General features: G+C 36.6%; 1 protein-coding gene across 1 annotated transcript; it reads left to right on the forward strand.

Annotated features, from left to right (window-relative positions):
• The first annotated feature begins 15,932 nt into the window (after positions 1-15,932).
• On the forward strand, positions 15,933-88,037 carry LOC121303775 (leucine-rich repeat and fibronectin type III domain-containing protein 1-like). Its single transcript, XM_041234552.1, has 4 exons — positions 15,933-17,310; positions 45,460-45,519; positions 77,770-79,162; positions 86,688-88,037. The coding sequence occupies exons 3-4, from the start codon at positions 77,790-77,792 to the stop codon at positions 87,601-87,603; spliced, it is 2,289 nt and encodes a 762-aa protein (XP_041090486.1). The 5' UTR covers positions 15,933-17,310; positions 45,460-45,519; positions 77,770-77,789; the 3' UTR covers positions 87,604-88,037.
• The last annotated feature ends 56,142 nt before the right edge of the window (positions 88,038-144,179 follow it).

The following is a 144,179-nucleotide window of genomic DNA, read 5'->3' on the forward strand; positions in this document are numbered from 1 at the left end:
TTGAATAGACAGCCTTGCATTACAGAAGCTATTAGCTAGGATGCTGCAATATGTTTCCTGACATGCTGCGTTTTAATCTTAAAGGTAGAAGTCTGATTACTCAATCAATGCTAATTTTAAGCTCTGGTAAGCAACATTCTAATTAGTTGCATCACAGCTCTGAATAACATGTCAATCTGCTGGCAAGTTTTTCAAGCAAGGTTATGCAAATGTACACTTGGTTTGAAACGATGTATACAACTTAGCACCTCAGATATCTTTTACTGTGATTTCAGGTTACAGCATAGCTCTACTGTATAATATATATATATCCCATATATATATATATATATATATATATATATATATATATATATATATATATATATATATATATATATATATATATAATATATATAAGGCTTGTTTGTTGTAAATATGCCCTTCTTGATTTGAAGGTAAAGTATATATTATTTTAGGCTGGTATGAAAAAGAACATATAGTTAGTTGTCTTTGCTTGAAAGTATCGTCAAAATGCTGAACTGTTTAGCAAACCAATGCATGCACAAACAATGGATAATAGCACAGTGTCTAAAAGGATACAAATGTTGCAAGCAATGAAGAGTTTATTGGATTATAGCTAAATGCCTCTTATCAGATTGCCAGCAACTCATGACACGTGTTTTGATTGGTGCTAAATCAAGGCAGTTATTAAGTTCATGCCATATGGATGGACGAACGGACACAATCGTGCATAAAGGTCCCCATTTTTGGCTATATCTCAGTCCCTTTACCTGTAAATATCAAACACACACTACTACAGTGTTATAAATACCAGATTGAGGGCTGAAAAACACATTTATGACAACAGGAAGAGCACAAAGGCACAGAGCACAGCAAGACAGGTCAACAAGGGGTGGTTTGGATAACAGGCTTTGGATAATCAAGGTTAAACTGTATAGTGAAAACTGTTAAAGCCTAGAACAAAGGGAGTTCTGGTTGCACAAATGTATGTGACCTTTTCTTGATTTGACTCCTTGTAAAATTCAATCATTGCTTTTCAGAAGGGGGTAAAAGGTAGATTGTCTAAAAAAAAATAAAAAAATAAGGTACCCTTTACTCTTCACAGGAATGGAAGACTACCACTTGGTGATATTTATACGGAATGACAAATGACTGGTCAGGTCTAGCCAATGGCAGAAAATCTTGTTACTGCCCTTTCAAATAGCAGTTTATTAAATTCCGGCCTCAAGGAATGAACAATAGACTGCGCTAGTCAGAAAAGTAACAAGCAAGGATGAGGAGAAGTGAGATTGTGTGCTGCTGTTTTAAATGTTGTGCCCATGAAAGAGGAAAGAAATTGGCACTGTCTCTAGTCAGGGAGCTATGAAACTGAGAGAGCGCACCTCAATCCTGACCTGAGCATTCAGTCCTTTGGCCTCTCTCAAGCACATAATGGCAGTTGCACTGAAGGTTTTTTAATGCGTTGAGATCACCTAAAAGTAATTTCACTTGTCGCTTGAGTCAGATTTGAACTTGCATTTCCAGAGGTGAAAAGCATCAGATGATTTGAAGGCCAGTTTGCTATCTCAATCATGATTGCATATTTTATTTCTATGACAGGTGCTCAGAAGTAGAGGCAGTCCAAATCTGTGGGTTGCAAGCAGCTCCTGTCAGAAGTGAGATGTGGGAAGAGGATCATCATAATGATAAATGCATTGTTCAAGTTCACACATAAATTCTCCTCAATAGACTGTGAACGTGGGCTTGTGTTGGCCAAAGAAGATGCCCAGAGTATCTATTTGTTGTTCAAATAATTTGCACACAATTCTGACATTGTCGGTCATGCGTAGTCTTGAACTAGCCACTACCATCAAGGCACTAGTGATCTGCATTGGTGCTTAGAGAAAGTACTGTAACTTTGCCATGCTGCAGAGATGTTGCATCACCTAAAGCAAGAGTCCCTAATCACTACAACATTCAACACTGCTTTTTTCAACTCGAACAATGCAAATGTAACTGCCCATTGTGGGCTGTTAAAACCCTTTAAATTTTTTCCGTCAATATGCCATGCGCTGCAACAACTTATTTGATGCTCCACACACCTCCTCTGCAGCAATGAAGAACGAGCACTTATTGGAAAGAGATTAAGGTGACAAATCTCAGACCACTTCTTTCTTTGCAAGAAAAAGTGCCCTTTTCAGCAAGATACGATTTTTGTTTTTTCATCATGTAAACGTCCCTTTAGCATCTAATCGATGTGGGCTTGTCAAATGCTCCCCCAGGCATGATTGTATTTTAATTTAGTGTTCTGACTCATGCAAATCTTGAGCTGTGCGGCCCGGCTTGGATACAGTGATAGCCCTAGGGCTGGCTAGCGTGTCGCTTCAAGAAGCAGACATATCAGCCCACGCTTTGTGATCCCACTGCTTTCGGATGTTTCTTTTTAACCATTTAAGTGCCTCATTGTATAAATGAAGAGAAACTACCAAGTGCCTTGTACTGTGTAAATGAATGAAAATGGGATTTCAGTTGCACAGCAAATATAACCATTCCTGGGTTTGCCAGTAGTTTAACTGGGCACTGAGCTAGTTGAGGGCTTGGTGGCCCAGAGGTTAAATAAAAGGACTTGATACGAGGAGGTACAAAAAGATGTACACATTAAGCACACTGTAACTATGCATAATAACATTGTAAATATGTGTAAATTCACACGTATTTACAAAGCAACTACTATAAATACATAGTAATTAGACATAATGTAAAGTGGTACTGACCCTTCAAGAGTCATTGTGCGGGAGAGGGGTGGGGAAGCATGTCCATGTTGGACAGGATTTCGTGCACAATGTGTCACCTATTTTATGGGCTGTATCTTAGTATCTCTCTCTTTACTACCTGCCTTGAGTCTTCTAAGACATCCTTAAATAAGTGTTCCCTGGAGATGGTCTCTCTTTTCATGTCTGACAAAGCACTGTTGTTTAATTTGCCTGTGCTGGTAGCCAATTAATCAAAGACAAAGAGGAGTTTAATCCACCCACACAGGCAAACCCTAATAATAATTGTACTGGGCTCCAGATCCTCCAAGCAAAGGTCTTAGTTGTGCCTATTATTTATTAGTATGCTTGGCCCAGCACATCAATGTTCAAGACTGATGATAGTTTCAGGGTTAATAGGGGGAATGTTGAGGCTAGCGCTGTGGCAATTAGTTGGATGTGCTACCCCTTTACTCAACTGGTATTCATTAAAATGGAACACAATTGCTCTTCCGCAAAGATGTTAAATGGGATTTTATGGCTGATTGCTTATGTGTGTGTACCATTGGAGTCACCTCACACCACCCCCTCCCCCCCCCCCCCATAATTTGATTGGAAGCATACAGAGGCTGGGATACTTAACCCATTGGTTGCTTGGTTGAACTGGCAGCCATGCAGGTATGACTTGTAGTTCAATCTAAAGTGTGCAGCTCCCTAAAGGTAGCATGACACTATTCAGTGAAGCAATACAGAATTAATGTAACGCTCCGTCTGAAATCCCCACTGAAGACCAGCAACTTCACATGGCCAGGATGCAAACTGTGCACCCCCTGACTAGGTGACTCACCCTGTACACCAGACGGAAGTGCTTTTCACCAGGTGAGACACTCTGAGACCCCATAGGGTCATTATTATGATTTGATATCCTGCTATTCGCATAATGTTAAACTAATTGGCCAGCAGCTGGCTCTGTACCAAATGTATCTTGTTTAAAAGACTGTTGTCAGATGGCAGAGTCATCTAGAGCCTCAACGCGTTTGCCAGACCAACGTACCCTAACATGTAATATTTTGTCTGGTCACTGAAGAGAACATCTAAGGGTGAACTGAGAAACTGCATTTTTAGAAAACAGATTGACTGCTTCTTTTTTGTATTAGCGGCATGTGAATAGGTCAAACTTTTCTGCCAGCAAGATATGATGCTGTATCTGAGATGTGTTTCTGGTTTGAAAATGGAAATTGAGAAGGTGTCTGCTCTGATGTACGATACCAGCATTATTGTTAATTGCAAATACTCACGTATTTCTTTCTTTTGTTCTTTTCTGTTTTTTCTTTTTTTGTTTGTTTGTTTCTCCACTTTTTTTTAAAAAAGTCTGTATTAAGGATGCTTCGTTTAGTTGTCCTAGCCTCAACCCCATCAATATTAACAGCTGTAACTGGAGAAAAATAATTCCCTTATTAAATATTGTTTCATTCCTGTAAATGATTGCCTGCTTAATATGAAATGAGGCTGAAAAGCCTAGCAGCGCTACTGCTGGGAAGAAAGAGAGTGATGATAAATAATGTACAGGGAAGTGTGGAAGATTAAAGGGCATGCTGGGAAATTGAGTTTTTCTAGGGCATTTTCGTCAGGTGAAAAAATTGAATGTTGAATCTTTTTTTTTTTTTCTGACTTCATATTCTGCCTGCCACCATTCTTATCACATGGTATCAGTATTAATAGAATACATTAAGCCTTATTTACATTTATGTAATACGGTCTGAATTCACAGACAGATGGAGTGTTTAATCAACCAGGTACTGAAAAATACTCTCATTATTAGAAAAAAAGATTTGGTAGATAACTATGGAAATTATACTGCCTTTGTGAATATTTAGCACTGTAAAGAATACTTAGAACAAAAAAAAGATATTTTAATACTTGTGAGACTTGTCAGACTAGAAGATTAAGAAATGTCAAGTCTATCGGAGATCAAGGAAAATAATTATCTTTCTCCAAGTCTTTAAAAAATAAATTTAAGTGACTGTCAGTTCTCGAATATGTCTTAATGTCTCAAAATTAATGTTTTCTTTTATTTGTTCAATGATTAAGATCACTTTTGTTTTTAGTCAGTACACACACACACACACACACACACACACACACACACACACACACACACACATATATATATATATATATATATATATATATATATATATAATATATATATATATATATATAATATATATATATCTGCCTTTTAATCTCATTGAAGCTGTGCTCACAAACTACAGATTAGTATTATCATTATTTAGGTGTGCATGGAATAATGTATAGTCCAGTGACTCTAAAATTAATTACCAATATGTATGCAACAAGTGTTGAGAGCTCTAGCGTTAGATAATTAATTATCCAATTTGGAATGCATTCCATTTAACAGCGGCATGAGCGGGCTGTTTAAATTAGACATAGTCTTCCTTTTCCATACATTGTTCTTTTCATAAAAAAAGAAATGCTGTTTTTATTGCAATCATTCGGGGAATAATACAGTTCTCCATGAAATTGCAAGTTGTAATTGAAAATACCATTGTTAATCAAGTGGCAAAGCATTGCAAATGAAAATCTTTTAGTTATGACTATCACTCCTGTAGTAAAAATGCTGACTTTTTTTTTTTGTTTGTTTCTTCCAGATCATTTCTTATTCAGTTTATGGTCTTCTGATATCCTATGATACCATTATTAAAATCTGTAAACCCCTTGTGTTGCAATAGCCAGCAGAACTTCCCTAATGCCCTCTCTCCCTCCCCCCATGGGGCTTGATGCTCGTTGCTATTTAGCATCTGTTATACTTTCCTCTGGTGGGAGTCTGTTTTGTGAGACTGATGGATTCAAAGAAGTTGCCTGAGGTTTTGGAAGACCATTGGGAACTAAGCACTCCGATTATCACTAGCAATCTGTGTCACTGCTCTTTTGCATTGGCTCATAATGCTGTGACCTGATTTATCTACTGAAAAACAAGTGGAATCAGTAGAAAAATAGTGCTCTGCTTATATATAGTGTTTCCGCTACCTCCATAAAATACCATCGTATATACTAGTGTGCAAATTTCATAACAGAAGCAATGGGGTGTTTCAATACAGTTGAAAAGGTTACAGTTAAAAAATAATTAAAGTTATAAACTAAAATACAATATAGAGATACATCAAGTGTAACAAGAACAGAACTTACAATGTGGCAGGAAAAACTCATTTTTAGCCCTTTATTTTACTCATTTCACAGATTTTTTATTTATTTTTTTATTGCGTAAAACTAGGTTCCCTGCTTATAACAAACAAACAAAATACACACTAATATAAATAGAAGACTGTAATTAAATCTAGCTCACTCTGTCCCTCAAAACCCTTGACGTAATTCTAGCCTTATGTACTGTTGGGTGCATATTCTCTTAAATTAAATGGACACTTTGAGTAATGAGATTTTTACACCTAAAAAAAAAAAAAAAACAGCTTAGACTACAGCCACAAAATTAAATGGCTCTGTTATTTAAATTTTGAGAATAAGTACAGTAATTATTTGTTGTGCTTGTTTTGTTGTCATTCTATTAAAAAAAAAGATTGAATTGAATAGAGAAGTGTAATAGGAGTGTTTGGGAGAAGCACCTTTCAAGGAACAACACAACAGTTCAACGGCTTGATACACATTTAGTGTTAAGGAACAGTACCTTTTGAATATTGAAAGGAAGCTGCCTAAGGATAGTACCTTGGCATTGCTGTACAAGAACTGGGAGTCAGGTTTTGAATGAATTTCAGAGGGAAATTCGTTTTTTGCCTCGGATCAGAAGCTGCACCAGAGAGGTTACCCTTTGTAGACCGGAAGATTTTTTATTTATTTTTTACTTTGTGAAATGCGCTGCATTGTCAAGACTGTAAATCAAAGTAATGTTCATTACTTCAGTCTTTAATTTTTTGAAAGAGGTAAAAGACGCAGGCAGGAAGCTCTCAGTCTAGGTTGGGTTTTATTCAGAGGAGGAACATAAGTGAAAAGACATCAGCAAATAAGTAAACAATTGCTACTTGTGCTGGCATTAAATCAGCATGATATATTGTTGTGTTTTGTAACTGTTTGTTTATTTTGACCAATTTGCTTGGGTTTTTTTGTATCAGTGTTTTGTTTATTTATAATTAAATACGCACGTCAGCGCTTCAACCCGCAGTACTGATGTGTTTCTTCCTGGTCTGTCATCACCCACAAACCATCTTGTTCACAGATGGGTATTCTACTAAATGCCAAAACAGCCTTGGCAGATATATCATTGCAGAGACACATTATGTAATGGTAAAATAAAGGACAAATATACCATTCCATATCACATTCTGCATTGATAAAAGACAACATTTAATTAAAACCTTTAACCTATTTTTGAAGTAGTTATTATTCATTACATATACACTTTGAACATGTATGGCATATCTGACTTAAGTATTTATTATTTACAGTATGAGGATGGATGGGGTTTGTGTGTCCTCAAAAGTGAAATAAACACAACATTAAATTCATTTTCATAGAGTATTCTTTTTTTATCCCCTTCGAGCATCATTTTCTCTATGGAGTTTAAGAAGTCGCCCTGCATAACTTTAGGAAAAAAAAAAAGAAAAAAAACATACATGCATTAGAAAATAGATACATAGCTAGAAGACATAGCATGGTACAAATGTGCACACAGTGACAGAAGAGGGTAGAGAAGTGTATGGAAAGGAATGTAGGTTTTGAACCAATATCTATCAGCTGATTTCCTTTGATCAAGCTCTGCATCTGCTTAGCAACCCTGCAGAAATCAGAACAATGCGACTCCACTGGTCATTCCAAAATGAAATCCAGTAAAAAAAATAAATACCAAAAGCACACAATATAAAACGATTCAATGCTGCGTCTCTCAACACTGTAAATCAAGATATTTGGTATGCAAGTTATCGGTTGGTGGTAAAACATTTTTAAGGAAAGCACATCTCAGCTTGAAGATATAACATGTGTTTCTTTCAAAATGACATTGTGGAACTAAATTGGGACTGGAAGGGCAGAACAGGCAAGATTGAATGAATTATACAAGTGAGTGAAGCAACTTTAAAACCTTAATCCTGATGGTCTGTTAATTTTTTGGTTCTGAAAAATTAGGTTCATTTTTAAACAAAGCACAGCTCTTCATGAATTATTACAGCTTTTTTAAACTAGCTTTTTGTTTCATTTAACTGTGAGTATAATTCAAACATGGTTGCTTCTAGCAATGATGTGCTAATTGTAATGAGAAATACCATTGGGTATTCTACAAATCAACCTTGACGGGTTAACAGTTTGTTTTGGCATTTGCAATGCTATACAGCAAAATGGGTGTGGTTTGCCTTTCCCAGGTTATATGAGCCTTCATAAAAAGAAATGTGTTCACTGGCTTTTTAAAAAAAACAAAAAACATCAAGACCTTCCTGAATTTATTGTCCACTGCCGTTGCATCTTAAAATCTTTTTACTAAGGTCTGGAGTCGTTAGAATTGAATCTTAAAGTCTACATTGTACTGGAGAGATCAGTATTTCTGTTTTCAGTATGTACAGTGGTTCCCTATGCACTGGATGACCTCTGTACACAAGATGTACTGTACTTAATCTGTCACTGCAATAGGTTGATTTCTTAAGTCTTACAATGTACTCTTCTTGATCCTTCTAACAGAATACGAGTGGGGACCCTTCCCTCTGTATGCTTGTCTCTGTGTGAGGTGAGCTGAGCTGATATGCTCCTTATGTGATCGCGTCACTTCATCTCGCAGTCACTGCAAGGGCTGTTTCCTACCCCAAGGCTTTCCAGCTGCCGACACGTTGACAGGTCTGTTGTTGTAACCTTTGCTCTTGCTATAAATTAAACCAGCAGTTTGCTCCGGCTGTATGGCCCACTAATCCTGCTCATCATTACTTCCCTGTATGCTGGGTGTCATGGCCTGTGATACATTGCTCTGAAACGCAGCCAGCCTGATGTGGCTTGCTTTCCTGTTTGCTTCTGCTGAATTTGCAATGCAACTTAAATACTTGTACACCCTTTACATAATATTGGATCCTCAGCTAATGCATTATTGCACTACTAATTAATTGTAGTTATAACTAACTAAATTGTTGCATCCTATTTCAGTGTATTATATTAGTATTATAGCACTTACTGTAAACTATACTGTATTTAAATATGAATCTTGCATTGTAACCCTGTACTGCCCTGTAATACCTGTAAATCGCCTTGGATAAAGGCCTCTGCCAAATGTATACATTTAAATAAATAAATTACGTTTACAAAGACATTGGGGAGAAAAACAACTTCTAGTTAAGCTATTTAACTTTATAAAGTGTCATTTAACATTTTTAAATGCAGCCCTATTGAGTTTTAAACAATTATGGATGATATGTAAGAGCCAGGACTGAACAGCCTTCCACATCCCTTTCAAATCATGTGACAATGTAACTGTGGCAGGGTAGATGCATTCCCTGCACTGACAAGTTGACCTCCCACAAGCAGAGGGAACAGGAGGAACCTGTCTATCCTGCAGGCTCTGGCAACCACAGGGTTAACATTCCGTAGCAGTCATCTTGATAGGAGGCTGGTGGAGAGAGATATGCATCTGGCTTTTATCCCAGGTAATGGTCTCTCTCTCTCCCCCCCCCCCCCCCCCCCCCCTCTCTCTCTCTCTCAAACCTGTGCACCTTCAATTGAACTTTCCATGTGTCTGTACTGCGCTCTCTAACAGTGACCTTTCAACTCTAATGGACTCACCTACTTAAACTCTCATGTCTCACTACATTTAAATTCAATATTGAAGTGTTTTCCCCATTGCAGATGACTTTAGATTGCTGGTGTAGATATATATTTTTTGCTGGCCAGTGCTGTTCACAAAACATGGAAGGTTTAAATATTTAATACTCCCTAGACTCTAACTATATAACATAAGTATATAACCAGCAGCTCTGATTTCTTTGGTCTGCTTCGCAAGCTCTGAGCTAAGCCTCGTAACACAACCATCTTTATAAAAAATAAAATATTACAGGTCCCTACAAAGCACCAGACGAAATGGGATACTTTAAGCCTTAAAAAGTGAACAATTTGCTATGCACTATTATGTGTATGTATGACATCAATTATCACATTAGCAATCACATCACTGATAACATAACTAATCACGTGACAAATGCTCCCCAAAGACTGGCCATAGTTTTTGAGAGAGAGAGAGAGAGAGAGAGAGAGAGAGAGAGAGAGAGAGAGAGAGAGAGAGAGAGAGAGAGAGAGAGAGAGAAAGAAAGAAATAGAGGGGCTTCAGTGAGTTAAAGGAAATTAATTCCATCTAGGGTTTCTGTGACATCAGGTCAAGTAATTTATAAACGGAAACGGAAACCCTAACTGTTATTTTTTATAATACATGGATATTAGTATCTGTAATAAAAAAGACAATAAATGGGTGTTAAGGTTCAAATTGCAAGTGAATTTAAGAAGAGTAATAATAATAATAATAATAATAATAATAACATAAATTAATCAATATTAAAGAATCAATATTAATATAATATTAATATTTTTGATAATTCAGGAATGGTTAATTAAACTGAATAGATAATGAACTGCAAAAAATAAATAAGGAACGTGTTTTAATAGAGTATGCTTTTCTTTTTTATCAAAGTTGAAACGTTACTTTAATTAAATAATTCTTCTTTTTCACACACAAAATAATTGTAGTAGTCACATACACAACAGTATATTTTATATATAATTCTTAGAATTGGGGTATATAATAATAATAAATTGTATATCGGTCTTGTGACCTCAGAAATATATAAACGAATAATAATAATAATTATTTTTGATACTCATGGAATCACTTAACTAACAAAAACAACAACACTGATACTTGACTGAAAACGACTTTTAATTAAATGGTTTGTTTTCAAAACCATTCCATGAAGCAAAACAATTTAACCAGCAACGGTATACTTGCTTAACTTATTAAACGCATTTCATACAAGCGTTGCTGTGACTTTCTAAAAGCAGCATGAGCTGTTTAAAACGCTTGGCTAATTAGTCAGTTAACCAGTTAGACTTGTTAAAAAACACTACCTATTTTATGAGGAGGCTATAGTATGCATTTAATAATTAAGCATTTAGAGTAATAATTGATTGGTGTGGGGTATTTGCCCTGAGCAATTGTATTGACATTTTAAGTACATAAGCAAGGTTTAATTTCCCCAGCTCATGTTAGGTTGTAAAGATCTGGGCATGCTATGCTCTCAACATACCCCAGTCTTATTCCCAAAGTGATGGGTTAGCTTCGAAGTTCAAATTTTTCATGTAAATATATTAGATATCCTGATAATTTTTGCTCAGATTTGTGTAGTCTCAGCCAACACAATACACTGTGGTATTAAATGTTTCAGAGTAGAACTTTAGGCTCATTCCAAACTCTGTGGAGAGTTCCTGCCTTTGTGGTTAATGAGAATTAAACCATGTTGATGGTAAAAATGGGGCGAGGGGAAGTGTCATGTAAAACCAATGAGCACACAGGTGTCTGCAGGTGGTAAAAGAAGGCCTATTTTTATATTTTTTTTTTCCTCATCGTTTTAAAGCATGTTTTAAGGACACAAAAATGGACAGAATTAATTTGTCTAAAATGAGTAACCATAGTTGGTCCACTTGATCACAAATGACCCTATAATTATTTTTCCTTCCAGTAACGCAAAATTGACTACATGTACACTTCTGTGAAACTGGGAAGCCCCTCATATGAACCCTGCAGTATTTACAAGCTGCATCTTCCAGGTTTAAGAGTCCGCATCTCAGACTGTTCAAACGACTGACAAGGAGGTAATCATTGAACGATTTCAGTACATCCAATCAGTGTTCAATGGCTCTACCGTATACCTGCTGATGTTGTTCTTTGGCGGTTCGTTTACCTGTGTTTGGAGTTCAGCGAGCTGATTGGGTGGCCTGTTCAGTCTAGAATTGTGAAGCTGTTCTATGGGCTATGGGCATTTTTACTATGGCCAATGCTGAATGGTGGCCATACACATGACTGAGCGTCTTATGACTGGGATAGATATTTTCTGTGTCTATATGAGAATAAAATGCATGCATGTATATATACTTACATATGTGCATGCATTCATACGTTCATCCCTACATGCATACATTTGATTGTGGTAGTTTCTATGAATACTGTATTTAATGATGACTGTCCAATGTGTGTAAATTCAGTTACCCCTGTGCTGAACATGGCAGCCCCTATTGCTTTGACCTGAACTGCCTCCGCACCTGACTTCAAGCATGGCAGCTTTTAGTTTAATCCCAATAGGTCAGGCTTGATTGAAAACAATGCTCAGGATACTGTGAAATGCCAGAATATTAATATAATGCACAGTCCTGCTATTCTGTGTTCTATATTGCTTCCAGCTCACTCATTAAAACAGATGGCTCTGTGTTTCACAGGCGTAATCTAATCGCTGGTAATATTTTCAAAGTTCAGTGCATGACAATTTGGTGATTTTTGTCTTTTGCGCAAAGCAAATTACCATTGAGTTTATCCCCAGAATAAACCAATCAATCACTATTATGCGATTGTGCAGCCTAGATGTTATCAGCTCCGTGCTGCAGAAGGCAATATAATCTTCTCATTGTATTTTTTTATTTATATATTTATCTGTGGTTTGCAGGTGAGACGTTGAAGCATATTTCATAAGGGTGATAAATGATATATAACGTGACAATGCAAGTGAAATGCATTGTATAGGTAAAAGATGTAAGAAAAATACAATTTGGTATATGAGAAACCACTCCTATTTTTTATTTTTATTTTTTTAGGATTTTTTAACAACAGTTACAAAAAAGTTAATTATGTTGTATGCATTTACTGCTAAGTGTCTACAATGGGATTCCCTTGAAAACGATTTAAAATGAGTCTTGTTCATTTCCATGATCAGCAGATCAAAGTCAAATCAAATGCAACTGGGTTCTTTTGTAAGAAAACTCTTTTGATGTTTGTAAAGGAGTGTGTGAAACATCAATTGCTATGTTTCCATTTATTGATTCCAAGTGCTCAAAAGTTACACATCTACAGCTTAAACATTTATCATTAGACACAACAAATGTGGCACCTAGCTATAAAGAGAAATCAGATAATGATCCCAGTGTTTTGGGAGAAAGCTCAGGTATGGAGATGGTCTGTCGTCACACTCTCAAGTGTCTGTCTTGTATAATTTACCTAACTGGGTGTGTGTGAAACTGAACTTTGTGAACTCTGCTTACACTTTCCTAACAACAGCTAAACACTGTCAATCTCGTAGTTGTTTCAACCACAGAAAAACTTCTGCACAAGGTCAAATATACCCCAGTTTAATCGATTCCTTGTTCCTGTGTCTGGAGGTGGTTCAGTTGGAAAACTTCCTCCTACAACTCAACGTTCTCAGGTGTGCTCACGACGTTAGTTTAACCTTCTTTCAGAACTTGATGTAACAGTCCAATGTGATCTCTGACCTTAAAAAAATTAAAAAAATTAAATTGGCTAACATCAACGTTAGTTTTGTATATATATATATATATATATATATATATATATATATAATATATGTATAGATATATATATATAGATATATATGATATTATCCCCAAATGTTGGAGGCTGGTGAATTAATTTATAAATATCACATACTGGTATACAAAATGTGATACATAATGGTTTGGTTGCAGATTGGATTGTAGATTGCAGACTGCAGATAGAACTGTCTGCAGCCCCAGTTTCATATTATCAAGATTAGATTGAGTCTTATAGACCCGTATAAATAGATCTGTCTGCACCTGGCTAAGAATACTTATGTCTTTTAATACACGAGGTAAGCATATGCGTGTTTGTGCATAATTACATTTGAGCTTTTTATGATGAAACTTCCACTTCAGGGAACACCATGTTGTCAAATTAGAAAACAAGTGTTTAAAAAAAAAATAAGATCAAGTAAAAAGGTTAAAAAGATGCCCACACAGTAACTCTCTCTCTGGCAAATAAAGAGAGAATCAGCACTATTATTAATACAGCATTAGGCCCACGCATTGCAGATTCCCTGATCAATAACCTTGGGAGGATTTCCAATGGAAACCCGCAAGAGACAATTTTCATTTTCTTGCTGTACAGCCTTGGGAACAATATATGACTTCACAGTGTCTAACAACGCTTGTCACATGTCAAAATACTGTCATATAGCAATAGAGTCCAATGCTACTGAGCAAAACTCAAATAAAACATAAAAGGGTCTTAAGCTTCTATTTAAAAATATTGACAGAATGTACCACCCCAACTGTCTGTGGATACAATTCCAATATGACCCTCAAGTAGGAAACTCGAATGAGAGAAAAAGTCCCAAGGCCACACCTTGCTAAACATACCAAGAAAGCATCATCTGTCCAGTCACCTCTGTATCAAATTACTGGTCTTGCTAATCATGCTTCAGAATTGCAGTTTTAAAGTTAACAGGAAAAGATATGGACCCTATTAAAAGGCATGCACACTCCATATGTGTCTGTTGCAGATGTATATCTGTTTTGTTTTATTTTATGTTAATGTTTTAATTGTTAAAGCTCAGCTGGGTGTTCGTTATCATAACACTGACAGAAGTAGTTTTTAACATGAATCAGCAACCAACTTTTCTACTGTACTTGTCTGACGGTATTAGAGGCAGTAATGGTTGAGATATGGACAGGCTTTGCCAAGCTTTCCAAATTAGATGCTAAAGTCCCACAACTGTTAAGAAAAACGAAAACATTTTAAACTTAGAGACGCTAGATATGTCTATTATTAGTAATTGTATATTGTCTATTATGAAGTCATTGTATTTTGAATCTTGCTCTTAATTGTACTGTAATTATTGATATGTTTTATACAACTAAATCGCCCTGGATAAGGGTGTCTGCTAAGTAATAATAATAATAATAATAATAATAATAATAATAATAATAATAATAATAATAATAATAATAATGTCAACAAATACAAATGGCTTGAATTGCACCTGTCCAACTTTCTGATAAAATGTCTACTTTCTGCTCTCAAAAAGCGATGTCCAACGGAGACGCAAAAACAGCAATGTTTTCAAAACCTTTTGACGTGGGCAGCTCCCTTCACACTGCATGTGGGCCGTACTGATGTTCTGCCCCTTGCAGTGACGGATCGGTAAAATCTAATATGTCTATTATTAAAATCCCTCAATTGCTCTCAAGTATATACGTACCAACGTGGCTTTGTATATCAGGCATCTCATATTTGGAAACCATTGCCTTCGAACATATAAACGGCCTTTTACCAACGCCTTTTTAAAAACTGGAATTATTATTATTATTTTTTTATTTTATTTTTTAAGTTTTTCATGTATTTATTTTATATTACTGTTTTTATGATTTTTTTTGTCTTTTTTTTTTTTTTTTTTTGCCAGGTCCCTTTGTAAATGATATGTATATCTGAATTGTTCTATCCTGGTTAAATCAATGGATTTCGCACATTATATGTTAATAACGGAAAATTGGTACGTTACAAAACACGTTACCACCAATATCTATGCATTATGGTATCGTTGAAAGTAACTAAATGTTTGCAATCTATCGTAATGCCTTAATTATACCATAGGCTATCGCATTAAAGAAAATCAGGACACCTCTTCTGATTAGTTATTCAGTAACACCTCTTGTGTGTGGATTTGGAAGCCTGCAGATGATTGAGATATCCTTAGCGATTGGATTGGGGGGCAAAGCAGTACTAACACTGCGCTGCAATAACACATCTCTCTGACAGGGTTGCTGAAGCCTGCCTCCGCCAAACACGCACTAGCTCAGTGCTATGGCAGTACAGATGTCCCGCTTGAGTCATTTTTTCACTGTTATATCCACCTAAGCTCTTTTTGCCGAATGCTTCAGTTCAACGCAGCTGCCGCCCGAGTGGTGTGTGTGAGTGCATTTGTCTGGTACTACCAAATATTACCGGCGCTGTGCCTGTGTCTTGGAAGCATCCCGTATTCGGATCTGGGACAAAAGCCATTTTTAAACAACCAATCTAGACGCTTTGGTTACCTGGAAAGGATACAATACTGTACTGCCGATGCTGGGATAATTTAAAGTCTGCGAAAAAAAAAAAAAAAAAAAAAAAAAAAAAAAGGTGCGTGTTTAAGCAAAGTTTTTGGAATGTGACTACAATATCACTCCCATACAAACCTCGGATACGAGCATAAATACACAATGCTGGAGAATTCGTCTACTTTTCCTGGCTGAACCGAAATATAATCTTCCCATGTCGCTAAAATTGATATCTACAACCTCAATAAGCTAGAATTTAGTCAGAAATAAAACACCTACAGCCACTTACAGTGTATGATTTGAATTGACTACGGTGCCTGGTGTATAACTAGACACACTGCAGTTTTCGATTGTTCAACGAGTGCCTGCAATGCTGATGTAGCTTGGACCTTCAAGGATTCGAAAAATACAAGCTTATTTTTGTGATTTTTTTTTTTTTTTTCAAGGGGCTGCAGGAGAGTCGCTCCAACTGTGTGCAATCTATTGGGCATTGCTGGTGTTCGTTTCATAAAAGCATTTTCTTCTTACGAAAGGAACCAGTTTTTTTTTTGTTGTTGTTGTTTGTTTGTTTGTTTGTTGTTTTAAATTTTTTTCCCATCAGACAAAATAACATGCTGTGGTTATCCGGATGAACATGCAACGCGTTTGAGAGTTGTGGACATTATTTTGAAGAATGCACTTAATATATATTTTGACATGTTAATAGATTATGCGTCGTATGAGTTCCTGCAGATTCCTTCCAAATCAATGGGAATTCAATAGGATTTAATTAATTAGCATGGGACTTTGATCGCCTTTCGTGGTTTTTATTCACCTGCGCTTTCAAAAAAAAAAAAAATGTTGATGTACACTTCATTTGTCTGTCTACCGGAGTTATTTTATTTTTTTAAGAAATCGATGCTATTTTCACCAGCTGCACGATTGAATTAAACACCTTTATCCGTACTTTATACTAATCCAAAACCAGCTTTCCAAGGTGTTAATTGCCACCAAGACAAGAAAAGAGGTCAACCGCTGGTTGTGTCATTTCAGTTCTTGCCGTTTAGAAGATTAGGATTCTATTGATACAGTTCAATGGAAAGAGAAACACGTTATCTTTTAATAAGGAGCCCTTGCTGTAGTATAGTGGACATCTCCGTGGAAACGATTTCCTGTCTTTCTTTCAACCTTCTTGGGATTGTATTTATTTTTTCTATGGCTGTTTTATTCTGGTAGAGAAGACATCACATTTTTACAGCCTGTTTTTTTTTTTTTTTATCGTTGTTGGCTTCTTTCTCTTTTCTGATAAAGAATTCATGGTGTGTCACTGTTTGGCGGTGGACTGGAAGCTGTGGCGGAGGTTGAACGATCACGCATTTTGGGAGAGCTCACCTATAAACTAGTCAAATCAGAAAAGGCGATATACTACGCGTGGGAGAGTAAAGATAATCCTGCCTCAACGAGCGATTTAGATTGATGTTCCTGTTCAAAGGTATAGTGATCCATCTTCTACTTAGACACAATGTTGATTTCCAGCATGTTTATTTAAGCGCTGCATTTCCTCATAGCTCTGTATGTAGAAGGACGTCGAGCAACATTTAACAAGCATTCCAGAAGACAAAACTTTATAATAGGTTATATCGCATTCTGTTTTTCAGTGTGTGCATGTACAGTACAGTGGCGCTTTTTCAATGACTGTACACGATATAAGGACATGTTTAAGAAATCTCATGTTTTATACACATTTGTTTACGTGAGACCTTTTTAGAATGTTTTGTGATTCGACAGTGCACTCAAAGAATTAAAAAAAAAAAAAAAAAAAAAACACTATTGTGTTTTATTTATTTATTTTATATACGATTATGTTTTTCTTAGTAGCGTTTTCTTATTTATGTATTTTTTTTTTCTATTTTAACCTATGCAGTACCGAGTACTGCTGTAGGTGAATAATGCAGTCACTCGAGACAGACGTTGCAAGTTTGCCGGTGTGAGGAATGTTTGCTTTGCAGCAAACGTGTGGCTTATGTTGTTTAAAAAACACTGGTTTAAGGTTTTCTATCCTTGCGAGATTTGTTTAAGAAATGTGCTGAGCAGGGCAGAGCACAACGGCAGGGGATTTCAGAATTAGGTTGTTTGAAAGTGCAGTCTCTGTAAAGTTGGTAGAAAAATGTGTATTTCACTTTTAAATTCCATTTGCTGGTTTATTACAACGGCCTTTAGTAGGGAAATTAGCATAAACTAATAATAATAATAATATAATAATAATAATAATATATAATATATAATAATAATAATAATAATAAAACATTTTAAAAATTGCAAACATTTTAAAAAATAACTTGACACCATATATTAGAAAAAAAAAAAAAAAAAAAAAGACGTTTACTTTATAACCGTTATCCAAGAAAATGTGAACCTGCAGTATACCCATGCCGGTTGTGGATTTCTTTTTAATCACCAAGCATATACGCCCTACTTTTCTGTATTGGCTTGCTAGATGACATTGATAATTGTATTATATACGAAATACTGTATGCACGTATGTTTGTATGTGAATGCATGTAACCGGAGTTGCCTCCTTTTTATTCCTCTACTGAATAGTCTTGGTTATTATAATTGGTGCAAGAATGCATATTCTGCAAAAGGGAATGAGGCTTGACTGTTATTAATAGGAGCAGTCGAAATACAACACTGATCGTGTTCCCAGCCCATTAGCGTTGTCAGTGTCATTCTCTTTAACCAGATCTCCAATGTTCTAGTCTAAGATGCTCCCAAACAAGGTAACACACCCTTGTTACCACAAGGATTTTCAATAATGCAGCATGGTTCTGAAGTCTTGAGTATAAGCTTAGAAGGAACTGGCCCAATTTCCCTTATTGCTTACAGATGTATGCACTCTAGTTACAGGTCAACCCAATGCATTTTATTAAGCACCTTAGCAAAGGCATAGCAAGGGGGTAAAATATAAATTAATCATTATATTAAACCCTAACCGTTAGGTGGGCTATAAAGGTTTGCCCTTTGTTACAAATGACTCCATATACGTTTAGTACTAAATATATACTAACAGTGTGTATTATCCTTTGCATAGTATTACCTGTATGTGAATAGATGCCCTACAGTTATTTGATGAGGTCAATTATCTCTCAAATATCCCACTATACCGAGTAAATGAACTAATTTATTGGGTTATTGGTAGAATAGTGGTAATTAATAGTGGACGTGCTGTAATTAACATGAAAGATGTAATCTACATAATGCACATCAGGTAAACATGACATCATGCATTCTCTTGTGATGTAAGTTTATCATTAAACCAAATCCTATACAAAGCCGTGAATACGTGGATGCACCATGAGAAGTATGTGGCCTCGGTCCATCTAGTTGCATTTCCACTGAGGTAACTGCTGTATTGATGCCACCCACGCTCAGCTGTGGCACTGGGAGATTTTGCCAATGATGGAGAATTAAGAGAATGATTGTCATGGCCACTGGGGGCCAGTGATAACCCATAGTTGTTGAGCTTTTAAAGGAGATGTACAGTTGTCTAATGCTATGCCTGTTGGATACTGACCGATTCATATGTTTTGTATTGGGCCCTGTTGCTTGACAATTGTTATTGCACCAAAGACATGCCTCTCTGGATCCAGTCGCAATACATTTGACAACATGGCAAACTATAGCTTTGCACTTGATTGTCACAACCACTGTAATAGCCATCTGTTTCAATGCATTACTGTAGATCAGGTTTTGTCGGCATGCAACTAGATGGGTGTTTATGAATCTAACAAAAGTCGACAGTGTGAAAAAAATCCATTGCAATATATCTGATATCTTGTTATATATGACTATATTGCTACAAATTGTAAATACAAATGCAAGCAATTTTCCATTGACTGCTTTGATTCATGAAGTAAACGTTACTGCATGTCATGTTACACGAAATGGCAACTATTCACAATAGGTGGCAATTAGGATTAACAGCTGGGTGATCATTAGCTACAAATCCATTCAGAATTCAACCACTGTGAGCTTGGTTAGCAGACCTTTTAAGACTAAATGTCAGAAATTGAGAATCCCAGGTTAAGTGGTGATGTTTCCATGGTTCCAAGAAGATAGTGGCTTGATAATGTCTGTAAAAATTGACTTGATGTGATATGCAATGAGGGACATTAGTGCTACTAAACTACTTAGGTATAGCCTCCTGAGCATCTGAAACTAGCAATATAAAGACTTGTTAGTGTGAGAGAAGATTATGATTCACAGGGGATTCAGAGATATTGACAGCATAGTTGCATGCCAGACAGCGGGCAGGTTTCTGTTCCCTTATGGTACAGATATCCACAGAACTGACAGATTGTAAGTGTGAACGCTGTACAGAGCTGCAAGTATTATTTGAAATTAGCTATACACAGAGGTGGTGAAGATAATTATACGCAGTACCTTCCTATAATTATTTGGGAACCACATGCTTATTAATACCCACAACAGAGTGCTATCCCAGCGAAGCTGTCAAACTGTGAAACAGCAAAACATCTCCCCAATTTTCTGGTGTGTACTTGATAAAGAAACCCTTTCAGAGCCTTCCACGTCCAGTGCAAATCAGGTAAACCCAAGAGAAACGCACATTTCCAACAATTGAAACTACCTCGGCAACTGTCTGTCTGCTTTCAGCCTTCATGCCAAACTGTTTAACCTCTATAAATCGACCACCCGAAAAATCTCCCATCCACAGACACAGGTGCTTTATAATACACTCTGATTCTGTCTGAAGGTAAGCCACTTCTCAAAGAAAAAAAAAAAGGTACACAGAAATGTTAGCAAACACAAACACCCTCGGAACAAACTAGTAAACATAAAAATGGCAAAATAGTTAAAAATAACCCAACCCCAAAAAACAAGTTGCCACGGAAGCCTGATTGCAAAAAAAACCCCCAAAAAACACAATTGGCAGTCTGTACAGTCTCACATAATGCAAATTAAATTTTCTTCAGATTATCAAAGTCATTGCTATTTTGAATACAATTATTTTCAGTTCACGCTCTATCTAATAACTAAGTAGAGGATGCCCCCCCACGACAAGCAACACAGAACTCTGGCAGGAAACAAATTGCTCACAAGGGATTATAAAAAAATTACTGCACGGGGTGGTGTGTGATAAAAGAAAACAATGCCCACCTTATGGGAGAGTGTTTGGATGCACCCTTCCCACTCCACCTTAATCTGTAACATCACTAAATCGTGGGATGCAGAAATAAAAATAGGCGAATCAAATAAACTAAACTGATTGTAATTAACAATGATAAGGTCATCGACAAGTCTCGCCAGGTCATATCACCCCTATTATGCTGTAACCTCTTGGCCATTTGTAATTATCCGTCCAGAATCTAAATTGAGCACTTTTGGTTTAGATTAATGACCGCGTGTGTTAGATACAGTACTTCTTAGAGGATCTGTTGTATAGAAACAAAAACAGACACACAAATGTACAAACCATTGTGACACAACACAACAGTGTCAATACAGTGCAACTACATTGGTGTGCGCCATTGTTAGAATAGGAGCATAGTGGTATAAATTGAGAACTCTTGTCTACTGTCCCTGAATACAGTTCATAATCACCTCTGAAGATTTTTGCAAAAGTGAGCTTTTACAAGTGTATTGGGAAACATAAATCTCATCCATATTCCAGAACTAAACAGTGGGGGCATTTGGTGCCAATTCTCCCCAAAATGAATCTGTTGCTCACTGAATATCTTTGTCTTCCTGAGTCATTAATTGCCCCGTGCTTGAAATAAATCCATGCAAAAGATCTTAATGAACAGTCAGTCCTGGTGATAGAGGTTGTCTGTTTGGTCCTGACAGCATTGGTGATCTTTTGTGTAATTAACTTCTATGGTGGGGCAGGTGAATGGAATCATTTATTTTTAAGAATGCAGATGTTTCCACAGGGCCCTGGGTTTGTCATGCACTGGGGCCCTACAGACCATAGATAAGCTATCCTCATGAGACACGTTACGCAATTGATAAGACAATAGCTGGGCTGGGGCCAGACCTCAGCAGAATAGACTGATTAAATTGAGCTCCAGCAGGGCAGAATGGGTTTGCAATTAGATTATAAATATTTATTATTTGAAGTTGCTGGATTCTGTTGCAGGATGCTGTATAATGTTTTGCAAATTACCATCAGTACCTTGAAGACATTTTCACTAATTAGCATACACTTAAGCCTTTGGAAGGGCTTAACCTCAGTATTCTGAAACCTGGTTAAAAATAATAAGGCTTCTGTTTCCCTTGTTCCTCAGAGTTAATGTATCAGGTAATTTATTTTCAGTTTTCATACTAAAATACAATTTATTAGGCATGTTTATTGGCCATAGTCTATATGCTTCCATTTCAACATTCTATTTTGACTCTCAATAGATGTTCATTGCTGTATGTCCCAAGCTAATTGGAGACACTTTCGTGAAGGGTTTCAGAAGCCCAGAAAACTCCAACAAGTTTGAAATTGTTATTTCTGTCAAATATCACTGAATTTATATATATATATATATATATATATATATATATATATATATATATATATATATATATATATATATATATATATATATATATATATACACTTCTCTTTGATACATGTGTAACATTTATAGGCTATAAGTGGGTAAGAGATGGAAGTTAAAATAATTAGAAACCATAAATAACATTTATTGATAACAACTGAAAATAAAACAAAGTACAATCTTTATAAGTCAGCCAATAATAATTGCTAAACATGTTATTTATGTACAATCTGGTAGGAACTTTTGAACTACTGAAATGGAATCGACACAAGTGTTTGTGAGAGAGTGTTTCCTGGAGGGAATATTTTAGCAGTACAGTAGCACAGTTCCGACCTTGGCAAGATGGCTTGTTGTCTGTTCCTCACACTTATGCAATGACAAACAGTCAGTGAGTTAATGTTGAACATCAGTATTGCTGGATCCTGATTAAAGTCAGCTTTAAGACGATATCTGAAATGGTCTTGGTTTGTTTCGAACCCACACAAAGTCTTAAAGTCTTACACACTGATGAGAAAAAAATATTTCTATATTAGTAATATATTGTACCAGATATTTAAATCAAAAGAAACTCATCCACCCAGCAGGTTTAAGTATATTAAATTATATATTTTTAGATTACACTGTGTCATCATAGCCTCTTATTACAAAACTATTGGTCCTGTGTCTTTTTGATAGGGTTTTTAACTGCAGATACAGGATAACTATGCTTTATTAGGGTTAAAAGCAGCACTGCAATAATTTCCATTGAGCATTTTATTTGCTCGGTACAAGAGTTTAATTAATCCATGGTTCCCTTGCTGTGAAACCGGTATGTGGCTTTTAACAAGGGAAAGGTGTCATAATTCTTGTTGCCAGGATGATGGTTCTAATAAAAGCATTTTTATAGAAACAGGATTCATTCGTGAACAGTCTTGTCATTTTAACCGTATGTTTCAAAAATCATTTTGTACGTTTTAATTGCACTGTCAGATTAACAAGCACACTGTCCTCGGATCAAATAATTTGTTGAAAGTTTTAACAGCTAACATCAATCTTCTGTACGTAGACTACTGAGTGTGCGTAATGTGGCAAATACGTATTTTCCTTTTAAAAATGATATCTGGTTCTAAAATAAGGTTCTGTTTGCATATCAAGGTATTACTTTCTGGTAGTCTGGAGATTGAAATTGTGTCTGCCCCTTTATAAAGCCTTTTTTTCCTGCCAACCAGCAGCTTCCAATAACGTTTTGCAGAAATTGACATGCTTTGAATGTGAAGACACTCCTGAGATGAAAAAGAAAGAAAGAAAGAATTGAATGTGGGTAAGCAGAGTTAGTAAATAAAGTCAGTAAGTAAACGTTAATAGACGATGCCAAACAACCCTAAAACCACAATTAAACAATCCGATTTTATGCTTTTCAACAACAATCCTGTTGGACTGATTTATTAATTAATATAGCAATTCTTCCTGCGTTGTTTGTACAGCCCATGAGACTCGTTGTGCATGAATTGTACTGTAAAGAATATGACGACGATAACATGAAACCATTATAAACTGTTGCAAAAGTAACCACCAGGTGCCACCAGTCAGCAGCCCTGACACCTGCGCACCCCCAATGTCAACCTTCACATTCTGGCAAAATCTATCAATCGAGAAGACCTAGGCAGAGCAGAGCAATTCTGGCAGCCATTGCATTTCATAATTGATAACAACCCTGAAGTAACTATTTTCTAAAACACCATTGTTTGCTCTGTTTGCGATTGTTTGCGCTGGCCAGGTTTAATCAAACCTGAGGATACCAGACGATTGGGTTCCATTATTCACGCAGCTATTCATTTAGGCAATGCTTTCTCTATCAATATTTCTGGTTCCTTCTATCAGTGCATTTTTAGAAAGGACAGATGTGGTGGGCCTAGTAATGTTTGGCCTAGTCAGATTGAAGGCGCTGAGGTGGGCTTTGAACATTAGTAACAGAAGTTGTGTTTGAATGGAACACGGCTTTCCTACGTTCACCTGAAGAAGAGACCTTTTGAGGTCTTGAAAGCTTCTGAATAATTATTATTTATTTAGTCCAATAAAAGGTATCACGTCTCTTTCTCTTTGTCTAACGGAACACAAGAAATGCATCACAACAGATTTTTTTTTTTTTTTTTGTTTAATAGTTGTTTTTTGTTTTAATAGTTTTGTGTTTTTAAAATAAGTGACTACTTTTTGTGTAGGATGTCATTCTGCACAGCTTGAGCTGCCAGAACTTCTCAGCTTTTCGGCTAAATTGCACAAGATGACATTGCTTATAACTGTAAGAGACACCCTACTTTATCCCTTTCCTTTTTAAAATCAATTTCCAATTCCCAATTCCCATTTCCATTCCCTTTTAATCAATTCCAACACATGATTGATCAAAATTGCAATTAGCAGTGTTCTGTTCAAATGAGCTTCTCAGTGGCTATAACACAATAAAATGGAAGTCACTGTTAGTCAAATAAATTGGCTTCAAATTAAAAGCAGTTGAGCAATGATTGCGTCTTCTAAAATATAAATTCCAATCAAAGTAATTTTAAATTTGAATTGATTTATAAAAGGAATTGGAAATTAATAACTGGAATTGACTCCAATCCTGCACCGTACACATGCATATTAACTTATATCATGTGACAGGCTGCCTGTTCATCTTGTTATAGTCAGGGCTTTGTGAACCATCTCAGAAGCCTGTGTTTTACTGTATGAAAATAAAGCTGAAAGTCAAATGTGTTTGTGTCTTGAAACCTGTCTAGACCACAGTACATTTAATAAATGCGTTAGAACAGCAATTCCCAAACTTTTCATTCCCACGTACCCCCTTCCAGATCTATCAACTGTCTGTGTGCCCCTAGCATTAGGGTTCATATTATGTTATTTGTAATATATGCTTTCATAATACACATATAATACACATAAACACTATAATACATACAATATAAATTACTATAATATGATTAGAACTTCTGATTTTCGAAAAAAACGATCAAACAAACCCTGATACAAAAAAAAAAAAATAATAATTATCGGAATAAACACTGAAAAAAAACTGGAAATGGTTACTCAATTCACGTTGACTTCACCCCTTTCCCATTTAAAAAAAAAAAAAAAAACACCTACAAAAAAAAGCCAAATACCTTTCCCAGTGCAGTTGGACAATGTCCCTCCTTCCTGACTTTTATCTATCATTGATTCGTTCTGAATCCTTTAAACCCGCCCCAACTGCTGAGTGGCAGCAAATTCCTACATTCCTATTGGAGACTCTGCTTGCGAGATTTAAAACGAGATTACAATCAGGAATGGAGGCTTGTTGGCAGGGTTTAGAGCTGTATTACAGTTAAGATATGGAGGATTTAAAACAGAATTGCACATTCTGGCGAAATGTAAAAAATGAAAAAATAGCTAAAAACAAGCACCAAAAAAATGAAAAACAGAAGTCCTAAATATAATACACATAATTCGCTCTGCACAGTGATTGGTGGTGAGGGCTCTGTACATCATTGCCTCTGTGTATCTTTGTTCTCACTGGTACCTCTTGGAGGTTTGCAATGAACATGCGCACCAGGGCGATGAACCCAAGTGTCCCGCGGCTGCACAATTGTCTTGCACCGCACAGCCTCTCTTTTTGTTTCTGAAACTAAATAGCATCACGTGCCATTTGATGCCAGAAATGAAAAGGAATTCCCAATGCGTATGGTAAGTCTTCTGAAAATGCAAAAAAAAAAAAACAGTTCACCATTACACAATTTGTCCCACGTACCCTCTGGGCAAGTCTCGTATATCCCTGGCAGTACGCGTACTGCAGTTTGGGAACCTCTAGGCTAGAAGCATTAAACAGAAGTGTGGTGTTACACAAGTCAAGACTGTACAAATTCCCAATATCATAAAGGTTAGGACAGTGGTTGGGAAAGTCTGTGGCAGCTCCCAGCTAAACAGAAGTACAGTGAATATAAATATTTAACCACAGACAGCCTTTCTTTTGACAACAGAGTGAATGTAGCTCATCAATATTTGACATCTTGCTATTATTAAATTTTTCGTCTTGTAGATACCACGGTAATGGTTAGGAACTGAGCACCACACTGAAACTAAGAAATTATATATTCACAAGACTGAAATGTTTCTTGCTTATATAGGTTCCATGGAAAGAAAAAAATTAATATGGACCATTTATGGAAATAGTTTTTTTTTTTTTCTTCTTTCAAACATCCTGTCAGCCTTATATCTGTGATAGCAGTTAAAAGCATTTGAAACTCAGTAGTGAAACACTGCGTGTCTTTTTTTTTTTTATCGGATTTGTTCACAAAACTTATATGAGGCTATCATGCATTTGTGTCTTTCATATGTCCTTATATAAAGACTAGAAGAGTTTTGTGTCTGTCCTCAAATGAAGTGATCACCCATGTACAGTCAGAAAGGAATTACATGTGAATAGTCACCAGGAGTGTCGTTGTGAATAAGGCTGGTCGCTGCTTGCCTTATAACTTCTTAATGGCAGACAGGTTTTCCGAACCATTACCCATGAAAGATATATGCACTCTCTGATGAAGCTTTCTCCTGTGGGTTGGAGAATAAGCCCATTAAAGATGCAATGTGTACTCTCAATGACCTGCCATTGACTGAAGGTGCCTTTGATTTCAAATGAGGTGCCAGGAAAGGAGACTGTTAATTAGCTTCTGTAAAAAAAAAATAGTTTTACACACACACACACACACACACATACAGCTAAATATTTTGCCCCACCCTATAGAATTAGCAAAGTTTAAAGTCGAATGAAACCTGCTGAATAATGTTACATTAACATGCTAAATTACGTACCGCTTTGTAGTTTTCCATATACTTTTTTTCCCAGATTTTTTGGGGGGTTTGCCCGCCGTGTTACCCCCCAATATCATTGCTGGTAATGGGGTGGCTTTGTTTGGTTTTGTTTAAAATAAACACAGAAATTTTTGGGTCTATTTGGATGTCAATAATGCCACCATTTGCTGTGGATCAATGGTTCAGAACTATGCATATTGCAAGGCTGTTACAGTAAGTGCAGTGGATATGTAGAGTAATCTTCAGCATGCATCTCCAGGGATCCATTGGGATTTGAAAGCTCTGTTTAGTACTTCTTATCGATTGTCTATCATAAGGTCATCCAATCACAGCTTGCAGGTGCACACAACAGCAAGCCATCTATCAGAGCTTATGTCCATATGGAAAACACATGCAAACATAATTTTGCACCAGTCTGTGTCTAACCTTAATCCTACACCTATAACCTGCTTTAGATGTTTTGGATTGCATTTGGCTAAAGTGAGCTGAAGCTCTTGATTTTATACAAGTAATTTTTACCGTTCCGGCACTGTGCGATTTATGAGAACCTCTGTATTTAAGTGCATGGAAGAATGGTTCTATAGAGGCTGCTAGGAGAGTGCAGTATATGTAGTGTAGCTTAGTTAGGGGTGCAGAACCTCTAAGAATGATATTAAACATCACCGCATGGTAAGAGAAGAGTAAAGACCGCAGGAAATGTCATTCAAAGCTACTTGCGCAATTATTAACATTATAGCAAATGTAGAGTTTATTTATTATTATTATTATTATTATTATTATTATTATTATTATTATTATTATTATTATTATTATTATTATTAAGTGACAGTCCAGTGTCTGGACATATTTCTGTGTAGATTCAATTTTCCGTTTAAGTAGAAAACGTTGAACTAATAAAATGTTACAAATGTGTGTTAACCATTAAGAAAGGATGATGTACTGCCGGTGTGTAGTGTAAACAGAGCCACTGAAATAGTGGCTCACTGCCACAAACTCCATTTTTGTCCGACTGCGTCTGTCATTTCCTCTGCATTCCAAGGCAGACAGTCTATTGGCCTGAGCTGTGTTTCAGGGAAGCAACTTTCCAATCAATTACAATGCAGATCTCTATTTTCTCCCACCGTCTTCCTTTTGTATTTTTATCCCCTCTGGTACCATGTAGACATTTTTGGCTCCTGCTGTTAATTATTTAAGGTATCACAGTGCTAGTAACAAATAGTAGATGAAAATATATAGTTAAAACAAATAATACAGTATTGATTTTGCTCGATTTGCCTTAGGTCTCTGGATGAACCGAATTACTGAATGAACTTCAATGCAAAAGCATGCAACGTGTGGCTCTATACTATCAATCAATCTTTATTGTATAGAGCGCCATTCATAGTGGAACACCATGACAAAGTGCTTTACAAGATGCATTAACAACAAGAATCCATAATACTTCAAACACAACAAATTAACAAGCAGCTGTCATAGTACAATGGTATCAAAACAATATCAACAAACAAATACCTACTGCTAACCCATAACTGTACTTTTTATTGACAATTATATGACGCTTGTTTATCATATGTTCAACCACTTTTGCTCAAGCATCGGAATACAAAAAGCTTGCCCATTAGAGCAAACATAAGCATTATTTACAACTGTAAATAAATATAGCTTGCCTATTTGTTGGGGGATCGTTACAATGGCATGGAGCAGTTCCTAATGCAGTGTGAGGACAACAAACTAGGTTAATGCATCATATATGACCTTTTTTTTTTCCAGCTCTATTGAGTGTCAGCTACATCACGGCCTCAGCATTACCATGTTTTTAATAAGCTTGCTCGCCCTCCATGTTAAATGTACATTATTATGCTAATCAGCTGCAAAATGTTACAGTCGCTGAGCATGAAAATCAATAAATCACCTGAACCATGAGAAAACTCTGCGCTCAGTAATAGTGAGCAGTTACCATTCCTGCCTCTGAGGTTCTGAGCACATATGCTTGTAACGCCCTACTTTTGAAGCAAGTGCAAAGGTAAAGGCAAGTGTTTAAAGGCTAAGTAGCTTCAGCAAATGTAATTTTGTTTATTTGTTTCACCTTTTTTTTTTGGAGCGTTCTGTCGCTTCAATATTAGATGTGAATCCATCTGGCTTTATTTCTGCCTCCTGAATGTTAATTGCCAGTGTAAAGTAATACCCTGGGGAATGGATATTTGTACTCGCCAGCAGACATTTGTTCCCTCCTTATGTTTTTTATTTATTCTATTTTTTTTCAATAAATTCTGTGTGTATAATGCTGGTAAATGGCAGCGATGTTTGCAGACTATTTTCATGTGTTTTTGTAGGCGAGACAAGACCTGTCCGAGGGGACTGGATGGTACACGGTTAGGGTTATGGAAAGTGGTCTTAAAATTCAGGTTTTAGTTGAAAGTGCATGGATATAAACTTGTATGCAAAGAAAGATTACGGTACAACTATATTCGGATGGGGAACCGATATTCCCGAACAAGTATTCGTGGGGAACAAACATTCTCTGACACTGGCTCATTTTATTTTCTTCCTAATTCCAGAAAAAATAATGAATATGCATAGGTGCCCTATTACCACTTAGTATAGAACCATTGTATTGTCAATGTAGTGTCAATGAAGACCGTTTGGGTATAAGTAACACAAGGTGTTACCTTTCTACTATTGGCAGTTTATTCAATTGTCGCTTCACCCAAGTTGTGCTATGGTTGCCCCTGGCAACCATTGTCATCGTGAGAAACTTTCTTTTTGTCTGAATTGCTACTGCAGATAGTTTCCAATTTTATAATAAATAAAAAAAAGAGGTATTTACTTCAGGACCATGATTTTGCTGCGGTTGATTACAGTTTTAAACCCAACATTGTATCACGCACAGGTTTCATTTAGCTCTCCTATTAGATCATTGATTTTTAATTGAGTTTATTGAGCTACTGCCTTCTAAATGCCATTGCTGTACATGGAGCGTGGCGTGTATATTTCTCTGTGTTTTTGTACTTCATCTATGGTGTGTAAAATAGTCTGTACTGCACTCTCTGAGATGGTCCACATCTATAAATGCTTTTCAAATAATTGTTATACACTGCTTTTAAAACAAAGGAAAGCTCTGTATAGAAGTGACATTTACAGATAAATCACTAAATGTCTGCTATTTACTTACTGGAGTATACTATGCAAAAGTGTATGTACTGATAGAACATATATGTTGTGATAGATACAGTAAGGCAGACATGCATAAGAGTAAAATGTCATGTTACAGAGTTTGCAATCCTTCAGGGTGGTTCTGGGTTTTGTTACTTGAATACCAGCTATTTTTTTTTTCTAATTATGCCTTTATCTGGCTATGGGCTTGCTTTTAGGCTGTCTTTAATTAAGAAACTGAAACCACACAATTGTAATAGTTAGCTACAACGTTTCGGCTTCTGCCATCTTCAGATAGCATGGTAGAAATAGTTAAGTAGACTGGTGTTGATGAAAGCTGCACACTGACGTACAGATGAATGTTCTAAGAACTCTGTGACACAGACAGTTCTGAGGTACAGTTCCAATCCGTTGTCTTCAAGGTTCGGTCCATGTGGGGAATGCTTAAGTCTGTGAAACCAGAATGTTTCCTTTTTTATCTATTTGTTGAAAGAACCTTCCTATCAGCAAGGCTGTGGTTTTCAGTGCTTTGAGAAGGTTGATCCAGCTTTTTACTAATTATGGAAGACTTATGGTTTCTGAAACAGGTCATTAGTGGTTTTACCCATATATTGTTTTTTGCAGTCATACACACACACACACACACACACACACACACATACATGCATTTCAGGACGCAGGCTGGGCATTTGCCTTCATTACCAAGTTTACAAAACAAAACAGTTTCACAGTGTTACACTCACCTAACTCCCTCCACACAAAGGATTCCTCTTCCTTTTGTAGGGCTGCCTATTCTCCAATTAGCACTGGTTATTTAATTGGAGAATTGGCACACCTGTGATTTGTTGACCGGTTTAACTCCACCCCTGCCAGCACATATTTACACCGGCAGCACTTCTTCCCTGCCACCTTGCAGACCTGTCAGTTTGAATCAGTGCTACCCTGGCTGCCCATAATGGATCTCTTGGTTGTTACAGTAGCTATATATAGCGACAAGGCGGGGCTACTGCAAGTTATTAAGTTGGTAGGTCAAAAGCTGTTAAAATCAGCACAGCCTCAAGCCAAGACTTGAATATGCAGGCCACAGATGCAAATGCCTGACTTCAACCAGAGCTTTTAACATTCATCCCACATCCTAGGTGTACCATAGCTATTGACCACATAATGTGATAGATCCTTTGGCTTAAACCTTTACAAAGTCAAAAGGTATTAAAACTGTAAGAGTGCCTGAATTAATCCTGCTTTCTTCCCTTAGAAATTTCACTGCAGAGCAATTTACACATCACTCCTATAAATCTTTTTTCTTCTTCTTTAGCGAAGTACTTATTTGATATGGCAAAGGCATCGTTATAGAAGCTTAGTGACTGCTTAAGAAGAAACTAACGTACAGTACAGTAACGCCTCTAACTGTGGACAGTTAGGAATGGTTCCTATATTAAATGTGATGCTCAACCAAAATGCATAATAAAGTATTTAACTGTCATTTTACTGGCATTAATCCATGACGAGAGGTCTCCACATAAATATATTGTTCAAAATAATGGTTGTTACATTGTGCAAAGTTGACAGAAACACAAAGCCACTTATTCAGGCACAGTGGCTTGAAACCTGGGACAGGAAGACCCAGTTTTAGGTAACTTTGCTGCATCTCCTCTGGTGTACCATACAATGGCCTGAAACCTAGTCTCCTGAAACCATGTTCCAAGCCACAAAGAAGCTTTGTGTTCCCTCAGCTTAAGTGTTGTCTCTTCTAATGTATGGCCATGTGGGGTCACATTTTGACATTGTTGGGTGGTTGTAATCTCTAATCTCATAGCAAATCAAGTTAAATGGAGGTGGGTTTAAAGCACAGATGTGAAAGGGAACTGGCTGCATCAGAAAACATTGCTCAAAAGTAATGCTGTGAGCTCTATTAATTCATATAAAAAAAAAAAAAAAACAGAAACAATTTTGAAAAGGTAGAATCAACTTTGTTTTTGTTACTTCCCAAATAATCTTTCTATCAAAAGGTTTTGAACGATTTGTTAATATGTCATGTATAGGGTGTTATAAAATAGAAGCAGTTCTGTCTACTCAAACTGTGGATGATTTCTGTTACAATAAAGCTGAGGGAACATGAAGCCAACGTTGCCTCAAACTAGGTTGCCTGGATCCAGGTTTCAAACCACCGTTCCTGAAAAAGTGACTCTAGAGATGCTACACACAATGTATTATAAATCGCAAAAAAGGAAGATTTCATACAATTTTCTTAAACATAAAGAAGTGGTGGTGTTGTTTGTTAAATTTAGCATTGCGTCGTATGGTCCATACCCAGAATGACATCTGTATGCAGGATAAAATGTACTGGAATTTAGAAAGATCCTTAATATTTATAACAAGGCAGATGGTGGTAAAAGAGCAGCTGCAATAGTGTGGTTCAGCTCTCATTAGTACTGCTTACTGTGCAAGTCACAAACTCTAGTAACAAACACATACTTTATAAATCTTTAAGGTTATATCGTAGTTGGGTTCAACATATTGCAGTGCAGTTTCTAACACACAAGCCCAATACCTGTAATCATCTGTTATAACAAGTGTTTTTTTTTGTTTTTTGTTTTTTTTCAATGCCATTTCTCCCTGCTGCTAATGGTTAGCATACCTGTTATTTCACAGTTTCTCCTCCAAGCACATTCGCAATGCAAGTGCATTATATTGTTGCCTGCCTCCCCACATGGGTGCCTTTTAATAGCTTAATGTCAGCTTGTTATCAAACCGAACTTGACCTCATAAACATTTTGTGAGCCGATTTCTTTGTGCCGGCTTGTAAACAACTTAGCGGTGCGATCTGGCAAAGATAATGACCTGATAAAGGACTTGTTTAGGAACACACAGTCCCTACATCTGCCAGCACTGTTAGTAATTAACAGTTTAGAAGGTTTTGGGCTAATTTAGAGAATATGTTCGTGTGTGTGTGTACACTAAAGTCAAATGATTGTTTTTGCTTGGAGAATTGCCTTTGGGTTCTTGATAAAAATTCCGATTCATGGAAAAGTTTGTTAGAAACCACAAATTGTATCACAGTGTTATGTACATTGACTGTTGTTTGTTCAGCTGAGGGAACACTGGCTTGGAACCTGGTTCCAGGAGACCAGGAGACCTAGTTTGAGGCAACTTTGCGGTATCAAACCCCAAGTCTCCCATGGTGTGCCATGTAGTGGCCTGGAACCTAGTCTCCTGAAACCAAGTTCCAAGCCACAAAGTGACTTCCTTCCTCTTAGGATGGCAGTCCTCCTCTACGCTGGTGTGCAAAACTGTCAGGTGACGCCTTTGTGGTGCCTGATTATAACCAGTGTCTTTGTCCCTCAATTAGCAGTAAAAAAATCCAAAATAAACAGAAATTAAAAAACAAACAAACAAACAAACAAAAACTCAAAGAAGCCTTAGAATGGCATTGAAGGCACATTATAAAGTTTCTAGGTTGTTGTTGAACTCTGGGAGCTGATGTGATTTCTTGACACGCTCGTTCTCTTTACTTCATCTAGATCAGAAGAAGCTGGAATGACTTTTCTGAGTGCAGGGCTTGGGGGAGGGGGGGGGGGGGGGGGGGGTGAGTTCTTTTCATCTGTAATGTACTGTAATGTAACTGTGTAGTTTTATGCACCTCAGCTGCTTTTGCCAGATACCTCGTCTTTCTTGCAAAGGCTGAAAGCTAACAAGCTTGTGCTATCGCATTGCAAATCGATTGGAGGTGTATATATTTTTTTTCTCCCATGCCTTTTTTAGTTTTTGTGTGTTTTAACATAACTCTTTCAAACATATAGGGATACAAGTAGATTAAAACGATTAAATAAATCGTTGTGGATGGTGAATATCCTTCTAGTGTTTTTCCACTGTGAAAATTTGAGAAGGTCCTTTTTACACATGGCCGATAAGCTCAAGTGAACATCTGCAGGGCTTGTCCTCCAGTAGCTACTTCCCAACCGTCTGCTCTGGATGTGCAGGGCAGTTTGCTTGCTCATGGGATTGGAGAACTCCTACTGACCTTCAGTTCTCCTTAGCTGTTGTGGAGAATTGCTGTGGTCAAAGAACATAAAGAAATCCGGTAGCACTTTGCATTGTGTCTGTAGTTACGGTGTATTTAGATAGTAGTTACTTAATAAATACTGTATTATGCATAGTTGCAGAGTACTTCATGTATACATCTTTTTGCCAGATACACATAAGTACACAATTGTATCAGAAAAGGGTTAGGGTTAGAATTAGGGTAAGAGTTAGGGTTAGGCTTATCATGCAAACAAAAAAATGTACACATTGTAAGGTACCAGGGAGGGGGTTAAAATCCTTCCCTGCTAAAAACCTTGTGAGAATGCACATTTGGGTGTTATGGGGTTTAATTGTGTAATTGTTTTATTGTTTAGTAATCCCCTGCACCTGGTGGTAATTGTAAATTAGAGCCAGGTGCAGGGTATTTAAGAGAGGCAGCCAGTCTGTTCCAGGCTGCAGCTGAGGAAAGAGCCCGACTATGTGTGAGTGAGAGCAGTCGTACCAGGAAGGTTGTGTGGAACGTAAGTTTGAGTTGTGTGACAGGTAAACGGCTTAGCCGTCCTGTGGTCAGTGAGGGACCAGTATCTGTTTAGTTAGTGCTCCAAAGGGAGTTAGATGTTTGTTTCTGTTTTGTTTGTTTTGTTTGTATTCATTTGTGTTTATTAAAAATAGCGAATAAGCGTTTAAAAATCAATTTCCCTGTCCTGGGTCTGGTCTTAAAGGGGCAACGAACTGTGAGAGTGAGAGAATCGTTTTACAACATGTACATTGTAACTATGCATATAGATATTGTAATTATGTGTAAGTGCACATGCATTTACTACGTAACTACTATCTAGATACACAGTAATCTGAGACACTATGTAAAGTGCTACCAGAAACTCCTGAAATTGTGGAGAAAGTAATTGGGCACACAAATATATAAATAATGAGGTAGCTGAAAAAGTAAGTAAAATAACAAAGCCTAAGGTCCATGACTAACACAGCTTTATCCAACCATGGTGATATGTCTTCTTGTGTACAGTATCATGCCTCTCATTGACTTTGCAGCGTTTACAAATAGCACCAGCGCTAGGTCTTCCCTCTGGGAATTGTGCTTGTCTAGTCCGTGAAGATAGAATGCAAGCAAAACTGGGCCAGAAACTGGGCCAATGTGCACAGCCAGTGAGATATCAGCAGTGTGCAGCTGGGAAGAGTTCGCTGATTAATGACTTGCTTTTTTGCTTGCCTGTCATCACGTGAGGTGAAAGGACAAAGGAGACTCACAACTGCAGCTGCTACACAGCGGGAAACTTAACTTTTTAAGCAAGAACTATATATCTTCAGAAAAAAGATGGGACAATGGCAAGTTCATTAGTCATCCCCTGCATTTTTTAAATCTTCTTAAAATCAAATGAAACCTGCTGAATAATGTTGCATTAACATATTGAATTACATAGCCCTTTGTAGTTTTACATATTCTAATGTAACTGCATTGCCATTTAAGATAAGTACTGGATGGAAGATTGTGTGTGGGTTGAAGTCTGATTCAGGATGCTGGGGTTGGCATCAGAATCAGGGGTACCACATCATGCATTGCAGAGCATGCAGTGCTATAATATCTAGAGGCTTAATGAGGTAGGCTAACAGGGCTATAAGGGAAAAGCCACTGCAGTTTAATCCATCATACAGTGCTGCCTGATATGCTGCTGTAATGACTGGATTCAAAAGCAGGTTTCTCCTTCCCCACGTGACAGCTGGCAGAGTGTTACCTCTTTAATTGTGAACTGCAGTTGTGAAGCTTACTGTATTCAGTGTTTGTTGTTTTACAGCAGAAAGTTCTCTAACTACTACAGGGAGCTCCACCTTACATAGATTTAAGAAAGTCCATTTGATGCAGAATAAATGAGAAAAAGAAGGGTTTTCTATCTTTTAGGCTACCAGTCACACACATGCACTCAAAACACTGAGTTTTTCAATTGCAGTACTTTGTAAAGAAGCCATATAGTATTCAATCCATGCTGTCAAGTCGGCTTTCAAAGTATTTGACTCCACAGTTTTCTTTCCTGTAGCAAATCAAGAGTTTGATTGATGATTCAATTGATGTAATATGAATGTATTAGTAGGTTAAAGTATCCTATACTATACAATACAATCCAATACAAATTTATTTTTAAATAGCACCCGTCACACAATGGCATCCCAGAGCGCTGTAAAAAGTTAACAAAACAACAAAATATAAAAGTGCTTTGAAGAAAACCCCATATGTTTTCAATTTAGACTTAAGAAGATTTCTATGTTTCAACTGTGCAGTGTTTGTGGTTAACTTTTCTTTGTCAAACTTAACCATGTGTAAACCATGCTTGCTGATGCTACTCTGCTGTGTGTGTGGGTGTCTCGCACTTCTTTTGCAGCCTGTAGCATCTCAAGCCAGACGTCATTTAACCCATGACTTTGCAACCTGCAGAACACACAGGCCAGTAAGCAGTTCTTTAGATGCTTGTGAGAGGGCGCTTTGGGATTCCTGTTTTTTTAAAAGTCTTCTCTGTGTGCTTCTGTTGCTTATCTTCCTTGCTACTGTTCCTGGGAGAATGGAAGGTGCCTCAAAGGCCAGGATCTCTCCTGGAAACATATTAGCAGATCCAATGCTGAAAGAAAAGAAAGGCTTTTGAAAGAATCATTAGCAAGTGTAAAGTGAAATTCAGTCGGTGTCAAGTGCAGGATCAGGTCAGTGAATGTTGAAAGGTCATCTTAATAAAGTTCTCATTTAACCAATCTCACATGGGCTCAAAACATCAAAGCTGCTGCTGCAGTTGTAGAAAAATAAGAAAGAAATTATGCTAATTACTCTTCCAGCTTATCATCAATTGCTTTGCATTATGCATATTATTATTATTATTATTATTATTAGTAGTAGTAGTAGTTTTGTAATTCAAAGCCTGATCAGTATTGATTGCAGACCTTTTCACTAACATGAAAGGATTATAAGGTGTAGGTCGGCTTGGTTGGAAATCCGAATTGGTATTATTGGGGCCAATGTTTAGACACTAATTTTTTTTTTCCCTTTTCACTTCTTCCCACAAAAAAACATTCCCTTTATGTTCCCTTATCAATGACAAAAACAGAAATATTTGTATTTTTGTAATATATGCAGTGCCATGAGGTATACCGTGTATAAAATTAAGTCATTTGACTTTGATCATTTTATTCTGTAGTCTTTAATACATAATTTATTTTACTGCCCGTCTGATCGCCATTCTTCATACTCCAGGGCAGACTTTATTATCATAACCTTCAACAAATATTTACACATTTGCCCTACCAACCTTGCAAATTAGAATAAAGCAGAAAAACCAAATATGACTCATTGCTTAGGCAGACATCTCTTGGGAACACTAATGATTATACAGCTGCGACTGCTTTCTAATACAGAACTTGAACTTGTATTGAGCTTCACAATGCTTTCCCATGAATAAGCACAGCAAACTTCTATCAGGGTATAACTAAGACATGTTTGGTCCCAGTGTGTAATTAATAGGTTTGAAAAAAGAAAAAAAAATCCATTAACACATTGCTATTGGGCACAGAGCCAGCACTTGAACTAAGACAAAGTCAACTTGAATCTCTGACGGTTGTATTCAGAGCTCTGCAGATTTTGGCCTAATCACAAATGTTGTGTTTTATTTACAGAAATCAGATGAGCTTAACCCAAGTTATTAATATAAATCCTTCTGCTCATTTAAATAACGAGATACCTTGAACTAGTCAGGGAACAAAGTTAGATAGCTATACAGCATTGTCAGCAGATCTTGTAATGAGGCTACGGGCATCTCGTTCTTTTTCTGGCTGTTGTTGTAACAAAATATATCAAGCTTATTTATCAAGTGCCTTTGGAGAAAGTCCTTTTTTTTTTTGCTGATCAGCATTTAGTCACAGCACTCCCTATGGTATGGAATTTTTTTCGTGACAGACTCAGACTCGGACTCAAGTCCCAGTCGTTAAAGACTCTGACTCGACTCTGACTTGAACATTTGGGCTCTGTGACTGAAATATTAACAACGACACCTTTTTAAAACATATTCTATTACACAAGTAAAATTACAGTTACTAGTAAACTGTGCACAATAAAAACCCACCCAACAAAACATTATCCAATCACTGGTTAGCCCTGTTGTCTTTGCAGCCAATCACAGCAAGAATAAGTGTAAACACACCCCCACACAAATCCAACTGCAACCATCGCCAAGTTTTTTTTCCCCTTTTGCATGAAGTTTTGTAAGGACTAGTCAGCATGGTAAACAAGTAATTATTTGGCTTTTAACAAGCCTTTCGCTTTGCTACTTTAAACCGTGTTCTAAGTTTTTTAAGCACTGTAGAAATACATTTCTAATACTGCATTCTCGAAAATTAAGTAATTTGATTTTGCTAAGCTCCCTGAATCTCTGCAATATAATGTATTTGTTTGCATTGAAAGCAATAGAACATTTGTCACCGGAATACTTGCGTTTAATGAAAACAAAATTGAATGAAACTATATAACTTGTAATTATACTGTTAGAGCTTGCTAATTCACATCTGAAAGTCGCTGTGATTTACATAATCTGTGCTTTGCTTCAAATCTCCACTTGTTCCCAGCACACATCACCACTGTTTGCAAGCAACATCAATGAATTCACCTGTCAAATTCAGTGTAAAACTAGGGACTAGAGTCTCAAATTGAAAATTGCCTACCATCAAACAGTCAGCTATATCAGACTGATATGACAGAAGGGCTGACTGATAGCAAAAGAAGAAATACTTAATACCACTTCATTTACCAAAATGAAAATAATGTATTGTGGATGCTTGAAAAACACATTAACAATACACAGTGCAGCATCAACCTAAAAATCTGTCTGTGTAAACTTCATGTTTTTATGTCATTATGAACCGACACAAAGGGGAAATACATAAATACAGTATGTTTTTATGTAAACGGGAAAAGATAAAAAAATACTTTATCTGAAATCAAGTGCAGTGAAGCACAATCTCGTAAATGCATCATTGTATTACAAATTTAATAAAAGTGCAAATGCAACGAAAGTGAAACATGAAGTTTCTTTTTTGCAAAACAAAATAATATTAAATGTATTACTATGTGTACAGTTCTGGCAATGTCTAAATCAGAATGTCAGATTTTACCCAAATTGAAATCAATGTAGATGGTATAGTCAGAGGATAAAGTAACTTTAATTTCTTACGGTGCACTGTTTTTTTCAGGTACGCATTAAAAAGTGGTACTCAGTGCACTGTGCTTGCTTGTGCATTCCTAAATAATGAGTTACATGAGTTAAGTTTTGGTACGCATACCACATTCTGATGATGTACCGCTTTCTAACACTACAATCAATGTGAAAAACAACATCCACAAACTTGAACTTAAAGCTTATATATAAACTTCAGGTACATTCAAACAGTATTCCAATTCCAGAAGAAAAGAAGATAGTGACAAGCGAATAGAATAATCCAGCTAGAAAAAATAAATCGAAAATCTTTTTTTAATTTTTTTTTTTGTATTTTTTTTATTTATTTTTTTTTGTGCATTTTTTCCCGAGGGTTATCAAACAACATCTGTTAGGTAATCTGTCCCCCACTACTACCACTAGTTTAATGAAAATTGATTTGAGTTTGTTTCAAGGACTCGAGACTCGTAGTCAAGGACTGGGACTCAATTTATATATATATGTAAGATTTGTGTAAAAAGAAAAATATATAATTTTTATAGTTGTTTAGTCTTGCCATGTATAAGTATTTTGTTCCTTTCCCACCTCCCTCCCTCCATCCCCTCCCCTCCCCACAATTGTCTCAGCTGCAGAGAGCGATAATTAATGCTTGAGTGCTGATCTTTTTTATTCTTAAGAGTCTCGCTGCATATCCCCAGTGCTTTTTAGATTGCAAAATTAACTTTAAATCTCTCCAAATTCTCTGTGAATTAATTATGTATTAAACAACTGGCAGGTGAAAGACTCCTGAATGCAAAACCTTCAGCAATCACACATCCTAATGAATGGCTAATCCTGCATGCAAAAACAAAGCATTTAGACTTTCTTGTTGACTATGTGGTGAACAAGCGAATGTTGCGTGCCTTGTTCTATGACACATCTTGCTGTGTTTGATATTTCTGTTTTGCTAACCACAGTCATCTTTAAACCCCCTTTTTTATCGATTTAGTTTACTCAGAATTAAAATGGTCCCTGAGTTGTCCATCCAGTAAAGGCATGGCCATTGTGAGTTCAGGGGAGATCAGGGTCTCAGCCTGGCTGTGAGTTGACAATCTTTGCTAGGGATTCCGCAGGGAGCATTTCATTGACTCTCCCACAGGTTAGGGAGACAACATTGATAGGGGCAGGTTTTTCTAACCATGCTCCATGCTGTAGGGCTGACCATTCTTCCTCCAGGGACCGATAGCTTTCAACATCCTCTGTAAAGCTCCTTGGTATAAATTGGCTTAGTAGTGGGATCAGTGGACATTCACTGACCATCAGTTCCCCTGAGCTGTTAGGGGCAGGTGCTGTGGAGGGGATACATAATTGGACATTCTAAAACAGAGAAAAGCAGGGCAAGTGCATTGATATAAAACTAAAAGAAAGGCATTAGATACCTTTTACATGGAAGACATTTGGACATTTCTTTTTCTAGTTTCTGTTTAGTCCTGCAGATATTAAAAGATAATCTTCTACATCGAATTATCTCGTAAATAACCCAGACACACATGTGGGATGATCTCATAGAAGTAGGAATGACGTTCTACTCCTGTTTCAGGGCTATTTAATTACTTTAGAGCCAGCTGGGATTAGTTCCAGGTAATGAATACTTGATAATGATTCTTATCATGTCCACGATAGAGTACAACAGCAAGAACATGGCTAATGGTGGTGTACTGTGAACAGTCTGGTTAGCTGATATAACAGTGGTTACCAGCAACTCTCAACTGGTGAAGTCATGAAATGAGAATTTCACAAGCAGAGCTAATATACCTTATGACTACAGATCAGGTCTGTTATATACAGTAGACTTTACATTGAAATATTCGCAGATTAAGAATGTTATTAATGTGTTGCCTTATTATTCATGTTTGTTTACACACACACACACGCATATATATATATATATATATATATATATATATATATATATATATATATATATATATATATATATATATATGCACACATGCACACATTGCAAGACCAAAAACTATTGCAATATTGCAAGTACCTTTTTTGCCTGCATTAAAAGCACAACACTGGCCAGTTATAGTACAGATGGTCTTGCTTTGGTTATGACATCCAGATACTGTACTCAAGTTTTGTTTTCTTTAATTTTCCTCTAAATAGCATCTGATCAATAATTGATTCACTGTCTGCATCTACGTAAACCGGTAGAGTGCTGGGGTGGTGCAGCACTAATTGCCAGCATCTCCACCCTTGCCACAATCAACTAGAATCTACTCGACTCAGGACCCTAACAATTATATTCACATTTACTTGCTTTGGAAAAAAAAGCAGGATCAGACAGCCAGACTGGGATAAATGTGCACTCCAGACTGCTATGGAGAATTGATCCTCATAATTAATGTATTTGCTGTTTCTGCAATAACTATGATGTGCATACACGCCTTTTCTATGATGTGCATACACGCCTTTTCTATGATGTGCATACACGCCTTTTCTATGATGTGCATACACGCCTTTTCTATGTAGGTTGGCAGCCGACTACAAATATTAAAAATCATTGCAGGAAACGAAATCATTGCAGGAAACGATTTAAAAAAAAAAAAAAAAAAAAACACAAGTGCTCTGCTTTTCTCTTCCGTACTGCATCATTGTTGCTGTATTACCTGTTTGACGATGTGGGCAATAATCCTTATGCTAGCAGTGCACGAGAGCCGCTATTTTCAAAATAGCTTTGAAACAGAGTTCAGAGTTTTATAAGTGTAACAAGTTGTTAGGATGTTAACAATGAAAATAAACAATTGCGGGTATGTTATTTAAACAGCTGTAATAACACGTGGGGACATGTAACGCTGTGCTTTTCGGAACCCCTCTACTTACTCTCTAGCAACTTAGACCCTGATGGTGCTGTCTGTAAGGACAGATTGATAAATGTGAAGGTATTTAAATTGGGTTTGAGCACTGTAGTATATAATAATAATGTATCTTATCTATATAGCACCTTACATAGTGGACCACCATCACAAAGCACTTTACAGAGGTAGGCTATGATCATTATATGCAGAGTGACTTACAATAGGACATTGATTTAACATCTCATCTGCAGGATGGAGGACAATGAGGTTAAGTGACTTGCTCAGGGTCACACAGTGACTCAATGGCAGGGATGGGATTTGAACCTGTGAACTGCTTACAAGCCCTAGACTTTAACCACTGGAACTGGGGGCAGGGGGGGATTGACCCTGGACTGGGACTGGACCCTGCCCTGGGACTGGGACTGGGGGTTGGGTTGGGGGGGGGGGGGGTCAAGTTAAATAAGTCATATTCAGTACACATGTGTATTGTGTATTTACATAGTAGTTACTTAACAACTGCATGTTAAGTACACATGCAGTTGCTAAGTAACTACTATGTAAATACACAGTAATTAGAGACCCAATAATATAGGTGGATCAGTTATGTCAATGACCCCATGTCATTGTAATGGACCTTCTACTTCCCCTTCGTTACAAAACCGTTACATTGTAGTTCCACCTCCTCCATGCCATTGATCATTGTAAGGAGATTAATTCCCTTTCTGGCAGGTTCTCAAAGATGATCTCGACAGGAACTGTGTCAGTTAAACAGGGCTAAGTGCAGAGAACGGTGAAAGCAGGTTTATAATTATGACAGACACTGAAGTGGAAATAAATAAAGAAATGTATACCTGATTCACCATGCTGTGTTCACACTGTGGGTGGATTTGACAGCACTTTATTTTAAGCAGCAGAATAAAAGCAAAGTCAGCATTGCTAGAGTTCCATATATATATATGAGTGCACTGCCTGGCGTCATTATTAGGTAAGAGGCATGATGGTGGGTGTGCATCGAATAGATGAGACAGTAGCAAGGGCAGTCATGCTGGTTAGATTGCTCCAGGAGTCATCAGATGTACTATATATTTTTTATTATTTTAATGTATGTAAATTAAAGGTTATCATCTTATCTTTTTACTATTTCTCAATTGTATTTTTTTGGTAACTCTTTACATTGCATGTCTATAACCCTAACCTTTTTTCTGATAGATTGTGTACTTACATATATCCTGCTAAAAGATTTACACATTGATACACGCATGGTATACATTGTAACTATGCATAGTAACACTGTAATTATGTGTAAGTACACATGCATTTACTAAGTAACTACTATATAAATACACATTAATTAGAGACGCTCAATGACCTTTTCTTTATATTTATCAGTAAAGCATATACAAATTAAAGATTGGTAGATCAGCAATGGCAAAGCAAAAGAGAATATAGATCTTTTTGCTTTTTGCATTAGTCATCGAGATATTTTTGAACGATGATACTGTAGACACCAGCACAATTTCATTTTCACAATCGTTAAGTATTTCCCTCCCTGGTGTACTTGCATATGTTTAAAGACAGAAATGTTGATTTCTTTACTTTAATACTTTGTTCGCTATACACTTAGTTACCAGAGACACACACATTATATATATATATATATATATATATATTATATATATGATATATATATATATATATTGGTGCAAGATGAGTGATATGAGCATCTTCATTAGGATTGGCGACGATATAGATTGTAATTGAAGTCGCTCATTCAAAAAGGCATAATTATTCTCTTGTTTTATAGCAAAGACTGTTAATCACATTGCACAATTAGCAAACGCATTTATATTTTAATTAACAGTATCATTCAGCTCAAAATAAATTAATTGCGCCTGAAAGTTAATTTAGCACAAAGAGAGCATGGCCAGTCATCTGTTGCTTTTGCTAATAATAAAATGAATTGTGAAGACCTAGTCATTACTGCTATAGAGTTATCCAGGATCTGCACTGTGTGCGTACTTGGATTCAAGAACAATAATTATATTATAAAGCATGTGCTCAAAAAACACAGCCAAGCAAAAGATCAATTTATACCTGACAAAGCACTACCTGCTGTTTTACAGGGTGTGGTGTAGCAGAGTCTAGGTTAAGGCTGGTAAGTGGAAAGAATAGGAAGCCAGATGGAAAACTGCAACTCAGCACTTTTATTCGTTCACAAAACAGGAACAAAACATTTAAAACCCCTTCATAATAAACAGCACCCAAGCTTTGGCTGTCTCAATATATAAACTGGGAGCGTAACCTGTTGCTCCCAGTCTTCTCTCTCTCTCTTGCTCTCCACACGCTTTCATGGAACTATCTCACACTAAACAAACATGTATTTGTCCTTTAAAAAAACATGTGGCCAGGGTTTAATTGACCATACATAAATTAATCACCACCTGGCCACATTCCACACTTTTTTTTAAAAATGTAATTAACATGTGACTGTGAAAAGGGATGTCAGTCTTGGCTCCAGGCGTTCCCTCGCTCCTGAGCCAAGATAACTGCTAACCACAAAACACACATCTGCCTTGTAAGGAGAGCAGCACCAAAGTAAGCCATTAGCTGGTTTTAAAGGTCATTGCCCTACTTTTAAAACTCCACTCGTTTCCTTTCAACTATTGTGTCTTCATTATCATTTTAAGAATATAATGGTATTTTGTTTTAATTGTATTTATACTGGAAAATGGCTGTTCATAATATGGGATTTTAACTAGTTGAACAAGGGAACTGTTCCTCAGTTCACATTTTAAAATAGTGTGCATTATTGTCTTGAAAGTTACCATTGCCATCAGAGCAGCACTGTATGGCATTCCTTGGAAATTAATGGGTTTGTGGTATACCAGGAGAACATACCCAGCTCCAGGGAGATGCAGGCAGAGTGACTGTATCGTCCATAATGAAATAATAAAATACATTTGAGTTCTTAGGTGACGACTGACGGTGCATCCTAATAAATTAAAAACCTTTTTTGTTTTGTTTTTTTTCCTTTTAGCCAGTGACAGACCTCGCAGTAAGAGACACAAGAAGACTGGCCAGGACTCCAGGCAAAGGGGTAAGCCATCCACTTCATAATTTCAAATGGTATAAAATCAACCTTTTTGGGCCACTATCAACAGATTTGATCATGTTACTCTATATGGTCAAGTGTAAAAATAAAACGAAGTTTGGTTATACCACAATAAAAAATAATAAAAAAAAAAAAAAAAAAATTACCACAATAAAAAAAAGAGAGAAAAATCAATTTATCCTAAATTTAGTTAAAATACTTCTTTAATGGCTTGCAGAATGTCACCCGTAATAAAAGATTGCCATGGTAAATATGTCTTCCCCATCTTATACTATCAGTTCCCTGCGCTCTGCAATGACTAACCGTGATTTGTTTTCCAATGCTTTAACATAGTTTTGCCATGATTTTACCATATTTTACTAAAGTAAAATTTATACCAGTAACTGGGTATATCATTCTTTCTCCACCAGTAACAAGAAGTAGGATATGTTAATTAACCATCTATGAATTGTGCTTCACAAAAGGCGACCGTGTTTTATATTGCTGAGATGCTCTCCCATGCTGTGGATGCTTCCCAAAGAAACTGCATGCTAGCTGCCTCAGCTGCATAGGGAGCTCAATTTACCACTGAGCAGTGTAGCTTAGATTACACGGTTTAACAAACTTAGTTATATAGTCAGCATGAATTGCTGCTGGTTTGCACAAACACTTGCGCGTTTGAACCATACTGATGGAAGTAAGAATAATACTGGCTAGGTGCTTCCTTACAAATGTGACGGGGAGGGGGAGAGGGATCCTGGAAATATGCAAAATAGGATTATTTCTTCTTGTCTAATGGGTTGAGCAACCACACCTCAGTCCACTTGAGCCTAATTGCATAGCTAAAACAATCAAATCAGAATTTGAACAGTATGCTAAGTAAGCAGTAAGGCACAACAGGGTGTGGGATATACTCATATTAGAGTATATCCCACACTCTGAAGTGCCTTATTGCGCTTATAAAATGGATCAACCAACATTACAAAAAAAGAGCTTAAAAACATGTTTTAATTAACAAAAAAGTCATTTTTATTAAATATCCTTCCACCTCTGCCTGACCTTAGAAAAAATAGTCCCTTAAAATATAAAAACAAAAATGCATTAATTTAAAAATAATTAAAAAACATTTTTTTTTAAATAAATTTTGAACTGATTATAAACAAGAAGCACTAATTATAAATGTTAAATTGAACATTGTCATTGAAAAGTGCAGTTTTGAAGATTTACTAGCCATTTTTTCCTTTTGAACAGTAGGCAGGGCTGCAGCAAGCGATTTTGAGTTTGATCATTGGTGTCGTTGTCTAAGGAAGTGCAGGACAGAGTGTGGCTCCACTATTTGCGATCAGTTGAAGATGGTGACCGGTGACAGACATTATTTACCGTGTTTCAAGCCGTGCTTCACTAAGAAGGTGAAACGCTGTGGACCTAATGCTGTGGTTTGGGTATCGGAGACTCATTCCGGCTAGTTTGCTTAGTTTTGGCATCAGAATCTAGGGAAGTTTGTTCTTGACATCTAGGATGTAAATAAAAACTTTTGTCACCGGCTTCAGGGATTTTACTGATGTATTTTTTCAAACCTATTACGGGGCAGAGAGGATTGCCATGGATGGAGTAAATGAAACCTGTGAGTTTTGCTATGTCCGGAAGCTGCGCTTCAGTCAGTTCAAGCTGTGTAGTATTAGAAGGCTTCTTACTTTTCTTTTTCACCACTTGCATCAGTGTTCGATTCAGACAAAGTTTGGTTTCCCAAATGATCAAAACTGACATACATCTCGTCAGTCATCTTTATTGCGAATTTAAATATCTATTTTTTTTTTTCAAAATTCTAATGGCGTATGGATATCTACAAGTGATTCGCCACTTTTTGAAAAGAAGTGCCAACCCATGGTGATATGATTTAATATACACACCCCCATGTGACCTGTTTTGACCAATCAGGATATTTTAAAAACCCATTTTATAAACTCGAGTTACTTTGTTGGTATCTAGCCTATACCCTGATACTCTAGTTTTTAAATGAGACCTAAAAAGGCTTTGATTACCTGAGCCTGACAGAGACACAGCAAGGGAATACGATGGATCCATAGACACAGAAAAGCAATCCAACAGTTACAAATTACTATTACGTTGGGTGTATTTCAACTCATAAAGAATAGAGAAAGCAGATATTTTTTTCTTCATTACAGTTATAACCTTTCCCATCCCAGGGGCTGCTTGCCAATCAATAGAAACCTTCACAGCTTGTTTCATTGCAGAGTAAATGACTGCTTTATGTTTCTGATATTAATCCAATACGGTTATCTTTTTTTTTTTTTTTTTTTTTTTTGCAGGATTCGATATGGCAGAGATTTTTCAAGGCTTTCTAAGCAATGCTTTAACTGTATGTATCATGATGAAAAACCTTTTGGTTCCTTGCTTATAGAATACTGGGCCTTGTGCAGTTGTATTTTCAATAAAGAAAAAGGCTGGCATTGATAACGTTGCTAGCTCTAATAATAGGTGAGAGATGGATGTTAAAACTTTGGTTATACTCTCTTTATCAATGCAGTCCTGTTTGATTATTTCTAGATTATGGTTTAATTTTAAATACAATTATTCTAAAACCTCTCCACTCAAACCATAACATATGACTTGGGCTTTCGACTTGTTCTTAATCAATTCCAATTGTCCTTGGCACACACACAATATAATCAGCTGGCCTTATCTAGGTCATTTTGATGTTAGCACTTGGATACCTGTGAGTCGCGTTTCACTGTCCTTGTATTAAAAAATCAATTCTCATTATATGTATGTAACAAATGAATGCACTTACCATGCGATTTCTGACTCCATCATCTGATATACAGCCCCTCTCTTCAATGTTAAAATGTATTTGATTATCCGTCACAGCCTGTTTTTTTTTTTGTTTTTTTTCTCTCTCACGTGCCAAATCAGTCTGTATATATTGTGCAGTTACACAGCGCTTCCGCCAGTTCAACCTGACGAAAATGCAGCCAAAAAAAAAAGCGAACGAAGCAAGCTACGGTAATGTAAAACAGTTAATCATTACACAGTTTTTTATACTGTGATGTATTTATTTATTCATTTATTTATTTTAATCCATGATCTTTAGTTGCTTTTGTGCATTTTCATTTGCAAGTGCACTGTGACGTTAGGGCCTTATCGAACACTACATTCTGCAATTTTGAATACTGACTTTGGATACTGTTTCAATTCTGGAAACTGCATTTTTTTTTGTTTTGTTTTGTTTGCTAAATTGCATTTACACAGTTCTGTGCATGGGTAACATTTTGATGGGGAATTAATGGGAATTTGTACATACTGCTACAATATGTACCAGATTTTAAAGTATATTCTGTATTACAGTCCACGTGTTCACAGTCATCTCTTTTGGCAAGTGATATTAGGACTAGGGTTAGGGATTACCAACAATGTGTATTGGGTTAGGGATTACCAACAATGTGTATTGGGTTAGGGATTACCAACAATGTGTATTGGGTTGGGGTTAGGGATTACCAACAATGTGTATTGGGTTAGGGTTAGGGATTACCAACAATGTGTATTGGTTCATACCCTCATTCAAGTCATAAAGAAGTCACCACTGTGGTACCATTCTAGCAATGGCGTATAGTATTCTGCAGCTGGTATTGTTGTTTTATGGGAATACAGAGTGTCAGTGAGTCTTTTATTGTATGGTTGCAAATGCTTTATGAGGTAAAGCCTTTAGCAAACACAGTTGTATTATTTCTAGTCTGTTCTCAGCAATGTTTGTTGTTGGTTTACCATGCACCCACTATGAGTAGACATGATTGAAATAATGTACTGTATTTGATTTACATTCACATTATAAAACACAAAATTACCACTGCTGCCACTACTGCTGCTTCTAATAATAATATTGAACTCTTGGCTACCAAGTTCATGCAGTAAAAGTTACTGTCTGTCTGTGACTGGATATCGGTGTTGCAAATACAACCTATTAAGATTCTGTTACTTTGCGAAATCGATGCCGTTTGCAATCCGCTTAATATTCGTGGTGATGTTTTCAGTGTCAGTGGTACCATGATGAATAACAGGCATTAAGAAGAAAAGATGATATATTTAAAGAAACGAATGGGACTTTTCACAGTACCGCTTTCCCTCCATTCAAGCCCATTTTATGGAAATGCTTAACTGGCCAAAGAAGCAAAGGTTGTTTAATGACTTATACCCTATTCACACTTTTTTATACTGTGTCCATTGTGGAACAGTGTTGTAACATCTGTTCACACTGGAGTTGTATCGATACTAAACCAGACAAGAGCAAGTTTCATACTGGTACAGTTGCGATATGACTCTGAACAGATCAAGGGTGGACAGGTGGATCGGTACTGCAACAGAACTTACCCAAGGATATTCCATATTCCCAAAATTCTCCACTCCAACTGCTGTCATGCTTGTTTAGTTAATGTATAGTTTTTTTTTTTTTTTTTTTTTTTATATATTTTATGGATAAGTTACAGTAGTAAAGCATATAAAAACTGATGGCCAATACCAAGAAATCCAAGTTGTATAATTGCAAAGTTTACTCTAGTACCGTGTGAAATCTGTTTTCTGCACATGCACCATCTCTGATATTGCATTCAGAAAAGTGAAATTTTCATATAGATTACTGTATATATTCATTACCACAGGTTGTGTTTTTCATCAAAACACCCAATAATAATAATAATAATAATAATAATAATAATAATAATAATAATAATAATAATAATATTAAACTTTATTTTATATAGTGCCTTAAAATCAATCATCTCAGAGCGCTTCACAGAACAAAGATAAATTCAGCAAAAACAGAAACAAGGAAAAGGAATCATAAAAATGCCCATCTAAAAAAGTTAAGCTAGATTTAAAAACACTCAAAGTTGTTGAATGCCTGATCCCTAACGGACTAGAGAGCCACAGTTTTGGGGCATAGCAACAGAAGGCCCTGTCGCCCATACACTGTGAGGTCAGGTAGATTAATTAAATGTAAAAACTCACAGCCCTTTCAGTCTTTGTGCTCCATTGCTAATAGAAATGGCATTTGAATACATGCATATTTCAACAGGTGGAAAAAATGTTTCAGGGATCTGTTGGATCAATCACTCTGGAATGGCTTTTAGGGGTCATTAACAGCAGTGGCAGACACAATCAATTCCAATTTCACTTTTTGTTGCCCACCCCCCACTTCCAAAAAGAGAGAGAGTATTGATCATTAATTGTGTGTTTTCCATCTTCGCTGGTATAAAGAGAGCTGGCATTTGATATTAATTTCTTAATCCCCCAAGGCAGCTAGATCTCTTGAAGTCTTTGTATAATGTCATCACAAAGCAGGTGTTCCTCCCACACAATCTTTAAGTCATACACATGGGGAGGATTTCAGCTATAATTTGTGTCATTTCAAAACTAGTGATTTTCCATATTGAGGTACCGATAGCTATTACCACTCTAGCAGCAACCTTTTCCCCCCTAGGATAGAATTTATGTTGGGGGGGGGGGGGGGGGGGTTGAACATTCTATAGTTTAGTTTACTGCTAGTAAACATTTAGACAATCACTGAACATTTTTGTACAAGATAGTTTCAGCGTTGAGTATCTTTTTTTTGTATTCAACGCCACAGCGTAAATCATTTCTGCAAGATTTGGTAACACTTTACATGAAGTCTGTACTTACTGTGCATTTAGTTGCTTTGTAAATACATGTGTACACTCACATAATTAAAGTGCTATTATGCATAATTACAGTGTACTTCATGGGTAAATCTTTTTGCACCTTATACGTAAGTACAGATTTGTATCAGGATACGGTTAGGGTTATATTGTGCAAAATGATTTACGCATGAAGTACATTGTAACTGTGCATGACAACATTCTAACTACATGTAAGTACAGTTGGGGTACTCCAGTGTTAATGAACAAATTGGTTTGTAGCACTGATTTTCAAATTTTCAAGCGGCCATAATGTCGATTTCATTATTAAATAGTCGTGCTAATGTGATTCACGCAGTGTTGAGTTATGAAATGATGTTAATGCCTTAACGAGCAATGCTTCTTGCAACTATTTATTTTGTTTGCATGGGAATTTAAAAGGAAATCCGGGTTAATTGTCATAATTTATCAGGAGTTAATGTGCACTTGGAAAAGGAGGGTTTTAATTAACGTAAATTGATATAACTTGCCTTGGAACAGCATTTAAGTTCTTTGGTGTTAAAAAAATAGAACAGACAAACTACAGTATGGATTAGGTGGGAGTGACAGCAGTTGCAGTAACAGCAAATTTTAGAGCTTGAGTGAGAGCCTGAGATTGACAGACCCCGGCTACGACACACAGAGAGGGTGGACAGGACCAGGGTTAATTTCTCTAGATTTACCAGATGACGATCTAAAAACTCGATTGAGCATGGATCGGGCAGCTATTGGGGAGCATGTGATTGCAGCTGAGAACTAAGAATTTTCAGAACAGGAGCCAAGCTAGCTATAAACTCCCTAAGACAAATGGTAATCTCTGACACCTGCTGCACCAGAACCTGGTGATTTTCAGCCATACGACTCTGGTGGTCGGCCAGGTTTGGCACAACTACCAACTGCTGCCCTTGTTGATCCTTCATGGCATCCAATATCTTGATGATGTAACCTTGCCCACTATTTACCTTCCTCTGTGCATTTGTTCATCTGACGGATAGTTGTCCAGTTTGCAGGTGACGTTGGAGGGGATGATCTCCTGTCTTGATTGGATAGTATTCCTGCCCTTATTCTAGGTGGTGCTGGGAGATGGCAAAGGTGCCTGGCCAGGAGATGATGCCATCTGTTCCTCCTCTGCTGAGAAGATTTTGGAGTTTGCATTTGGGTTTGAGCAGCTGCACAAATTAGGAACACAGCTCTGTACCTCGTATTGCAATACTAAATATATATTTAATACACAAATTATATACAACATAGATATTCCCATTATTTTTTTATTTCTATTTGGCTGCTGCTTGCTGATGCAAGAGCTTTACGCTAGTAGTTGTTTCCCTAACAGTGAATTATGCTTGCATTTGTTTTTCTTGATCTTGTTCACATGCATTTTGATTAATGAGTTCCCCTTATCTAGTCGTTGAGACAGGGAGTGATGTACGTGAACTACGACAATTAAGCTTTTTACTAGCTTTTTAACAACCTCATCGACTCAATTAAAAAGCATTATCGGATTATAAACAAATGCCATTTGAAAATTACTTGCTACTCAAGCCGTCACTACTATACCGCAAATTTGATACAATAGCACAGATGTTTTAACCCGACACCTTCCACTGTGTACTAATGAAAGGTGCTACTTATTGTCGGATCTCTGTATGTTGTGTATAATTGCAATGATGTGCATGTTCTTGAAGCTGATTCTGGTGATGTGCATAGCATACTGCACGTCAATGTTCACTTTCTTTCTTGAATTAGAATTAGATTCGGACAGGTGAATCAGAAATGCGAATTGTATGTGCCTTCCCCTTTTGAGAGTGTTTTTTTTTTTTTTTTTAGAGCTTTTAGCAAGCCATCGGGGAATCAGTTCCGGACAAATCTGGATGTGATCCAATTACACTGAAATGAACCCTTCGTGTTTCTAGCTGTGATACCTAGTAGAACTGGTGTAATGTTACATCGCAAGGGAGCCTCAATCAATGTTTTACTTGATGGAAAACTTAAAGCAAGGTACTTCTAGAAACACAATTTCCTCTAAAGGCTCTACCCATCTCTTTATACAGCCAAATGTATACAAACACCTCAAGATTAGTCATTTAATGAGCACCATGTAAAGCTTTCTGTCAAATGAATTCTCCTTTTTTTGGTATTTTAATGATATCATTTAACAGGTATTCTGTTTAGTCAATTTGTGGAGCCAGAGTGCCTTTTTGATGTGTGTTGTCGGATTCTACACAACAGATTTCAGACCTTTGTAAGCTGTGCTTTTTAATAATATATAAGAGATGTTGGAAGAAAAGGAGATTTCCTACTAATGGGGAGAATGTGCTGGGTGACTGACCTGCAGGGAGGCGAGTTCTGTTTCTGTGTAATGACACCATAGGGGACACGATGCACTTAAAGGGGGTAAAGAGTATTGGTAAAACAGAAACGAGAACTCCTTGACAATGTGGGCTGAAGAATGTGGGTTAATTTAATCACAAGCTTCTCAAAGATTTTTTTTTTTTTTTGCAACCAACAATGCTTTTCGTAAGAGGTCTCTGTGTTCATCGTGTGAACTATATTGGAAACGCAGAACTGAAAAATGTACAAATGATCATTATTATAAAAGCATAGAATAGACATTTACTGTAATATGTGCGTCTTTGGCAACACTTTACACTGTGTCTCTAATTACTGTATATTTACAAAGTAGTTACTTAGTGTATTTGCTCATAATTGTACTATGTATTGTAATTATGTGTAACTAAGTAACTACTATATAAATACACAGGAATTAGAGATACCATGTAAAGTGTTACTGATTTTTTTTCATGTAGGAGGCCATATAAAGTGACAGTAAGACTGTTAACTTTGTTAACTCTTATGCTCTTACATTAAAACATTCTGACAGTTTACATAATTGTACAATATCTACAGTTTATTACTTCTCTAAACAAGTGGCAATTTAAAGTAATTAAAAAAAAAAAACAACAAAACAAAACAAAACAAAAACTCTAGGTCAGTACAGTTAGAATCCATTTACTTTCCGCAGCAGAACTGTAACACAATTCAAAATCGTAAAATCAATTTATTGGGCTTTTATTTTTGTAATTGCTGAAAAGAAAGATTCTAGCCACCGAGATCAATACAAATAAAGAAGGGTTACAAAGAGAAGTATCATTATAGACTGAAACAGGACAAAAATAAAATAAATAAGCCATTTTCTGCTGTTTGTATCAGGAAGCTGGAAGGCACATGCCTCCTAAATCTAGTTACAGCTCCGGTTTAAAATTCTCTCTGTGCTTTTTCTTCCTTTCAACTCTGCACTGTAATTCAGTTACATGTTCATTTTATCCTTGACTTGATCAGTCAGCTTCTGAGAGAGAAATGTAAAGCCTGGACCTTATTATAGAATCATTGAGGGGACAGTCAAGGATACAGCTTATAATAATATCTTTATTTTTATATAGCGCCTTTCATAGTGGACCGCTATCACAAAGTGCTTTAAGGAGGTGCCTTAAGGAGGTATGGCGTATCAAACACTTTAAGTTATGAATTTAAAACTCACAAGTTTAAGGTCCTTAAGCTTTGTCAAAGACTTCACGACAAAGGACACCCACATGCACTTTCACACAGCTGGTTTAATGCCTGTTAACACAATAATAACATCTGTTTGGCACTCAGTAGCAGTTAAAGTCATGTTTGCCCAATAATTATCCTCCAACATAATTAAAGCAACCATAGGAATCTTTATTGTAAAATTCACAGATTTAATATGTGAGGTGGAGGAGGAGAGATTATATTTAAACACTTTAAACAGCTACCTTAATTTCCTTTTAAATACAGTTTTAAATAATCTTGAATAAATTTGCTTTAATTTACTTTAATACATTTCATTGTATGTACTAAAAGAATGCATATTCATGTAAAGAGCTGCAATACAGTAATTTAAATATTTGTTGTGTCTTCTTAGTGGGACCTCTAGCCTTATACATTGCGAGAGTCATGCGACATTGTTCAAATAAACAGTGGAAGTTGAGCTGTGGTTTGCTGCATCAGAGGGAGCCCGAAGGATAACGTCTATACATGCAAGGGTGCAAGAATCAAAATAACACATTTTTTTCTTAAATGTAAACGTCATCTGTACAATGCATTCTGTTCAGTAGCCCCTTGCTAAACTGGTCATGTTTTTCCGACATAAGGAGGTGTTGGGTTTAAACACAATACAATAAAATCACAAATACATTTATAGTGCTCAGTGCATTTTAAATGTAAATCATTGCATGAAATAACACTAATGTGTTTTGGTAGGCTACACATAACATTATGTAAAAATATAAATCTGTACAGTAGGCCTATACAGTACAGCAGTACAATCAAATGAATACCTGTAGCATACTTCCTTTTTACTGTAGCCTTCAGGTAACGCAAAATAAATCACGCTGCTACATTCTATACATTGGTGTACAATGCGAATAAAAGATTATTTTAAATTGAAACTAAATGATTTTAGCGTTTTTTGCAGTTTTCTTTTTTAAATTATCATTTTTAATTTGGCCTAGACAATTAACACAAATTGGTCATGGTTCTATACAGATGCTCAGAATGAGCTGGAGGGGTTAGTGGCACATGTGTGCAGTCTATTTGCGCCCAACACTTTGGGGAAACCATAAATGTCATTTGAAATTTGTTTTCAAGGCTTGTAAGTACACCCTGACTTTAGTGAAAATTAGGTACTTGGGTGTTCGCCTCAAATGCAATGAGCACAGCAGGCAACGCACGAGAAAAAGTGGACTGGGAAATGCCAGCAACAATTTTGACTATAAAGCATGTTTTTAAAAGTTCTTAACAAATGAATGCCGCAATTGTCGGCAGCTTTACATCTCATTGTAACATTTGAGAACTTTCATTTCTCTACCTCTGCCCCCTTTTTGTGAATTTATACAGGCACGCCCATAATTCTGTATTTATCAAAGGTTAAACCGCAAAGAAAAACTGCTTCTGTAAAGCATTCCCTAAAAAGTCGTTAACAGCACTGCTCTTGTTTAGTACATTTCACCAGACTTGTTGGGTGATGTTGCAGAACAAGATTGTTTTAGTATTGACTATAAAGTGACCAGTGGCCGGTTTGCGGTTTAGAACGTCATCATCTTAAACATGTCATGATAACGTGTTTTATGTTATCTTAATTTCTTTTTTTTTTTTTTTTTTTACCAATTTTCTCACCTTTTCATGATGTTTGTAATCGCTCTGAAACGAATACATTGAAAAAAAAAACTGTTGTGTTGAAAGGAGTCATTCTTAATTAAGCAAGCAATTTCCATTTTTAAATAGCTCCTAATTGGAATCGTAATTAAAAAAAAAAAATAATAATAATTAAAAGATTACTGTTTGTTCTTTATCACTAAACTTTATGCCTTCTGATTTTTGAGTCAGAATGTGATGATTTTGTTATATAAGCAAACATTGCAAATGGTAAAAGAATGATTATTAAGCCAAACATATAAAATAGGATTTCTCAACTGTTAAGAAATCTTTACATGCCAAAGCAGAACAATTTCTAAGCAAGTACACTGGGAACAAAATGTCATTCCATGTGGTTTTATGATACCCGAGAGCTGATGCAATACTAACAATCCTGTAAAATCCCAATTACTACCAATTATTATTATTATTATTTTCTTATCGGAAAGCTAAAAGTACTTATTGCCTGTCAACACTAGCTGTGTCATATTATTTTTTTTTTAATTTTAAAACTACAACATTAATTGAACTCCAGAGAAGATTGTCTGTCTTCATAAAGGGAGTAAATATTATAATGTAACATGAGATATAATAAGATGATTGAATCCTTGGAATCAGATATGTCTTAGGGTTTCATGACGTCAATACTATGGATCAAAAGATTTCAATTACAATAAAAGTGGTCACTGACGCTGAAAATGGATGTTAAGTCTTGGTTATCGCTCTTGAATCGGAAATCCATTTTGGAGCCAGGGAGGTATTTTAGCTATGTTTCGACAGTCGATAACCCTGTTCTGAACCCCTTTCTTAATGAGCACTGTGCTGTTCCAATGATTGCTCTCCCATCCCTCTGCGAGCAGGTTCATTCAGGTCAGAACAAAAATGGTTGGTAAAGTTCTCAGATGAACTTGAGCAAACACACACAGTTCAAATGAGGGTCAAAATCATTCTTTTGAAATCTGAGATATGAAAATGTAACCTTTAAATAAACAACAGAGACACTTGAATTATTATTTTTTTTGTATTACCATTTGATTTTCTATAATAATAATAATAATAATAATAATAATAATCATCCATTAGCATCAGAATTGGCGTCCGATTGATATGCCAGGTTTTTAATACATGAACACATAACTAATTTACCTTTAGTTAGGGTGGGAACATCAAATACCAGCTTGATTGCTGTTTTACCACAGAACCAATTCTAAAACCTTGGTTTCCAGTCAAGTTTAAAGAGCAAAGCTACAGAACACAGCTATATACAAGCAGTATAGCATTTTACAGTATAGTACATGTCTTTTTTCTATGAAGGTCGTGCACATAGGCAGGTGGTTTAAATCATATTGCACTGCAGATTACTGTTTTAATGAATGTATGGTTACAGAAATGTCAAATGCATTTTTCAATCTTGTACACCCTTCCCCTAATGATGCAGCTTCTCATGTTTTTCTCCCATCAGTCTATTATGACCCCCAATTGGACTGATTAAAACTGATTTAATGTTGCTGTTCCTAATGGTTTCAGATTGTCTCCAATTAGAAACGGCTGACTCTGTTCTTGTCAAACAGCTACTATATTGTGGCAGTCTCAAGGATAGAGTTCTATGCATGTACAATATGTTTTGCTATGTCTTTTAAATCAGCCTTACCATACTTGTTTAGGTATGTGCTTTACCACAATTTTTTGTTTATTATTATTTAAGATGTGTATACATTAAGATGTGTGCATTACTGCAGTAAATTCATATGGGTTTGCCAGCAAGCATTTTCATTTGCTAACCAAATCTTCAGTGGCAATATAAGTAACCACAATACAGTCCCAAATGCAATGGCACACTGGGACATAGCTGCCATTGATAGTACTTACTTTGGTGACAATATTGTAGTTGTAAATGTTTTATAAAAGAGAGACAAAGGTACTTGAATCCATTGGTATGCACTGAGTTAAAAAAAATGAACCAGGAGCCATGTGCACTTTCTGCATGACTTGCCCTTATTGTCAGGCATAAGGATTCGGATGTCATGCTGGCCAAATTACATCCTTGTGTGCCACTGGGCAGGCCGAAACAAGCATCTCTGACTGAGTTTGCCTAGCAAAAAGTGAAGAGGCATCAACTTCGACCTATCAGTTTCACAACTTAGCTGGAACACAAAACAAAAAAAAACCTGTTCGGTTATGAAGCGAACGAAGCAGCAGCAGCATGAGAGAAATCTTATTATACAGTCTCCCGTATGCTAATTTGAGGAAGAATCTGCCCTGAGCTGTACAGCTCGAATGATGCAGCATTGTTAGGGAAAGAAGGGTAGGTGTGTGGATGAAAGCCTGGCTTGTCTGCTGATTCCTATATTTAAGATGTGTTGAAGCCAAAGAAAAGAGACTTGGATGGATAATAATGAGACAGCAATCCTCACTCTACCCAAACCAGCCTAGCAACTGGGCTGGAGAGAGAATAATCCGTGCAGTTCACCTGATTACCTTCCCTCCATAAACCAGACATAATAATCATGCCATTATTAGGTCAGCTGTGGATTTTACCATTGACCCTTAATACAGAACCATTGAGTTGCTATTTTTTATTCCATGACCATTGGAGGTATCTTTTAGTAATTGAATTGCATAAAACACATAAAGGTGCAGCGGAATGCCCTTTTGATGTTGAGATATATCGCCTGATTATTACACTGTACTGTTTTCTAAAAGCATTTCAGGGGTGATCACTGAAACTCATTGAATGGGAAATGAACTGTTCTGGCTTCAAAGAAATTAACATTAATAGAGTCTAAAAGCTCTTCAGTGGTGTGTATTTCATATTGGACCACTTTGCAATGTAGTTGTTGCATCACTTTAGTTAAATATATGTACTGTGTATTTACATAGCAGTCACTTACTAAACATGTGTACTTACAAATAATTATAATATTATTCTGCATAGTTACAGTGTACTTATTGTGTGCATCTTTTTGCTCGTTCTAACCTTAACCCTATCCCGAACCATTTTCTGACACAATTGTCTACTTGCATATATCATGCAAAAAGATGTACACATTAAGGACATTGCAACTATGCATAATAGCATTGTCATCATTTGTAAGTACACATGAATTTACAAAGTAGCTGCTATGTAAATAAAGATCCTAAAATTCAAGGTGATGCAAAACTTTTGGTCAGAGCTGTACATTTTTAAAGGTATTGAATTATGTATTTTATTAATCTCCTTCATATTGGTTGCTTTTAAAAAAAAAAAAAAAGTGCCTTTATATTATATAAACTATGGATACTGAAACTTGTTTTGCGACACTGCATTTCCATCAACAGATCCCCTAATAAGCCAGGTAGGTAAGAAGGCAGTTCTAGCTCTGTAACCTTATTAAATAACCCTGTTCTCCAACCTTCAAGTTATTATAAGCCTAGTCTTAATATATCAAAGCACCAACTTCAACATCGTATTCTGCAGCCTAGACAAAATAGTGGGGGGGCTTGTCTAGTTAGCTTGGTATTTTTTTTAATAAGCTGATGGTGCATCACAGCATCAGAACCCTGCTGTTTTAAATCCTACAGTATATTCATTTCTCTGGTTCAGAGGTTACACAGGCAAAAAATGCAGAATATCTTCAAGCATTCTGAGTGACACTTTATACAGCACAGCAGTCGAGCTTTCAATTAAAATATACACGGTGTAAATGTGGATGGCATTTGTAATGCAAATCAGACCTATTTTCTTTGTGAAATGTAAAAACCTACATGCATCTCGACGCACAACGGATAATCTTCAAAATGCATATGCATCCTCTTAGCACACAATTATGTGATAGAGAGGACGGAACTTAATAAAAATACAGTAATGTGGTTGCATCTATAAAAATTTTATATATATATATATATATATATATATATATATATATATATATATATTATGTGTGTGTGTGTGTGTGTGTGTGTGTGTGTGTGTGTGTGTGTGTGTGTGTGTGTGTGTGTGTGTATATATATATATATATATATATATATATATATATATATATATATATATATATATATATATATAATGTCTGGTCTGCCTATTGCATAAACAAATGGATTAGCCACATGCAGGACAATCGAAAGTATGTGCTACATATGGCAAGTGGTTCTAATCTGCCTGTCCAACACCTACATTTCCAAAGAGATGACACTGGTTCACAGGAGCCTGTCTTCTTCCAATTAATGAGCCCAGTGAGGGGCGAGTATTTACTCCTCTTGAATGCCAGCATTTTCACTGACGGAAACATTTAGAAAGACCGTTGTTTCTCACCAACTACTAAATAAAAAAAAAAAAAACAAATGCAGATGCTCAGTTGAAAGATGCTTCCCTGTGCATGACTGAACACATCTCAAAATGGATTGCACTGGATTATAGGTAGGTAATTCTGCTGGACTGCAGTGGTTTACGTAGTTATCTGGAAGTGTTCAACCACATTGCCTTAGCAACCTACTTCTGACAGCGTCTGTTTTAACAAACTGGTTTCCTGTTATTTGATCAATCACATTACCCTGTAGTTACCTAGCTGTCTTGATGTATATGTAGTGGAAATGATTACATGAATCGCCTGCCTATGCAGCTCTTGTGCAGTTTGAAAAGAAAAACTATGTTATTGCAATTTTCTACATTATCTACATTTTAAGAACATTTATATGTGGTACAGTACTAGATTAAAGGAACATAGACATTAGACTTCTCCATCCCTTTACTGATTTACATTTTCTTAATTGTAGCCACTTCAGGAGACACATAAAGCAAAACTTAAAACATGCTGAATAAATCATATTCTAAGGTTACTCACAAATCACAGGAGAGTTGTAAAGTGATGGAAGGCAAGTTTGCCTAAAGCTAACATAAGTTCTATGGACTTTAAATGTGTGTTTTCATTAATTTCCATGACTTAATAGCAGGGGCTGTTCAGGTCAAGAGTCAAGAGCTGTGACAATCTGCTCTCATGGCACCTGCCCTAGTTTCCACCGTGATGTAATGGCATGACTTATTCATTGCACTTATTTAAGCAAATCCCTTTAATCCATATAATAATCTTTATTTTTATATAGCGCCTTTCATAGTGGACCCCCATCGCAAAGCGTTCTACAAGATACGAGACTAGGGTGGGTGAACTGTGCATCATCTGCAGGGTCACTTACAACAGCATCTCACCTGAAAGACAGAGCACAAGGAGGCTAAGTGACTTGCTCAGGGTCACACAATGAGTCAGTGGGGATTTGAACCGGGGACCTTCTGGTTACAAGCACATTTCTTTAACCACTGGACCACACAGCCTCCAAGGTAACACTTTGCATTGAGTGTCTCTAATTACTGTTTATTTACATAGTAGTAAATGCATGTGTGCTTGCACATAATTACAATGTTATTTTGCATCGTTACAATGCACTTCATGTTTTTGCACGATATGTGCACACAGTTGTATAAGAAAAAAGAGTTATGGTTAGGGCGTAGTTTAGAGTGAGTGATGTGCCTTTTTTTTTTATATGTATCATGTTTTAAAATGAAAATACATTAGTTTGCTGTAACGTTTTCCTTTCAATGCTGCCCGTTTAAAATATACTGTACTGTATGTGTATCTAATGGAAGAGCATAACAGGGAATAGCTTTGTTACCTACAATCATTTTAATTGCGGTAGTACTGTAGTTACATTCCAGTCATGTAGTGTGCTGTTTCTGGAAAACCAGGCAAGAGTAGACAGCATTGAAGTACTCTAATATCTTTGATATATCTTTTGAACTCTACAGGGAGGTTGGTGCTTGTGTGCACTAAATTTGATGTATCCTTCTGTTGCCGCAGAGAGATGCCAGAAACACATTGCATTACTTAATTTAATAAATATTAATACTAGTTATGTTAATAACAAATAGCTAATGTTTGTAGACCCACATACAGGAGAGGGCTGCTCTTGTTTGTTGTAACCTCAAGTAAAGTGTTTTTTTTTTTTTTTTTTTTTTTTTTTTTATCTAGTAACCTAATTAAAGTTTAGTAAATGTGTTAGAAATTACAAGTTGAACACAAAAGTGTAAGCAGTCAGTGAAAAGGATACTGAAGCTAAATAAAGGTAGAGGACATTTTTATTAGAACATTCTAACAACTCTAAACGATTAGGAAGTGTGCCAATCTCAGTAGGTGCTATTTACTAGCCTTTTAACCCTACTGTATGTCTGTGTAAACAGTTAACAAGTATTTCAAGAGTATATTATTAGCAGCCATGTTGTTAAAGAACTTTTGGTTATGTGTTTGTTTCATACTTTTAGTGAGGGACAAGTAACAAAGTCCAGTTTTCAGTTGAATTAGTCGATTACAAGATCAAAGATGGCGTCATAGGTGTGTTTTAAAGTGAAATGCATAAACTGTTTCTTCCTGGTCTCATCACTTCCTGTGTGGTAGGTCACATGGCTTGATTGCAGAAAGTGGGGAAGAAAAACAGTCTATATCTCACTATCGAAATAACATCTGTTTGTATTTTTTTTTTTTTTTTTTCAGGAGCAGAAATCAATATATAGTGAGAAAATGGATATTTGTTAGAACTATATAGCTAACCACAAACACAGACACAATCAAATGCAGCTGAGCTGACAACAAACAGCAGCCTTTTTAAAACACTATATCCTCTTTTTACGCATCACTCAGCAACTGATGCCTCCATACTGTATTAGCAATTAGCATCTGAAGCAAAGTAAAATCAATTTTTAAAAAATCCAATATAGTACCTTGGCAAATCTATTACTTCACTCCAAGCAGGGTTCTTAAGTACTTTTTTTGGCAGCAAACTTTTTGCTTCAGCGGCTTGGGCTATACTTCTATGAATAAGGTAACTGTTTTACAGCAGTGTTATAGAGTGTGATAGGTGGTATGTTGACTGAAAGGGAAGATCTGTGTGTGCTCTGGCTTTGACGTGGTTGCAAAATAAAACCAGATAACAAGTTTTTTCTGCCTAGGCAAATCTGAGTGGAGCCTTAAAATGAAGTTTATTAAGAATGTATGAAGCCCTCGGGATATGTGAGCTTCTTTCACAAAGTTCCAAAATGATGTGGGAATAACTTTTGGTTTTTTTCGTATCCAACGGTACTGAGTCAATATTGATTTTGTCATTTTGGAATCCATCTTATATTCATTGAAATCCAGCTGCGGCTGCAGATTTTGCTGCTTTGCTAAGTAGATGCAAAGCTTAATCCTTGAATTCAGATGTTTAATTTAGGTTCAGTATTAGTTTTTTTTTTTTACCCATACATTATAGCGTAGTCCTCCAAAAATATTAATGCTATCCCAATTCATAGAATAAAAATTATACTCCATGAATGTCTGTAAGCATTAGTATTGAATATGTATAACATAATAATAAAAAAAAAGCTTCATTATCATTTCAACCGATGAACTTCTCCACAGCACTTAAGTTTATTGTTAAATGTTCAGTAAGCTACAGACCACTAATATAGGTGATTCTTAATAACACAATGTTTTTTCTCTAGCACAGTTAGCTTTCCTGTACCCACTACTCTTTTCCCTCATTGCCTGTTGATGAAATGGAGTCAATTTAGCACAAGTATGACATTATATTTTATTGGCGGTTATGTCACCTTTAGACAAACCCTTGTCTGCTTCCTCTTCAGATGTTGCTCCTCCAAACCAAGGCTAAGACTAAAGACACTTCTCTGTCACCAGCTGTCAGGGAAAGCACTTGAAACCAGCTTGACAAAGCCTGTCACAAGAGGCTCTTCTCCTTAGATTGCATATGACACCAGTCTTGATATAAATAGCGGGTTGTTCTTACAGCCTAGGTTTGCAAGGATTACCCAAATGAACCCTTATGCATGCTGGGGGCAGCAGGTGACAAGCTGATTTTGCAGTATGTTGGTCAGGCTAGTTCAGTGATACTCAACTATGGTCCTTGTGATCTAATCCAGTCCAGGTTTTTACTCCAAGCAGGTTATAATGTAGCTAATTGAAGCTGCTATGGGGCAATTAACTTATTTAGGACCTGGTTGGAATAAAGACCAGGACTGGAATTCATCTCAAAGGCCAGAGTTGAGTACCACTGGGATAGTTATTATGAAGTGTTGTCTAGACCAGGGTTTCCCAATCTTATCCTGGGATCCACTGTGTCCGCTGGTTTTCATTCCAACCAAGCTCCCAGTTACTTAATTAGACCTTTAATTGAACTGATCATTTGCTTAATTGTTTCCAGCTCTTTAACAGTTGCAGATTTAAAATGTTACAGCTAACTTGAAATCTACACCTTTTTCAGAGCTCAGAACAATTTAAAAAGTTCTAATTAAGCAAATTATCAGTTCAATTAAGGGTTTCGTTAAGTAATTGAGAGCTCAGTTGGAATGAAAACCAGCAGCCACTGGGGTCCCCAGGACCAGGTTTGAGAAGCCCTGGTCTAGACATATGAGTAATGTACAAGAATGAGGATACGAGAAAGCCTTCATAACAACCCACTTTAGAACAAAAAATAAAAACACTTGGAAAGGAACTTCAGCTTTTATGATAACCTCAGTGCTGCTCATCTATATGCAGACTGTCTACCTTTTAATTAAATACGTTAAGAAATAATTCATATTCAGAGATCCAAAAAAAAGCTAACAGCTTCTAGAGAAATATAACTTATCTAAGCACCTTGCACTGTTTCTTCTCTTTCAGAAATAAGGCAATTATCCTATTCAGATTCCATTAGAGATCACACTCTCAAACTCAATAAAAGGCAGCCCAGATTTTATATTGGATTTGTGTTTACCTTATTTTCTCTAGTCATGTTTCTCCATAGCCTTTAAACCAAGAAGACCTTGCACCTTAACCAAGGAAAATGAAAAAGTGCCTGTATAGATGTAGCATATCTTTTAATAAGAATCCTGTGTTTAATACAACATACCACCCTGAGCGTAGATAAGGAACAGCAGCTACCATTGATTGGAAGAAGACTTTATATAATGTTTGCTTTGTCTCAAAGCTGCTTAACTAACTCACCCTTATAAACTAATGAAATAGCAATAGAAAGGCTGGACTGTCATTGTTAATTTTATAAATTGTTGCCAGCGAAGATGTCTTTCTCCAGACTGCCCCTGTTACTTATTGTGCCAAAACAAATTGCAACAATATTTACCATTTATTAGTTCCAAAGACCCACATTACATTCTGCATTGAACGATATTGTTTAGATACAATACTTGATGCTAGTAAGGAGGCTTGGTGATCCAGTGGTTAAATAAAGGGGGTTGTTACCAGGAGGTTCTGGGTTCAATACCAGCTTAGCCACTGACTCACTATGTGTGACCCCGAGCAAGTCAATTAACCTCCTTGTGTGCTGTCCTTCAGATAAGACGTAAAACAAACAAGGTCCTATTGGAAGTGGCTTTGCAGCAGTAGTGTCTATAAGTCGCTTTGCTAATTTGCTAATATAAGTGTCTGCTAATATGGAGAAAGCCTTCAGACACTACATGATGATCCACAGTGATTTGGAGGTAGAGGTTTGTAAGCCTGGTATTTATACTATCGTAGGCTCAGAACATATTGTTTTTGCTATCTTAATAATTATCAATAGTAATTATTTAGCTGTTATTCTATTCAAGTCCAACCAACCACTAATGACTGTCTTTCTTTATGAGGTTACTGTGGTTAATTGTTTACCATAGTTTCTTTTCCCGTACATTTTTGCCCGTGCCTTCTCATTCTACATCTAAGGCCAAGTTAACTTAGTAACTCTGCACTGCTTATAATCATCAATAAGTTGGCCAGTACTGCAGGCGATCTGAATATCTACGCCATCCTCCAGTATGGGGTGGTATAAGAGGTGGAGCCCCAGGGTGTAATTTATTAAGCTATACAAAGTTGGTCAGGCTTGATGAATCAGTCTACCAACAGCAGCCCTTCAGAGAAGTTTTGCAAAGTTAAGAAAACTTTTTTAGCCACACGGTTTTTAGTAAAGTGTAAGGCAATAGATTTCAGTACAACTTTGATATCCACCACATCACATGTTCTGCCAAATTGATTTTCCTTCTTCGTGGAAGAAAAATGCCCTTTACTTTTGCCTGTCAAATTAAAAGTCCCTTATTCTGTCTTGAGTTCTCTAAATGGCCAGCATTTACTGAAATGCACTTAGAATTACTCGAAAGGGGTGCTTGATTTCATTATCACCCACTCAGTGTTATCTCTCAGCTTGAAATGTGACCTGTTGAAAACCCTTAAGTACTTAAACACAGTAGAGCCATCAATATTCCACACTCCATGGGCTGACTAAAGACAGTACGTGATCATTGACTACATCAGCTGTGTCTCTCCATTGTGTGTCAACTCTGTTTAAGCACAAGAAGGTGCTGTAAAATCCATACAAACTTGTATTCCTTTTGTAATCGACGCTGGCCACTTTTTTAGGACCTCTACCTACTATTGAATTGGGCCGTTGTTTGTCCTGACCACAGACTCCACAAGTTGCTTGAAGGTATCACAGAAGATGATAATCCATTCAGCCAATAATATTTGGTACAGAGCGGTAAGCAGAAGATCTTGACGACGGATGAGTTCTTCAAGTTCTTCCCAGACTTGCTCAATTGGATTGAGATTCATGGGTTGTGGTGACCATTGAAAATGTCTGAAGTCTCACTGTTTTTTTTAGACTTTCGAAATGACGCTTACGGGTCGATTTTAAAAATTACAAAATGGTAACTATGAAAAACTGCTGGACTAGAATTTACAAAGAAAAATCCATAAATGGTAAGCATGCTATGCAACATTGGCCAGAATGGATGGCTGAATTGAATAAGAGGCAATCATTATATCTCAGTTTTGGTATGTTCACAAACCATGCATTCTCAGAACCGCAGCTTATGATTAGTGTTTCCGCATTTTCGTTTTTTTATCTTAACAAATTTTTCCTGCAAATTTTTTGCCGTTTGTTTTACATATATTAAAATAGGGATAATATCAGTAAAAATGTGTTTTTAATTGAACCATTTGTAAAAATTGGGGGAAAAAAATCTCAGTATGCACTTTACATGTGGAACGTGATGTGTGGCAGTTCTAGTTTCTGATTAAGTTTAATGTCCGCTAGCATCTGCAGAAGGTCTGTACGTGACATCAGCACAAAACAAGCCAAGTTTATCCGTCTTGAAATCATTAAAAAAAAAAAAAAAATAAGTTTGACAGAACTGGATGGTCCAAGCCATCGGGAGATGCGTCACAAATCAAAGTGGACATTTCCATCAGTGCGTTCCATAAGTACCAACTAAAGCATCATCATTTTCTGCCAAATGTTTACGAATTAGACTGTCAGCATTAGCCAATGTTTAGCTGATGGACAGCACTGTCACACAAAGTCACCAATACGCACCCCTTTGCAATAAACAGTGGCTGTCCAGTCAAGCACAGAGCCGTGACAAACTCATTTACAGTCAGTCTGCTCTCTCTTTTATTAATGCTGTAGAAATCGATTGCTTGTCTCTCAGTTCACTTTCGTGTTTTAGTTTAACAGTATGTATGTAACAGTATTTACAAACCATGCATCCTCTGTCTTACCTGGCCCACTTCTGTTTGTACGCTTCGAAACATCATTTTCTTTTGAATATTCATAAACTGGTTTACGTTTTTTCCCCATTCCTCATCCACTCAAAATATTAAATTTTTATATATTTCAATTTAGTTTTTTGATCAAGCTAGTTACTATGCCCAGCACTTGCTACAATAAACAGAATCAGGTGATAATGCATTTGTAAAGCAACAGAGAACCAATCACTTGCCATGTTTGAAATGTATTTGATCCTCTGTCTAAACGTACATGCTGTATCCTAGGATACAGCGTAGAGCTGCTTATTTCAATGTCAGAGTCAAAATAAAACAGCATTTTAATCAAAATATTGTGGGGAAATATGGAACAGTAGAAAAAAAAAACAACTGTGTATAAATGAGTAAAGGTTCAGTTGAAAGAAAAATCCTGAATTTTTTTTGATACAATTTGAAATAAACCAGAAATATGGAACGCTACTTATGATATATTAAGAATCCTTCATATACTGTAGCCACCACATATAAAAGTCCATGCGTCTACAGTATAATCCATCCGAAAACTTTATAAACATGGCATACTTTGAGTTGTTGCCTGCTTGGCTGTGGTCATGCATGTTCCTTTTTTTTTTTCTTTTGTTTTTGTTGTCCAGTGATAAAAGTAGTAAGCTATTGTTTATGTTCGTGACCAGAACATCTGTGTGCACGTGTTGTGTTGCATGCAAAACATCACTTGCCGAACTTCCCCTGATGTCAATTACTATCGCAGGGATGTGTGGATACATATTCATTAGTGTAATTTTAGGTGAAGAAAGAAACCTATTTTGTGACACTCCAAGTTATTCAGTATAAAGTGCACTTTCATTATTATTGCATCTCAAGATCGTGTTGCTGCCAGAATAGTTTATACACTTCCATTTGCTGTGGCAGCACCAGCATGTAAAGGGCTGTGCAAGGACAATGATCCTGATTTATCAGGGTCTTTACACCAACCTTCCAATACACCAATTCATAATGCTCAATTGGGGAATGCCAGGTACATTAGGACTAATCTGTTTGATAACAATTTTGTAACATTAACAGTTTAATTTTCCATTCCCCAACAAACAGTGCACCTTTCATTTTTTTTTTTTGTTGGAAGGAATTTGATAAACCAGCCTTGCTCTGCATTGTCACTGTATTTTAGTATCCCTTGTAACTATATTGCACAAGAGAGGGAATCTGACTGTTTAGTGATTGTATCAATAGCTACGGGACTTGTCAGTAAGATTGATTTTAGAGCAGTTTTTTAAAGGATTACATCCACACCATTTTATTTTGCATAAATGATATGTAGAAACATGTTGCAGATAAATGAAAATGGTCTTAGTCTGAGGGCATATGGAGGCTGTATTTGTCCCCATATATATGTCACACTAACCACTTTACAGATTAGAAGTGCAAATCTATAGCCTTGGCAACACACTTGATTTGCCATGTACCATGGTGTGCAATTACCCTGTTGCAAGGTTCTTTCAGGAATGATTGGCAAAACTATGTTCCCATTCACATTGCTGCATATGCAGTCTTGCTGCATATAAATAGTGCTTTTGTTACAGCAGTGTTCAAAAGGCTGGCATCAACACATGATTTACAGCCAGACGAGGGGTGGGGGTTGTATTGTCTGTTTTTTCTTACTCAGACCCTTTGCTAAATATCTTGGTATCCCTGAATAGACCACCGTCTCCTTTTTAAAAATATGCAAGCTATTTTAATGAGCAACGCATCTCACAAGTCGAATGGTCCCACGAAATATTCTCCTTTTTCTAGGGAAACAGTATAACTGGAGATGGGGAGTTTGTTGCCAGATAACTTCATTCAGATACTTTCTCGCTAAATATCTTGGTATCCCTGAATAGTTAATGGTCTCCTCTTAAAAAATCTGTTTTACAAGTTCAGGGGCATCCTAAATATGATTAATTTACTAGAAATGCTGAATGACTGGGTGGAGCATGTGTTCTCTATTGTACCCAAAATAAGATTCTCCTGAGTGGTGACTGCCAAGACTGGTACTAATATTCAGTGAGTCATGTCATGGCTGGTCATTCCGCAGTGGTAGTAAGTGGATCATATTTACAGTACCACTGAACTTGTAAAACAGATTGCACATTACAATCCTTAGCATATCTTTACAGAGGAGACCATTTTATTTTCAGTGATACCAAGATATTTAGTGAGCAAGTAGTCTGAGTGAAGTTACTGCTTTCCTAGAAAAAGGAGAACATTTTTGGGTAGCGTTCTACTTAGAAGATGTCTTGCTTATTAAAATATGTATATTTATTTATCTATTCGAAGATACAAAGGTATTTGGTGAGTGAGGGGCTTGTGATGATAAATAGGCAATACAATCCCCAGCCCTAGTCTTGCTGTAAATTATGTGTTGTTGACAAACATTTGAACATCCAATGATTGGTTGTACCACCATGTCTCATCAGAACACCTGGAACTCTTATTCTCCCCTTCCCAAACATAATTACAACCGAGAATTCAAGCATGCTTGTAATTTAAAAAAAAAAAAAAAACAGAAAAACAATATACAAAGGTTGATTGATCATTTAACCAAATAACTGAATCTAACTCTAATTGCTTTGTTTTTTTCCAGCTGTGAGACGGCATTGAGTGTTGTCATTAATTGTATAAACCATTGTCAATCACTGCTCAGGTCTCCATTATTGTAATCAGCTATTTTGGGAAACACTGTACATATTTCCATCTGCCACTGGGACTGTGTTTTGAAATCTGATGCCATCAACAGCAGGATGAGATCAAATCGATTTCAATTGGGACCCTGTGATTCAGCTCCAGTTAATATTGAGGGCTTGGCTAATTTGATCTTTCCAACTTTCATTGATAGTGGAAGTATATCAAAGTTAGAGGGAATTATTGGAAGCTGGTGGATTTGTTTGTTTAATGCATACAGGACATGTTTAATTCTGAATGTCTGGTTTAGTGATTGAGGTGTAGACTACAGATGGATACTGAAGGGATGAGATTGAGTTTTACAGATTGGTTTTATGGTGCATATGTGACGTAGATCTAGGGATCTCAAATGCAGGACTTTCACTGGTTCACAAACTTGTGCATTGAATGAAAACATTCTTCTTTATTATTTCTCATGTTAAAAACAAAATGTACAAGAATGAGTTTTACGGCTACACAGGTAATCAATCATCCTTGATTTTTCTTTTGTTGGTAAACTGTTTTCGCAAGGTTAAGCAAAAGTTGTGCTAAAGTGCATTATGCATAAAAGTGCTTGTATAATAATGATGCCGTCATGGTGTTAGTCTAAAACTGCCTAGTGTTAACTATCTCACTGCTGTGAGTCTTATCTGATTGGCTCAATACAACAAGTCAGTTAAGTACTAATGCTTTATTAAACTTCAGTATCAGCATGCAATAGGAAAAAGTTAATGCACATAATTACCAATTTCAGTGTAGCAGTCTTTAGTTCTTTCTCTGGTCTAAAAACTATGTTCTGTATAAGCCTAGTTATACCTAACCTGTGATTACATCATTATTTCTTTTGTAACTTTTCTCTAGCACAGCTTGGTATTCTCTCTTACCTTTGTGTGGTCCTTTTAATAAACATACTGCATTGGACACACACACACACACACACACACACACACACATAGATATATTACTACAAGCGATTAAAAGAAACAGGAAGGGTACAAAACACCAACAACCTCCATATATCAAACCCAAATAAGGAATGTGCCCTTTTCAGCAACTTCCAGCTTGCTTTATCGTTTAAATGGTTAAACAAATTATTACTAGTTGTTGCTTCTTTCCCTTCACTTCAGCAGGTAACAAATGTGTTATCCTGATCATCATGCGAAAAATACAAATGAATTCCAGATGATAAAACACTGTCCTTCATGAGTAGCTTTCAGAGCTGTTGCTAGACTGGCATCTATAAATAAGCTTTGGTGCCTATAGTCAGTGTTTGCTTCCACAGAGAAAGTGTCACATCCACCCTGATCTCAGGCTGTACTGTTCACTGTGTGGCTCACACGCCAGCTGTCACTGTAATTCCATCATTTGCATCTATTTTTTACAAATTTGACTGGGAATGCGAGGGGCCTTGAAGCCGAGGGTGGATAAGAAGTAGTGGCAGCTAAATTAACTGCTGATATCAAGTGTGCGATTCAAAAATATGAGCAGGGCTGTATTAAAAAAGCAATGACAGAGGTCACGGGGCTTGTGTTTCTTATGAGGATTAGGAAGAGCAAGGCTACATTAAAAAAATGATTTGAAAGCGCGCAGCCGTGCATAACATCTTGCCTGAACATGCTCTACAGCCCCGTGTCTAAATGAGATGAGACATATTGGGATGCTTTTTATTAAAGATTAAAGTAGATTCAAATATATATATATATATATATATATATATATATATATTTTTTTGGTCCCCTTAACTCATTATGATTTTTTGTAATTACATGCAAAAAAAGTGACATGGTCTGTGTTAAGTTGCGTTGACCTATGATCTGCTTTTCAGTACTATTTGGCTGCCGTAGACGTATGTAACATACAGTGCAAAGCCTTAGTCGTGGATGATCATATGTATGTTTTCAGCCACCGAAGGCACAAAAATCTGTGCTCAGACACTGGGATAGGAAGGTAGATTCTTATGTGATATGACTAGCACTTTGTTTTTATGTAGGATGCAGAGTATAACAGAAACGGCACATTGTGCGCTATATAAACATTTTTTCTCCGCTGTACATATGTTTCTTGTTAAAAAGTGAGGGGGAGGAGCCCCTAACTGCAATGAGAACCACTCAGAACAGTTGCAAGTTGTCCTTGATCATGCCACCTTCTGCAACAATTCATTTCAGTCAGTGCATCGGAAACATAATAACATGTTAGATTTGTGTAAGTTTTTCGTTAAGTATATGGAAAACTACAAAGCAACATATAATTCAACATGTTAGCGTAACATTGTTCAGCAAGTTTCATTCGACTTTGTGAAGCTAAATTAACTCATTCTATAGGGTGATGTAAAAGCTTTGGCCAGAGCTGTAAGTGAAGTTAGTAAGCATTCATTCTGAGGGTGTTCCTATGCTAAATGATCCACAAAGCCTTGCATTGTCTTGCTCATGACTGTATTTCAGAGCTAGTTGTATTTTTTTGTTTAATAACCTTCTCAAGTACCATGGAATCACACTCCGCCACACCGTTGCAAAGAACGATTCGACTCTGTGAAAGCAATGCAAGAGAAAAAGCTTTATACATGTGGTTCATGCAAGACGGGGCAAAGGGCATCCGCATTTCAGGACCAGTGCTTCAAGAGAAATTATTGTTATTCCATTTTAAAGCAAGTGATGGATGGCTGTACACATAAAAAAAAGACATGGATCAGGCAGCTTTGCTTAGCTGTGGAAAAAGTGCAGTGATATGTGGCAAGGAGCCCACCTCTTTTATTATTATTATTATTATTATTATTATTATTATTATTATTATTATTATTATAAATGTATTTTGTGTGGACGGGCAAAAGCCCTCCAAAGTTGTTGTTTGTTTGAGACCGGCAATAAAGCCTGGAAGGGATGGGATTAAATCTTCACCCGAATAAAGCTTGTGGGAATGTGGCAGGAGCCTTAATAATTTAATTGTCTAAATAGCTAATTAAGGCTCCAGCCACAAAATAAAAGACCTACTCCTGGCTCAGCCCGGAGAAGTGTGTTCATAGAATTAAGGCGAATAACAGCGAATGCTACCAGCCAGCGAACAAGGTACTCGTGTGTTTAAAATAATTAGAATTGTTAGTGTTTGTTTTACTTTGGCCAGAGTGCCCTTTTCTTTGTGCATTTTTAAATCGTTAATTTTATATTAGTTATTAAATACAAGCGCAGCAGCGCGGTTTTGCCAGTACCACCTGTGTTTGGTTTCCTGGTCTGACGTCACCACCCGCAAGCACCACTCTAGCTATCAGTGACAAGATACAACAGAGTTAGAACCATTTCATCAGAAAATGCTGCAGTGTAACACCAATCTGAATGCACAAACTATTTCTATGTACTTAAAGCTCTTCGGATGACCGGGTTTTCTACTGTATATAATAATAAAATGTGTTTCTCATAAACACTGTGATAATGTGTAAAAAAAAAAAAAAAAAAAAACAACCAAAAAAACCCCCTCAAGGTTATATCCTGTATTATTAATATCTTGACAGTAATTGATTTCTTGTGGCAATGGTTCTCCCTTTTTAGCTTGTATTGAAGTACAATTTCAGAGTTGATTTCATATATTCAGGTCAAAGCAGTCAATTTTAGCAGTGTATTTTTCATAGCTGAAGTTGAAAGAGAACATTGAGGTTTCACTGTTGAATAAATGATGCCACACTGTTGTCAAAACCATAGGCGGACTGCACATGCCTACGACACATGAACAGTGCAGCGTCTAGACAGAGTTACAGCATCTGGTAAATAATAAAAATAGATACAGACTTCACATTGCCATCTCTGTTGGTATTCTCTGCCTTTTTAATCTATGTGACCTCCCCATCTATCTCGCTCATTCATTTTCAATATCAACTCTATTGTTCAGTGGCACTTTGCTGATGCTGAAGACAGCTTTTGTTTTGCACCATTCTTACTGATTCTACAATGAAGTATAATTAAGGTGGCCCAAGGATGCGCTAGCCTATCCCTTCTGGATGCCTGGGTTCAAATCTGGCGTAGATTGGAAATGAAATGTGGGCTGGTGGCTTCAGTTACAAATTGTTTATATGGCTCTGCACTAAAGGGCAAAACAGCAGCTAAGGAAACATAGTGAGGTGCTCAATAAGACAGATACAACTCAAGAGCCGAACCCTGGTCTAGATAATTACAATTCTAACTTATATATCTGTTTATTAGTATTTGAAATTGGAGACCCTTAGGGTAAGTGGATGTCTTGTAACAAATGTTCTTGTGCCAGTAAAAGCTCAATTAATTAAAAGCTAAGCAACTGAACACGAAATACAATTAAAGGGTACTTGTTGTCAAATTCTGGACAGCCCCTTTTCTCATCTTCTATTGTGTTGCCTCAGCATGATGATTATACCTCTTAGTGCTGCATGTAGTAGCAGGAATGCCCCTGTTTGGTTTCCCGAGTAACACAGGAAGCAGATCAATTTACTGTCATTTTTTTAGAAGCCTGTGCTAAGGTGCTTTGACTATACGTTCAAAAGCTGCTCTTCAGTTCTGGCTGCCTGACACATGCACACACACACACATACACACACACACATATATATATATATATATATATATATATATATATATATATATATATGTGTGTGTGTGTATATATATATATATATACACCCGCCCCTCGCTATACTGTGGATTCGGATATATCGTGGTCGTGGAGTTGGCTCCCCATTTTTACTGTATAACTGCGCATGCCTTAGCTGCAATGTACATAGGATTACTGTTTGTTTTATTTCGTACTTCACAAACAAAAATAGACAATTAAAAACAAAACATTAATATGGTACTGTTTTTAGCATATACCCATGCATTGCACAGTAACACAAAGCAAATGAAATATCTACTTTCTGAAGCGGTTTTTATTTTGGCCAGCGGGGTGTTCACGTGTGGCAGCAGCAATGCTCTAACAAAAGTCACAGGGCAATGACATCAGCTCCCTAGCAACAAGCCTGTTGGGAGTCGATTCTTTCAATGCAGCGGGATTGGGCATTTGAGAAAAGAGAGGAAGACTCATGAAATTAATTGGAGACTGAAGTTGATGAGAAGCAATTACCCTCCACTGTATGAATTAAAACAGTGTGCTGCTTTTTATACGAAAGATGAGAAAGAGGGTTACGCAGAGGATTTATATTGGACCCTGTCGCCTGATAAAATGAGGGAGTGTTTGTACAGTATTTGTTATTAGTCTATTTGTTTTTCTATGGGTCTCGCTATATCGCAGCCCTCGATATATAGTGGATTTATATTGAACCCTGACACCTATATATATATATAGTATATATATATATATATATATATATATATATATATATATATATATATATATAGATATATAAAGATTTTAAAAGAGCTGGAATAGTTGTGGCCCATGTAAGGCTGTTGCCTGGGGGATTGGAAGGGTGGCTGCTAGTGAGTTAATTTGGTATGCGTTCTAACCTGGTCATCTTGTTTTCTGGGCTGGCATCAAAATTATAACTGAACAAACACTGGCATGTCATTATACTATATATTCTGTGTGTAGCATAAACAGTTGCTGTAACTGTATACTGGTGGGTGCCTTGTTACTGATGAGGTTACTGTACATATCAATTGTTAAGTGTTTATTTAGCAGACTCCTTTATCCAAGGCAACTTACAGAGACTAGGGTGTGTGAACTATGCATCAGCTGCAGAGTCACTTACAACAACGCCTCACCCAGGAGACACAGCACAAGGAGATTAAGTAACTTGCTCAGGGTCACACAGTGAGTCAGGGCTGAGCTGGGGACCTACTAGTTACAAGCCTGCTTCTTTAACCACTAGACCACAGGTGAAAGCACCTAAACACACATATTTATTATTATTGTTCAGCTAACCAAATGCTCATTATACAGAACACTGTGCTTGTGCAGAACATATGATGTGCTGCAGCAACTTCATTTACGGAAGACAGAGTTTGCATCAATAGCCAATGCTTTGCAATCGTTGAAAGTACCAAGTTTTAAGACTGAAGTGCTTCCAAGCCTATATAAATATAAAAGTGCTGCCATTTGCAGTCAAAATCCAAAATGGTATTTTTTCTTTCAGCCGAAGTCAATGGCAATGCTGCCCAAGCTTCTTTTTTAATGGTGGCACAGTGACTTATCCCTGAGCATTGCGGGAAAGCGCCAACTTCTCTGGATGGCTGTGATATTGGTGTTGCTGTACTACTTTGAGATCAAGTGTGCAGACTATAAATTAACAATATGCTCTGTAAACAGTCTAAATATGCTCACAGGAGATATATATATATATATATATATATATATATATATATATATATATATATATATATATATATATATATATATATATATGCACACATATTCTTCTGGAGCCTAGTGCGCTCTAGGATGTACATAAAAGCCTTGTATTCTACAAAACAAGTTGCCATGGAAACTGAATTCTGCACAAGGATATGCTTTAAAAAAAGATCTATAGAAAATAACAATCTCTCAGATCAGATGCAATCCCTGACACCAGCATACACTTTGAAATATTTGAGCCAATGACCTGGTTCATATATTGTAATTAGGGCATCTGTTTTTATTAATTTCATTTTTCAGTGCTTATTTTTACAATTAGATGTAATAATTTGAACAGTTCTTATTTTTAGACCCACATATAAGAAATAATGTAGAGCAAATAAGCTAAATATTTATTTAAAACATAAAACTAATTCATAACAAACAAACAAATGGTACCTGTGGCCTTACACATCTTTTTTTGCAAACGGATACACTTCTGTTTCAAAACCTCAGTCTCATTCGCTCTTAAGCGGCTGCGATAGGACAGTGAGACAAGTTGATTCTGGTCCAATAGTGACCCCTCATTTCTAAATATAGCACTACACCACTGATCATACTGTACAATGTAATTATGCATAATACCTTTGTAATTATGCATAAGTATGCATGTATTTACTAAGTAACTACTATGCAAATACACAGTAATTACAGACAATGACGAATTGTGATCTTCAGATATAAACAGTTAAGTACATGCTGTTCGGTGATTTGTAACAGTATTTTTCTTTTCGTTTCAGGAACAGTGCACTGATATACCATGGAAAGGATTGTCTTCTGCGTGTTGATGTTTGGCGTGTTGGTGAAGGCTCATAACTGCCCTGGTCGCTGCATCTGCCAGAATATCTCCCCTACCCTGACTTTGCTCTGTGCCAAAACGGGACTCCTGTTTGTGCCGCCTACCATCGACCGCAAAACCGTGGAGCTACGCTTGACGGACAACTTCATCACCGTTATACGGAGGAAGGACTTTCTCAACATGACCAGCCTGGTTCATCTCACCCTGTCTAGGAACACCATCAGTCAGATCATGCCTCATGCTTTCATGGACTTGAGAGCCCTCCGCGCCTTGCACATGGATGGCAACCGGCTCAACTCCCTGAAGAACGAGCACTTCAAGGGTCTCGGCAACCTGCGTCACCTCATTTTAGGGAACAACCAGATCCACCATGTGGCTTCCGCCACGTTTGATGAGTTTCTTGGGACCATTGAAGACTTGGATATCTCGTACAACAACCTAGAGACCCTCCCTTGGGAGGCTATTGCCAGGATGACCAACATCAACACCCTCACGTTGGATCACAATCTGATAGATCACATTGAAGAAGGGACCTTTTCCTTGCTTCACAAGCTGGTCAGGCTTGACATGACTTCGAACCGGCTGCACAAGCTGCCGCCAGACACCCTCTTCCTGCGCGCTGAAGTCTTGGCCAACGCTGAGGTGTCCAATCCTTCCACATTGACAGTCAGCTTTGGTGGGAACCCCTTACACTGTAACTGTGAGTTACTTTGGCTCAGGAGGCTTACCAGGGAAGATGACTTGGAGACATGTGCTTCCCCCGTCGCCCTTATGGATAAATACTTCTGGTCCATCCAAGAGGAGGAGTTCATCTGTGAACCTCCATTGATCACTAGACACCACGCCTCTAAAGCCTATGTCATGGAAGGGCAAGGGGTGACCTTGAAGTGCAAAGCTATTGGAGATCCAGACCCTTCCATCCATTGGATCTCTCCCGATGGGAAACTCATTCACAACACCTCTAGGACCGTCCTCTTCGACAACGGGACTTTGGACATCTTCATCACCACCCTTAAGGATAGTGGGTCTTTCAGCTGCATCGCCTCCAACGCTGCCGGGGAAGCAACTGCCCCCGTCGAGGTCAACATTGTTCCCTTGCCCCTTTTCGTCAACAACACCAGCCACATGAAGGAGCCCGACCCTGGCTTGTCCGACATCACCACCTCGTCCAAATCAAGCTCCAATGATACCAAGAACCAAGACAAGAAGGTGGTGGTCGGAGAGCTGACCTCATCTTCTGTCGTCATCTGGTGGCCTTCTGAGCGTCACATCCCTGGCATCCGCATGTATCAGATCCAATACAACAGCACCTCTGATGACACATTGGTTTACAGGTAAGACTCCTGTTCATTGCAGAGGTGCATATGTAGTATACCTGATAACCTGCCCTGTCTGTGTTCCTGGATGCCCTTTGTTCTCTCTAATAGTCCATCTGTCCATTTGAATCTGTCCATTAAAAATGTCTTCACAATTACATAAATCCAGTTGACCTCTTATGGCAATATGTTGTATCCTCCACCATATAAATCAGTTTGTCCAGTTGACCATGTCCCTTTGTGTGTGTGTGTGTGTCTATATATATATATATATATATATATATATATATATATATATATATATATATATATATATATATATATATATAATATATATATATTATATTAATCAATTAATTTTAGATATAATTGCAGTGTACACAACTGTAGAAGGGCTTTTGTCTGAAATGTCCTGAAATAAGTTTCTTTTAATCATTTAAACCTAAACCTATATAAGGTCACTATATATAAAATCAAGGTAATTTCCCTTTCCTTTAGCCATCCCTTCATGATACTTCTAGATTGGATTACACTGTGAATCCACTCAATGTTTAGTGCCTCTCCTCTTTCCAGCTGTTTTGTCTGTGGAGTTTCACACACCTTAAAGGGAGCGATAACTGCTGTTAGGTGTTTGAAAAAAAACGTTTTGTTTCCTCTCGTTAGAATGAGCAATGTTATTATTGGTCAACTTGACTGTATCTATATCTGTTCTTGACTTTTTTCACATAAATGTTGCACCACAACATAGATTTAGAATCTACTGCTTCCTCATGTGCTGTTCTGGATCTATTAAAGAAACCATTAAAATTATGGCTTCATTGATTCCCAGAGAAAGGAGCTTGGGCATGACTTGGTTCTGCGATGCTTGGAAAACGTAGAACATGACCCCAGCCTCAAGCCAGACACTGCAAGAACGTGGGCATTAGATCTTGGCCAATTCTTATCAACATTGCTCAAGGCCTGTAGCGTAACTGAGGCGAATTTAATATGAGCTGACACTAATCTGATTAGCAGCAACACAGATCAAGTGGGGGGGGGGGTATTGCAGTATATCAGCAAAGCATACTGATAGTGCAGGGAAAGAATCATAAGCCACGATTTAAAAAGATGCGTGATCGCTAAAAATCCACTTGTGGAGGGTTTTTAAAACCTCTTACTTCATTATCTGAAGGTTCAATATGTGTAAAGAAATACACAGTATAAGATGATGGAAGGATATTGAGATTTAAAAGGTGCATAGAATACAAAATGTATCAGATTATACACACACGCTATTTGAAAGGTCTTCAGAAACATCTTCTGATTTGTTGAAGGTAGTTGTCATTTTCACCGCTTGTAGAGTACGACAGACAGTGCATACTTGTCCACATTTTGAATCAGAATCTTTTAATTCCATATTATATAACAATTATTACTGTTAAGGCTTCAGTCTTTTGATGTTTCTACTGGTGTTTTCTTCAGAGTAACTCATTAGAACAGTATCGCAATGGGATTTTTTCATCCTTTCCCTAAGGCAAACCAAACAATCAAAGAATATAACCCAGCAACCCAGTGGAAGCTAGTATGGTTTTGGGATAAGTTCTAAGCCATAAATAATCTACGAAGCATGCTGCAAATAATATAAATATTATTAGACCGTACTTAAATAATAACAGGCTACAGCAACTTATGAGAAATGTATATTTACACAGTAGTTCACTTGTAAATACATGTGTACTTATACATAGTTACAATGGCCCATATTGTAAAACTTACGATCTCCGTTATGGTGCCAGTGTTTTACATGACAGTATTTCATCGCATGATGTATAAATGCCATTTACTGTCAAACATCACTCATCATGATGTTAGAATAGCATACCCTTAGAACCAGTTTTCTCATTAGCTTATTATTCATTTGATTCATAAATCTGTATTGTGCTATTACTTGACCCTTACCGGCATCATAATTAACACATGCTTCAGACGAGGTGGAGAATGTGATGTGTCTTGATGGCATCATGTCCTAGCATAATTTCTGTGTTTAGGAACATGCATTTAAACCAGTAGTAATAATATTTAAATTATCCAATAATTATGTAATTTAAGTATTTTGTTATTCGTAACGCATGCATTCAATTGCATTGTTAACTCATCTGAACAGGATAGGCAGCTTATTGGCATGTAGGTTTCTTGTTGGGGAGCTCAGGTGTTAAAAAGAAAAAAAAAAACATTATTAAAACTGGATAGGGCTGTAAGACTTGAAACAGCAAGGAGCATGGGCGGGTTGCTAAGCAACCCAGTGAAATGTGACAACCCTCAGTGCTGACTGGCTCATCGTAAGTGATCCAAACTTCCCTAGACATGCGCCCACCCACACATACTGAGGGTTTTTTAGTTTTTGTTTTATTATTCTTGGATCAAGACAGGATATCATTCTTATTGCCCTGTAACACTAATTTGTACTGTCATAAATATCGAGCTACTCAGACAGAGCTGCATTACATTCATGGAAATCCATCAATGCGGCAAGAAGAAACATTTCTTTAAGTCCTTCCAATATAAAAAAAAAAAAAAAAAAAAAAACTTCACTTTGATGACATCTTTTTATGTTTCAGTAAAACTGCTAAATGAAATTGTGTTGTAACGGTTGCCTGGGTCTAGTTGTCGACATTAACCTAGTGCTGGCGTTTTCCACTGGGGTAGCCCTGTGTCTAGTGAGTTCAACAGACTAAATAGCTAAATGTTATCTGAATAATCTGTTTAGGCGATACTACTATAAAAAAAAATATGGGTTCAGGGCAATCTTGACTCTATAGGTTTAACCTTATTTGGCTTACTGTCTTCCAAGTCTCTCCTACACCTTCTTAAATTAGCCCCCAAGCCACAGATTCACTCAGTGAGTGGGTATATTCCTTAACAGAGGGTAGAATTGCCTTTGAAGTGCTTTAGTTTCCTGGAGGCCCTATTACATCTGCCTGATTTGTGCCATGTAAAAGGCTACATGGTCTCGGCTTCAATGGATCAGCATAAACAGGCAGAGAAATGCAGGTCCCGCTCAGACTCAAATGCTGCAGAAGGGGAGCCTTTTATGGAATGTATCTACACAGTGTTCATCTGAACAAAACAGCCATCTCATTGAAGAGACCCCAAATTCGTTGCTGAAATGCGCACGGGTTAGCTTATTCGTCATAATCGTCAACAGGATAACACATACTCTTTCACAAATTCCCGAAACATTTCTGTATGTACTGCTGTGCATTATAAATAAGGTAAATACTTGCTTTTATGTATTCTATATATTATACTTGCAGACCCATTACAAGAAGTGCACGTTATATATTTTTTAATTAAGAAAAATGAAGGGGTTACACTAAAAATAAATAAACAAAAAGCCACACAAAACAACTTTGTTATGATGAGGTGATGTTCATATGATTAGAAATAAAGACTATTATACATTTTTGCTATCGTTTAAAATCAATTTTAATGGACATAGTTTGTCTGTCTACTCTTTTCTGTTTGTCTTTCTATACCTGCCTGTCTTACTAGTTGTATGGGGGCTGCTATGCTTTTGCAATACAATTATTACCTACTTTTGTTTTATTTTTTTGCTATTGTTAATACCTAAACTAAAATGTTGCCAAGAAAGCAGAAGAAAAGGTATTTAAATGACATCCTGACTTTGGGCATCAAGATTTATTCCAATGTTTTCAATGTCTTTGTCATCCATGCTGCACAGCGTGGAATCAAGGCACTCACAGTGCTGCTCCCCTGCGCTCTAAATGCTGCAGAACCAAAGCCCCACTGATTAATTAGCACAATACACTGGTGTCTGCAGCATCATAACCCACTTCATCTCCCTGTCCCTCTTGATACATGCAAGGGTTTCTGTCATCCTTCAACTCACCTGCCTCATAAAATAAAATAAAAAAAAATCTCACACAAATAGGGTATTCTTATCCATTTTAAATTATGGTAGATATTGGTGTTTTTAGCTAGTGTGAGGTTGTGGATATTTCAAGTAGGGTATATGGGTCTGGTAGCTTTAAAAATGAATGCCCTTTGTATCGTCAGTCTTTTCTAGAAACACAGTTTGACACAAGTAAACCGACACAAATATGCCAACAGACCCTAATATTTCTATCACAATCCTGGAAAAGAGCGTCGTTGCCAGGGAACGAAAAATAAAAAGGTATTTCTGGGTAAGAAGCTGGCCTCATAGGAAGCCAACTTCCTTTCAATTGACCAAAATACAAAATTTAAACCTGAATATAGTACTATGTGTGTATTTAAACTTAAACAAAATATATTTAAACACTACAACCGTCCAACAAATGTAATGAAAATGTGTATCCCTCCCTAATCAGTTAATAATAATAATAATAATAATAATAATAATAATAATAATAATAATAATAGACCCTAACGGTACAAATACCTTTTTTCAGTAGGTCAGCTGGAATAAAGCATATACTTCATTGACAAATACTCAATTGTAAAGCAGGGGTATTTTTAGTGTATGGTTAGAGGTTCAGAGACTGGAAAATTCTATGTATAATAGAATGCCACCACCTAGCAAAGAAAATAAAACCACTTGTAGCTTACATCCAAATCCCTCTCCCCACACTGACCAAAGATTAACTCCATGAAATGGTCTACACAGCTAGTAAAGAGCCTAAAGTCAGGTCCATAAGCCAGAGATATATTTTAGACCATTGGATGTATTTGTACCCCTATAGCTAAATACATTTGACCTATTTTATGAATTTAGAGATTACACATTGTTTCAGTATTGTTTAAAGTCATTTTGTTTCTTGAAAAGGACATGTCGCACCCTGAAAGCCAAGTGCATTTTTACATTCGGCTATTTGGCTGTGTGGTCCAGTGGTTAAAGAAAAGGGCTTGTAACTAGGAGGTCCCCGGTTCAAATCCCTGCTCACTCACTGACTCCCTGTATATGTGACTTTGAGCAAGTCACTTCACCTCCTTGTGCTCTGTCTTTCAGATGAGACGTTGTTGTAAGTGACTCTGCAGCTGATGCATAGTTCACACACCCTACTCTGTAAGGCACCTTGGATTAAGGCATCTACTAAATAAACAAACAATAACAAATAATAAAAAGTTGGTTTCCCTGCAGGTTCCAAACATTATTTCACCAGAGGCCCCATTCAGCCTCTTAGTTTAACATTTGATTCAAGTATTCTGAAATGTGGAGAGCTCCATTCTTCCCTGTCAAATATTGACATTTCCACTGTCATCTTTTGCTTCAATGCCTTTTGACAGCAGTTGGTGTTTTTGTTATAGTTCCATGTCAACATTTTATTTCCTTTTTTTCTTCCAGCTAAAATACAGTTGGGGCCTATGTAACCCTTATTAGTAATTTTAGTTTTTGCTTGGAAAAACCAGTAACTCAACATTATAGTTCTGTGTTTTTGTTTTGTTTTCATATCTATTTTGTCTCCTACCGATGTTGGCTGAACTTTTCATAACAAATAAAACATCTGCGCTTTGAAAAGTTTGTAGATCAACCTTCCCCACATATTCAGCACTTCTGTAAATGGTATAGGTTATTATGTTCAGATTTGTTTGGTAACCGATCAAAAATAAATACACCTGCAGGTCCCCCAGTTGTCAATATCGTTCAATAAGTTTGATTTGGTACCACATAAACATTTAAGGGTAAAAAAATCTTTTCACATTCCGTACATTTTAGCAGTGCATAATAACATTCATTATGTGTAAGTACATGTGCATTTACTAAGTAACTACTATGTAAATGCACAATAATTGGAGACATTTATTGTAAAGTGTTACCCATACTACTACCTGCAGCAGCACAGGGATATGACCCACATATGTAACCTCCTGATTTAGCTCAGAGAAGCAATATAAAGTAAGAATGGTTCATGTAAATACTGCTAATATTTTCAGCATTCTTAAATATGTAAAACAAATATATGCGGCACAAGCATCATAACACAGGTTTATATTGCTGTGTGCAGAAAATTGTAATGGTGTATTTTTTTTAAATTTATTTTTTAAATAAGCATTCCATGATAGGGAATTAAAATTACTGAATTTTCTGTTATTGTTAACCCCAAGTTTTAAGACAGAGAAAATGCATGATTTATTCAGCAACCTAGGGGGCTTCATAAAGGAGCTCTGAAAAACATGTTTCACAAATATATAAGACTTGGAGAGAGAGAAATACTTCTTAGCTGTGTAGGTGTTTTCTTCTGTCTCTGCTCCCGAGGAGGCAGTTTCTAGCAAAAGAAAATGTCCATTCTTTGCCTCTGTTATTACATTTCTTTATTATTGTTCTTTCTAAGATTAGACGCAATGTTAACCTTTGCCTTAAGGCATAGCACATTGATTTCTGTTCTTGTCGGTTTATGGACACTAAAAAAGGTTGGGTAGACACGAACCAACTTATTTATGGTAGAATCTGGGGCATGTTAACCCACAGGGTAAATTGATTATTTAAAAGTGTTGTAGGGAATATCGAGAAGTGATGCATTTGTAGTGAATCCGTCTCAATAAGAAACATCAATTGAAGGAAACATTACATACCAGGAGTGCTATCGAAGATCTTGAAGATCCAGTACCTTTTATTGTCATGTGTAGTATTAAGGACAGAAGAAAATTTATTAACAAAACAAGGTCATTCATCCCATCAGTGCTTGTCCGGTTCCTAGTAGCTGGTTATTCTCCAAACTTTGTTCATTCTTAAAGGATTACCACTTTCTCCCCTTTTCTTGTGTTGAATAGTTTGATTACTTAAAAAACTAAAAAAAAAATATATACAAATCTTTAAAAAATGTAACTTTTACTGCCTCGTATCTTTGAACTTCCTGTGTAGTATATTATACTAGACAGTAGGATTGAAACTAAGTTTCAGCACAGGACATAAATTCTGAGTCAGTTTTAATGTAATGGCGTTGTCATTAAATTATTTGTGTTTACCTTGGTTGAGGTCAATCCTGTATTTAATTTTCAATTCCAGTTCCAATTCCTTTTTAAAATCAATTCCCAATTCCAATTCCTTCAATTGTGGTTGTTCAACTGTTTTCATTTTAAGCCAATTTAGGTGACTAAGAGTGATTTGTTTCCAAAGTGAGAAGCTAATTTTAATGGAATATTGCTAATTGGAATTTTGATCAATGATGTGTTGGGGTTGGGAATTGATTTTAAAAGGGAATTGAAAATTGAATTGAGGTTGCAAAACAGGAATTGACCCCAACCCTGATATTTACCAACAGTGGCACTGAAAGCCATTGAACAAAACTGTAACCCCTGTATATGATGGAAGCCAAGCAAAGCCAGGGGGCGCTACCGCACCCCAGGCACCCCTAGTTCCAATGCCCTTGTTTACCAATTTATAGAATACAAGCAAACTATTCGACTAACTATTCAAGCAAAAATGACTGCTGTAAATACACCCAAGACAATCTTTAATTAGACGTAAAACTGTTTAATGCTGGCAGCTATTTAAACAATCTCCCACACACAACAAAAAGGCATGCCAGTACATCCTAATCTTATTTTCTGTTGTGCTTTCCAGGATGATTCCATCAACTAGCAAGACCTTCCTAGTGAATGACTTAGCAGGAGGTCGGGAATATGACCTCTGTGTCCTAGCTGTCTATGACGACGGGATCACCTCTCTGACGGCCACCAGAGTGGTGGGCTGTGTCCAGTTCTCCACAGCCAGCGAGAACAGCCAGTGCAAGTTCATCCACAGTCAGTTCCTTGGAGGAACCATGATCATCATCATTGGAGGCATCATAGTGGCTTCAGTCCTGGTCTTCATCATCATTCTGATGATCCGTTACAAGGTCTACAACAACCAAGACGACCACACCTCAGCCAAAGTGAGCAACGTCTACTCCCAGACCAGCGGAAACCTAGCTGTCATGCATCGTTCCTCCTCCAAGCAAGCAGAGGAGAAGAATGAGATCTGGGCTAAGGAGGCCGCCAACAAAGACTGCAAGGCTCTGGTCTTGAAAGTGGATTGCGAGAAATCAGAGGCTCCCCAGCCCACCACCACTGTCATCACTGAGGTCCAGCTGTCTCTGGTTCCAATAGAAAGGAGGCGGACCCTGACCAGTGTAGACCTCCAGCAAGCAGCAGCTATCCTGTCTTCAGAGGATGCCCAGACGGACAGCAGCATAGTGGGTTCCACCATATCACTCTGCTTGATAGGTTCCTCCAACGGCAACAAAGATGCACCCAAGCGTAGGGATAAAAAGAGTGCCTTGGGTAGCAATACTCTCCTTCCCAGCAACATTGCAAGAACTCGGCACAGGTTCTCCTTTGACGGGGACTACTCGTTGTTTCAGAGTAACAGTTACCCCAGAAGGGCAAGGACAAGGAGACACATGTCCTCTACCCAGATAAACGTGGACGTGGCTTCTCCTTTGGGAAACCGGAGGGTGATCTTTAGCAGCACAGAGTGGATGTTGGAAAGCACGGTTTGAGGCAGTGTGAGATCTCAGACTGAGATGAAACTACTCAGAAGCTGAGGAGAAGTGGTTATCTCTAACGCAGCAGTGCCTTACTAAAACAGTGTACCAATGGGGGGATGCTGCTAGTTAAGTCTCTGTTTTTTTGTTTTTTTGTTTTTGTTTGTTTATTTTATTATTTGGTGTGTCTTTTCTCTTTTGTTTTATTTTTACAGTTGTATTGTCTTTTATGGAATAACAGAGCTTTTGGATTTGTGAGGTGTTGGTTTGTTTTTATATATACACCATGATGTTGGATAAATGGAAAGTGCTGTATGGTCATTTCCCCTTTAATGTATCAAAAAGCAGGACTGTTTCCACTTGCCACCAGATTCTGGAGCGAAGGACTCATGCACAGAAGACACAAGATACCATGGACTTGTATCACACCCAGTCTATACAAAAAATATATACACATACAGTAAATATATATATATATATATATATATATATATATATATATATATATATATATATATATATTATATATATATATACTTAAAAACAAGGGAGTGAGATGAATATACTTACAAACTGTTCCCAAGGGAATATAGACTGTATGATGTTATTGATATTTATTGTATCTGGCTGGCCTAGATAAATGGAAAAAAAAAAAAAATCTGTGTATATGTATTAAATATAAAAGGCACTTGACTTAAGAAAAATAAATAAATAAATAAATAGTAAAATAAAAACATTTAATTGTTGATCACAAGTTTTTACATTAAAAACCTGTGCCATCACATGTTCCCTTTCTTTAATATATCAACGTTTGGACCACCAATACCTTGGAAGATGGTATTAAAGCTTTTGTGTGGGTTAACATGGTCTTGTCATCTTTCTTTGCTTTCCATGTCATTTGCAACTCGTACGTTAGGAGGGAGAGTCCAGTAATGATCACTACTGGTCTATGCTGGTCACCGCTGGTGGTTTTTTTGGTTATGAAATGGTTGTTTTGGATCAGGGGCCCAGGGTACTGGTTGAGGAGCTGGTCAAACTGGTCCAGGAAAAGAATAGGACCCTTCAAATGTAACATTGCAATATATATATATATATATAATATATATATATATATATATATATATATATATATATATATATATATGATATATATATATATAATTTTAAATGTCCCCATAAATCACTTTATTTCTGTTTACTGTGTTTTTTTTTATTTATTAATAACATAATACATAACTTGCTATATATATATATATATATATAGAGAGAGAGAGAGAGAGAGAGAGAGAGAGAGAGAGAGAGAGAGAGAGAGAGAGAGAGAGAGAGAGAGAGAGAGAGAGAGAGAGAGAGAGAGAAGAGAGAGAGAGAATTTGAGAGAGAGAGAGAGAGAAGAGAGAGAGAGAGAACATCCTTCAGTGTGGCTGGGCAGAGATATCAAAGAGAAGCTGAATGTCAGTATGTAAAACCCCACGCAGGGGTTCGTGTGCTGGGCAGAGATATCAAAGAGAAGCTGAATGTCAGTATGTAAAACCCCACGCAGGGGTTCGTGTGCTGGGCAGAGATATCAAAGAGAAGCTGAATGTCAGTATGTAAAACCCCACGCAGGGGTTCGTGTGCTGGGCAGAGATATCAAAGAGAAGCTGAATGTCAGTATGTAAAACCCCACGCAGGGGTTCGTGTGCTGGGCAGAGATATCAAAGAGAAGCTGAATGTCAGTATGTAAAACCCCACGCAGGGGTTCGTGTGCTGGGCAGAGATATCAAAGAGAAGCTGAATGTCAGTATGTAAAACCCCACGCAGGGGTTCGTGTGCTGGGCAGAGATATCAAAGAGAAGCTGAATGTCAGTATGTAAAACCCCACGCAGGGGTTCGTGTGCTGGGCAGAGATATCAAAGAGAAGCTGAATGTCAGTATGTAAAACCCCACGCAGGGGTTCGTGTGCTGGGCAGAGATATCAAAGAGAAGCTGAATGTCAGTATGTAAAACCCCACGCAGGGGTTCGTGTGCTGGGCAGAGATATCAAAGAGAAGCTGAATGTCAGTATGTAAAACCCCACGCAGGGGTTCGTGTTACTATTAAGCCACCACCTATGACACCTTGGTAAGAAGTGTTGCTAATGATTAAGTGCCTTAAATCTGAGCCATTAAGCTTTTCCTCTGAGTAATTACAGGAATTATCAGACCCATAATACAGCAAGTTTCACCTGAGTATGGAGGGTTTTAATTTAGTGGCTTATTTCATACAGGAAAAGATCCATGCAACTATGGATGGAGATTTGCAGGAGCCTACTGATTGCGATTGTTTTGTGTCTTCACTCGTAATGTCCCAGATCTGCACCCCCTTTTCGAACAGATAAAACGCTATGCAGGTTAAAGAAAGGGCTTTTATTTAGATGAGCTTGTGCAGCATTATGATGTACAGAAGAATGGAGCTGTTATCCCAGAATTGGTGTAATTGTGAGTAATGTGCTTTTGGACACAGGCTATTATAATTAGTAATACATTCTTGTTCATACTTGTGTCAATATCTCAATTGGTCATTGGTGCATACTACTAGAGTGTTGTATCAATGTATTGACATACTTAAAGATGCATTTGTGCTTGGCAATCCTTGAACCCTCAAGGTCTGAATAAGAATGCATGAATGGTAACTCTTTAAAGTTATGACCACTTAGTTCATTTCTTTATATAGAGAGGAAGGTAGAAGAATCATAATGAACTGGAGTGGAATGTCATTGGAATAAAAGCTATTGCCATTTGCATTTCTATGATTCTGCATTCATTATTTTAAAGATGGCCTTTGTTACAACATTGGTTCAAAATAAGCAATTTAGAACAATCTTGCCTACAAACCTTGTAGAAGTCAATTATCTAATTTTAACTGTTAAACCTGGAGTGGAATGGCCCTCCAGGACTGTGACTGTTTTTAAAATCTTACTGATTTAAATTGCATGTAAAAGTTTTTGGCCCAGGGTTTCCTTCTGTCCTAGCATCGAGATGCCTTCAGAGAGATGAGGCTTGACAGCTGCCAAACCTCCTAAGCCAAGCATTAGGAGTCCCTGTTCCCCTGCTCTCAAAGGAAAAACACCATTGCTGGGCGCTGGAGGAGCAAAAAAACACAGACAAAAAGTAAGACTCATCCAGAGCAGGTATTTATAAAAGAAAGCCAATTGTTTTTGGCATGTGGGAGGTTTATTTTTCTGCTTCTACATCATGGTGAGGCTTCAATTATTGGATGTCAAGTGGTTTAAAAAATTGAATTGCGTTGTTGTGAGCCCACAGACTATGATAATGCAGTTGTAGGATTCAGGACATGAATTAAATATAGAAGGTGATATTTTTTGGCACGGAATTCCAATTTTAGGGGTTTAACGCACAAGGCTGCAGACATCTTCATTCAAATCTATATTAGATTACAACGAGAAAAAATATCTTATGTAACCAGACTGTAGCAAAACCATTACACAATTTAGCATGCTTGCCATTTGTCATCACATAAAGTGAGACTGGAGAAAGAGATATCAAATCCAAAGCAGGCTTGAGACTGAGCTATAACTAATAGAAAGGTCATTCGCTAGTCCAGGGCAGGCTTGGAGACTGAATTGATCCCTCACCCCTTAAAAGGAAGAGCGCTCCCTCTGGTCCATGGCAGACTTGAGGTATGGAGACTGAACTGCTCCCTCCCTCACCCCCTAAGAGAAAGGGTGGTCCCTCCAGTCCAGGGCAGGATTGAGGCATGGAGACTGAACTGCTCCCTCCCTCACCCCCTAAGAGAAAGGGTGGTCCCTCCAGTCCAGGGCAGGATTGAGGCATGGAGACTGAACTGCTCCCTCCCTCACCCCCTAAGAGAAAGGGTGGTCCCTCCAGTCCAGGGCAGGATTGAGGCATGGAGACTGAACCTCTCTGTCGCTTTCAAATATAAAGGAGGTTCCCTTCCATCCAGTGCAGACTTTAGGCAATGGTTGGAAGCTCAAATTGCCAATGTTTGTACAACCTCTACTCTGTTTCCAAGGCTAACGATACAGTACCTTATATGTGCACTTATATCCATTACAGATAATACATACGTAATTAATTATGAAATGTAGCCGTTCTCCCAATCTCGCTTGTTTGTTTCTTAGACTTCCATGCAGAACACACACGTCCTTGAAGTTCTTTGCATCTCTCATTGGTTCAGAACTGGTTGCCATGGAAACTGCATGATGATACTAATAATAGTGATTAAAAACCCACAATTAAAATTAGAATACAAAATATATTTTACACAGTAATTAGAGACTTAATATAGTGTGTTACCAAAATACCTTGGTACTGTGCTCACTCCTTTTAACAATTACATGAAGAGGATAACATTAACACTGAATGAACATACTGGGAGGTACCATTTCCTTCACTTAGGGGGTAAAAAAAAAAAAAAAAAAAAAACACCCAGTAGATGAAGAGTTAATACAATACGTGGTACACAACAGGGTTGAGCAATACAGTAAAATCGCTTCAGAAATAACCATAGCCTTTAGGTCATTTCGTGATAACATCTCTACCCAATCAGACAGTCTGCTGTTAATATCAAAGCCCCTGTTCCCATCAACAATTCAAAGGGATTTATTTTTGCCCATGCATATATTATATGTCTTCACATTCAATTTGGTAAGATCACAGTATGTAAGCCTCCAAGTGCAAACATCTTCAAAATAATGTGTTGAATAATTTATTTAAACGCATAAAGGATTTGTTGGATCAAACTCAAGGGGTGAAAGGTGGAAAAACAAAGTGCACAACTCTAGAGACTTCTGCTAGAAAATCCAAGATTCTCCATATGTACACCTTACAGGAACATTTTAAATACGACATTGGGATACCATTGCAAAACCAGTGCAATACCTTGGAGTAACCCTGACACAATCGTAAACGAGCCACAACATTACCAGCAATGAAAACTCAGTGGACGGGGATACATGTTGCATCGTGGTCCTGTCATGGTATCATGGTGCCAAGTTGATTCACTGCACTACCACTGTGTATTATAATATTTTCATGCTACCATTAAAAAATAAGAAGTCGTACCCTTGCTTGTTTTCTTTGAGAGCACTGGGGGGAACTAAAAGGAAATGTAAACTTATCTAAAGAAACTATTTGTTCCAAAGTAAAACAATGATTATTTAATTAGAAATAATCTTTGCACTCTCCACGCTCCATTATTTAAAAAAATGTGTTACTATCAGAAACATACAAAATGACTCAGACAAATAAATAAAAACAGTGCTTTTAGGCTAAACCTTTCAATAAAAACAGCAAGCTCAGATTTATGTAGTGCTGTCCACGACCAGTCAGAGCAAGGTGCTTCACAAGAACAAAACCAAATAAAAATAAACCAGGCTGCACTATATAGCCTTGAGCAAGATGATGAAACACGAGAGAAACAGGAATGGTAACGCCAGTAAAGGTAGACAGCTCTGGCTAGCCTTAAGCCAAATAACATGAGATGAAAGGAAGGAATATTTGAGATTAAACCATCAATGGTCTGAAAATAACATGGCTTTACAGAAAGTAAATTCAGACAAGTCAGTTTTGAAATTCAGTCCTGATTTGAGGAGATGCTAAGGGTTGTGTTAGGTTTCCATTATGCAAAGATCAATAGTTCCCCAAAGAACCACTTATTGTTCAGTGTCTTTCATTTGAGTTTGAGTTCTGCAGACTACAGAAGGAATATATAGTAGATGAAGAGCGACTCCCTTTCTTTTGTAACAATAAGTAATATATATTGATCAACAAGTGCTGAGAGATCAAGTATTGTATAATTTGTACCGGATCTCATTTAGGAATTGTCTTGATTCAAATCCAATGACAGACAGAATGACTTGGCAAGCGGCATTGTTCCAGATTACCCAACATTATTTGCCCAGCCTCATTAGTTGAATAACTATGAATATTCTTAGTGTATCCTATATCTATCACAGGTCACAGTAGATGAGGTAAACATTGCTGTTACACACACCTATTGATCGTTTCTAAAAGCACTTCAGAAGATCAGGTGTTAGGAGTCACAATCACATTAGTTAATAACTCTAGTTAAAAATTGATCAAAACTAAAACAACAATTGAGGATGACAGAGAACACACGCAGGTTATTAAACAGGTAAGAAATAAAATATTAAGACAATGATATAAAGTACCCATTTGATTTTCATTTTTTCTAGTACCAATTTCAGTTTTTCAATTTACAAACGATTGTGAGATACTGCGGCTCTAACTTTTTTCCCAATACAGCAGATAGAACCTCAAAACTCTTTGAGCAAAAACATCATTGCGGCGGATCAAAATACAATACATCTCTCAAACCAAACACTGAGTCTTATTTAGACAGAGCCAAGGGCAGCTCAGTCTTGGCTCTGTGGTCAGGGCAGATAGATGGAGGAAGTGTCTGAGGGAGAGGAGAGGATCCAGAGAGGGATAGTTCAGCTTTGCCTGTGACACAGTCAAGTGAAAAAGCATTCCATCAATCAGGGGATTAAAGCAGAGAGGAAGCACCAAGAGCCGAGAGACTAAGTACTGGAGTAGGAACCTGGAACAAATAGAGACAAAGAGGAATGAAAGGGTTGGAAATAACAGAGATGCTTTCTGATTTCCATAGTACTCACTGCAGCTGGCCAAAGCATTTTACATGCTTTAAGTAGCTAGCATAGTAGACATAAAAAGAAACAATGTTAAATTACAACTATGGTGATATAAAATGTGTTAATTCTATAGGGTGATGCAAAAAATTTGGTCAGAGCTGAACAGAACCACATGAACATTCTTGGGTTACTCTGTATTTATATGGCTTATCCATTTTAACTTGAGTATTTTTGTGTATTTAGAATGTTGTGGTGAGTTATCACTTATTTAGTTGTTGCTGTCTGTTATTTTACTGTGCCTTAAAATAATAAAAAAAAGCACAAACACACACACACATTTACTCAAAGGGGATATGCTGTGTATGGTAGCTAGTTCCTAGTGTGATACAGTAATCCATCTCACGGTGTAACAAAAATGCAATATATTTGAACCCACTCAATGTTTGAATCTTTATCTTACCTGACACTAAATAAAACTGAAATTAAATTGCATATATATATATATACAGTACTTTTCATCACACAAAACTAAAATAACAACGAATGAGGCCTCCAAATCTGACAGATTGCAAGAAAATATGTCCATGTGTACAGCCCTGAAAAGTCTGGGACAAACAGAAAATGAGCATTTGTAAAATTAATCTTTTCATTCAGCCAAGCTTAAAATTAATCCTCTCTTTAAGAAAAAAAAAAAAAAAATTAAAAAATAAATCTCTGGATAACATTGCCAGTGAACATGGGCTGCATTGCTCGGGATTCATTCTATGATGCACATTCAGTGTATCATTCTTGAGTTGATTTTTACAGCTTATTTTAAAGATCATAACCAGTAGAAATAATTATTTACTGTTAGCTGTTACATGTGCCAATTATTTTTTTTTTTTTTATATCTATCAAGTCAGAACCCCATGTTAAACAGTGTTCCTTCCCTTATAGCTGCATGAACAATGCCTAATAATCAACCTGCAGACTTACAGAGAGACTTATTCACATGTGATCAGTTAATTCTGAGCAGATTTAGCAGGGGCCTGATTGTTCAAAATCCTGGCACCTGTCGATTTCAATAATATACCCAATACTTAGTGAGAGCTAGTGCAAGCTTCTAAGCTTCATATCAGGTTGCAAAATTGATATTATCAGATGGCAAGCTGTATACTTAATATCTATATTTTATCAACTTTCGTCTGAAGTAATCACTAGGATTGTAAAGCCTAATGCCAGCAATCGTACACAACAGAACAACTATTCTCTATTTTATTTCATCAACATTTAATGCTACAAACAATAATTTTAATACTTTGAAGAACATTCAATAACACAGTAATTACTGTACTGTAGCTTGACTGCAACACTTTTATTTTTCCTTTGATAAAGCAGCTAGTGCTTCAAACTACTTGAATTTCATTGTAACAGTTGTGGTTACAATATGTACCTTTTCACTGCAAAGAAAAGGCTTGTGTAATTTAAGGACTGAATCATTTGTACTGAAGTGACTCCCCAAACCAGGAGTACTTGAATTATTTGTGCATGCAAAGCTTCTACTTTCAGAAATGGGTTCTTACTTTTCATGAAATATACATTTCAGGGAAGTACAATTAGGACCAGACTGTTAAGATCAGTTAAAAACATTTTATTGATCTAAAACAAGGGTGTGCAATCACAGTCCTGGAGGGCCATTCCACACCATGTTTATCAGGTACAATTATATAATCAACTACTTCATGGTCCGGATGGAGGTTTACTTGGCTCAGTTGAACAATTTACAACATGATTGGAACAAAAGCCAGGAGTGGAATTACTCTCCAGGGCTGTGATTGGCCATCCCTGATAAACAATAGTGGATCTAATTTCTTCCATCATTTACATTTGTAACTATGACCTCCCCTGTTGTTTTACATACTTTGCAGGAACAGAAACCATTCAGAATAATTGCAGCCATCGTAACTTAAGGGACACATGTATTTCTATGTGTACTAAGCTTTTCATTTACGTCAACATTTATTTATATCACGGGTGGGCAATTCTGGTCCTGGAGAGCAAGTGTCCCTCCTGGCTTTTGTTCCAAATTTGCCCTAAATTACTTAATTGGACCAATTATTGGTCTAATTAAGTAATTTAGAGCACAAAGGCCAGGAGGGACACCGGCCCTCCTGGATTGGAATTGCCCATCCCTGATTTACATAAAGGATGCTTTATAATATTAAATTCCAATGCCATCTTAAATTACCATTATACAAACAAAAGTGTATTTTTTTTTAAGGAGAAATTTCATACTTCAATGGTTTTATTGCATGTTCTTAGCCAGGTTGCCTTAATTTAAAGGTGGGGGGTTCATGATTTCTGTCAGCACCAAACTGACTGGAGCTATGCCATTGTTACTAAAAGTACTAAAGTAAATACCAAAATAAATACACAAATAAATGCATAATTTATTTTGTGTTACTACGGTAACATCTCCTGTGACACAAGTGTAAAACAGATGCCCATGGGAGCACACCACAAACAACACGATTTCTGACTAATTCCGTTATCCACAGATGTGGACTTCCTCTACTTATTAGTTCCTTGAATCATTTAAAGGACATTTCTGTTGAAACAGGTCAGCATGTCAGTTCAGGAGATGAATGCACAAAACGTCTAGTTGTTAAACTTCCCCTCTGCTGCTACTCTGACCTCGAGATGAATTCAAATTGCCAGACTCAACATGTCCTCTTCTGGGTTCATTATAAGTACTGAAGCAGTTGCCCGCTGCTTGAAATCAAACCCATTCATTTTAATGGCATTATCAGTAAAATCAATATACACGTGGCGGATGGTAGACATACATTTGTTTTGGCTGTCGTAGCAACGGGAAGCATACACACTGCTTGACATTCACACAAATGAGAGTCATTGATGTCAGCGAAACACTGTTGTGTTATGGTATGACTATTTGTACGGGAATGCTTCAAGGACGTCTGTGCATGTACTAGTTAAGAACTGTGAAGCTTATAATGGATGCAAAACAACTTAGAATGATACCAGTATCCAAGGGCTTGTCAGGGGTACACAAAATATGTCCTTTAATCATACCTGTCCTTGGCTTCCATTTGCTACATACTGTAGAGTTCTCAAATGTGCAATTGCAAAAGCAACACATGTTATATTACTCTGATGGCTGCAAGGAGGAATATGTATGTACCTTAACATGACATAGTAATAATCAAACCAGTGTGGATTGTCTGCCAACATGCAAATGGATCAATGTCTTCTCCATAAACCTAGAAAATACAACCTAAACAGGTTATTCCCAATGTATTGAGAAAACTCCAATAGATTGTAACTGGTTGAGTCAAGTTTTATGTGTAAATCTCCTAGTCAAACCCATTGTGTCAGTCTGGCTTAACAGCGTTTGGTCTACAAATACACAGCCTTGAAAAAGAACTTATGAGATAAGGAAAGAGGACATTGCCTGGTCTTCCAATATTCATTCAGGCAATTAGACTAGTAGTCTTTTCTCATTGCACACATCATTGAATATAAGCCCCTAGTCTGCACAGCTGCAGATGAGTTAACTTGACGGCTTTCTTTCATTCTTATTTTGATAGACTAACGCTATCACAGTGATATGAACAATCTATGTACTCTGATAACTCATAACAGCAGGCTCTCCAATGGATGGCTCTTAAGCCATGCACTGCATCATTGAGCTCTGAAATACATCTCTTGGATGCTTTAAATGGGTCTGACTGATGTTTAAATACACAATGTTTAATGAGGGGAAAACCACATCAGCTTTTTTGGTACACTTTACACTGAGTGTGTCTAATTAGTGTGTATTCATAGTAGCAAAATGAGTATTTATACATATTTGCAATGTTATTATGCATAGTTACAATGTGCTTAATGTGTATATCTTATCACACAAGCTTACATAGGGAGCAGTACAGAATAATTGCCTGGCTGCAATGCAGTTTGAATCTATCCACAATTATTTTCACTGCGCCTATCCTTACTTAATGTAAAGTAAAGTATTGCACGGTAATATCAGAGCTATTTAGAACTAGTAAAATACATTTTAATTAATTGCAAAAGTTTCAACAAAAATTTACAAAGTAAACAATATCAGCACAATACAAATGCATCCAAATTGCTGTAAGGAAGTGTGACAAGGATGGCTGAGTGGTGACGTCAGGTCAAAAGCAGGAACTGATACACACAGGCAGGTATTTGGTGCAAACGCGCACAGCGACGATATTTATTTTTAAACAAAAATAAATAAACAGTTTTAACGGTAAAAAGAAAACACTGCTCACAGAACAAAATAAATATTCGAACAAAATAAATTCTCGAATGCATAAACAACACAACAAAACTCGGTTCAAGCTGGGCAATCGCTTTCACTGATCCTGTAGTTTCTGTTTAAACTCATTCTCGTTCTCGTTCTCATTCTCTCCTCTGAAGACGAGGTTGGCATAATGCGTAGCATTCTCTGTATTAATCCGTAATGAATCGTCTGATTAGATTCAGAGCCAGCTGGAGCCTGAGACAGCCTGAGCATGTCTTTTCTGGTGCCGATGGCTTTTTTTTTAATGTTCTTGATGCACGCGGTTTGAGAGAAGGTGTGTTTAAAATAGTAAATGACAAATTAGCTGTCTGTGTGTCTGTCTGTCAAATAAATTATTCAGTGGCAATGCAGGCAGTGGCAATTTAATACTGAGTCTTTGTTGCTTACTGGTAATCAGAATGCTTTTTTTCAATTTTGAATTTGGTAGGGCTATTATCTTTGTTTGGACTGGCACTATCATTGGCAGCTTGAGACCTTGACATTAGAAACACCCCTTGTAAACTCTGATTAACTTTTCCATCCTTGAACTATTGAACACATAATAAAAATATATGTGAGCAAAATCCTTACAAAGAAACGTGGAATGAATATGGGTAATTAAATCCACAGGAATCAGCAGAGGCTGAATAAAAAATGAATGACTTCAGAACTCAAAGGAAGTTCATTAGATATTCCAGTGCTATTCCTGTAGTACACATCTGGAATTCATTGTGAATTTGTAGCCATTGTTTTAGTGTGACCATGTTGTTTTTTTCAAACATGAGATTGCATTGGAGATTCTAAAATATAAAGATTATCCTCTCTTCCTTGACAGAGCATTAAGATCAGAATAAACAAAAATGTATTCAACACTCCATAATTCATTAATTCTTTTTACAACTCCAGAAGCTCCAACTAAACAAGACAGAAGCACACGCTATCCCCTTAAGCTTCTGTTCAGCTTACACATTTTCTGCTGATCAGATTAAAAATTCAACACATTAAAAAAAGAAAGAAATCTTTTTTTTTATATTTTTTTTATATTATTATTATACTCCTGGCCTTTTATGAAGAATACCAGTCGGGGGTCTGTGTTTGAGAAGCCTTACCTAGTTATTGCCAGGAGCTTGTAGATTTTTGTTTTTAATATAACTCAATCTCAAACCCTTACCAAATAATCAAATATGACATGTAGCAGTGGCACAACAATGGCACTGTCATTGTTTTCTACTGGGGGGCTATAGCACAAGCTAACGCACCTGTCATTAAGAATAGTTCCCCAGTGATAAAAGTTGCATTATTAATTACCGTCAGATGTGCACATGTAATAAGTTACAGGACCATAGTGCCAACACTTATCAGTCTACAACAGTGGTGCTCAATCTTTTTTTGTTTTTACACAAATATTTTTATTTTATTTTCAACAAGCAGCAGTCTTCTGGGCTATTACCTCCATCATCTTTGCATCTTTCATTTCTGGTCATATTTGCCCTTGTGGTTTTCCACTTTCTATTTGCATGAATTAAGGCATGGACTAATGGATGTCAGAATCCTGATGTGCATTTCACTAACCTAATGCAAACACACACAAAAAAAAATCTAGCCTGATATTCATAAGCTATCTGAGTTACAATAAGAGAAAGTGACACTGAATCAGCAAGGTGCGGGGTCCCATTCAGATCTCATCAGTTCAGAGCTTGTGTCACAGGGAAACTAAATATAAGTAGCTTATTTTTGTCATACATGATTAATTGAAACATATAGCCACATCTAGGGTCAGGTGTTCATAACTTGGTTACAAACATTGCACACGAGAACAAATAACTAATGTTCTATATGGTTTTTGTGGCCCTGTTTATAAGCAGGTTGAAATGAAAGAATGTGGCGGCACTGTAATATCTATGTATGTGCGTTTGCTCGTGTTTTCAAATATGTTGTTTTTCGATTTCTGGTTTACATATGTTGGCAAAAGTTCTAACTCAAATCATTGGGGTTCTAAGCTTCCATTTCTTTCATACAGCATATCTGAGACCCATGTAGCTAATGGAATTTCTTTGAGCACTAATGTAAGTGGCACATTCGAGTCATTTCTAAGCCTTTGACCTCAGGCGAGCTAAGTTTTACAGGAGTGTTTTCTGCATGTGTATTTTTAAAAGAAAAGTTATTATTTTTATAAGTTTTGGCCATCACTTCCTCGGGAGAATCTGATTTGCATTGAGGCTGTTGTGACGCTAACAAAACATGACAATAGCAGATTTCTAAATTACATCATCATCTTAGATATACTGTTTGTCTTCCCAGTAAGGGAATAAGGATCAGCCTTTTGGGCAAGCAGATTCTAATAGGTGGTTTCTGGAGAAGAGGTGTGGCCCAAATTTCAAGAGCTACACTGTTTAAGTGGTGGCTGTTTATGTTTTCAACATCCTTATTGCACACGCTGCTTGACTTGGGTTATCAAAAAGTTTGCATAGAAAAGAAATAGATGAATGACTTTGAGGAAAGTCATAGCTTGCACAGAGCTTGGTTTTAAGATTTGTGGTTTGCGTGGAGCAATCAAACTCTATCAGTCGAAACAAAGTTATGCATGACTGCAGTTTGCGTTGGCTCCCCCTCTCGAGAAGGAGTGAGATATTCAGTTTGGTGGCAGCCGAGGGACTCTGCTTAGCACAAGTATTGTAAGCCCCAAATTGAAAGTGATTCGGATTGATTAAATACATTTTGATATTCATGAATGGTTTATTTATTTATTTATTCATTTAAAATTGTATTAGCTGGAAAAGCTATACTGTATGAGTTAGAAACAGCTAGTTTACAAAGGAATCCCAAGAGGAAGGCTGGAGCAATTTACTGTACAGATACATAAAGTAAGCACAGAGTTTTGCAATCCACAAATTATTGTATTGACTTTACATCACATACAATCACAAGACTGGTTCAAATAATGATTGATGCAAGTAGAGGTTCAACACCATAATAATAGATTGTAGATCACATTTCCATTCTGTATTATTTATTATTTAAAAGAACAGCAATCTCTTAAAATGAGAAAGCGACTCCGTGGAGTTCTGTTGGTAGTTTATTCCAGTCTGAGGGGGCAGCAAAATCAAAAATGTTTCTTGCATTAGTACTCGACAATTATTCTCATTGTTGATGTTTTAAAGTCTTTAGTATAACTGGTATTTCTCAAGGAATAAACACAATTAAACTCCTGGAACAGACTATTTGGATAGTCAGGTACTATTAGAGTTTTGAAAATGGTATCTTGATTGAAGTTATCAGCAATAAAATTATGTTAATGTTTACATTGCTTTCTAAACAGTTTGGTTTTGTTCCAGCCCTGTTTATGTTTCATGAATGTTTCAGCCAGTGTGCAGCAGTAGGGAGTCGATCGATGTTCCAATTCTAAAGTGTAGTTCCTTTGGAGTTACAGCACTTTATTTAAAATTTTGAAATGAACCTATCCTGCTGGGAGCAGACCTTCATTTGGCTAATAGAAGTTTTTCTTTCTGCTCTAGATTTATGAACAAATCTGAATAAATGATGGCAGCTTCTTCAGCAAATTTTCCATCTGTACACCAAGTTCTTTCCCCAAGGAAGTGGTTTAGCAGATAGTATGAATGGTTTTGCAGGACTTGAGCTGCAATTTCAGATCGGACAAACCACAGGGGATTGCTTTTGATGATGGTCCTGTGCTTTTATTTTTTTTATCTTACGTCTCGCTAGTAATTGCTTTGTTCAGTAAAGCTGCACTGAAGGCTGATCGCATCTCGCTGTGCCGCTATCTGCAGAATTATCTTTTCCAGTTATGGCAAAGCAAATTTTTCAACCTACATAAGGTTTGAATTGACATTGGGTCTGACATCCACTTCAGAATTGGGAAGGTGATTGAATACTAGATGTATATTAGATTAAGGCTCTAAAGTTTTTATATCCTGTTTGACAATAAGCAGCAAGTAATTACACAACACCCCTCTACCAGAAACTCCCAATAGGATAACATTATAATACCATGAAGAAACAAAGTCATTGACACAGTATCAAAGGTAACACAATGGTATTGGAACAAATCAGACATGGTATGACATACAGATGCAGTTTCCACTTTTTTTGTTATACTTTAGTTAAAATATGCTGATGTGGGTTATTATTATGAGACTATTATTAATTTGCAGTACATCTGCTACAGCAATGTTCTACTTGAAGTTTTTGGATTTTATTGTGAATATAATTTGCATAGCCCTGACTTCCTCACACAACGTTTGGTACTGACATTGTGAAAGTATTACACTGGATTACCCATGTGTATTACTTTAAAAAGGGTTACCATAGTAAAAGCATAGCATTTAATAAAACTAAGTTAAGCATTGTAAAGCCCAGAGAGGTAAGGAGAGGGGTAGGCTTAGAATCAAAACAGCATGGCAAACCACGGTAAACAATATCAATATAACTGTGGTAAATTTATTAAGGGTTGGTTCATATTGTTGTAATAACATTGTTTGTTGAATGCAAAGAGGTTCATTGACTTAAATCATCAACACTAAAAGCTAGTACTTACTCCACTAACCAAGTGACTAACCAAATGGCAGAGTGAACAATGGGAGGAACGTAAGGAGGTTTTAATGGAATTGTGTTGTCTCGCAAAATGGCATCCGCGAGAAGTACTACAACAGACAAAATGGCTGCCCAAAGAGACTATAATTAGAAGAAGGAAATCAAAGGTCGGTATTGTCAATTTGTGTTGTGGAAATTGCAAGAGTGGTTGACAGAGAAGACTTTATCACACACTATATATATATATATATATATATATATATATATATATATATATATATATATATAGTATATATATATATAGAGAGAGAGAGAGAGAGAGAGAGAGAGAGAGAGAGAGAGAGAGAGAGAGAGAGAGAGAGAGAGAGAGAGAGAGAGAGAGAGAGAATTCATAAACAGCAAACAGCTCTATATCCATGGAGAATCAAGATACATCAATCACTAGAAATACCTAATGGAGAAGAAAAGTAATCCATAAACTGGAAACTCACTGTTTTAATTAGCTGCTACATTTCGGCTTCCAACAACAACACCATCTGTCTACTTCTTTCTACCATGCTATCTGAAGAAAGTCTAAACGCTATAGCTGATTATTAAAATAGTGAGATTGCAGTTCGTCAATTACTTTTCTTCATTACCCTTAAGAATGTGTAGCTAAAACAGGTAGAGGTATTGCAGTAAGCGATATTATATATAGATATATTATATATATATATATATATATAGATATATATATATATAGTTTTTTCGCATATCTAGTTTATAGATCAATATCTGGTTTAAAAAAAAGCAAATAGATCAAATATTATTTATACAGAACAATGTATCAGGCTTCTAAAAATAAGCAGTTGCTGCGCATTGCTTTGTTTTCCAGAGCTTAAAGAGGGCTGGTGGTAAGCGTTTGGTTAGCAAGGGCCTCTCTATCTACAGTGATGGCATTCTGGGGACCAGCAGGCAGCATGCCCACATTCTGAACATTGCTGCAGGAGTTTGAGGTGGTAGTCACTGAGGAACTTATCCCTCCAGATCAACACCTTCCAGATTTGACATGTTTAATCAGTTGCATTATATCCACATTCACAAGGAAAACATGCTTTATTTATTTTTTATTTGTTTTAGAGTGACCATTTATCATTGAAATGTCCAATTATGTTTTGCCTCTCACCGCTGCGAGTCCCCACACAGCACAAACATTGTGAGGGTGTGTGAGCGTTCTCCGGTCTCATAAGCCTAAAGCCAGAATCGCTTTTACGCAAAGCAATTCAGAACAGAGGTGGGCGGGCTACCGATCCTGGAGAACAGAGATCAGCCCTGCTTTTTATCCACTCTGAATGTGCTCGGTGTTTGGCCAGTAGGGGTCGCTGTTGCACGATGAGGAGAAGCAATCCCTGCTGGCTTCCCATCCCCCACCGGGGAGCGCCAGAGCCAATGTGACGCCCCCTACGGAGTTCCTCTTTGCACAGCCCGGACACAAACTGATACCATCCAAGCTGTGTGACTCATCCTGCACTGCCAATGGCAGCGCTTTAACTGGATGAGCCAACTGCGCGCCCCCATTTAATTGAAAATGGGCAGGGTTTGCATAAGAAACAAGGACGTTATTCAATGATTCACGACCCCTCCTCAAATCTACCTCAAAACTGGTTTAGACGCAGGATACACACTCTAGAAGCTTTTGGATTCCATCACATCATGGCAAACCTTTATCAAACTTGTCACTATACAGTGCTAAATATGACTATGGCTAACAGGGCTGGGGTAAATTGATTTTTCAATTCCAATTCCAATTTCTTCAAAGGAAGAGATTATTGGAAGTAATACATTGGGCTTATATACCCTATATAATGGGATATAATATATATCTATATATATGATATATATATGATATATTATATTATATATATATATATATATATTATAGGAAATCAATATATAGTTATATACATATACAACATGCTGTAAGAGTATGGAGGCTGACACAGTTGTACATCAAGCTTGAAATTGCACATGGTAAAAGTTGTGGTGTACAGTGAAATTGAGAGAACATTGCAAGTAAACATGTCAATAGAAGAATTGCCTTCAGTGGGATTTCATTGAAGAAACCGTGTACCAAGAAATAAAAGATGCCAAAGACCAAAGACCTCCAGTTGATTGCAGAGTTGACTTGAAAACAATTTGTGCAAGAAATTGGAAATGAAAAGTATAGCACCCACTGTAAATTGAAACATTTGGGGGGATATGAAGTCTACTCTTTTCCTCAAGCAATGGAAAGACCTGCCATAATTGGGTTTAAAAAAAAAAAAAAAACTACAGTAAATAAGCCTGATATTTTCAGCTGGCCCTTTAAGGAATCCCGTGTATTTTTTATGAGGACACTTGACATCCTGCTAATAAAACATGTTTCATTTAATTACTTCTGGATGTCACCTTTTTGAGATGCACAGTGCAGTGCCTTGTATGTTATCTGCAATTGATGCAGAGTGCGTGTGTGCGTATGTATGTGTATGTGTATATATATATATATAAAATCAATGTCCTATTGGAAGTGACTCTACATATACTGCACGGTTCACAGCCTACCTCTGTAAAGTGCTTACTGATGGTTGGAGACATTTCACTATATACACCACCACGTGATACTTTCCGCGATATCTTTTTTTTAATTGTATATAATATATAATATATATATATATAGATATATATAATATACGTTCAATATTGCAACATAAGAACCTAAGCTATTATTTAGATGATAAAATCTATTAGTATTCGATAATAAATCTACTATTTTAGATAATCATCCTTTTTTATATATTATGTACGCTTTTATTTATTTATTTAAAAAAAAATAAACACGTTGAGGATCTCATATAAAGAGAGATGACAAATCACACTCCTGTACCATTATTTCACCGTGGCAACAGAATGCAATATTCCATTGACTCCGTGATCACATGCCCAAAGTCAGCCTGCATGAGGAATTCATTTGAATATATTTACATCGGACTCATCCATTCAAGTTTTGTAACACTGTCAGTCAGGGATAGTGGCATTCCTCTCACCTTTAAAAAAGCATGCAGAGACTGCTAGAAAGGAAGCTAAGTACTTCAACATTAGCTTCAAATGTCATTTTAATCTGCTCCTATATTATATATTTTTTTTCCAAATCCCAAATACTGTATTCTAGATAAGCTTAATGCAAGCTCAAAATCAGGTAAAGGCCAGTGATAAAATGATAATAACTTGATCCCAACACCCACAGAACAAAACAGAAAGGAGGATTAATATATAGAAAAGAAGAGCTTTTGTCCTAAACGTCCTGAAATATTTTCAGCCTTTGTGTACATATATATATATATATATATATATATATATATATATATATATATATATATATATATATATATATATATATATAAAGTTATACCTCCTTTCAAACCTTATACACAAAACATTTAAGTGATTAAAACATAATAATTAACACACAGTAAAAATAATTAAAGTCACTTTTGAAGCTTTTTACTTAAATTTGAGTAAAATAATTGTGACGGTTAATACTGGTGCAATATTCAACATGATGTCCAATATGACAGTGAACTGAGTTGGAACACACTTGTTATATATTGAGGGATGGCGGGATCGTTTGCAAGGAAGTGGTCTGAATGGGTTAAACACATTTTCTTCTCCAGGGGTTTTGCAATATTATTAAAAACAAACTGCTAAATCTTCCATTACAGCCTGGATCTATTCCAGCAGGCAACCAATTAAACACCTCCAAACTCCGACGAGATTTGTGACTGGTTGGATAGCTCCTGTAATAAGGTTTTAGCTGCATTGCAGCAGAAGGAGCCTCATTGCTCATGTCCCGTTGCTATGAGACTTTGTTTGGTACAACAGATCACATTTACACCAAACAATTCCATGTTCTGTCTATTTTATATATATATATATGGGAGTCAGTGCTTGGAAATTCTTACCTGTGATTGGTTAAAACCTCATCATAGGAGCAAAAATAGATTGAACTATTGACCTAACATTCTTACACCACTGAGCAATAGTCTCCCCCTGACATGTGATTGGCTCACATCAATGTCAGTCCCACCCCTTTTTCAAAAGAACACCCTCCACCTCCACTACTAAAAACATCATAAAATGGCTGAATGAAAAAATCAGCTGAACATCTAGTCTGTGAGTTAATTGTAAACATACTACAAAATAAATAAAAACTTGAGTCAAAAACATTTTTCTGATATTTATTTTTTTTAAGTAATGTATGTAAACAAAGCACTGGGCGTAACGAGGCTTGGCCACCCTTTGAAAATAGGCAACTGTTACTAAAAAAAAATACTCCTGATGAGTAGGTGTCTTCATAATATCTGTCCAGGTATTAGCCAATGAGATGCCAGGAAATAAAAAGCCTTTTCTAAATGTAACCAATGTCTACCTAAGTAATGTGAATGTAATTGCCCCACCCTTAGAAATTATGTGATGCATTCTACAGTACAATGAAAGACCAAGACAAACAGAATGTCTAGGCATTTGGCAGAACAAATGTTGATTATGCAAACCACGTGCAATTACTTATGGGTCTCCATCAGTAGCTGACTGCAAAAAAACAAAAAACAAAACATTATACTGCAAATAGTTGTTTTGATGGGGCAGCTCAAAGAGAAACATGATATCTGGAGGAGATGCAGGCTTCCGAGTTTCAAACGGCATTTTCATTCCTGAGTACAGTCCCTTTTGTCACCTGAGCTGAGTTTCTAAAACTTAAATAAGGAGTTCACAAGAAAAAGCAGCAGAGCAATTTATCATCCGGAGTCCTGCTTTCTTGGGATTGAGGCTCAGTCGGCTAATTACACCCTGTGGGAATGGCACGTGAGGCAGGTCTCTGGAAAACAATAGAACCTTGTCACCCAGCAGTGCGCACAGTTAAATAATGCATACATACATATACACACACACATATATATATATATGAGTATATCACACTTTTATGAGACCAAAGCCACATTTATTCTAGTCCAGATTTGTTAAGCTTTTGCTACAGTGCAACATTAATGAACTCAGTACCAGTTTTACAACCCCACGTCATCATGTTATGTGGTCTTGTTTTACTTAGTTTTAAATATTTAGATTTCACTATTTATTCACTACTTGTAATCTGTGAATGCTGCCAATGGTGTATTCAATTGGTTTTCACCTTAATCCCCCTCAGCTTTCATTGATAAGACATAATTAGGTTTAACTGAGTGATTGATAGCTGTATGCTGCTGTATAAGAAACACACGATAGGGTTGCTCTGGTTTGTCTTTCTGTGGGAGAAACAGGGGAAGACAGACTGAGTAGAGGAGCACTGACCAGTAAGTGTACCTAAATGAGCGAATGTCCATTTTTACTCTGTGGCCTAATTGATGTAATTCATCAAAACTAAACTGTTTTGTAGACATTGTGTTTGTGACTTCTGTCTCTCTGCCCCTCCCATGTGTTTAATGTGTCAGCAGTGCAAATTAAGGGGACAATAACTTTTCTTAATGAAAAGTCTGAGAAACTGTCTTCTGGTATTAGCCCGAAGAATCTTTACATTAAAGAATAGCTGATTATGGCAACACAATGGAATTAGAACAAACATTATACAATACAGTGATACCCATATGGTTACATATGTCTAGTGTTTTTTTTGTTTTTATTCTATACCATTGTGCTATCAAAATATTAACATGGCACCTATATTTGTGTATGTGCCCTTGTGTTGCCACTTAACACATCAAACATTTTGGCATGTAAAAATGAAACCAGTTGGCAAGCTGCAATAGAGGCTATTGTTTCACAATATTAACATTATAGATGCTTTGAGTTTTAAAATAAATAAAGCATTTTCTATTGGAAAATCCCATGTTAAAAATGTATATGTTGAAGTCATATAACTTGCCAGTGGGTTTTGAGAAAAATAAACAAACAAAAACACACCTTTGAAACTGGGACAAGTTAAAGTAGTGCTGAGTGTTTTGTGAAGACTCTTGAGGATTGTGAGACAATTAATGTGAAACAGAGACAACACCGAAGTTTAGCACAAAGTTGAAATAATTTATAATATTAATAGTGGTCTGTCTTGTACTGATTTATTTTATTTTATATTGCAACAAAAATAATGGGAGATTCTTTGATACACTTGGTACAGAACCACTGCAAAATGTCGTCACCCCGGTTCCTTTCTACCTCCGTCTGTGGTGCCATTTCCTTTTAGAGCAGAATCATTGCGTTACTATTGTAGTACCACTGCCTGCATTGTCATTGCAGATAATTTGTCAAGGGCATGATATTGAATATCTCTCCTTTTCCTTTCCAACAAAATACCCGGTCTCCAATTGATCTTGAGTGATCACCATTTATTAAATGGTGTTTGGGAATCGTTTCTTATTTCTAAGCAACTGTCATCGTGCTTCTATGGTATATGGATGAGCAGAGGTCCTCTGGTGCCAATATAATCTCTTTTAATGACTGTGTGAGTCCTCTAATGTTCAAGCAAGCTTTGGCCTGCATGATCTAGCATGTCACTTGTTATTTATAGCTTATAGACCCAATGGTTATCCTGTGTTGGCGTCTGTGTTTGTGTCTCTCTTGTCTGAAAGGGTCGATTTGCCAACGTCGCTATTTATTGACTGTATCAGTGGAAGTAAAGGTAACGTGATGTATCTGCTGGTAAAAGGTCAGGTTCTAAAAAGGGCAGTGGTAGAGGTAGAAGGCTCAAGCTTGGAGGCTCAACCCAAAATATAGAGCATATTTAATGTAATGCCCTCAAAGATCTTATACTGCTGGCCAGATGACATCCCAGCTTTACATTCCTTGATTCCCTACCACTCCTTAAGAGGTTAAAGTCATATAATTCAATTCCCCCCCTTATTTCATGGAATGACTTGAAAACAAAACATAAGCATGGTAAATGACAGATCATGAAATGCTTTTGGGTATCATCTCAACTTGCATCTTAATTCAGGATATGCAGTTATTTAAAATCCTGTACTTCAGATTTAAGGTTGCTACCTGGTGCTAAATTACTTCCGGTGCTATAGGTCAATTTCAGTCCAGTGGTTGAACTACACTGAAATGTTGGGACTATCTTCACAGGAAGTGGTTAGGTAACAGGAAACATACAGAAAATATTGGTTTTATGAAAGCGTAACTCGAACAAATGCAACACTAGTTTTGCAGCAATGCTACATTTCAATGATTCAATTCATACAAGAGATATTCATCACAATGCTGCCTCTTTGTCTCTTTGCTCCAGAACTCCCTGGAATACTGAGTGCTGGTCTACAGCCCTAATACTGATCTCTCGCTATTGAAATTACAGTTTGTAAATGAACAACAGTTATCTGCATTTAATACCCAGCTGAAGCAGCAGGTTTCAGATGTCATTTTAGTTCCTTTGGTTTAAATGCCTCTTATTATTTTGTGGTATTTACAATCATCCTCAAGGGTTCCGTTGCACAAATTTTGAGGTATTCTCTAAATCAGCTTGCTTTGTGACATTTCAACTATGTCAGCCCATTCTATTTAACCTTTCTAAGGCTGCAAATAGGTGTGGCTGACCAAACTCAAAAGGCACATTTGTCACATAACATGAATTAGGAAAGGCGCACAGTGTGCTCACTTTTTCCCAGACAATCTCAAAGCCAGGTAAAGTTTGATTTAGAGAAACATCATAATAGCTTAATATTTAGCCACATAACTAAGAATCACTGGTCGCAAACGCCATGCAATATAGTAAGGCAATGTAAAAAAAATAAATAAAAATAAAAAATAATAATAATAATAATATAATAAATATAATAATAATATAATAATAATAATAATTTGAAGCTTGCTACTCTGTAATGGTTGTCTAGAAGGATGCCATTGACGTAGACTTGCAACTACTCTACAGCAGAAACAACTGATGTTTTGCTGAATGTGACTGTAGATGTGAAAATATGTTAGGCACTTCCTCTGGTTTTATATGCCTCAAATGTGCAGTTTTGAAAGAAGCACGCGTTAAGCACGGTATCCGATCTGAAGTCCTATGCTCCCTTGGTCATTTCCCCTAAAGGTGAGATCGCTCTCACTCCTCAACAACATCAAACCTGCCATTAACCATCCAGTTGCTTCTGCTATTGATGGACATGCTTCAAGCCAGTAACGTGCTTTTACTTCCAAGGTGACATCAGAAGTGCGTGTATGATCGATTTACTGAGAGGAAGGCTTGGACGGTTTAAATTATTATTTTTTTTTTTTTTTAAACTGCACATCTGAGACACATACTACGCATGGAAGTGCAAAACAGCTAAGATGTAGGGAATTATTAGCTAGAAGCACCTTATATCGAATTCAAAGGAGGACTGCTATATGCGACAGGAACAAATCACTCCTTTACTATGGGGAAACAAGCAGACTTGTCATGCAAGGCTTTTAGGCACTCAAAGTTATTCTGTTTTGCATTAACAGCTCTGCAAGTTTGTTTTGCTTTCCTGTTCAAAGCTGCCACAGAGGATATTTGAGGATCAGTTGCTCAAATGTTTACCTCGAGGCCAAGACTGACACATTTCTGAATACAATGCATTTGTTCATTAAATCCCCACTCGCAGAATGTCAACTTAAAGGGTAAGTAGTTTCCAATGTCCTCTTAATAGTTTTTTTTTTCTAAAAATGTCACATCCATTGATATTTGAATGTACCGTTCCGAGTGGTTTTTGGTTTTGTTAGCCCCCATAGTCAGTTGTCATTGCTCTCTAAGTCTGCCTTTGCCTGTCTTTAAGCTTGCCTGGGGAATCACAAGTGCTGGCATTGTTTAACCTTCTCTATTCCATTCAAATCATGTGGCAATGTTGCCAGTGCCCACCACACACACACACACGGCCAAATGTTTTGCATCACCTAGAATTTTAGGATTGAGACATAATAAAAAAAAAAGAAACAATATGAGCATAATTTAGATATTTTATTTAACATCATGTGATCGAAAAAACTACAAAATGATGTCGCAAAAACTGGGTTTGATTGAAGCCTTTGATTTAAATAAAATAACCCAGAAAACAGGATCTGGAGTATCTTGCTCTCCTGGTTGAATTTTGCATTGTTCTTCCTGTTTTTGATGTCTTTTGTTGTGCAGTCGTGCTGCCCAGGAAATGCCAGTAAGTGCAAATACTAACCCATCACTGACGGAATAATACCAGATGCCAGCTGAATGTTATTAACCCTTAAGGTGCCACAGGCCAAATTAATTAGCTCTCTGAACCCACTGAGAAACACTGCGGGTGAAGAATCCACCAGTGTTTACAAAATTTTACTTGCCAAGACTGGATTAACACCCTTCTATTCTTCAGAACCGTGCCAAGGAAGATTTAAAGCAAGCCTTCCTGGCAAAAGTAATGATGATATGATTACCTGGAATGGAATCTGCCCTGCATGAAGCCTTATCTTGCACATTCATGTTTATATAAAAAGTATTTGTAAACCTTTTTTCTAATTTGGGACAGGGAAGCTGCTAGTTGGGTAATGACAGGGTAGAAGTTGTGGTCCATTATGATCTAGGAAATGCAAACTGGCAAAGGAATGCAATCTGATTCTTTAGCTTAATATGGTGCCATATATCATTTACTAAAATGCTACAACATGTTGTTGTTTTGCCAAACTGCACACATGAGACCCAGGCAGATAAACAAATAGATGGATCGATACTGTTTAACTTTTTGAAATACGTTATCAATAAAATAGAATACACAAAAGCAATATTATAAAAATCAGATACCATCATGAAATCATGGTTCAGATCCACCCAAAGTGAAAATAAACTACATTGGCAAACACTGTCAACACATACAAGTCACACTGTACGTCCTCCTTCAGTTCATCATCTATAACAGCTCTCAACACACTGTTAACACCCAGGTTTTGTACGGACATTTCCATATTATGCCTTGCTTGTTAAGTTCAAATCCAGTCTAACCCGTTTTAAAACAAGCCTTCCAAAAGAAAATGATGACTGGGGCGTGATTTAAAAAACTATTCATTTTGTTTTTTGGTTATTTTTTTCCTGCTCTTTTAAAATTGCTAGCTTGGCCTGTCCAAAAATCAAATTCACCATTTGGAGATAGCGAATCGAAGTGCATAGCTGGCAATGTGCATAGTATTATTGCATTAGCTATTACCAGATTTAGCATGGGCTGAAAACACTGGGTGCAGGGCAAGCGAGTTTTCTGCTGTTTAATTCCGTGTAGCGATTACAACAGGAGCTGAGGATTGCATGGCTATTTAAAGAATATCTTCAAACACAAAGAACTCATGACCTCTTTCAGTCCGGTTCAGCCATCAAAAGCTTGAGATCTAATGTCAGTTTACCAATATAGACAGAAATGAGTAATTAGCCTCAGGAGAAATGTGAATGACAAAATAGTGGCCTTCAGTACACTCACTTGAACAATGACCTCTGAACTCTTTGAAAGAAGTGAGATAAACTACTCCATTCCAAGCTTGCTTGTGGCACAGTCTCGTTATTAGAGATAGCGGGAATTGCCTATGAGGTTGGTTGATAAACAGTGTTACCACATTGGCCTTTCACCTCCAGCGATTCCTATAAACACCATCCGTTTTTAATTAAGATGTATTCGCTGGTAGGTTTCCTGTGTTAAAACAGTAATTAAATGCGCTTGGCTTCTGATAGGACACAGAAACACTCATTACAGTGGGTGTTTATGTAAGTTGTTTATTTGATTTGTTTAAGGTTGATATTTAAATGTCTTTTTGAAAAGACAGGCACATTTTCTATACAGATGGGCAGACTGACAGTGCTAGTGGCTCAAAAGTCCCTTATTGTTGTGTTGCTGCTGTTTTTTCTTTCACACAGATGGAAATCATTTATCTTATCACAATGCTGTAGGTTTGATGGAAGCGCTTTCTGGTAACAGTATGTGGTGGGTAAACCTGCCCCTGTCTGTATCTTGTGTGTATTTTGTATTGTTTTGTTGCGTTTTTGTTTAAATTTACTGTTTTGTGTTTGGTTTACACTATGTTATTGTTGCTTTACAGCATGTACTGGGTTAAAATCCCCCATCCAGCTGAAGTCATGCATAATGTGACCATTTCCCAAATGAATTACCAATTGCAGGGGGTCGGCCTCATACATAAAAGCAAAGCACCCGCTGCAGAGAGGTTGATGAGAGTGGAGAGTAAGAACGAGACGTGATTGAGTTTAAAAGGATACTTGTGTGCCTTAATGTTTAAATTTGCTGCCTGTTTTGTTTTGACCAACGTGCCTTTTGTTTTGTGAAAGTGTTTTTTTTTTTTTTTTTTTTTTTTTTAAATTGTTTTATTTAATAAGGTAAAACAGGGTTGGAACAAAGACCAGGAACGGATGGGTCAGCTTTGGCCACCTCTGCGTTAATCCATTGAAGAACATTATTTCCTTTTTGAGCAGAGGATTATCAGATAGAAGGGAAGAGAAATGAACAACCAGGCTGACGTATAGAACACACACTTGGTATCCCGATCCATTAATCCAACTCATTGTCAACATATTCACCGTATTATCACTGAATCATTTTAGCTGGATTTCAGAGACCTGGAAACGGTTGTCTTTCAAGGTGTGTTACCTTGAAGTGGCAGTGCATTCACAGTTTTATTTAATCGCAAATGACCTTTCCTAGGGCATTGACTGTCCATATATCTTATGACAAAAAGAGGTCAAACAGATCGAGTACCTACTGTACATTTAAAACATTGTGTGTTCCTACAACAAGGCTAACAATGTGCGAAGTATGTGGGAACAACACATAGCAGAGCACATATTCACACATATGTTGTGAACTCTTCTCTCTGTATGCTTTTTACACAGAAAGTGTAAATGTATTATATCATATTTATACAAGTACACTAGTGTGCCGAGTTGTCAGTTTAAAATGCAGACCAACATACCATCCTGTTATTATGCATGTGTTGCTTATTAAATTGTTTTGACCTACCCGCATCACAAAACATCAGGGGTACCCCAATAATTATGAGCATTACTATATGTATGCAGCATATGGTTAAGACCAACCCTGGTTCTGGAGAGCTGCAGGGTTTTCTTGTTTTCGTTCCACCTGAGATCTGAATTGCTGTTAAAACTGGTGTATAAGTCGTCGTTGTCCCCACCCCTTTTTGAGACAACAATTTCAGGAAAAAGCCTATAGGTCACACTGGTGTATAAGTCACTCCCCCCTTTATATGACCGCCTAAAAATGCCTAGAAAATAGACTTATACAAAGGTTTTTACAGTACTTAGATGAACAAATTATTTTTTTTTTAACTGCTTAACGCTAATATTTTTTTTTTTTCCTGGTCTTTAACCATTGACTATTTAAAGATACCCAGAATTACCAGCAAGACTGTGGCTCTCTGCGACCAGGGTTGACCACTACAGTTAATACTGTCCTATCAGGTTGACTTGAACCTGGGTTGGTGTTGCTCAGCTTAGCAATCTAACCCATTGAAGATGTTCAGGCAGACTAAGTCAATGCATAGAACGCAGAGAAATGTTCACTGTGATAGTTGTCAAGAAACTTCAGAAATCAGCTCTTCTTCCATATGCTGCTAACACAAGTCTGTGCAAGGATGCTGCTTGTTTCTTTTTCCAAAAAATATCCCCCATAGCTCATGCTGTCAGCCTTTTACAGTTTTCCTTATGGAGGTAAAGAACAAATGATGTTAACAAATCAGAGTAGGAACTCGCTATGTGTTTCTGTTGATACTCTGCATTTTAATTCAAGGTAAATTAATACCCATACTCTTGGGGTTTAGTTTCTGTTGGTTTAAAAACAAAACAAGAAAATAATAAAAACATTAATTAAAGAGAAGGCTTTTGTTAATAAATCGATCCTGCTTTTGCATTGCCATGAACAAAAAACCCATGCATATAACAGCAATGCAGGGGTCATGGCCGACAGCTTGGTGAGAATATATAAGTGAAGCAAGCTCTGGGTCTTTCAGACTGTCAGTTTAGCAGATCTCAGCGAATACTCACCATCAGAAATTGCCCTTATGCAGCAGAAACCTATGCAGTCTTACATGAATTCCCCAGTCAATAGACATTTATTTTATTAGTTAGTGTTAAATGTTACATTTGCTACATGGGATGAATTGTTAATAGCAGACCCCAGTGTGAATCGATTGCTTGAAATATACACTACTGGCTAAATCTGTATAAAGTGTTGGAATTCATTAATACTTCACTGCATTGGTTCTGTTTTAGGCATTATGCAACAGAAATCATATTTTCTATACAGAACAATCAGGATCATTTTAAAGTAAAAAAAAAAAACAGTATTTTTTTTGAGAACAGTATTTGTTTTATTTATTTTTTTCTATATATTTTTTTGTGGGTGTTGTGGGGTGGGGGGGGGGCTTGTGATTAATAACTTAATAGCTGGGTTTGGGGAATTGGAATTGAAAAACAGGAATTGACTCGAACACTGGTTAATATTTGAAGCTGTCTCTTGTTATAACAGAAAACTTTTCAGGAGTGTCATTTTGTTATACGGTTCTCACGACCAAACTGCACGTCATTTTTACCAACAAATGTACCTATATAATAGATTGTGTAACCAATAGCCAGGTACCATTACCCCTCACCTAACAAGCAATACATTTGCAAACTGTTACTTCAATTAAAAAGTGCTGTCAGATATTAAGTTGATATATAATGACGAAATCCATTTTACATCTCATTTTAATCTAGTGTTCTCATCTCACGCCGGGCTCATTATACAACTGTTTTTTTATGAAGGTCATCTTGCAACCTAAAAGAAAAAAAAAAAAAAAAAAACAGTTGTATAATTTATTATTCAGCCACACATAATTAGACAAGGGAATTATTATGCCAGTCCAGTGATACGTAAGGATATCATAACACGTTTTTGTGACAGATAAGAAAATGTATTCTGTATTGCTAAAGGTAAAACACAAAAATTGAATTTGGATTTGTAACAAATAGTACGTTTTTATGTAATATTTTTATGTAACATTTTCATCCTTCAACTTGGTTAACTTCAGATTGTTGACGAATGGGAGGGATCCAGAGTGATTGGTCTGAACAGCTCAGCGGAATGTAGAATCACCTTGAAGCAGCAGTACAGTGACACATTTCAGTCAGTAACTTTTGTAATGGTTCAGTATTTCATATTTCATACTAATTTCTGGCTTTATTAAAGGGATGCTTTATGTCAGCCACATAATTTATAATATATTTAAAATCCTATTAATGTCGGTTTGAACCCACAACTACTTTTTATTTTTTTAAAAAAGCAGAATTTATGAAAGTACATAGGTATCCCTTTAAGTCAGACAGAAGAGGCATGCTTACCCAAGACAAATAACACATTTCACACCCAAAAACAGAATGCAGACCATCAGCACACTACCATTAACTACTAAGGGTTTGATGTCATTACCCGTGAACAGTTTTTGAATAATAGATGATTGCTTGATGAAAGCAGTAAAACACTCTAACGACACCTAACCTGTCTCCATATGAAGTCGTCATCAGTGGAAGCCGCCTGCATGGTTAAAGCCAGACGCTAAGGCAGCAGGACCCTTGTACATCTATTAAAACAATGCCAACATCAATCATACTTCTGCTGTTGGTACCCTAATGTCATTTTTGCTTTGTGTACTTTAAAGAGTGGCAGCTTCGTGTTGTGCACGTTTCTCATATGTTATGGTGTTTACTGTTATTCTATTTAAAAAAAAAAGGATTTAAATTGTTCTGGGGAATGGGAAACGCAATCTCTAATTACATTTGAATTATGCCACCACTATCATTGTTGCTTTTAAAAAGTACCAAATAAGACAAACGACATATGTGCTCAAGATGACTTTTTTTTTATCCGTTGTTAGCATTATTGCATACAATTTTAAAAAATGTTTGCTTTTAGTTAGTTTTAGCACAGCTGCACCATAACATTGTAGGTTTCACTCATGAAACATTTTATCATATTTGTAATTGTGTTGTGCAGTTTAATAATCCTTCCCATTCCTGGTTTAATACAGTAGTTCATTAATAAAGCATAACTTTACATGATGAATCGATAGAAATGCTAATACCTAATAATATCAAATGAATGAAACCAAATAGATTCTTGTCTGAGCCCCCCAGGCAGGTTGACAAAAACAAAAGTATTATTAATGGGGTACTTAATAAAACAGCTGTGTTTACTTTCATTAAAGCAGCCATGCAGAGCAAGTTGGGGGTGGAAATGCGATGTGTTCCCTTTGCTTATATCAGCCTGGAAAATGGGTCACGGCAGCTGCTGACAGAGGGTTGCAGTTGAAATGCCGATGGCATTTGAGATTTATTTACACAATTAGAAATCTATCAAACTGGTACAAGAGTACCAGCCATAGGAACCCTAGCTCAGTTCTGCATCACACAAGCATAATTATAAGGCATCTGGGTATAAGACATAAGACAAACCAAACAAAAACCTAAGCAAATAAGGGTTGTGTGTTATCCACCTTTACTCTCTGATCTTGACAACCCATAAAATATTTACCTTTGCAGTACAGCAGAGAAGATTCAAAACCGTTCAGCTTGTCCAGTCTTACTCGTCCTGACAGTTAACAATGCAGCTGTGGCTGGCGACACAGGGGGCAAGGCCTGTCTGTTAATCTGAAAGTTTTAGGACTTATTGAATTACTCCTTTAGTTCCACAATCTAAATTTAAAAAAAAAGAGGTCTGACTAGTATTGCGTGGTGTCTATCTTCTCAGGATGACCTCCAGTATTATTTCATGATGCCTTTCCAACCTGTTTTAGCTCGTTAATTTTTACAAAGACAATGGCATATTAAATCTGTAATGAGAGGTTTTCAGGTCAATTCATGTCAGATGATTCTTTTGAAATGTCATTAATTCTCCGGATTATGACTGAGCAAACCTTTGCCACCTGCTAGCAGTAGGAACTTCTCATTTGAGAGAGATATTGATTCAACTATATTTATTTATTCAACTATATTGCTCTGGAGAAAAGAAACATACATTATTAGTTTCCTATGTGTGTATCACTTTACATAGTGTCTGTAATTAATGTATCTAGATAGTAGTTACATAGTTAATGTGTAAATCTTTTTCCATGATTTATGTAAGAACACAATTGGATCAGAAAAGAGTTTTAAAGTTAGAGTTATATCATGCAACAACATTTGCACATTAAGTACATTGTAACTATGCATAATGGAATTGTAATTATGTGTAAGCACACATGTAGATGTTTATAACCATGCAATCCTGTGCTGTTGTACTTAATTACTTTTAAATACAAAGTGGCTGTTATATATTGGTTCTAGTTTTTGTCCCATCCTTGCATGAAGAATTTTCACTTTATTCTGTGGACTGCTCTCTGTGACCCCTCATTGTCTGTTAGAGCAGAACATATTATCATAAGTACCAGAATAATGTGTCAGATTGCATTAGAAAAGGCTTTCTGGTGTATGTACCACTCGGCATTTATAAGATTAAGCAAATTAATGTTTTAATCTTTATGGTCGCTCAGTGGAACATTATTTCCTTTAATAAAACCCTTTAAAACTTAAGGGAATTTAATTAAGTCGTTTTATTATTATTAACGGGAGCACAGCGGTATTAAAATGAAGCCATCTCCATCTGCGTTGCAATGACAGATGTATAAAAGCAGATACTATTCTACAAAATATGAATAAAAAACACAACATCAAAGCAGTCACATTTAACACAAAGCACACAGCAGTGTCAGGAGATATTGCTGTCGGGTCCAAATACCATCGCCTGCCACTGTCTTGCATTTACAAGGGGGCATTTACGGAACCATAGACCGCTTTTGAAGGAACTTTGACAGCACCATGAAGGACAAAGAGAAGCAGTCAAAGAAAGGGATGGCAGATGAAAATATCTACTGTGGAGCTAAGATGTCAAGGCGCGAGGATGGGAGGTTAAGGGAAAGGCTCGAGCGGGAGACCTTGAATTCTCACTTCTTAAGATCTCAGAAGCTACAGTAGTCAGTAGTTGGATTGGTAGCCTTATGTACATAGAATGCCATGTGTTGCACTTCATTCAATTAAAGCCAACCATAACTTCAACACACTGGAGCACAGTTTCTAAATGGTCCATGATACTGGTTATTCCCTATGCAGAGAATATTATTGCAGTTATATATAATTTCTGCTAATTTGTCATTTTGGTAAGTGTTGTTTCCAGCTCATTGAGATATCTTTCTTATGCAACTTATTAGAGTTTGTAAATCAGATTATTATTATTATTATTATTATTATTATTATTATTATTATTATTATTATTATTATTATTATTATTATTATTATTATTATTATATATTAGTCTTTGTTAACTGTTTCATATAATTTCTTTAAAATGCAATTTTACAAATCTATAATGTTATTTCCAAATCTGTTCTACTATAGACTACATACCATGTCAAAATATGTCTTTAAATCTTTCAAAAAGGCAAAATCTCTCACTGCCCCATTCATTCAGAGAAGCCCGGCAGCATCGATGTTTTTATTCAGACAATGAGGATGAAAACAAAGGTGAAAAAAAAATACCTTGACATTGCTGCCTCCTCCGTTAACATATTTACTACCCTAGCCTGTCAAACACAACACTGTTTTGAAGGCAATACACTTTGTTTAAATGTAAAATGTTCTACTTGGAAATTTGACTTTTATAGCATTTTCACCCATTCCAGGTTTTACTACGAGCTTAATTAGCCACATTGTATAGGTAACCGGCTCTTGTGTCTTCTTAAACTCTTTGTAAAACCAGGAATGGATCAAACTGCTATGCAACATGAGTCTTTATTTCTTTCCTTGCACAGCACATTAGAAATAGTAGCAGATGACTTGTAATGCACACTAGAAATTACAGTACAGTACAGACTAAATGCATGAACTCAGGTGGCATTTATACAAGGCTTCTGTGGGTCAGTAACTAAGAAAAACCACCTCTATAAAAATGATACCCTTGGCTTTATAGGTTGCAACAGCTTCCTTCTCCATTCTCCAAGAGCCAATGTCTTTTCATGGTACATTTGGCTTCACAGCAAGACCTGTAATAAAGGCATGTAGGTCATCCTTAATTGTCGAAGAATTTTCTGCTTATTAGCGCTTCATAACTTATGAGAAATATTCACCCACTACGTCGCATGGGAATTTAAATTTGGATCCCACAGCATGTTTCACTTGCAAGCTGAAAAGGTCTGCAAGGAGCACACTGTGTTTATCTAAAACCTTTTTTTCTGCATTTTCAAGGTCAGTTACAATCAAAATCATTTTCTTCACTTAAGTAATCAGAGCCACAAGGAGGTTTGATACTTAACATTCCAGCACATTTACAATTGCATTTTATTTCTCTTTCAAGTGGGTTTAAGATTTATTTGCAGTTGAATTTAATTATTGTTCTCTTTACCGTTTATTTCTGTCAGGGAAAGATGAATTGCGTGCCACGTTTTTTAAGAAACATTTTAAGCTGGGTGTTTATATTTTTATATCAGTATGTAATTTAATTTTGTAGAGGATAAAATTCCATACTGAAACCACTGACAAAAAAGTAATGACTTTTTTTTTTTTCAATAAGAATAATGTTATTCAAAATGAAATTGGTTCTGCATTCATGCATGGATTATATTTCAACAGGTACTACAAGTCCTGCTTTATTAAGGGTAGTTACTATATGTATGTTAAACTAATGGCTGAAACTGACTGCACACACACACAAACATAGATATACAGCTATGGCATCACCCTATAGAATTATTTAATGTTGCTTCATAAAGTTTTATTTTCTTAATAAATTTAAAGGTGGTATTGGATTATGCTGTCTATTTGGAACCCTGATATCATATTACTTGTATTTCATTTGTGACCTCAACCAGATACAATAAAATCAATCATGTACTGATTGCTGGATAAAAATGATTTATTGAAAAGAAACTTCTGAGAGGCTGGAGAAATCCATTCTGAGAACTGCAATAAAACTTTATGAACGAACAGTCTGGAATGTGTGATAATGGAGAAAAAAAACAATAGAGACGTGACAACGGTATTTTGCACTTTGTTGAAATCATCTCTCCATGCAATTATCCTCAGGAGCCTCGCTGTTGTATTCTGCAGCAACAATTCATGAATCATCTCAAAACTGAAATGACTTGAATTGTCCTTCAAATAAAATCTATTTGATGCTTTTCTGTAGCCAGCATATGAACTCCAATTCCTGTAAAAATTAATGGTGAGATTTAGCAGATGTACTGATACTACTGCATGTATTTTATGATGATATATATATATATATATATATATATCTATATATATATATATATATATATATATATATATATATATATATATATATATATATATATTGCATATATTTTTATAATCGCCTATGACTGTATGCACATGCCTGCTTGTTACTAAAATAGTGTGCAAGGTCCCATGTATCAAACTGGCTATTTATGATACTTTGAAACCTCTTGTATCAAACGGTTTTATGCATTACTGGCTTCTGTCTGAGTAGATGGCTGGCATTTTGATTGCAAATTTAATTTTAAAGTGGGTGGAAGTGTACAAATGCCAGATTCCTGCATTAAGTCTGACAACGAGACTGCAGATATACTGTGCACAACATGGGGTACTAGTTCTGGGATTGGGAAAGAAGAAACATGATCTTGCACACACTTCTGTGTAACTGGGCTGCCCCTCACATGAATTGTTTTGCAAATGACAAACACTGACACGAATTCTATAATATATACAAACTTGGTGTTTCAGAAATGATGGGCAAGAGACAAGAACTGACTTTGAGAGCTGACTGTCCATTAGGCGCTCGGTTGGTAGGTGATTCCAGATCCACAGTTTTCTGATTTATCACGGGAATCAAAAAGTGCTGACTCTATGTCCTCGATGTAAGCAGTAAATACATAAGTACTTACATGTGATTACAATGTAAGCTTGCATAGTTACAATGTACATAATGTGTAATTACAGTGTAAATACATCGTAATTAGAGACACTTAATTTAAAGTGTTACCATATTTACTACATGCACTTGCCACATGATTTTGTGATTGTGAGGACAGAGCTCCATACACATGTATTTAACAAAGATATTTTTCGGATCATTTTGTAGTGAAGCACATGCACTGAATGATGCAACAAAAGTGTAGTGGAGCTACTATGTAGCTAGAGTACCTGTATTTTAAAGTAGATGCTAGAGACAGGTTTGTATTATTCACAACATAAGTAATCATTTAAGCTGCACTCTCAAATTCACATTGAATTTCAGCACTTTACGTTGAAGCTGGAACAGCATAACTACCATGAAATAAGCTTTTTGAAAGACGTAGTTCTGAGCTAATATTTGCCTCGAAATTGCCTTCATTACTTACTACTTCCGTGGTAGGATTATCATTACAAATATCCTCTTCAGTGTCAGAGCGCTGACGAGATATCACTGTCAGAGATTGAACAGCAAATCTGAAAATCAAGTTGCTTAGCAACGTAGCAGAAACACATTGTGATTACATCGATGAGACACCATTATAAAAGAAAGACTGCAGTAAAAATGATCAGTAGAAATGTCTGTTACCTGGATTATCAAGTGACCATATCTTCAAGCCTTAAACTGTTATTTGTTTTTGCTTTTTTGTGTAGTGTTATTGTGATAATAGATGTTGACAATTGTTTGTTATTTTAACTGTCATATACAGGGCTCAATTTGCAAACAAAAAGGTACCATTTTTTGTTGATATACCTAATATACACTGAGTTTGATATACGGTAGCTCCCATATATAGCTCATTTGCTAGTGGATTGCGGTTTTGTGTTTTATTGTTGGTGTTGTTAGCTGCATGCCAGCCTTTCCCTAGCCATGTTTTAACACAATCTTCAGGTTTGAATAACACCATTAGCAGTTCAATTAATAATAGGAAAGGAGATACTGTTGTTCTTTAGAACAGTGTTTTTTTGGCGTTTTGCTTTGCAAAAAAAAAAAAAAAAAAGTAATTTTCTTTCTCATAGATGTCGCATTCTAAAATATATTTTTATAGTACACCTGTCATTCAATTCATGGAACAGGAAAGCTTTTTTTATTGTACATGTTATGTATATGTATATAGAGGGTTTTTTAAATTTGTTTTTCTCATATGGTTCTTCATTTCAAAACTCTTTAGTTCTTGCCTGTGAGAAAAGGCTACCGGAGCTGGAATCTTGCGCAATTCAGCACAAATGAACACTGGGTGATACACAAACAGTCAACGTCAGGGTCTCAAAAGCGTCGCCTTAATCAGATGTGATAACAGCTTAGTTAGCACTCCTTTTCAGCATTATGGGTTGTATTTTGTATGACTAACACATTGAAAGCATGCTGCTCTCCAGGGAGATATAACCCGCCCAGTTTTTTTCAGTATATTAATGTCTGTAACTAATGTTTCGGGGCCAGAAAAAAAAAAAAAAAAACTACATCTACACTAACACCAGCTCAGAAACTTTCTTATGCCATGAGTGCGCAGGCATACCATCTCTGTTGTGTTGGCAGCTCACACAACATCTTGAGGTCAACGTGGGGGTCTCGATGACCACCTGTCAGAACCTGAAAGGGTTACCTGCAGCTTTGTTGCTCAAGATTTCACCTGCTGAGACCTGTAACTGCGCCCACAGTATTATCCTGTGATTGTGTCCTGTGGTGTCTTTGGATTTGCTTTGTTCCTGAATAAAACTCTTTTGATTGAAGTTAGCTTGCTTGTTATTGTTAAGAAGAAAGCTAACCTTACAAAGTTCTTCCCTGCTGAACATAATACAGCAACACTTTTAAGTCTCTAATTACTGTAAGTTGTCTCTAAGTAGTTAATTGGTAAACTTACACATAATTTCAATGTTATTATGCATAGTTGCAATGTACTTAATGTGTACATCTTTTTGAATGATATAACCCTACCCCAACCCCCCCTAACCCTAACCCTTTTCTAATACAAATGTTCATTTACATATATTCTGCAAAATTTTGTTAGCGATAATGTGCACAATAATGTCCAAGACTTACCTGTGACCACTGTGATATAACAAGCCCCAGAAGTCCAGACGTATGTGTGTTTTGGTCAGTGGCTTATTGTGAAAGGTGGAGGCGGCTTACATTGATCGAAAATGAATGATCAAGACACGTATCCCTCCGCAGAGGACAGACAGAGGCAAGGCAAACTAAAACTGCACGCAGAGGAGTTCGAAATTCTAGGGGAGGAGGTTGTTTTACATTATAATACTTTGTTTGAGCCAGTGTTTCATTTAGCTGCTCTATTACTTGTACCAATGTAATGAACTATAAAATAAAATCTAACACATTGTAACATTAATTCACACTTAATGTAACCTGTTATTTACAGGTCATTCTCACTGCTCCATAGGAACACTTTAATGCAACTGTGCCATCATGATGCCAGGGTTCCATTATTGGGCACTTTAAGGTGCACACTATGATTATCACCCTTTAGTAAATAAGGTCATGCATTACCATAAATCACATATCCATTCTGATTACTATAATGTGCCACATTAAAATCAGTGTGTGCCATAATATGCCCATTATTTTGCGCGATAATTAATAAAATTGCAATAGCAAATACAGAAATCATGAACATGAACACTAATTGTAATTCCTCTACAGATTCCAACTGTTTCTGCTTTATGCTAAGTGGGGTAGCAGTTTTGTGCTATTGGCTGAGGTATCACTTGTGGCAAAGCAGGGTTCAGACACATAGCTCCAGAAGAGGCTGGCGTCTATTGGAAGCCTTTTGTAGCTGGTTACCCAGAAACAGGTGCCTTTCTCGCAAGTCTGTAGACTAAAGCCCTTTTGTTTTTTGTGGGTGAAAATGTTGCTTTTGCTGGGATCGATAATACACATAATTTAAGTTAGTTTGTCTGCCTTAGGATGATTCTTCAGGAAACACATGAGCATTGTTCTTAAATTTATTTTATCTATGATACAAGCCCACAGTAATTCTTTTTTTCTGATTCATCTGCTTTCATTTACTGCCTTTGAGAATTAATTAAACCTATTACAAAAGTATCTGTTGCAGCAAGAATATTTGCAGAAAATGCATAAATTACCAGATCTATGTATACATGTAGGGTTATTTTTGTAGTCAAATATGTTTCTGTCTGATCAAATGATTTTAAGTACACCTGCAGCCATTAACCATGTTACAGATCTGTGTTACTCATGTCTGGTGGAAGTACATATGGATCATTGCTATACCTTTATACATTTCACTGCCCAGTCACCATGGATCTACGTCAGAATGTGCAATGCAAAAAGTAGAGTGTAAAGTACACCATTGATAATGCACACCACTATTATCATCACAATATAATAATAATAATAATAATAATAATAATGATGATGATGATGATGATGATGATGATGATGATAATAATAATAATGTACACGCTATTCACTCTCTTGATGGAAACAACCTTTATACATCGTTAGCCTTTTTCATAGAGACATTTAATTTGTTACAACCCAACTACCATATTGGATCTTGATTAACCTGCACTGTGTATGCAATTGGCCCTACACTTTCTCATTTCAGCTCTGCCATTCCCATGGAGTGGCTTTTTTCTTTACCAAGCTGTAATTAACTGTCATATTGTCCATTTTATGCCCCATCAAAGATATCCAGCTGTTTTGTTAAACATGGCCTGCCTGCTGTTTTGATCCCCGAAAGGTAATAACACAAGATGCTGTCATGATTTCAACACGCTCCAACAAGGACAGTAGGACATTGTCAGGTGTTGTTTCCTACTAGTAAAGGCGATCAGGAGATGCTTGTATACCCTAGAGCAGGGCTTCCCAACCCTGGTCCTGGGGACCCCCTGTGTCTTCTGATTTTCATTCCAACCGAGCTCTCAATTACTTAACTAAACCCTTCATTGAACAAATAATTTGCTTAATTAGACCGCTGTACTTGTTTCCAGCTCTTAAACAGTGGCAGATTTCAAGTTAGCTATAACATTTTATCAGTAACTTGAACTCTGCGACTTCATAGCAGCTGAGAACAAATAAAAAGGTTTAATTAAGCTAATTATTAGTTCAATTAAGGGTCTTGTTAAGTTAGAATGAAAACCAGAAGTAACATGGGGTCCCCAGGACCAGGTTTGGGAAGCCCTGCTCTAGATAGATTACACTTCTGAGTGGCCTACATTATCTGAATGAAATTCAGAGGCGTACAGTCCAGTGCTCTGCCATATTAAAAAGTCTTGAAACAGAGGCGACATGTATTCTACTAACCTACAACACAACACAAGCCAGGGGTGTCAAATTCCATTCCTCGAGGGCGGCAGAGTTTTCTGGTTTTCTTTCCAACTTAAGCTCTCAGTTAACACAATTGATCTAATTATGTGTTCCATTGGACATATTTCATATTTTTCAAGATGTTTTACAGTTGACGGTTTTAAAAATTGATTCAAAATACACATCCTATGAAACATGTTGCCTGGAGAAGTGTTAAATGTGACCAATTAATAAAATAATTAGACCAATTAAGTGATTGAACGCTTGGGTGGAACAAAAGCTAAAAGACACTGTGGCCCTCCAGGAACTGAATTTGACATAAACAAAAAAATTGAGCAATATTTAAACAAGTAGCATAAAAACTGAATTTCAGTCACATGTTTTTGAATGTCCTTTGCCTAGCATAGAGTGGTATTAGTATGTTAATTTCTATAGTGCCTCTGCAACATAGCAGAATACATTTATCATTACAATTTATTGCCATCATATTTCAAACCTCAAGCAAGGGTACCCATTACTCCTGTGGGATGGGATTATCGCATTTATCTTTTTATTTTTTTATTTTTTCAGCCCATGCGGTCTGCATGTGATTCATTAAAACTTTACAGATTCCACTAACATTTCTATCCAACTTCTGCTTTAGAATGCTTACGGCATCTATTTCAAGAGCCTACAGCCAGCTGTAATTGTTCTTTGAAACTCCTATCAAGGGAGAGCTTACACAGCTCTATTTATTATTATTATTATTTATTATTATTATTATTATTATTATTATTATTATTATTATTATTATTATTATTATTATTATTTGTTTATTTAGCAAACTTACAGAGACTAGAGTGTGTGAACTATGCATCTCTTAAAACAATGTCTCACCCAAAAGACAAAGCACAAGGAGGTTAAGTGACTTGCTTAAGGTCACACAGTGAGTCAGCCGGGGACCTTCTGGTTACAAGACCTTATTCTTTAACAATCTGGACCACACAGCCTCTTATCGCATTCACATAAAACATTCAGTCCCCTGGAACCCCTTTCTCCATGTGGTTTCTGTATCATCAACCTTAACAGGATTTTTACCACTTCAGCTGGAATTCAGTAGCGGATCTACTGATCACAACACAATAAAACAGCTTTTATAATACTCATAATGTGTTTGCGTAAGGTCCAAATGAATGACATTTTCTCTAGTATTTGGAATCAGGCTTTGGCAAACCTCCACTATCGACTACCCATACAGAAGTGAATGAGTTACGATATCTGAAGAAAGCTTTTTAGTGATTCATAAGCACAGTAAAATAATCCTCTATTTATGATTTTTTTATAGCGCTACAGTATGCCATATTGACTCTAAACCAGTTAGCCCCCGAAAGATAATCTGGCAACCCGGAACAGATCAGATTTGTTGACGGTTCTTTTATTCAACTTTTGGCTGCCCACGAGAGATAAAGTGATTTCTGACACACAAGATCAAAGGCTCTTTGTTACTCGCTTGTTCAGTGGGTGTCTCTTATCCCTTTGGAGCCGCTGACAACTACTGTTGACTCCATCCTTTAAGACCAATTAAATGTCTGTTAAAGAAACTTGTCATCAGAGTATCTTTAAGTGCCAAGGAAGATTATGGAAATAAAGAAACAAATATAATTGGCTGCTGGTTGAAAATTACCTATAAACTTCCTTGAAAAATGGGGTCAAATAGAGAATGTATTTGATCAAGGGATTTTAGTAAGTTTAGTACTGCAAGCTGGAATAGGTTATGCGTGTGCGATATCAATTTTTCTGTTAATGTGGGGATAGTGTATTGCTAGTGTATCACCATTCTTGATCCAGGGTCCGAGTTAGGAGATAGAACTGGCGGTGACATACAGTAGGTTGCAAGTAGGTTCTCTCTTTATTTATTTGCGGATTACAGATCTCAACCAATAAATCAGCTGTTATAGTAATACAGGGTATTGTTCCTAGTTGCACCTGTCAATACTGCAAAACACTTTGGTCAAAAGTAGGCCAGGGTCGGAATAATGCTGGCAAAAAAATGTGAATGGCTGGCATTCGGCCATCTTTACCCGTGCACCCCCCCTTTAAGGGAGTGTATTTGCTTTCTAGAACCTTTGAGGTCAAACAATGCCATTTTGAAAATGGAAAGTACAAAATAGGGCTGCTACGATTAAATCAATTGTCTTTATTGATTCCAGTCTTCGTTACATATAGTACATCAACATTAATACTCAATAATCAATTACATAATTACATTTGAATGAATTCATTAATTACAAACTGCATCAAATGCCCTGCCTTGCTATTTACAGTATTTCAGCAAAAAAGTGGGCGTGTTCTTTTTTTATCCTGACCAAGTGTTACTTAAGTAAGCGCCCTCTGTGTATTCGATGTAAACAAAAAGCATGCTGCCTTGATCCAGAGCAGGTAGACAGGCTTGTATTCCTGGCAAACAATATGTAAATTGTGCACATTGAAGAAAACTGACTGTATTTAGTATGCGCTCCTTTAGTGTGTCAACATTAACTGCCTGGGTTTCCTGATTGATATACTAAGTACAATCAGGCTTACTTATGAATATGCAGCATTTACATTTCAAACTCAGAACACATGGCTTAATTACTGTACAGAAAGCAACCCATTTCCAATTGCAGGGTTCCCAGAGAGACAGCGCAAAGAGGTTCCTGGTTCAAATCCCGGCTCAGCCATCGACTCACTGTGTGTGACCATGAACAAGTCACTTAACCTCTTTGTGCTCTGTCCTTTGGATGAGACATAAAACCGAGGTCCTGTTGTAAGTGACTCTGCAGCAGCAGTTGTTGATCATAATTCACACCCTAGTCTCTGCAAGTCCCTTTGGATAAAAGTGTCTGTTAAATGACTAATTAATAATAACTAACACATGGCTCTTAATTACATAACCATTGTGAATGTGTGTTATATTTATTCTTGGAATAATATAGAGAACCTCTTTTATACTTCTGATACCCTATCCACACTACCAAAATAATGCACAACCATCACATTTTAAAACTGTACAGTAATTGCAGAATTAACCCTTATATGTACAGCAGGGTGTACTTTGTTTATAATTAGTTTAATTATTATAGTTGTATGCATTCTTCTTCCAGTTGTATTAGTTCAAAGCTGTTTTTTTTCTGTTTTAAAAATACTTGGTGTAATTTTTAACTGCTCATTTTGTAGGCTGGTTTGTAGTTTGAATGTAAAAAAAAAAAAATGTTAATGGAAAAAAAACAGCACTTTCCACAGATATAGTACAAATAGTATTATAACAGCAAATAATACAAGAAGCATTCTTTAAAAAAAAAATATATATATATATATATATATATATATATATTATATATATATATATCTATATATATATATATATATATAAGATAATGTTACTGCAGTCATAATGCAGCAATTAAAGATTCCATTTGCCTGCTGATTTTTTTTACACATACTGGGCCACAATTCCGCATATAACTAATTATATTATTTAGTATGTGTCACCCTGAACATCTGAGGTGACATAATCACACTGAAATGTAACTGTTGCTTATGAGATGTGCATAGATTTAATCATTGGCATTATTAATATTTCATCTATCGTCATAGTATTCATTTGGTGCTCCAGTACATATTTGCTGCGTTACAGAACCTGGTTACCTAATGCAGTGTTTCCCTGGAACAGGTGATGAGTCATTAATACTGACAATAGTATGAGACACGTACCTATTCCTCCACTGGCAGCCTTGCTCTTTAGTGGTAAGGCGTTAGTCTTTGAACAGTGAGGTTAGCTCTTAACGTCCAATAGTTGATCTTGATATTATTGCTCTAAAGCACTAGGAAATAAGGCCACTCAGGAATCAATGACTTATTACAAAGAGGCTCCATTGTATGATTGGCACGTGCAAAGCAGTTAAAGAATGTATTTTTTTTCCTTTACTATCATTACCATTTTTCCACAAGTCTGCGTTTACAGTACCTGGGATTTTAATTTGCATTTACCAGATCATATCATTATTTGCAATCTAATATATGGGAAAGCGAGACCAAAGGCCAAAGAATGTATGATGTATAATGTAGCAAGGTTGACTATGATGTAGTATTATAGTTGACTCTTTTAATCTGTCTGATGTAGTTTGATGTTCTATGCTTGCTTTTGTGTCTATTTACCAATGAAAGTGGTTGACCACTTTACAGTATATCCAACAGTCACATCTATTCATATAACGTCACGCATTGCATGTTAAGACTTCTGGATGAATGCAACCTGTGAATAATTGCAAAGAATAGCATAAGGTAATAAACAAATACAGTAAGTAAAACAAAAAAATAATCCTGTGACTGCTCTTTATGAATGGGTTAAACGGTGCCACCTGTCTGCAGTTACCTTTCAACTTGCATCCCTTGCTCGGAACATAACCAATCACAATAGGGCCACCTGCTGTTTTTTGGCTAAGCTCCATTGCACTGCAGTGACAGTGAATATTTCATCATGGCATTTATTATGCATCAAACAGGAGCTCATTGCTAATCAGACTAATCTAGTCTTCCAAATCAATAACGACATGAACTGTATAGCAAGGAGAGATTATCTTTGCATGCATAACACAAGGGAAACTAAATTAAGGAAAGATAACATAGCAGTTCATCTTAGAATTAAAGAGCAGTGTGCAGGTTTAGGTTGCATAAAAGAGAGCTCGAGGCTGTTTTGCAACATTTTTATACTTTGTAAAATAGCTACCTCGCAAAATTAACCATCATTGTATCTTGCACAGAACTACATGTAAAGTACAAGGTTCTACTATATGGAATATTGCCTGAAAGTAATGGCCAGCAATATTTACTTTAGAGTTTGTTTCACCTTTAATGCAACTACCGTAAGGAGTATTTGCAGAAATGAACTTGTCTGCTTTGTCCGATTTTCATCCATTTTTTTGTGTGTCAGATTTCTCAGGTTCAGTGTCTGAAAAGAGGGGAGGAGTCTCACCTTTTTAATCTGTAGAGCTGCCCAGCAGGAAAGGTCATTTTTAGGTGTAAAAAAAAACATCAGAAGAAGATTTCAAATTCTAAAAATACTGCACCATATATACAGGGATTCATCATGATGGTCACGATAGACTATTACAAATACAGGTATTGTTCTGTATATGTTTATTCACTGTTTGAGAAACAGTGAAAGCAGTGACTAACTTTGCTGATTGAATCAGTAAAATACTGGACTTTGACCAAAAAAGTCTACCAGACACAACATACTTTCAGTTTATTTAAAGCAGTTGCAAGTCCTCAATAGCATGACTTTCAGATTGTGTGGTTCAACTGTTACTCATTTCTCCAGTCTGATCAGCCCTGATTTACTTTCGAACAGCAGTCAATGAAAATCAAATGCTCCATTATCCCCCCCCCCCCCCCCCCCCTATTATTATTATTCCATTACTACTTCAAATATTTGCTTTCCAAGGGTTAACTATTTAAGATCTGTGCTATCTAACTCATGAAACATTCTCCAGAAACATCCTCCAGCATCAATCAAGATTAAGGACACGGCGAGTCTGGCAGCCGGATATTAAGATGAATTGCTAATGGTGCCATTGTCTAATGTGCACTCCTCCTTACAATACAACACTTTTGAGGATACAAGTAAACACTGATGACATCTGTCACTTTCAATATCATTGCATATCACAGCGGTGCCAGTACATAAACCATGCTATCTATCTGTTGTCTTTCTATCTAGCTGATAGCAGAATGTAACATTTACAAAGAGGTACCACTTCATGGATGGCAAGTGCAAATCAGGTAAAGAATGTTTTTTTTTTTTTTCATCTAATGGCCTATTAAGCAAAGTGGTGGTCCAGGCAGGGAGCGTACTTTAACTTTGGATCAAATCATGTGAAATATGTGAAATACATATATATATATATATATATATATATATATATATATATATATACACACACACAAACACAGAGGCAGAAAAGAGAATAGATAGAGCTGACTAAGTTTAATGGTCACATTGTCACATGATTTGAATGGCAATAGAAAGCCTGTTCAGTCCTGTCATTTAGGATTCTCCAGACAAGTTCGAAGCAGGCTGAATGTGGGATCAACAGAAACCAGAACCGCTCAGAATGATTTGCAATTAAAATAAGAATCAAAGCTTTTTTGCTGTGGAAGTGGTTTACGCTGCTTTTGCCATTTGTCAAGCAGTGTCACTTTGTACATTCTATACTCTGCCTGTCAAGCAGATAGTTGTCGTGGACAGAAAGACACCATGGATGAATAGGAAAGCAACTTTAGCATGCTGAAGAAGGCACTATCTATAACTCTTTACTTGCCTACTTAGACCATAGGATTCTGATAAGCGTTTTTGAAGTTATGTGATAACGTTTTTATGTAATGCTGATATTTTATAGAAACCACTAAGCTAAATAAATGTGTAGATGTGTAGATGTATATTTAGATGTGTATGTATAGTATATCTATATGTGTCATCCATAGTTATTAAGCACACACTGGTGATTCATTTATGTACCCAAACTTAACGATGATTACAGCAAGACAGATATTTACATGAGTAAATCTTGAGCAAGGCCCGTTCTGAGTTTAGCTCAAGGATGTTTTGTTGTATTTTCTTTTGTTTGTTTCCCCTTCTTGTAGTTGTAAGACAAAAAGGACAAATTAGTTGTTTGATTGTGAAGATTTCATGTGTCTGTACAGTGATTCAAAGCACCTCAAAGCTGTCATTTACTCTGAAGTGACAGATAGCAAGTGTTGTGTTTAGTTGCCGTAGCGGATTGAACAGATTCTCTTCGAATTACAACAACCACAATAACAAAAAATAATAAATAACAGCCTCTGAGCTTATGCGGTTTTAAAAAAGAAAACCTGTAAGGTAGTTTCTTTGCTATCTGGAGGGTTTCAATAGCAGCCAGCGAGTCTTGACAGCGATAGCTCGAAGGCTCTTTATGTGAGCCATATATGAGCCAATTTACAACTATCAAAAAACTTGCCTGTATGATCAGACTGTAACACGAAGATTTTTTGTTGTTGAAAAATCCCATTTGGATACCACTGTACTACAGCAGCTGTGTATTACACTGACATGTCGCTAGCATAGCTATTAGTGTAGCACATCACTGCCAGCTATGGTTAATTGCACAGAAGCACACTGGTTTTCAGGTGGCACCATGGTAGCGCACTGACTTAATAGCATGTAATGGAAAATGTGTATGGGGGGGGGGGACTCTGTGGTACTACCAATGGCTCCAACTGTTATAGCATCTTGTGATGTCATTGACATTGTAATTTTCTCCAGCTAAATTCAGGGAAAACTGAAAACTATCCTAACATAAGTTTAGACTATCCTCTTGTTTTTCACTGTCCTTTTGTTGACAATCAACAAATTGATATTCAATCTGCAGCAAGGAATTTTCGGAGTCATCTTTGATCCTGAGCTTTCTTTTGACATTCGTGTGTTTAAAAAGGAAAAAAAAAAAATAATAATAAGTTTAGGAATATTTCACACTTCCAGGATTTATTTGTAATTCTCTATTAAAGGTCACCCATTTCATGACATTAGCTTCTCCAAAAAACTCTGCTGCCCGCCTTCATACACAAACTAAACCAAGACAGCACATTGCCCCCTGTCTCATATATATATATATATATATATATATAATATATATAATATATATATATATATACCACTTGAACATTGACCCATTTGCCTGGGTAAGAACTCCATCAAGACCATCACTTTCAGCTCAAACACAAAATGTCTCATTTTCAATCACTCGAAATGACCCACAGGAAGGAATGAGAACAAAATGAGATACCTTAAAAAAAAAAAAAAAAAAAAAAAAAAAAACTTATGTAATGTATCTCAGACAAACTGGAGAGGAATGGAAAATGAAAACAAGGTAAGGGCAATCATCCAAATAAATCTGAAGCAGTAACGGATAATGACATAGAACGACTGCACAGCCCTGAAACACTTTAAAAAAAAAATGTATTGCTGAACTTTGTCTTTAATATTAGCATCACAAGGGGATCTATGTATAAATAAAAAAAAATAACAGATGGGCCAAGTCAGTGAGTTACCGGAAAACAATTCCAACTCGCTCTCGTAGTTTATGACGTCACAGGAACCCTAGATGGAATTATTTTCCTGTAACTCACTGAAGCCCGTCTATGACAGATAGATAGATAGACAGGAATGAACACCAAAAAACATGGAAACAGCGTTCAAAAAAACAAGTCCCTGCAGGGGACGAACTCCAGAAAGTACCCCTGGGAAAAGGCCACTTCTTTCTTTATAATGAAGAATGTCATACCAAATAGTTTCCATCTATGATAAATATCGCCTCTGACATACACACTCACCCCTTCGTGTATATCATTTTGAAACCCTGGAAATGATCTATAAAACACCAGCCTTCCATCTTCTCCAGGTCATTATTCATAAAGAATTTCCATCTTGGACGGAACAGAGATCAAATCCTTATTCATAACATTACTAATCCAAGGCTATTTTAATTGGATTGGATGTTTCCGATTGTTGTATGCGGTATCAGTGAATGCGAGCAAGACTTTTCACCACCCATGCTAGCTGGAGAACACTGGAGAATGTTTGCTGACATCATTTATTAAAGGCTCATCTTGAAATGTTTAATTTCTTACCTAAGATCATTCTTCACTTACTAAATATTCCAGCAAAAATGTCGTTTTTTTAAATAATTTGTGGAATTTTTATTTTTTTTAAACACAGCTGTAATTTCGACCTCTCTGCAGCAGGTGCAACTGTGCATTCATAAATGGTTAATCTCTATAGAAAAATCAGTCTTAGAGGCAGAAATATCACATTACCACATACAGTTAACTGCCTGGACCTAGTTTATTTCAGCTTGTCAGTACACAGCTACAAAGATGTCTGAATATGTAAAATGGAAACGTCAATGCATGGTGACACAACGGAATCCTATGGTAATAATTAAAAACCCATTAAAGGCCATTTATTCAAAGTTAGACAGTCTGAGTCGTTTGCTGAAGGGACATCTGGTAATATATCATTAATCATTCATCACGATCACGATTTAATAGCATAGGCAATTTTGTGACAAAGTTAACCTACTTCATATTTGAATTACTGTTCAGTTTCAGCATTTGTCTGGTTACCATTTGTCTAGTACTTTTTTTTTTTTTTTAAAGATAATATAGTACCTTTTCTTGAATTTCACTGCATCCGAGCTATAAATAAGAATACCTAACAATACTATGTCATTTTAGTTTAACTTAGTAAAGGGGTCAATACATTGGTTCTTCTTTTTCATTGTTTATTTTTGAAGTATTTATTAGCGTGCAAATGCTCTAATACACAGAGTTTAGTTCTATTTATTTTTGAGACATCCTTGTGTTCTTCATTGAAAGAGCGATAAAAACGAGGACTTTGCTGCTTGACAGGATAATATTCTATTTTTTTTTTTCCTTATCCTTGAATGGGGCACTTCAAAATCAAAACAGCCGTGTGGTGGAGCTCAGTGAGACATATACAGCGTGGTTTAAGAGCCACCCTTCGGAACAGTTTAGTTTAAATCATAAATAAAAGAGTTGTGAAAATCAAACATCCAACAGTGCCTGTATTTTTTTGTTTATCGCTGTCCATAAAAGTATGAAAACTCAAGAAATGTAATAGTTTAAGGATCTGATCAATTGAATAGTCTGTTATATTTTTGTACACTTCCTTTCAAACCCTGTTTATTGAATTGATGGAGAAAGGGTCTGATTTAAATAACACCATTAAAATAATACAAATTTGTATACCAAGGTCATGAAAGTCTATGTGTCTACAGCTATGGCCAAAAGTGTTGCAGCACTCTGTAGAACTAACTAATTTCGCTTCTAAAGTCAAGTGAAACCTGCTAAATAATGTTAAGTTAACATATTGGATTACATATAGCTTTGTAGTTTTCCATATACTCAATAAAAAACTGAGAAATTTGAAAAATATTGCATTTCCATGTCTACTATGAAATGCTCTACTACTAGACTTTTGCAATACAATGTTGATGTTTCTTTGATAACATGATGCTATATCAAAATTATGTTTATATAGTTTTTTTTTTTTTTTTTTGTGTTTTTTTTTGTTTTGTTTTTATTGTTTCAATCCTAAAATTCTAGGTGATAGTATTGTAAAACTTTTGACTATATATATATAGATATATATATATATATATCTATATATATATATATATATATATATATATATAAGTTACCATGAAGGGTAAAACACAAGTTGCTTGGCAAATCAGCCATTACAAACTATCTACATTGTACTGTATTGCTAGAATTAGCAAAACACTAAGTAAATGAGTAAACACCCATTGCTGCGGTACTGTACATTATTATATAGCATTAATAGGGTTGTTATTTTATGAATAAATTTATGTTCATATGTAATTAACAGACCTCTGGTTTCTTCTGCACCTATTTCATTGCCTACTAATGAAACATGTTTTATGACATTTTGTTCAAAGATTTTGAATTAACTGTCAGGCAATACAGGTAATTATAATTAATACACTTGCAGAGAATTTTACAATTTAAATGCACAAGGACATAATCCTACCAGCAAACTCTTTTGTTTCTCCATGACACAGCAATGTCAAATTCAATGCTGTGACGAATGTCAGTTTCTAAACCGAGGCATTGGATTTTAAAGCACAATTATGGCACTGACAGATAACACTGCAATAGGAATTGCTTACTTTAGGATTCCTTATGGCTTTCTATTGACAGCACTTTAGTGTGAATGTGTGTCATTGATTTTACAACGCTTCTTTTGGTATTTCTGAGCTTGCTTTTAGACAATTACGTATACCACTTTGTTACAAGAAGCCGTTAGCTGAAGCATTTGTTTTCTTGATTCGGAATTAAAATGTATTTCAAGAGTCGCTAAACTTACTTAGTTAGCAATCTCACAGTGCTGTTGAAGGCAATAATCTAGATATTTGGGGGCCAAGAAGAGCTACTTCCTTGTAGTGACCCCTGGGCAACGTCTCTGATGGCAAAAAGCTCTTCAAATCGAACTTACCATGCAATGCTTAAGCAAAGCAATGTTGGGCTTGGTTAGTACTTGGATGGGAGACCACCTGGGAATACTGAATGCTGTAGGGTGCATGTTAAGCTCATACGAATAGATATATCTAAATATCTGTGCAGTTAAATTTGGGGGCAGACAAGTAGATAACCTTCAGTGGTGTATGATGAACATTCAATCATAGCTTACAACTGCCGTAATAAAATCAGTACACACTGTTCTCAGTAGAATTTGTGAACAGCAAGCTACAGTACATATATACAATTCCTGGTGTACTACCTAACTGCAGCTGTAGCATTTCTTACCTGTTTGTTATCCTGTTGTTGTATAATTCTCCTTAGATCGTTATTTAATTTTTGACATGCTTACTAACTATTCCACAATACTTGAGGGTCGATTCGAAATATCTTTTATTTTTTATTATTATGATTATTTCCTCCCTCTAAGGAGGTGAAGCAATCTTTGACAGCAGTGAATTTTTTTTTTTTTTTTTTTTTTGTCAAATTGAAGTCCTCCACTGCCCAAACCCTCAGCAATAAAATGATGGGATGCTGCTGACTTTCTAAAAAGGACTCGCTCCCCCTCAGCCCAATTTACAGCAAAGCCACAGGCTCCTGCTGAGACTCTGGGGCAGCAGGTAATTCATGTTTAACTACCACTGCAGTATGTGTGCTGGGGTTTAATAGATCTGGAATGAGCCTTTCTTAAGGAACCTTTTTTAGAACTAGGAAGTTAGCAGTGTCAAAACTCCACATTACATTCTTTATCAGTCAGGTTTGCAGTGTATAGTGGAAATCATAATGTTAGGACAAGTTACAACTGCAGTTTAAGTGAAGCAGTTTTAGTATGTAGATTTCACAAGAGCAATTAAAAAAAAACAAACAAAAAAAAAACAACCTTTGTGTTTATAGCAAATTTGTATTTCATTATTTTATTTATTTTGGTAACAGCTTCAACGGCGTCAATCTAAAAACTCTGTCTCATTCTTGAAGCGGTGGACAGACAGAAGCTGATTATACCCTCCATCTAGGTGTGTGTGTTTTGTTTAGGATGTCTATCTGGACCAAAGCAGTAATCAAAGTGACTGCCACTCTGCTTTGGGTCTTTAACAGTTTCAGCATGTGGCCCATTCCCCTCATCCTTCTTAGAACATTGCCTCGTATACCGGATTCATGCCCACTGGAAAGATTTACAGTGCAAAACTGTGGAGGGTTGAATTAAGTGGGTTAGTTATTCCAACAGAGGAGAGCTCAATAACTCACGACTAACTGAGTTAGCAGTACATTATAGGCATCTTTTCATGAGTAATCATTTCTATAACTTACCCTGTCAAATCATTCTTTCATTTTATTGAAGTCATTTATTGATGACCTGGTATGCTTTAAGGTACCATTGTAAGGTAGGGGGTCTATTTTAATGATCTTTTAAGGTATGAAAGACTAGTAACCACAGGCTTTCTAGATTGACATATTTTTAATGTCTCAGTGTTAGGACAATTATACAAAAAAAAAAAAAGAAATTGCATATTTGATATTTGGTTACATTACTCTTAACATTTTTAATTTCCTCCTGCTTAAATATTTGATGAAGTTCAATTTCAAGCATTTGTTAAATTAACTTGGTAGTCGGAATGCTAATGCAAGACAGCAAACGATATGCTTTGGCTTACATGCAAGGTCTCTTACTGCTCTACAGTTTTTTGCAAATATTTTACGGTTCACCTAGCATGATAACACCTTTGACTAGAGATTAAGCGATGCTGTTACTGTCAATTATTGCTGTACTTTTTCTCAAAATGAAAACACAGATAAAAGGTTTAAACAAAAACAGGTCATGAACACAAAATACAGAACCCCAAACAAATGCCGTTCTGGTCCAGCAGAGTAGCAATTACTTGCTTTCCTCCTTTCAGTTTTGTTTTTGATTTTCTCCCGTCTCACTCACATTCCTCCTCTTGAAGACCCACCTTGAACATGGAAGCTGCAGGCTTTTATACTTGTGACCATCTCCGAATTAACCCTAAATCAATCAATTTCGGAGATGGTCACATTCTACACGGGTTTTGCTTTGCATGGTCGAGAGTCAGTAATCACAGATTACAGACGATGCATTCACATGAGAAGTCTGGCAGAGAACAGCTACCAAAACCACTTCTGCCGGACCACATTCAAACCAAACACAATAACAAAGAAAGCACTCGTTTTAAATAAACACAACACCACACATTCTTTAATCATAATACACTGTGTTTTAACTAAACACAAAATACATTTAATCATAACACATTCACCCTTTCTAAAATAAACAATACATACAGGGCTTTGCCCTGCCTCCTGTTATTATGCGCAGGGCTTCTTTCTGCATTGCCACAGATACCTATAAGATACAGGAAGTAGTCATACTTATCAAATACAAGATACAGGTAGTAGTTATAATTAAGAGCAGTAGCAGAATACAGCAAGGTATGGAGTAGGTCAGTGCAAGTACAAGCTGGTGCAAGTACTGCTACAGTTGGGTGCCATATATGTAATACAAGTGCCCCCAAAACTAGAGATATTGAGTGCACAGTTTCAATTTAAATTGTGAACTTGTGTATGTTGGGGAAACAGTAATGAACTAGCAAAGTATTTTGATTCATGTTGAAGTGATATCACTGGTATTGCTGACATTTCAAAATATGACCACTATGGATCTGTTATACCAATGGTACATTCCAGCAGAGGCACTCCTTGGTTTCTATTTCATATAGAATCTACTCATTGCCAATTAAGTTTTTGCAACTGCAGTAAGCATCAGTAATTTGCCTGTAGCACACAATCTTGCACTGCAATTCCATGACAGAGAGGGCTAAACGGTAGAGGCAACAGCCGAAAGATCTGTGTTTTAAAAGTCAGGCAAACAGTGGAGTTGCACATGTCGAATCAAAGCTGAAGGTGTTCAGACTGTCATATATAATTCTGATACAGATGTGACCACTTTTAATGAACCTGCCAGGGAGATCGCATACTGTTTTCCGGGATAAACCTTTGTAGAAGAATGATTCTAAAACAATAAGGATGTGCAAGCTTTCTATGTATTCCTGGGCTATGGAAGATGATCTCAAATGGCCAGATTACCCCCCTGCCCATCTGTACTTTAAATTTGAAACACACTGTTTAAGATTTGAGATTCCCAATTGTTGTGCTTGGTTTAGTTGGATCTTGCAAAAATAATTGTCTTTGATCCTTTGCAAAGCTCTCACAAATCCTTCAGTATCAAATACTAGTAAAAACAACAGCACAGTAATTGAACCCACAACAGGGGGGAAAAAGCCTTCCTATTCCAATGCCAATCCACTCAGCTAACCGGCTTTGAATGCCAGAGTCTGATGCGATTTCATAGCCTGCAGAAAAGGATGATGGGCACGCTCATCTCCAATGGAAATGCATTGAATAAAAGTAGGAATTCCCTACAGTGATGGTTCAGTGAAATCAATCAAACATTTCCAGGGAATACGACAAGGCTGTCACAAGAAAACACAAAGCCAAGGTATTCGCCAACAGCTATCGTAATCTCTTCTGAGCTTTAAGTACAGAACAGATGCTTGAGTGGATACATTCTGGGGAGTCATGCAGCTCTCTATATTATGTTACTGGATCTAAACACTCTGAACATTCCACTATAGTAAGATTTGTATAGAGTTAAATGGCAGTTTTCCATATTGATGCATCATGCACACGCTATGTAGTCCCAAAGCAATCAAGAGGGCTCTTGTCTCTGTATACCCAGGGCTATTGTACACTCAATACCAAAGCTGCACTGTTGACCAGTTAATTATTAAAAGCAGCACAACTGCAAATAATTGAACAGCAGTGCCATTTATATTGTTGTTGTTCACGTCACTCTCACCTTAATATCACCTTATTGAAATGGACAGAATGTAACGGAAGTCAAGGTCAAACTATATCCACCCCACTAAATAACACTTTTGGAAATAAAAGCCTGGATGTTTACTGTACATTGAAGCAGTTTCTGTACAGTAGTTAATTGTTCTGAATACAGAGGACAGTAGCACAATATTGCATCTGGTACAAGGTATACAGCTTTTGTAATTATTCAGATGTGTTGTGCTATTTTAATGATCTAAACTGGTGGATCTTACTTCCCTAAAAAGGTATGAAAGACTAGTAACCACAAGCTTTCTAGATTGACATATTTTTAATGTCTCAGTGTTAGGACAATTATACAAATAAATAAATAAATAAATTGCATATTTGATATTTGGTTACATCACTCAACTTTTTTAATTTTTAATTGTGTGTAAGTACATATGTATTTACTAAGTAACTACTATGTAACTACACTGTAATTAGAGACACAATGTAAAGTGTTACCCTCTTATTTCTTAAATTCCTCTATTTCACGCCTAAAAAGTTTCCCTGTCTGAAGTTTGTAAAGAGAGCTGGCAGCAGTATGTACTAATAAGTTACTAGTGTGCACTGGAGGACGACAGACAGAGTGCCTGCAGTGATGTGTCCTTCTCATACATTCGTGTAAATTTATAAGCCTGTTGCTATGAATTATCATCTTATTCTGCAGGGAAAAGAACCCCCCCATGGCAATGAAATGCACGCTCTATTAATTACCATATTAGAGGAAGTGGATCCTGTAAGCTTTTGTCCTTGAGGGACACAAATACATGTCCTTTGTTCCTCCTCACTCAATGAATGGATTATTGCATTTACTGTACATTGCAAGGGACATTGTCATTTGTAGAACATGTTCATTCAGTCTGTTTCTCATAAGCTATTTCTCTAGGTCCAAGTAAGCTTGCAAAACAGGGGTTTTAATGTTATACTAATAATACACGGGCTGCTTAGTCCAATATTAGCATGAAGTAAATAACAGCAACTCTTGTGTAATACAAATCTAACTACTGTAAAATTAAGAGATATTGCCATTAAATAATGAGCCACTTTGAATCAAGAATCAAGCTAGAAGAGTACTGAAGAGTAGCTCTTGAAGGTTAAAGCACCTTTATATATCAAATATATTTTTTTAAAACAACCTTTTGGGGCTTTGCAGTAAGAACCATAAAAAAAAAAAAATGCAAATATCATAAAAATGTCATTTGAATCCACTTTAATAATTTAACGCTTTGACCCAACGTTTGCTTTTAATCCACTGGAGTATTGTGGATGTAATTCCCAATTACATCTCAGCATTTAATATCATTAATTTATATTTAACAATATGATCTGCTCATGTTACAAGCTGACTATACTGCAAACATTGCTTTGCAAACATTTATAAAATATGCATGATACACATGGAACAGCTGTTTCTGAGTGTTGAGTTTCACTGTATAAATAAATAATAATGCAATTAAATAGATTCCGACTGATCTGGGAATTTAAGAATGTTGAGTATTGATGATGTTTTCTAAGACAAAAACATGGTGATGCCATTTTTTTTTTTTTTGTATAATGTATTCTTAGCTGGTTTCCACCTAGACGATAGTTTGCTGCTCAATGAAACAGTCGGAGGGGGGGGATTCTTGCACAACTATTGTGTAGAGTCGGTATATGCTTACATTGCCGTTGCAAGTGAGAGGCTGAATGCCAGGTTAAAGTGCATGCAGGTATGCGACAGATCTGCCATGTGGGTGCGTGCATTCGCCCCACAAATGCTCAGGTTTTT

Source organism: Polyodon spathula, chromosome 35 (assembly GCF_017654505.1).
Source record: "Polyodon spathula isolate WHYD16114869_AA chromosome 35, ASM1765450v1, whole genome shotgun sequence".
Taxonomy (NCBI): domain Eukaryota; kingdom Metazoa; phylum Chordata; class Actinopteri; order Acipenseriformes; family Polyodontidae; genus Polyodon; species Polyodon spathula.

Bases quoted from the DNA above. Each gene is read 5' to 3' on its own strand.
- LOC121303775 (XM_041234552.1), top strand. From the start codon at position 77,790: ATGGAAAGGATTGTCTTCTGCGTGTTGATGTTTGGCGTGTTGGTGAAG. The intron at 79,163-86,687 runs GTAAGACTCCTG...TGTGCTTTCCAG, and splicing joins GATGACACATTGGTTTACAG to GATGATTCCATCAACTAGCA.